We start from the raw sequence: 144,179 nt of genomic DNA, 5'->3' as shown, positions 1-144,179 counted from the left end.
AGGGGTCTCTTCTATGAACTCTGATCTTCAGTTCTTTCCATAGATTTTCAATGTGATTCCAGTCGGGTGATTCACTCGGCCATTCTAGCAGCTTCTTCATTTTCTTTATTCTCTGAAACCAACTGAGAGTTTCCTTGGCTGTGTGTTTGGGGTCCTTGTCTTGCTGAAATGTCCCCCCTCATTTCATCTTCAACCTCTGATCCTTAGGGACAAGCTGACAGAGATGGGAGTAGATTCACACCTGGTGCCATGGATCGTGGACTATCTTACAGACAGACCTCAGTATGTGCGTCTCGGGAACTGCAGGTCTGACATTGTGGTCAGCAGCGCCGCAGGGGACTGGACTTTTTCCGGTACATACATCAGACTTCCAATACAACTCGGAGTCCTGCCACATGCAAAAGGTCGCTGACGACACTGCTATCATGGGCTGCATCAGGAGTGGGCAGGAGGAGGAGTACAGGAACCTAATCAAGGACTTTGTTAAATGGTGTGACTCAAACCACCTACACCTGAAGTAAGGAGGTGGTTTGAGGAGCTGGTGGTGGATTTTAGGAGGCCCAGGCCCCTCACGGACCCTGTGATCATCAGAGGTGACTGTGTGCAGAGGGAACAGACCTATAAATATCTGGGAGTGCAGCTGGATGATAAATTGGACTGGACTGCCAATACTGATGCTCTGTGCAAGAGAGGACAGAGCTGACTATACTTCATTAGAAGACTGGCATCCTTCAACATCTACAATAAGATGCTGCAGATGTTCTATCAGACGGTTGTGGTGGGTGCCCTCTTCTACACGGTGGTGTGCTGGGGAGGCAGCATAAAGAAGAGGGACGCTTCACGCCTGGACAAACTGGTGAGAAAGGCAGGCTCTATTCTACGCAAGGAGCTGGACAGTCTGACATCAGTGGCACAGCGACGGGCGCTGAGCAGACTCCTGTCAGTCATGGAGAATCCACTGCATCCACTGAACAGGATCATCTCCAGACAGAGGAGCAGCTTCAGTGACAGACTGCTGTCACCATCCTGCTCCACTGACAGACTGAGGAGACCCCACACTATGCGACTCTAGCTCTATACTTGGTTGGTTAGGCTACAGATTTTCACACCATTCTGAGTAAACTCTAGAAATATGTTGTACATGAAAATCCCAGGAGATCAGAAGTTACAGAAATACTCATTCCAGCCCGTCTGGCACCAACAATCATGATACGATCCAAATCACTGAGGTCACATTTTACATGTGAACGTCAACTGAAGCGCCTGACCTGAATATCCATGAGTTGATGCACTGTGCTGCTGCAACAAGATTGGCTGATTAGATGACTGCATGGATAAGCAGGTGTGCAGTGTTCCTAATCATTTGCTTTACATGTGCCAGGGTTAGGTTTTTTTTTTGCACCCTAGACCAAGATTATTAATGTGTCAACCAACTTTTCAGTAGCTAACCCATGCGACTGTGCACCCCCCTATGATCTATGCCCTAGGTGAATGCCTAATTTGCCATAATGGTGGCACTGGACTTTACCCAAATTATTTTTAAGATAGGAGGTGTAGGATATTACATTTGAACTCACAGGAACATAAATGCGTCGTGAGATTTGGGAGAAGAAGTTGAAGATATCATAGAGTAACTTCAAAAGAAAAAAATTCTGTTAAAGCAGTTAAGGAGGGACAACGAATATAACAGACTGTCATTTTTCAGATACTCCAAAGCGGAGGTGGAAGGATTGCACTTTAGGACTTCGATGCCTACACAGACACTTTATATACTACTAATTACTTGGAGTCTTTTTGGATGTTAATTATAATCGAGTCAATGAGTCACCGTTAAGCATTCATTCCTTTTTTTAGACCAGTAGCACCCCCTTAAAAAAACAGTGTAGGCTCAGACTGCTGATGACATGCACCCACACGGGAAGACATTTTGGGAATTGAACCTGAGGCCTTGAAGTTGTGAGGCATAACACTAAACCACCAAGAAACGGTAAAAAAAAAAACAGTGTACCAGTCGAGCGACAAGCCTGTATGCCCGACGAGGACACGTGATGGGCGATTCCCAGCTCCGTCCTGCGCATTCAGTCCGGCTGACTCTGAGGAAACTGACGGGGCGCGCAAACAGTGACATCTGCTGGCTGATATCAGAACTGCCTGAAAATGTGAACATCTCGAAAATAATCGCATACAGTACAGTGGATTTAGGAAGTACTCAGACCCCTTCACTTTCTGCACACTTTCATTTTAACGGATCATTTCTTATACATCGATATTCACGCCCTTTCACTTTCTGCACACTTTCATTTTTAATTGATCGTTTCCTATGAATTGGGGCGGCATGGTGGCATAGTGGGTAGCGCTGCTGCCTCGCAGTTAGGAGACCCGGGTTTGCTTTCTGGGTCCTCCCTGTGTGGAGTTTGCATGTTGTCCCCGTGGGTTTCCTCCCAAAGACATGCAGGTTAGGTGCATTGGCTATCCTCAATTGTCCTTGGTGTTTGTTTGTGTGTGTGCCCTGCAGTGGGCTGGCACCCAGCCTTGTGCCCTGTGTTGGCTGGGATTGGCTCCAGCAGACCCCCGTGACCCTGTGTTAGGATATAGCGGATAATACATTGCGTCAAAAACGAGCAAAAGCATAAAGCTTTACCAGCTTTGTGAATCTAAAATGGGATACATACGGAATTCAGTTCTGTACACAGGGAAAGGGACAATGTTTAATATGAAATATGATCAGTATGGCGTTGCTACATTATCGGTGTGGACTTTGATTTATGATTTGCTGGATCAAAGTACCATGGACAACTTTTAAACTTGGCCAGAGTTGTTTGACATCTTGCTGCAAAGAAAGACTGACGCATATGGAGCAGTGCGTCCTAACCGTCTTGGCATGCCTGAAGATTTAAATTACAGCGAGGTGCGCTAGTAGCTTGGCAAAAGGGTAAAGATAAGGATGTTTGCCTTCTTAGCACTGTACATAATGCAGCCATGGTCACTGGACAGGCAAAGGCAACAAGCAAGTTACGAAAACCTCGTGCTGCGGTCGACTACAGTAGCACGATAGGCGGCGTATATCGTGCAGATCAACAATGGACTATCTGTTCTATTATGTAAGGGAGACAAAAGAAAAACTCCAAAAAGATATTTTGTCATCTGGTGGAACAGTGCGTTTGGAATGCATTCGTCTTATGCAAACAAAAAGCTGCAGAAACTGTATCTCATGAAAACTTTACATGCCAGCTTATAGGACAAGTCGTCATCGCACATCGTCACCGTGCACAACACCCGCTAAAGAGACGCACATCGCGGATCAATCCAGAGGGTCTTATTGGCAGACATGTTCTTGATTATGTACCTCCAACAGAAAGATGAACTATTGCAGTGTGCTGTTCAAAAACAGATAATTCTGGAAAGAGAATCACATAAAGAAACAGGCTGTTATTATCCTGAATGTGACGTTGGATTGTGTCTTTTACTGCAGGGGTCGCCAGCTCCAGTCCTGGAGGACCACCGTGGCTGCAGGTTTTCATTCTAACCCTTTTCTTATTGAGTGACCTGTTTTTGCAGCTAATTAATGTCTTTTGAAATTAATTGAGTTGCTCTGGAAGACTCAGACCCTTTAATTGTTTCTTTTTCCTTAATTTGCAGCCAAACAATAAAATGAGCCAAAACAACTGGTGTCCATCGTACAATATCTGAAAATAAAGAACGATGAAGGTCTCAGGAATGTCGATCTGCTCAGGTCCCTAAAACATTTGACCAGCGCTCTTAGAAAAGAGAACATCAACACTTTCAGAGACGTCTGCTATTGCACAATGAGAGCAGCAACAAGCCATGGAATTAAAGAACGAATTTAATTATCAACGAGACTCAGTGCCTCATTAAGCAGCTGGTTGACTCAGTTGGTCTTCTGTCGGCTCCCTCACTTCACATTTCATTTCTGTTTGGGTGCCATTTAAGGAAAGAAATCAAACAATTCAGGGGAACAAATCTTAAAAATGCAATTTAATTAAAAAGAATTCAGTTAGCAGCACAAACAGGGCACTCATTAAAAAAAGAGTTAGAAGGAAAACCTGCAGCCACGGTGGTCTTCCAGGACCGGACTTGGCGACCCCGTTACGGTGTTTTAGGACTCATTTTGAGATTATATACTGTTTTGCCATTATTAGGATTAATAAAGTATCTATCTATCTATCTATCTATCTATCTATCTATCTATCTATCTATCTATCTATCTATATCTATTATTACTGTTATTATGTATTAGTGTTATTATTGTTCAGTTCTAGTGATGAGCGAGCACCAAAGTGTTCTGGGGTTGGGGTGTTCGGTCCGAACACATCGCGATGTTCGTGTGCTCTACCGAGCACCCGAGTATAATGTAAGTCAATGGGAGACAACCAGGTACCCCCTGCACTGAAGAGGGGAGGGTGCCTGGTCCATTGGAAAAGGTCAGAAAGTGACAGAAACACCACCCAAATGGACCGGGAACAGCATGGGGACGATGTCTGGATGCATCTTGGACTCCCAAGTCGCTGCTGGGAACCAATTTGTCCGAGTTGTACACCACTTTTACAGACAAAAACACACCCAAAACCCCCCCAAAAAAATCAATTTTACAGGAAAAATGACGCTCTAAAACATTATATGCCAGTTCCTGCAGGTGAGCTGACGCTCTAAAACATTATATGACAGTGCCTGCATATATAGCACCCGATGACGGGTTCCGGCCAGCCAATCACTGTAATGCCAGCACCTGACATGGCTACTGGCATTACAGTGAGGGCAGTACTTACCTGCCCCTTGATTGGCTGTCTCCAACCCGCGAAACGTGCGGGGCGGAGACTCGAGCATGGCGCACGAGCACATGTGGTGCTCGTTCGAGTAGCGAAATGCTCCGAGCATAGCGATGGTCGAGCCGAACACATGTTCGGCCGAGCATGCTCACTCATCACTAATCAGTTAATATTATTATTACTTTTATTCATTGTTACTATTGTTATTTGTATCATTATTATACTTTTGAGATTTCATAAAAATGTAATTTTTCATGCCGAAAAAAATGTTTTTTGTAATAAAATGCAACGCTGAGGAGGTCACCTTTCTTTTTCATTCTAATGCTTGGTTTGAATTTCTTGTTCAAACCAGGTTGTCTTGACCATGTCTACATGTCTAAATGCATTGAGTTGCTGGATTGGCTGATAACCAGCTGTTGAACAGGTGTACCTAATAATGCGGCTGGTGAGTATATATGCAGTTATCCTATTTCTATAATCCTTGTGTTAATCAATACATTTTATTATTCTTTTTCTTACAACGATAGTTATAAGTCTAACACCTGGACACCTTTCCTGCAGAGAGACCTTAGGAAAATAAAGTGGGGGGCCTTACCAAATTATCTAATTAATTACTGGCATTGCCAAAGGGATACTGATAATTCATTGATAAATGAACATCAGTGAATTGACTCTGGATGGGCACAGAACTGTGATCCCTTGTTTATCTACATTCATTCTGGCAACCCTTAGTGAACCGAAAGACAGAGATCTTTAAAAATAAAACTTGATTTGACTTGAGATTCTGGTCCATGGTTAACATCATGCAATTCCTGCAGATCTGTCAGCTGCACATTCGTGCTGCCACTCTTCTGTTTCACCACATACCAATGGTGATTTAAGAACATTAGAACAATCTCGATGAGAAGAAGCCATGCAGCCTCTCCTCTGCACTTCTTCTAAAATAACATCAAGTCGAGTTTTAGAAGTCCACTTAAAGTCCTGGGGCCTCATGTATAAACGGTGCATACGTACAAAAATGTTGCGTACTCCCATTTCCACGCTCAAATTACAATGTTTAAAACCTAAACTTGGCATAAAGCCACGCACATTTCCACGGTACCCCATACCCTGGCGTACGCAAGTTCTGCGCTCGGTTTTGCAGACTGGCGGCACCCAGCATCAAAGAAGTGCTACTGTTCCTGTGTGGTTTCCCTTTCTTTTTTAGATCCACATCCCTGACGCGGCTTTATAAATACACTGAAATTAACAGCATACTGTTTATTAGTTTAATGCATCTGATTGTAATTAACTTGTAACAATATAATGGTCCACAGAATGGTCAAACTATTCTAAATACCAGAGCTGCTTTAGCGTTGTTACTCTCACTGCACCTTCTTTTTTCAGCTATTCCCATTAAGGGTTGCCACAGCAGATCATCTTTATCCATATTACTCTCACTGCACCACTGTATCTGAGTGGGGAATCACAGCTCTACAGCAGCTGATCGTAAAGAGAATTATCGGTATGCAGCATCAAGCACACGCTGCCTCAGCCATGCGCACAGTCTATTTGAACTGCTCTCATGTAACAAACGCTTCAGAGCCTTTCCTGTACGGACCTCACGGTTCACAAACAGCTTCATCCCAAGAACTCTAAACACATCAAGTGCTCCTTGTAGAACTGTCTGTACTTATAAGTACAATCACCTCACTGTAAACTTGAGATACAGTTATAATATTACACAACCTGAGCCACTTTACAAAGCACAAATTAACATATGATGACGATATTATTTTTAAGACGAAATGCAGCAAAATATGTTTATTATATTTTACAGATAAAACTTTAACTTCATTTAAATAATCTATATTGTTAATAATTAAACATGTGAGGACACGGTGCCGCAGTGCTAGCGAGGAGCTGGCGCCCCCGATTGTTCCTGCCTCGCATTGTATTCTTGCTGGGACTGACGTGACACTGGAAGGATAGGTGGATAGAATAATTAAACACGTACTACGAAGATATTTCAATATTCCTTAAAAGGTTTGAAGAATCAACATTCTAAGTTTACAGATGGCTTAACGTCTATTACAGAGCTGATTGTGTGGCGATTGGTTACTTGGAGAAAGAAAAGTAAGGACAGGAATTGGAGGTTAGTACGTTTGAAAGAGACAGTACTGCTGCAATAAAGTATTTCATCGAAGGCAGCGCACGGCGCAGCAAGCATCTTATGTGAGACATGAACAATCACTGCGCCACTGTGTTCTCATATCTAATAATGTGCTTTAACTCCTGTCATCATGAAACTTATATCAAGTATACATCTATAATATTTTAATTATTCAGAGAGCTATAATATCAAAAATGTAATGGATTCTGTGTCCTGTCGGAGGAAGAGAAAGCCAGTTTAAGAAGCATGTACTGATTCACACACATAGAGCACATAGAAGATCAAATACAAACCAAAGCATTTAACGTGCTACTTTAGTTACAATGGGATTTGATAAACTAGTAAATTAAACAATTTTAAGATAAAGTTTATGAAGTTCTACTTTAATGACAAAATAAACTACGTGATTAAAGTGGAAATTTCGAGATTAAAGTTGGCATTTTGAGCTTTTTTCTCACTGTGTCCCTATTTTTTTTCTCTATACCCTAATAAGCTTTCATATAACACTCAGATGGTGGGCTTCAACTCGCCTTTTCACGGCGACTTTGATATCTGACAACTTCTTTTTTATTTCGGGCACTATGCGACTTTGTGAACATGAACTTTCAAGTTTTTCCGCCACGCTATGTCATTTGATCAACTTCCTTTTGTTGTGTATACCACTGTTTAAACCAACAAATAGTACATTTTCATTTGTCTCCACTTGGTATTTGCTAAAATTCTTCTATTTTTTGCCGTGCTTTTGCTTTTGTCTTTTCACAGAAGGCTGAGCTTAAGGGCTATTTATATTGATTTGCATATTCAAAGAGGCGTAATTTGGGTGGGGCAGCAGGCGTGTGCACGTGCGTTACTTTTCACGCTGACTGGGATTTATGGAGTGGAAGAACGTGGAAGTTGCCGTTCATACAGATTTATGCATCTGGATTTTTTTGTGCGTACACACATTTCTGCTTTTTTCCGTATGCCATGTTAAAGTGTGAATTCTACGCAAGGAGTTATGCATGAGGCCCCTGGTGTCTACCACACTACTTGGTCACTTATTGGTTTTCTGTTCACACATGTTTGTGTGAAATTTCCACTTTACAAGTTTCCAGCTGTGTCCCTGTATTCTCAATTAACTCATTTTAAAATCACCGTCTCGATCCACTGGACTAATTCCCTTCATTATTTTAAACACTTCAGTCTGATCTCCTCTTAATCTTCTTTTTCTTAAACTGTAAAGGCTTATCTCTTTTAATCTTTCCTCATAACTCATTCCCTGTAGCCCCCCAATCAGCCTAGTTGGTCTTCTGTGGACCTCCTCTAGTGCTGTTATGTCCTTTTTGTAGCCTGAAGACCAAAACTGCACCCGAGACTCCAGATGAGACCTCACCAGTGTGTTATAAAGCTTGAGCAGAACTTCCTGTGACTTGTACTGCACACATCAAGGTGCTATATAATCTGACATTCTGTTAGCCTCCTTCATGGCTTCTGAACACTGTCTGGCAGTTGATAGTGTCGAGTCCACTACGACTCCTAAATCCTTCTCATAAGGTGGACTTTCGATTTCTGACTGCCCATTGTGTATTCAATAAACTCTGGCCAAGGCTCTTTGCTAAAAGAAGCCTCATTAACTAATATTGCATTGTTTAATTCGAGATCCCTTACTGGCAAAGCATTGGTGCTGTCAGAATTCATAATTGACACCAAACTTGATATACTGTGTTTAACAGAGACTTGGTAAAAACCGAATGAATTTACATCTCTCACAGAGGCGACACCACCTGGTTACATTTTCCTCACAGAGCCTCGTAGCTCAAGAGAAGGCGGAGGACTTGCAGTGATTGTCAGAGTCGAGTTAAATATCAAAAGAATCCCAATTGATTGCCCATTGTCTTAAGAGTGGCTGGCTCTTAAACTAATAACGGAATCAGGTCCTGTCTTACTCGTTGTTCTTTATCAAACTCCAAAATACAATGCATCCTTCATATCTGATCTGACTGAGCTATTAACCCACTTAAGTTCCTTTTCCCAGAGAGTCATTCTTCTTGGTGATTTCAACATTCATATTCGCATCCCCACATCGAAACTGAGAAATGAATTCCTATCCTTACTGGGCTGTTTTGACTTGACACTTGACTCTGGTGGTCATATATTGGATCTGATCTGCACTTCTGGACTATCTGTTGCCAACATTTACAGCACTGATTTGGGACTCTCTGACCATAAAGCAGTATTTTTCACTGTCTCACTACATCTACCCTCCTATTACCTGTAGAGAAGAGCCAAGCAAAATGACACCTTTTATTGTCTAACTAAAAAGATTACAATATGCAAGCTTTTGAGGCAACTCAGCCCCCTTCTTCTGGCAAGATGTAATACAGAAACTGAAGTTTCCTGTGTTTATATCCACACACTAGGACAAGAAACAACAATGGCAAATCTTTAAAGGAAAAATCTTAAATGTAAAAAATTAATAGGTTCACTCAGGCTAAGATTAATTTAACAAGAGAGAGAAGAACAATGTATGGTCAAGAGATTTTTGGATAAGATAACTGTGAGAGGGACTTTAAAGTCACAGTGCTTATGGGCAACTTCAAAACACAGCAAGAGAGAAAAGAATGGGAAGGTAAGCTCATGTTAAAATTGAATACATTACAGCATGGCTTGAATAGAGACAAGAGTTTTATAGCCAGGTATGAGGACTGTTTGCATCTCTCAGACTGACACAGATAACCTGTCAACAGAGCCACATTGTTTTGAAAAACTCATCACAAACTTCAAAGGACTTTGTTGGACAGTTATCCAAAAATCTCTTGACCATACATTGTTCTTCTCTCTCTTGTTAAATTAATCTTAGTCTGAGTGAACCTATTGATTTTTTACATTTAAGATTTTTCCTTTAAAGATTTGCCATTGTTGTTTCTTGTCCTAGTGTGTGGATATAAACACAGGAAACTTCAGTTTCTGTATTACATCTCGCCTGAAGAAGGGGCCTGAGTTGCCTCGAAAGCTTGCATATTGTAATCTTTTTAGTTAGCCAATAAAAGGTGTCATTTTGCTTGGCTCTTCTCTACATTCATAATGGCTAACACGGTACAACACCCTAGTACCTCCTATTACCTGTAAATGACAAATTTCATTCCAAAACCTTAAAAATAGATAGATAGATAGATAGATAGATAGATAGATAGATAGATAGATAGATAGATAGATAGATAGATAGATAGATAGATAGATACTTTATTAATCCCAAGGGGAAATTCACATAATAATATCTGTCCCTCTATCCTTTCTGGATCCATTTCTGATCTTTTACTGTCTGCACCTATTCCGTCAACACTGGATAGTCTTGTTGACCACTATAACTCAGCCCTTCATTCAGCATTAGATAAAACAGCTCCTTTAAAACATAAGGAGGTTTCCTTTAAGTGCTCAGCTCCTTGGTATAATTTAGAATTGCGATCTATGAAAGCAGCTGGCCGACGTTTTGAGAGAATGTCAAGTAAGTCTGGCCTCACCGTGCACATCCAGGCGTTCTCTGACCACCAAAAAGCTTATAGAGAAGCACTAACTGCTGCTAAGAACACCCACTATGGCAGAATAATAGAAAGTGGCCATGACAACACAAGGGTTTTGTTTTCTGTAGTTAATAAACTACTCTAACCCACATCTGGCCCAACTACCTCTTCTACTTACGTCTGTGAGGAATTCCTCCACTTTTTCTATCATAAAATTGCATCACAAATGAAGGTGACTCTGTAGAAAAGTGATATAATTTGTTTTTGAAATTCTTAATGAATAGAGTTTAAAAAAAAGTGCCGACACTTATTGAATATCCCTCGTATTTAAGGAGGAAGGGTTAAATCCTCTGAATATTATAAAGAAAGAACAGGATTAGATCACTAAGGACATACATTTGATAAATAAAAGTGAGACGTCCAGAGTCACGCCAAGATTCCTGGCCATGACTGAAGGTAAAAGGGTGGCATCTTCAAGAATGATGCTTAGAGACAAATCTTCGGGAGGAGAATCAGGGGGCAAACACAAGATAGCTGACTGTGAAAGGTTCAGTTACAGGTGATGAACATTCATTCATGATGAGATGGCAGGACTCGGCTGGAGATCTGGGCTGAAAGCTGTGAGAAATGAGAAGAAGATCTGTGCATCATCAGCCTAGAGGTGGTCAAAAACAGCCATGAGAAGTAATAATATTGTCTAAGGAGCGAATGTAGAGAGAAAAGAGAAAAACCCAACACTGATCCCTGAGGCTCAACTGCGGAGCGCCTCAGTGGAGGAGACCAGGAGTTGGACCAGGAAATGTAAAAGGATCAGTCGGACAGTTAAAAAGCAAAACCATGGATTGTGAGATTACTAGAATTATAAGCAATATTTTTAATCTACACATGATATCATTTTGCAATTTAATACAAATATATACTTTGTCACACAAGTGCTCATGGGAGGCAGCTAAAGGGCCTGAATGAAGGTAATTCCATGCCAGACCAGGGGGTGGTGGAGTGTGCTGATCTTTTCTCTCTTTCCACTTAGACCGCTTATGGGGAATCTCGACTGGCTCCGATGACGTCACTTCCGATTCCAGCCTCGATGGCATCACTTCTAGTTCTGGGCCCGGTGACATCACTTCCTCTACTCTCCCTTAAAACCGTTATCTGTGCCTCATCAGGACAGTTCTGTTCTTGACTCGAACCTGTACACAACTATACACTAATTTCAATAATTTTGCAGCCGGGAACAACTACATGGGTGGCTCTTTGTCTCATCTTTGACAGCTTTAATGAAGTTATAACAATGAACTGTTGAACATAAGGATAAGAACTGAACGTAACTAAAGGGTTAACCAAATGCTGTTCTATGCCTAGGCACCATAGTGACACTGCAACTTTCAAAGAACATTTCCAAAGTTTACTGACTGTATCCTTTATTACTCATTTTGGGCAAATAATATACAGACAATAAAAAAAAGATCAATTCAACTGTTGAACGATTAATATATCTTCAAGTAAGACACAGATAACACCAGGAATAAACACCATGTTTTCCTGGCTTTATTTAGAACAAAAACTAAAACAATAAAAAAAAAATCAATCAAGTAGACAAACATATTCAACCAGGAAAAGCTGGAAGGTCACACCACTGAGTGAGAAGATGAGCCTGTGTTGTTCTTGTCATCACATTCCAAATGCTTGGTCTGTCGGAGTTTCTGCAACAGAATATGTGGCCGTTCTTACATGGCTAGGGGTTTAGGCAGATCTAGGGCTGCCAACTGTCCTCATTTTCCCTGACATGTCCTCATATGTAACGCGTCATGGACTGTCCAGGAGGAGTCCATAAAATGTTGAAAATATCCAGAATTTTGGCTCCTACAATTTGAAATTCTCCATATGCTTATCATTGGTAGAAATCGAAAGCCATACACCAATCAGCATTTGTGAACGTAGCGCGCACACTTTTTTTTCCCAGAATCTTCACTTCCATTGTGGTAGTAAACAGCGCAGATATTGACGAGAATCGTCAACGTCTGTCCAACTTGGTTTTTTCGCTTCATCATTTGAATTCAGCTTTATCTTCTTGGTGAGTTCATTGTAAATGTTGTTCCTTTCCTTAATTATTTGTAATCCTAATTCACCATAACTAAGTGAATTTATTCAAAATCAAAATTACAATTTCACGTTTCCTATGTGAGATCTTATTTACAATTCTTCTTTCATTAGCTTGGTAAAACATGAAATTTCATACATCCAGGGACAGTCTGTTGTATTTAAGTGTGAATGGAAGGAGTGAAGTCTGACATATTCTAAATGTTTAATGGGTTATTAGTTTGCCAGTGACTGTGATTGTGGCCATCATATCATAATTATAGTGATAAACTGCTACTAAAGGTTTATATCATTTAAAAAACACCATAAGACCGTATAAAGGCGTATTACGACATCATAGGGAAAGGCGTCCTCAAAAGTTCTCATTTTTTAACCCAAATGTCCTCATTTCTAGAGAAAGAGAGTTGGCAGCCCTAGGCAGATGTTAAGTTTAATCTCAGCCAGTTTCACTACAGCCTAAGCAACGATGGAATTGGAGTGTGGACCAATATCTGACTGCAGTTCATTGAGTTTGATCTAAAAGACCAAGTTTGCCATGATATAACCATGATATAAACTAGTTTTAAGTGTAATTGCCAGACTATTTCTCTCTTTCAGGCCACACCTCTTCGGAGTAGCAGCGAGCGGAAGCACAGAGCAGCTGCGTCTCCCATGGTCACGTAGCCCTTCGCAAAACACCCGAGTAAGTTCAACTGAAGTAAAGCCGACAGCTGACCAGGTGAAATAACTGACAGTGAGAAATCGATCGCTCAGTCGTTGGTGGAAACATAAATCCGATGGTCTCCTAGTGATTCAGCTGAATGCAGAAAACGCCGAAGCACCAAAGTTACTACAAAAACCGAAGTTACTACAAAAACAGAGAAGATGATATCAGTGCTAAACGTAAGTTCTATCTGCCCATTGAGGGCACGTTTATATGTTGTGTGTCCTGCAGCATGTACAGTTCAGGTTTTCCGGCCAACAGTGTAGACAGCTTCACCTGCCAAAAGTGTTTAGTTAATTTAGAGTTGGTCGGGAAAATTGGAGGACCATGTTAGGAACCTAATAGCAATTAGGCAAACCGAAAATTGGATCGACTCGGTTTGTTTAGACAATTCGGTTACTTCTGATTCGGCTTCAGTCTCTCCAGGTCCCTCTGTAGTCAGTGAGCAGCCAAAGTCAGCAGCACCAATTCAGCCATAGGGCGAGTGGGTAACAGTAAGATGTGGGTCTAAGAAGCCAAAATTCTGTCCCTCAGCACCCAGGTCTTGATTTTGGACCCAGAACAGATTCTCAGCACTCCACAGCATGCCTATGGAAACTGAGAATAAGAAAGTGCTCATAATTGGTGATTCCATAGTGTGGAATGTTAGAATTCCAAACTATGTTAAACCAGCAGTTAATGTCAAATGCCTGGCGGGGGCCAAGATTTCTGACATAGAGGCCACATTGGAATGAATCGCCGACGATGAAGTATCTACCTTATTGCTGCATGTCGGCACTAATGATATTTATTTACAGCAATCTGAGGTATTAAAGAGGAACTTCATCTCTCTATGCACCAAAGCTAAAAGAAAATGTCAGAATTTAGTTGTATCTGGCCCCTTTACCAAGATTATGTAGAGGGGATGTAATTTATAGCAGATTGCATTCCCTACACTGCTGGCTACAAATCTGGTGTGCAAATAAAAGCATAGCGTTTGTGAACAATTGGGATGATTTTTCGGAAAAATTATTTTGTGGATTTTTCAAAAGAGATGGTCTTCATCCTAACTGGAGGGAATCTTATATATTATCCAAAAATATGGCAGCAAAACTGCCTGGTTGACTGATTAGAGCACCATCCAGGCCGCAGTCATGTGATCTTAAGTCACAGGCTGTTGTTAATCCCACCTGTTACTATCCTGAAGCTGTTACCCATAATCCCTGTTATGGGGCATCCAGTAAATTTAGTCTTGATGCAAACCTTAAATTACTTGATAAGCAAAAAATAAGGCGTATAATTAGACCAAGGTATAAAACCATACCCTCCACCAGGGGCATCTGTAATAGAAATTTACTTCAAATTAAAAAAAAATATATTTATCACCAGTTCAGGAAGAAGCATGCAGTTTTAAATGCTGCTTATTGAACATTAACTCTCTTGGCAGTAAAGCTGTTTTGGTAAATTATATTATATTAAGTACAAAATCTGATCTGTGTCTTCTCACTGAAACCTGGTATAGTAAATGTGACACTGCTCCCCTAGCTGAGGCGTCACCAGACGGATACTCATCTATACTAATAAAAGGCAAAGCCCTCACTGACTGACTGACTCATCACTAATTCTCCAACTTCCCGTGTAGGTAGAAGGGTGAAATTTGGCAGGCTTATTCCTTACAGCTTACTTACAAAAGTTAAGCAGGTTTCATTTCGAAATTCTACGCATAACGGTCATACCTGAATCCAGCTCAGTCACAGTGAGAGGCGGAGTTGCGTCCTTCATCGTCACGCCTCCCACATAATTGAGTGCCTACCCATATAAGGCCGTCCGTCGGCAGCAATCCAATCCACTAAATATTCGCGGGTGAAGGACTGTGCTTATGCAAACAAAGATGAGATAGTCAGGGATAGACTAGTGTTTGGCACAAACTCAGCGAAAGGGTGAGAGAAACTTTTAAGTGCCGGGTCTGAGCTAACATTAAATAAAGCCGTGGACATTGCAAGATCGCACGAGGTAGCACAAGCACAGCTGAGAACCTTCGATGCATGTACTCCGAGCGGCTCACGTGAACTGACTGTGAACGCAGTATGCAGAGAACAAGGAAGAGCTCCAAAGAGCGCTGAGCAAAAAACGCATTACACAATTGAGAAGGCAGCAAAAGAATATGAAGCGAGTGACGCATACAAGCATATTCATAAGTGCAGCTACTGCGGAAACAAAGCACAGTGTAAATCGTAAGTTTAAATTAAGTTCATAGACAGGCTGCCATTGGCGTTTGTCATGCTTATGACGAATACGATATTCACGAGATACAAGTTTAATGAGAAGACGCAGGGTATAAACAAGACTTTTGATCACTTTGTAACGAAGTTAAAATTGCTGGTGAAGGACTGTGCTTATGCAAACGAATGGGAAGACAAGGTGTAAAGCTTAACTTTAAATTAGGTTCATAGACACGCTGCCGCTGGCGTTTGTCATGCCTATGACGAATACGACATTCACAAGATACAAGTTTAATGAGAGGACGCAGGGTATAAATGAGACTTTTCATCACTTTGTAACGGAGTTAAAGTTGCGGGTGAAGGACTGTGCTTATGCAAACGAAGATGAGATGGTCAGGGATAGAATAGTGTTTGACACAAACTCAGCAAAAGTGTGAGAGAAACTTTTAAGTGCCGGGTCTGAGCTAACAATAAATAAAGCCATGGAGATCGCACGAGATAGCACAAGCACAGCTGTGAACCTTCGATGCATGTACTCTGAGCGGCTCATGTGAACTGACTTTACAGAACTGCGAAAGGTAAACCCGTGCATGCAGTGTGTGATGTCTCAGATAAAGAGGAAGACGAGCTGTTTATTGATGCAGTAAGAAAGGAACAACCCTCTGAATCTGAACAAGTCTTTGTAGACATATCAATAGGAAAGCAAGGTGTAAAGCTTAAGTTTAAATTAAGTTCATAGACATGCTGCCACTAAATATTCGCAGGCAAATCCACAACTTAATACCGGGAATGCCTGTTAAACATCTTAGATTCACGAGTACCGATTTGGGTAGTGAACACTTCGATAAATGAAACCTGTTACAGTATCTTTACAACAGTTGACAAACACGGAATGTAACTTGAACACAACACATCCTCCAAATACGAACCTGATTGAAACAAATAATGATAATCAAATCCTTGATGACAGCAACATTCATAACAGTCACAAAACAATTACATTGACAATCATGTTAGTTATTTTTAAAATGTTTCCTTTTCTTTTTCATAACTTCTTTAACACACTACTTCTCCGCTGTGAAGCGCGGGTATTTTGCTAGTTCCATCATAAGTCTAGAGATTCTGGTCGAGGGGAAGGCCTTGGAATAATTCATTGTAACAAAATGCAAATCATGTCTAAACATTTAGGCGAGTTTATATCCTTTGAGGCATTCATTTTAAATATTAAAACAGATTCCAACACAATTATAGTGCTAGTCTACAGACCACCAGGGCCATATTCATTGTTCATGACTGAATTTAGCAACCTTTTATCTGATTTGGCTATAAATTATGATCACGTAGTACTGATGGGGGATCTTAATGTACACATTGATGTGGAAACTGACACTTTTAGCAATGTTTTACTTATTTGTTAAATTCAGTAGGATTTTGTCAGATTGTCAAAGGTCCAACTCATAATCATAACCACACATTAGATTTAATTATAACTTACAAAGTTGAAATTCAAAATTTAAATATTATTCCATTAAATGAAGTAATTTCTGATCACTACTTAATTACATTTGATTTAGTCCTGCCCTTGCCATCGCACTCACAGATTAAAACAAAGAAAGTACAAAATCTAGATTATAATTCTACTTCAAAATTTATAGATACTTGAGTAAGTCAAGTGTAATTGTGGAAAACCATTTAGATCTGTTAACATCAAATGTAAACGTGGAAAACAATTTAGATCAGCTAACCTCAAATTATAATGTGACCTCGACAGATGATCTGGACACAGTGGCTCCCCTTAACGCGCACACGTACCGGTCCCGGGACATAACAGCGTTTTAAAAACGTTACAGTAATGTGTGCATGCCCATCTGCCATGCATCTCGACACCCTACCCATCAAATGAAACTTCAAAGTCTCGTCTTACCGATGATATAAACCATTTTGACACACAACAACCACAGCACTGACACTAAAGCCTTTTTTACAGAGAAGTACATACTTTTAAGAGTTGACTTTCCCTACCTTTGAAGACCCCCTGCAAGTCAAACATCAATATTTCCGAGCAGTATTGATCCCATTGTGTCCGTAAGGCTCCAGCGAATATAATCCAGTAAAACGATTAGGTCCAAAATACACGATATATCCTCAAAGGGACAGAAAACTCCAGAAAACGTTTCATAACTTGAGACTAGCTACGTAATTTTTTTTCATTTCTATTGATCATATCAGACGTAATTTGTTTCTGTCGGCGATAGCCATGCTACCGCATGTAACACGGAAGTGTTAGCTTCTGATCGACACCTAAGTTGGCCAATTACGACGGGTCTGGGGTTGACTGGCACCTCGTATAGCCAACGAGTGTCACAGACAGCTGAACGATGACGTACAACTCCAAACCCTGGTAGAATCTACCAGTTTGATTGGACACTGTGACTGACACTCAAAACTTACAGCCAATGAGCAGCCGAGCATTTTGATATGTAACTTGCCATACTAACTTGTAAACAAAACGATCGGAGCTGCGAAGGTGGCATTTGTGCCAGTCTGCAGAGTTGGTGCGTGGTTGTTTATTGTGATTTCGCCAAGTTTTTCGCATTTTAAATATGAATAAAGTAGATAAACGTAAATAACGCTCGATTAAATAATAGATGCATGTACGCGCGTGAAAGTATCAACGGCCCAGGGACATCTAATGGCAGAGAGAGACATGTGACACGCCCTTGTGCTTTCTTCTTGCTAGTGATTGCTGCCATCAAGTGGCACATGGAAAAATGCTGAGCTGTGTTGTAACAGTTTGTAAAAGAAATATATATAGTTTGTGTGCATTTTATAAAAAAAGTAAAAATAAAAATATAAATATATTTTTGGCCCATAAGACTTGTATTGACTATTTTACATAGAAATGTGTACTTTTTATTGTTTTTATTATTTTTATAACTAATAGAGTGACACTGTGTGTAGATATAGATTCCTTTAGGTGTAAGCTTTCAGTAGAGCCCTCATTGATATCTGTGGGTTGAAGCATTCAAAAGTTATTACACTTTTTCCATACGTTCCAAAATGTGATAATGGTCCCTCTAAAAGCCCTGGGCATGCCCACATAAAACTGGTGTAAAAAATGTCATTTTTACAGGTATTCTTTTCAAATTTGAAATGTGAGTAGTCAACAAGTTATTCTGTTGGTACATAGTGTGTTTCTGTCCCCACCTACCTACTGCAGCTTTATTTTCCTTTATTTTCATAAAAAAACTTAGGCAAGAACAAAAAAATTCGTTTTTTTTTGTGAGTTCTAATGTGCATAACTTTTGATCAGTCGCACCTACAGTGATTCTGACTACTAAGGGTGAAACTAGAGAATGTTACCTTTACAAAGAGACCAAACATGTGTTTATACTCCAGATAGTTCAATAACAGCAATGATTCTAATTTGGAGAGGTCGAATTACAAGCGATTTAGCAAAAATGACCCCGCTTGAAAAAAAAAAAGTGATCAAAGTACATACAGTGCATCCAGAAAGTATTCACAGCACATCACTTTTTCCATATTTTTTTATGTTACAGCCTTATTCCAAAATGGATTAAATTCATTTTTTTCCTCAGAATTCTACACACAACACCCCATAATGACAATGTGAAAAAAGTTTACTTGAGATTTTTGCAAATTTATTAAAAATAAAAAAATTGAGAAAGCACATGTACATAAGTATTCACAGCCTTTGCCATGAAGCTCAAAATTGAGCTCAGGTGCATCCCGTTTCCCCTGATCATCCTTGAGATGTTTCTGCAGCTTAATTGGAGTCCACCTGTGGTAAATTCAGTTGATTGGACATGATTTGGAAAGTCACACACCTGTCTATAGAAGGTCCCACAGTTGACAGTTCATGTCAGAGCACAAACCAAGCATGAAGTCAAAGGAATTGTCTGTAGACCTACAAGACAGGATTGTCTCGATGCACAAATCTGGGGAAGGTTACAGAAAAATTTCTGCTGCTTTGAAGGTCCCAATGAGCACAGTGGCCTCCATCATCCGTAAGTGGAAGAAGTTCGAAACCACCAGAACTCTTTCTAGAGCTGGGTAGCCATCTAAACTGAGCGATCGGGAAAGCAGCCTTAATCAGGGAGGTGACCAAGAACACGATGGTCACTCTGTCAGAGCTTCAGAGGTCCTCTGTGGAGAGAGGAGAACCTTCCAGAAGGACAACCATCTCTGCAGCAATCCAACAATCAGGCCTGTATGGTACAGTGGCCAGATGGAAGCCACTCCTTAGTAAAAGGCACATGGCAGCCCACCAGGAGTTTGCTAAAAGGCACCTGAAGGACTCTCAGACCATGAGAAACAAAATTCTCTGGTCTGATTAGACAAAGATTGAACTCTTTGGTGTGAATGCCAGGCATCATGTTTGGAGGAAACCAGGCGTCGCTCATCAACAGGCCAATACCATCCCTACAGTGAAGCATGGTGGTGGCAGCATCATGCTGTGGGGGGGTAGGAACTAGGAGACTAGTCAGGGTAAAGGGAAAGATGACTGCAGCAATGTACAGAGACATCCTGGACGAAAACCTGCTCCAGAGCGCTCTTGACCTCAGACTGGGGCGACGGTTCATCTTTCAGCAGGACAACGAGCCTAAGCACACAGACAAGATATCAAAGGAGTGGCTTCCGGAAAACTCTGTGAATGTCCTTGAGTGGCCCAGCCAGAGCTCAGACTTGAATCCGATTGAACATCTCTGGAGAGATCTCAAAATGGCTGTGCACCGACACTTCCCATCCAACCTGATGGAGCTTGGGAGGTGCTGCAAAGAGGAATGGGCAAAACTGGCCAAGGATAGGTGTGCCAAGCTTGTGGCATCATATTCAAAAAGACTTGAGGCTGTAATTGCTGCCAAAGGTGCATCGACAAAGTATTGAGCAAAGGCTATGAATGCTTATGTACATGTGATTTCTCAGCTTTTCATTTTTAATAAATCTGCAAAAACTTCAAGTAAACTTTTTTCACGTTGTCATTATGGGGTGTTGTGTGTAGAATTCTGAGGAAAGAAATTAATTTAATCCATTTTGGAATAAGGCTGTGACATAACAAAATGTGGAAAAAATGATGCGCTGTGAATACTTTCCGAATGCACTGTAGAAACTCTCCCTGGTTTAATGATAACACTCGCGCTCTTAAATTAGTGTAGAAAACTGGAGCGCAGATGAAGAACAACAAAGCTACATGTCTTTCAAATTGCATGGACAGAAAGTGTTAAAAAAATATAAAAAAGCTCTCTTTAAAGCTCGCTCAGAATACTATTCTACAATAAAAGACAGCAATAATTAAAATCCTCGGGTACTGTTTAGAACAATTGCCAAATTAGCAAATGGGAATTCAGATCTACAGTGCAAAATCCCAACAGATATTAGCAGTACAGACTTTATGAGCTTCTTCAATGAGAAAATTAAAAATATATGATCCCAGATCTCAGCATCACAGTACAAACCAAATACTAGCTTAGCAGACCCTGCCTCACATTGCATTCAGCACTTTAGTAATTTTAATCCTTTAACAGAGCAGGAAGTCTTAACTTAAATTTCTAAAATGAAGTCCACTACTTGTTCCCTAGATCCAGTGCCAACAAAACTAGTAAAAAGTGCAATGGATGTTCTTGCAGCGCCAGTTCTAAACATTATCAATAGTTCATTACTGCATGGCACAGTACCTGATGCACTAAAAGTGTCAGTCATTAAACTGTTACTTAAAAAGTCAGACCTGGACCCACACATACTGAATAATTATAGGCCTATTTCAAATGCATCGTTTCTCTCTAAAATACTAGGAAAAGTAGTCGCCAATCAGCTTCAGTCACACCTTACGCATTACAATTTATTTGAGAAATTCCAGTCTGGTTTCCGCACTGGTCATAGTACAGAAACGGCACTAACGCGAGTTATAAACGACATTCTGATATCCTCTGATGAAGGAAACTCCACTGTAATGATGTTGTTAGACTTAAGTGCAGCATTTGACACCATTGACCATTCTATTTTACTGCACAGGCTAGAAACTGATGTTGGGCTTACAGGCCCCGTGCTCGCTTGGTTCAGTTCTTATTTATCAAATCGATTCCAATATGTACAGAAATGTGCTGACAGTACTCCATCATTATATACAGAAGTTCAATATGGTGTCCCACAGGGCTCAGTACTCGGACCTTTACTGTTTTCACTTTACATGCTTCCACTGGGATCTCTCATTAGGAAACATAATGTTAATTTTCACTCGCATGCAGATGACACCCAGTTATACCTTTCATTTAGATCAAATGGAGTTTCTCCAATGTTGTCTTTAATTAGTTGTGTTAGTGAATTAAAAGAGTGGATGGATGAGAACTACTTGTCTTTAAACACAGATAAAGCAGAGATGTTAATTGTTGGAGGGAATGACGCTGATCACAACAATATTCTGTCATCATTTAACTCACCATTAATTTTACTGAATCAGCCCGCACTCTAGGAGTTATCTTTGACTCTAGCATGTCACATTACAAAGGACCCAGGAACCCCAATAGGGTTCCCCTTCTGTAGTACAATTCCCAGGCAGCCCTGCTGGTGTCCAGACTGGACTGTAGTGGGGTGGGGTGTTTGGAGCACTGCCAACTCTCATGCTGGGGGACGAACTGTTCAAAACATTCATTGTCATACACATACAAGTAGGAGGCAGCTAAAGGGCCTGAGCAATTGTAATACCACCACCGACTAGGGGGTGGCAGAGTGTGCTGATTGTCTTTCTCGGTTACTTGCAGACCATTCCCGGGAAATCCCACCAGGTTCCAACACCCTCGATGACATCACTTCCAGGTCTGGTCCCAGAGATGACGTCACTTCCTGAACGGGCCTTTACAGCCACCATCTTTCTTGTCTGTGATCAGTTCTGTTTTGGACGCACTCTTGTGAACGGGAGGTTGCCCCAAATCTTTATCATGTCTTTTGCCATTATTTATCACACCATTCATCCCTCATCCATCCATTATCTGAGTATCCCAACTGAAACAGTAACTGAGGACCATCCAAGCCGGATTATGCCTCCATTCTTGTGCTTCGTCCATTACCGCCTCCCAGCTGGGCAGGACATTATCCTCAACCTTAGTCGAGATGCCCATCCATCCAGTCCGGCACTTTCATAAGTTGCTGTAGTATATTTTGTAGCTTGACTTACTATCATGTGCAAAGCTCTATGCTTTATACCCCTAGAAAGCTATGCAAGTATGGTTAAAGGATAGGTCTGATATTTTTTAAGTCAAAGTTGTTTCTTTACAAACATACTATATATTCATTTGCTACACAAAAATGTGTTCTAAAATTAAGTGTTTTCTGAAAATGTAAATGAATTTCTTGCTCACACTGTGCACTTTACATAATGCTAGTTGTTAGGCGGGCTTGTGTCAGACTCGGGCATTTAAATTCTTCAGCGATCAAACTGTAAAATGTTGCCACCTAGTGGCTAAAGAGTCCAAATATCACAGCTCCAGTTCCTTGTGCCACTGGACCCCCCCTCTGAGTGACATTAAAATATGGAAATTAGTTCATTGATCCAGTAAATGTCTTCGGAATATGTGTACTATGTCATAAAATCCCATGGTTGTTATTTCAGTCCCACCGCTCCCTCTTTATAGTATACAGTATATAAAAGTCTACATACCCCTGTTGAAATGGCAGGTTTTTGTTAATGTAAAACAATGACACCTAGATAAATCATGTCAGATCTTTTTTCTAGCTTTATTTTAAAATTGCAACCTATGCAAAGATGGTGAAAACAAATAACAAACCGGTCAGGGCAAAATAAATAAATAAATAAATAAAAATCAAAAGTCCACTGTGGAATGGGACCCGGACACAGACAGGCGGACATTGTTTTTGCACCCAACACACTCATTTATTATATACACTATTTACAACAAACAGTCCTGTGCACAAACCCAGTGCCTCCAGCACCGATTCCCAAAAGTCCAGGCCTCACAGTCAAAAATGCCTCTTCTCCTGGCCGCCTCCAGTCCTCTCTCCAGCTCCATCCTTCTTCCACCCGACTTCCGCTGCTGAACGAAGGGAGGCAGCGGCCCCTTATATAGGAACCCGGTGTGCTTCCCAGCAATCTCCTGCGGACACACCCCTGTGTGGCGGAAGTGCCGGCTGTGCACCCAGAAGCCCTTCGGGTGTCCCTGCTCCTCTTCCCCCCAGCACTTCCTGGTGTGGAGGAAGTGCTGAGGTCCAGGGTTGTTCAGGCACCGGGCGCCTGGCGGCGCCCACGGGTCCCTACAGGGTTGGGCTTCCAAGCCCTCTACCCGTGGCCCCCAACACAACCAGTGTGGTCGCCCCCTCGCGGTCTGGAGGAGGTACAAGCCCTCCTCCGGTCCTCCTGGGCGTCCCGGCTGGGCTCCACCCCCAGCCGCATGCGACACCACAAAAACCCAATTGCATCACATCTATCAAATTGACGCTGGCAAGTAGTAGGACAGGCACCTTTATGGTTTAGCTGGCATGGAGGAGGGAAGGCAGAAGATGTATGGACTTGCTGCACATCTTTAAACATTTTTAGAGAAGCAATTATGGTTAGCACCACAAATAGGATAAGTGTCTGTCTCTGTGTCTGTCTGGCTGCCTCTTTAATTCCAAATAATGGAGAATCACAATTTTTTTTTATTGATATAATATTTTAATCCCCAAGGGGAAACAATCTTTTTGCATGACCTTTGGGGGTCAGAGCATTTGCAGTAATAAAATGCAGTGCATTTCTCATTCCAACAGATGGCGCATCACCAATATTAGCACTGCATTCATGAAGCCCATACCAAATGGCACGTAAAAGAGACATGTGCATTGCAATTGTTATTCCAACAGACAGGACATCACAAACATTTGTAGCAATGTGTTTTATTTCAATAAATGCTTGTGACACGCCATCTGTTGGAATAAATGCAGTGTATTTTATTCCTAAATGTATTACAAAATACATTCCAATAGATGGTTCACTGCATTAATTTCTTGGATTTCAAACCATATAAGATGGGTAGCATGAATGTATTATCATCACAAATGTTTGCAATGTACCATCTGTTGGAATGACAAATGCAATGAATATGTTTATGTTATATGCCATCTGGTGTGGGATTTGTAAAAGCATTGTTAATGTTTGTGATGTGCCATGTTTTGTGACAAACAGCAGTTTGTGAGGTTGAGGGACTGTGTCCCCAGGGATGGTGGTGTGTAATACTGGAGCACCTCAGGTAACTGTCCTGTCTTCCTTCCTGTTCACCTCTCTAAACAAAAGACTTCCAGCACAATACTAGCACTTGCCCTCTACAGATATTGTCAGATGACTCATCCATCATAGGCTGCTTTAATAATGGAGATGAATAAGAGTACAGGAAAGTTGTGGTGGAAAGTCTCGTGGTGTGGGGACAACAACCTGCTACTCAACATCAGCAAGACAAAAGAGCTGGTGGTGGACTTCATGCATGCCAAGAAGCCTTGGAGACCAGTCAGATATTCAGGGGTAGGACGTGGAAGTGGTTCAGAGCTACAAGTACCTGGGGATTCAAATAAACAACAAATTGGACTCGTCTGACAAAACAGTAGCTCTGTACAAGAAGGGTCAGAGCAGACCGGACTTCCTAAGGAGATGTGTGCAGCAAGCTGATGGAAATGTTCTACCAGTCCATAGTAGCCTGTGTGGTGTTCTATGCAGTGGTCTCCTGGGAAAGCAACCTGAGCTCTAAAGACAAGCAATGCCTGAGCAAACATATCAGGAAAGTCTGCTCCATCACTGTGTGAACCCTGTGTACATTGGAATCTGTTGTGGAAAAGAGGAGGGTGGAAAAATTTGACACCATCATAAAAAAATTCTCCTCCATCTCCTCCAGGAGGCGTTCTCTTGGACCACTTTTAGCCACAGGCTCACTCCACAATGGTGTGCTAAGAAGTACCTCTGGGGGTCCTTTCTGACCATTGCTATCAGGTAAGACATTGTTACCAAGTTCCACCCAATGTTCTCGTTAAGCTTATTTTTATTAATTTGATTGATTGATTGATTGATTGATTGATTGATTGATTGGCTCTATTATCTGTCCTGTAAGTCTGTATCCTTGTTTTTTATGTTTCTACAGCTGTCATCTTAATTTTCCCTTGGGATTAATACAGTTTATCTAACCTCATCTAATCTTTTAAATTGACAAATGCTATGCATTTAATTACAACAAATGTTTGCTGTTGCGCCATCTGTTAGAATGACAGAGACATAGCTAAATGGACACACAGATACACAGACACACAGACACATGTCCTTTAATTAAGGTGGATAAATATCTGGAATGACTTGTGTTTGATGGGATTGAAATCTCATCACCTAATTGTTGTGCCCAAAATACTTGAGACATTAAATACATCTTATGTACTTTTTGGTGCCTCATTTATTTTATGTAAATGAACATTGTAATAAATGTTACTGAATGAAGGAACAATGAACAGAATGACAACTGATTCCAGACTTTTGGCAGGCAATGTAAATACACCCCCGTCCACGCTCATTAGCGTGAATGTTTAAAACAATAGCAGTGTCTTTTATAAACTGCCAGATTATTGTTTGTAGAGAGTGCGGTTTGGCCTTGACCCATAGGAGCGGCTGATGACTAAAGTGATGAGGCAAATGTGATTATTAATATTACAACTGGAGCACGACATGACAGCCAAAACTCTGTATATGCACACAGAGCAGATAATTCATTTTTAATAAATATTTTCTTATAAATTAATCGGAGACAGAGGCTGCAGGCGGTCTGTCTGCTTTTCAGGAACTCCTTACGGAAGGGGAGAATTGCGAACATTCCGGTTGAATGTCAGGCGTGGGGATCTAATCCGGAGACACGCAGGGCCTCCTCACTGTCCTGTTACACTAATATGTGGGTGAAGCTGCAGGGGATGGCTAGTATATATATATATATATATATATATATATATATATATATATATATATATATATATATATACACACAACAACAACAACAACAACAATATTTATTTCTATAGCACATTTTCATGCAAATGATGTAGTTCAAAGTGCTTTACAGGATGAAGAAAGAGAAAAAAGGCAAAATATAAAAATAAAATTAGGCAATGTTAATTAACATACATAGAATAATTAACATAGAATAAAGAGGACAATAAAAAAAAAAAACTCCAGATGGCTGGAGAAAAAAAAGAAAATCTGCAGGGGTTCCAGGCCACGAGACCACCTAGCCCCCTCTAGGCATTCTACATAACCTAAACGATCTTAGTCTTCATGGTTTTCAGGCTTCACATGGAAGAACTTGATGATGGTGGTCATATGGTCTTCTATATACTGTATATCTGTGTGTGTGTGTATATACATATATAGTCACTCAAGCCCATCAGAGTATTTCCTGATAGGCTCAATTGAGGTATAATAACCCAACATTACTAACATTCTCTTCTCCTTCTCTCCCCATAGTGCCAAGAGACCAACCAGTGAAAGCACTTAGCTCTGCCCCTTCTGGTTCATCCGCTATATGTCCAATGAATGATCCCAAATTCTGCTGCTGTCAGATCAGTTTTGTTTATATTTTGCCTTAGTGCTGGAAACATCACGCCAAGAGGAGTTTCTTTTATTGGACATTTTTTGTTGATTAAATGGGATGACCCGGTTGGCATTTCTCTATTTCTCTATTCATTTTGTAAAGCACTTTAAGCTACATTTTTTTGTATGAATATGTGCTATATAAATAAATGTTGATTGATTGATTGATTGATCTCAACTTTTATCATTTTCTCTATTTCTGCATAAATATGACCTAAAACATCATCGGATTTTCACTAAAGTCCTAAAAGTAGATAAAGAGAAACCAGTTAAACAAATGAGACAAAAATTCTAAAGGGTTCACAAACTTTCAAGCACAACTCCACAAAGAGCCATAGCAAGGTTTGGGGCAGCCACCTGTATAATTGGTTTCCTGGCTGCAAATTGACGTTTTAAACGATTGCACTGCTGTGCACAAAACCGAGTCCAAAACAGAACTGAGGGATTAGGGAAAAGGTGGAGGCTTTTAAAGGGGAAGACAGGAAGTGAGAACAAAGGGGTCGGGCTCAGGAAAGTCTTCAGTCATAGGTTCAAGCCTGGATGTGACATCACAGGGGCCGGAGCTGGCAAGGTCTTCTTCCATAGGCTCAGTCCCGGAAGTGACGTCAAGAGGGCCAGGTGGAATCTCCCGTGAATGGTCTGCAGGAAAGGGAGAAAAAGAGTCAGTGCACTCTGCCACATCCCGGTATGATTCGGAACTGCCCTTACTCAAGCCCTTTGGCTGTCTCCCATGCGTACGTGTGTGACTATATATATATATATATATATATACATACTATATATATAGGTAAAATTCTGTTACAACGAATATCTTTACAATGAAATTTTCATTACAACGAAGTATTCTTATGGTCCTGACAGTTTCCCCATATGACACGAGTCTATAGAAATCTCATTACTACGAAGTACATTCAGCAGATACTCTCATTACAACAAACTGACCTTGAAATGCTTGAATGAATCAGCCAGAGAGCAATTAGTTCTGTGGTCACAGCTCAGTTGTGCACAACGATCCCCCAAACAGAAACACTGTAATTTTCTTTTCTTTCTTTCGAACTTTCCTCGTACTATTTTGTTTTTTTTTTTTTTTTTGCTGTTTTTGTTTTGGGTGGTTTTCAGTGATTCCTTTTACTTATCGTTTGTCAACATTTGAAAAACATCCATTGGAATTTAACTCATTGTCACCCTCCTATAGAAACGGCAGACACGAAAAAAACGACAACAGTTCATATTAGAAAAAAAAACTTTACATTTTTGCTGCTCTCGATTGCAGCAAAAAGAAAAAAGACGTTGCCAGTGAATTCGGAATTTTGACGTCAACACTGTCAACTTTCTTGAAAGACCGAGCAAAAAAAGAAGAAAAATCTTGGGTTGTAAATGTATGTGAACTGCTGCATTTGAAGATGTCAAAAAAGTTGTTTTTATGTGGTTCAGTGATGCTCGCTCAAGAAACATTCCTATTAACGTGGCATTCATTCAAGAAAATGTGAGGTTTCTAAACTATCTTGGGACCTCCTCCAACTGGACAACACACCAAAGAGCGTCCCGAAGTGCGATCTCCGTGTCTATGAAAGACTGTTTATCTGTTGCCAGGGCAACAGCAGGCTCACAACTCTGGGGTGGCTCTTCACCGAAGCAAACAGAAGATCTCGATGTGTGATGCAGGGCACAGCATTACTTGACCACTAACCAGGCCATGACCATGCCTGACTGCTGTGTCTGAGTATAGGAGAGTGACAGATCCCGCTACAATAAATAACTGTGCTGTTCCTGTTTAAGCTGAATAAAGATGTTTTTTTCTAAAGTACCGAAACTAAGCCTCGTGTTTTGGGGTGCAAGACAGGGACTTATAGCGCACCCACAATCTTTTAGGATTTGCTTCTGTGGTGCCTCACTGCAGCATTGTGAGCCTGCTATATTCAGGCCCCAGCAACGGACAAACAATCTTTCACAGATGCTGCAATCGGATTTCGGGACGCACTTCAGTGTGACGTTCCCGTTGGGTGGGGGAGGGGATACCAAAAGTGTTCAGAAACCTAACAATTTGAAGAAGAGGAAAAGAATGATTCGGCCTCTGATTGATAACTGTGCTGCCCACAACAGGCTTCTGTATTTAGATAATGTTTGCATTGAATTCCTCCCACCCAATTGCACAACAGTGCTTCAGCCAATCAGTTTGGGTATTATCAGCACCCTGAAAGTGCATTATCACAAGGAAATGCTGAGAAAGATTCTCATCATCATAACTTGCTGGCAGAAGAACATTAAAATTAATGCAAAAGAAGCCATTTAAATTGATTGCAAACACCTGGACACAAGTTAAAGAAAGCACTATAGTAACAAATACATAATCTCATTACAATGAAATTTTCATTACAACAAAATATTTTTAGGTCCCTGGCAGTTCGTTGTAATGGACTTTTACCTGTATATATATATATATATATATATATATATATATATATATATATATATATATATATATATATTGTGGAGGATTGCCGGCTTTCCAATGCCGGTCCGCACCCCCAGGCCGCCAGGAGGAGCTCTCCCGACAGCAGGATCGTGCCCCGAGGTCCAGCAGGGCCTTATGGACCTTGTAGTGTTTATACACAGCCCTGCTGGATACCTTGGGGGCCACCAGGAGTCGCTGTGGGGGGGCTTATGGGCTCTTTTGTACCCGGGAGTACGTCATGGTCATGTGATAGAAAGGAACGACGTGCTCCCGGGTTGAAGAAAAAGACTGTTTGCCCTGACCCGGAAGGAATAAGGAACTGTGGACTGTTGGGACAGGAACACCTCCAGGTCAGGGGCTATAAAAGGAGAGTGCCTCAGTCCAGACGCTGAGCTGTGCTGGGTGGGAGAGGAGCAAAGTGTCTAGGTGAGGAGGAATGATTAGTGTTTTGTTATTGGTGTTTAATAGTGATTTAATAGTTAATGAGTAGTGTGGAAGGTGCTTGGTGCACTGTTTTAAAAGAAAATAAAAAGGTTGTGGACTTTTAACTGCGGTCCTCCCTGCGTGGAGTTTGCATGTTCTCCCCGTGTCTGTGTGGGTTTCCTCCGGGCGCTCCGGTTTCCTCCCACAATCCAAAGACATGCGGGTTAGGTGGATTGGCGATTCTAAATTGTCCCTAGTGTGTGCTTGGTGTGTGGGTGTGTTTGTGTGTGTCCTGCAGTGGGTTGGCACCCTGCCCAGGATTGGTTCCTGCCTTGTGCCCTGTGTTGGCTGGGATTGGCTCCAGCAGACCCCCGCGACCCTGTCTTCGGATTCAGCGGGTTAGAAAATGGATGGATGGATGGACTTTTACCTGGTGTCTGGAGTTGTACCCAAGGGTTCAAGGGTGCACTACTGCCCCCTACTGCCACTATATATATATATATATATATATATATATATATATATATATATATATATATATATATATATATATATATATATATATATACTGCGGTGGGCTGGCGCCCTGCCCGGGGTTTGTTTTTTCCTGCCTTGTGACCCTGTAGTTAGAATATAGCGGGTTGGATAATGGATGGATGGATATATATATATATATATATATATAAATATACTGTATATATTTACTGTATACTAGGCAGATTTTCCCTGACCCCCTTCCCCCCACCCTGAGGCTTGCATTGTGCCAGCCACTTCACGTCTCTGCCGTGTTGTGAAGGGGGTGGATGGATGCACGCTTTGGAGATGCTGTGTGTTTTGCTTCTTGCGCTGAGCGTCGATCATTTCAAAGCCTGTACAGCAGCTGTCCTTTGGTGTCACTGCTTTGTCTCGTGGGGCATTAAAATGTCTCTAGCGGGATGTCAAAGTGTCTCTCGCGGGTAGGTGTCTCCCCGAGATGATCACGTCTTGCGTGATGATAAAGTGCCACCCTGAGATAATCACGTCTCAACCCAAAATCCATCCATCCATCCATTTTCCAACCCGCTGAATCCGAACACAGGGTCATGGGGGTCTGCTGGAGCCAATCCCAGCCAACACAGGGCACAAGGCAGGAAACAATCCTGGGCAGGGTGCCAACCCACCACAGGGCACACACACACACACACCAAGCACACAATAGGGACAATTTAGAATCGCCAATCCACCTAACCTGCATGTCTTTGGACTGTGGGAGGAAACCGGAGCGCCCGGAGGAAACCCACGCAGACACGGGAGAACATGCAAACCCCACGCAGGGAGGACCCGGGAAGCAAACCCGGGTCTCCTAACTGAGAGGCAGCAGTGCCACCACTGCGCCACCGTGCCACCCCCTCAAAACAAAATGTTTTATATAATACATATATATACATATATACAGTATATACGTATATATATATAAAATAGATTAGAATGCCTTTTATTGTCACTATACACATATACAATGAGATTAAAAGCAGCTCCTTCAGTGCAGACATATATGCAGAATACAACAAGTAAATAAACAAATAAACAAATGGTGCAAAAAGTTGCAAAGAAGTTTCAAAAAAGTTCTGCGACATTATATACATATGGAAAGAATAGTAACTATTGCACTATTGGGTTATTATTGCACATAATTTAAATGAGAGTAATGATATTGTACAGTATACAGATATTGCACAGTTAATATCAGTACCATTTAGATATTGGATGTTGCACAGTTAATGGTTAGAAGGAAGTCCAGAGGTTGGGGGGTTTAGACTGTGTAGTCAGTGCATGTGTGAGTTTAGAATGGTTATGGCTTATGGGAAAAAATATATATATATTGTGACACTAGGGGTCGCTGTTGTCCCGTGAAACCCACAGACAACACGACCGGACACCAGGTAAAAGTATCAGAAATTAATTTTAATATCTCCAATACTGCGCACAAAGCACCTCCACCTCCACAATACTCAATAATACCCAATAACAATAATCAATCAATACAATAATCCTCCTCTCCACCCAGCAGCTCCGTCATACTCCCTCCCAACTCCAGCTCAGTCTGCTGGGTTTCCCACAGTCCTTTTTATAGTGCTCGACCTGGAAGTGCTTCTGTCCTTCAGTCCATGTGATTCCTTAGCACTTCCGGGTCAGATGAAAACTCCTCTTTTTCTTCAGCCCGGAAGTACTTAATTTCTTCCGTCCTTGTGACTAGGGAGTACTTCCAGACAATAATAGAAACAATCGTGTCTTCCTGCAGCGTCCCCTGGCGGCCCCCACAGTATCCAGCAGGGCTATGAAGCCGAACTCCATTGTCCATGATGTCCTGCAGGATTTCGGGGCACCTCCATGTTTCAGGGAGTACTCCATCTAGCGGCCTGGGGGTGCTGGCTGGGATAAACTGCCAGCCATCCCTCACAATATATATATGTATAAAGGCCAGTATAGGAAGTGACGTTATACAGTTTATAGGCTGGACCGAAGGTGACGTCATCATAAGCGGGACTAGACGTGATGTCATCAGAGACTGGGGCCTGCGAGATTTCCCAAGAATGGTCTGCAATGGATTGAGAGGGACAGTTAATGCATCACACCTCGCCCTGTTAGGACATGGAATTGCCATTATTCAGGCCCGTCAGTTGACTCCTACTTGCACGTGTGTCACAATATATATGTGTATATATATATATATATATATATATATATATATATCACACATATATGTCTCATGTGAGGGATGCCATGCAGGGAATGGCATCCCAGCCAGGTAAGAATCTCAATATCGCTTCACCTGGGATGGTCATGGCATGGAAGGACAAGTGGAGAGAGTTTATACAGTTTATCCTCCAGCCCCACTGGGTTATGTTATGTAGTCTGTTGGCCCAGCCCTGTTGGATTTTTTGGGCGCTGCTAGGGGTTGCTGAGAGGACTAGCAAGCCCTAATTTTTTGGGCTCCAAATTCAACCGGAAGTGCTCCCAGGCCACAGCTTCAGGACACCAGAAGTGTACCCTGAGTTTACATAAAAGGAGCAGCACCACTTCAATTTGGGGGCCAGAGTAAAGAGGAGGAGGATGAAGCTTGCATGGATGAGCAGAGGAAAGAGAGAGATAAAGAGTAACAGAAAGTGGAAGAAATTGTAATTGTGATTGTGGTGTGGGAATATCTTCCTTATATGAGTTTCACACAATAAAAACCCTTCAATCATTGATTTTGGGAGTTTGGGGAGCTGCAGTGCCCCCTGGGGACCGCTATATATATATATATATATAGCAAAATTTATATACAGTATATATATATATATATATATATATATATATATATATATATATATATATATATATATATAGTATATATATATATATATACACTCACCTAAAGGATTATTAGGAACACCTGTTCAATTTCTCATTAATGCAATTATCTAATCAACCAATCACATGGCAGTTGCTTCAATGCATTTAGGGTGTGGTCCTGGTCAAGACAATCTCCTGAACTCCAAACTGAATGTCAGAATGGGAAAGAAAGGTGATTTAAGCAATTTTGAGCGTGGCATGGTTGTTGGTGCCAGACGGGCCAGTCTGAGTATTTCACAATCTGCTCAGTTACTGGGATTTTCACGCACAACCATTTCTAGGGTTTACAAAGAATGGTGTGAAAAGGGAAAAACATCCAGTATGCGGCAATCCTGTGGGCGAAAATACCTTGTTGATGCTAGAGGTCAGAGGAGAATGGGCCGACTGATTCAAGCTGATAGAAGAGCAACTTTGACTGAAATAACCACTCGTTACAACCGAGGTATGCAGCAAAGCATTTGTGAAGCCACAACACGCACAACCTTGAGGCGGATGGGCTACAACAGCAGAAGACCCTACCGGGTACCACTCATCTCCACTACAAATAGGAAAAAGAGGCTACAATTTGCACGAGCTCACCAAAATTGGACAGTTGAAGACTGGAAAAATGTTGCCTGGTCTGATGAGTCTCGATTTCTGTTGAGACATTCAAATGGTAGAGTCAGAATTTGGCGTAAACAGAATGAGAACATGGATCCATCATGCCTTGTTACCACTGTGCAGGCTGGTGGTGGTGGTGTAATGGTGTGGGGGATGTTTTCTTGGCACACTTTAGGCCCCTTAGTGCCAATTGGGCATCGTTTAAATGCCACGGGCTACCTGAGCATTGTTTCTGACCATGTCCATCCCTTCATGACCACCATGTACCCATCCTCTGATGGCTACTTCCAGCAGGATAATGCACCATGTCACAAAGCTCGAATCATTTCAAACTGGTTTCTTGAACATGACAATGAGTTCACTGTACTAAAATGGCCCCCACAGTCACCAGATCTCAACCCAATAGAGCACCTTTGGGATGTGGTGGAACGGGAGCTTCGTGCCCTGGATGTGCATCCCACAAATCTCCATCAACTGCAAGATGCTATCCTATCAATATGGGCCAATATTTCTAAAGAATGCTTTCAGCACCTTGTTGAATCAATGCCACGTAGAATTAAGGCAGTTCTGAAGGTGAAAGGAGGTCAAACACCGTATTAGTATGGTGTTCCTAATAATTTTTTAGGTGAGTGTATATATATATATATATATATATATATATATATATATATATATATATATATATATATATATATATATATATATATATATATATATATATATATATATATATATATATATATAAACATGAAGTGTCAATAGATGGTATTGACTTCTTGCACATTGATGTTTTGAAGCCACTCCTGTGTAGCTTTGGCTTTCTGCTTGGGCTCGTTGCCTTTCTGGAACACCAATCTTCTCTCAAGAGTGTAAGTTTCTTGCAGACTTTATCAGGATTTCATCCAGGATTTCTCCATATTTTGCTGTATTCATTTTCTCCTCACAAGCCTTTCAGGGTTGCCAAGAAGCTTCCCCACAGTTTGATGCTACCAACACCATGCTTCACAGTAGGGATGGTGTGTTTGTTATAATGTCCAGGATTCAAACGTGGTGTTTAGTCTGATGGCCAGAGAGCTTTGTTTTGCTCTCATCATACCACAGAACCTTCTTCCAGCTAATTTAGTCTTCTATGTGCCTTCTGTAGAAATGTCATGTACGTTTTTTCAATTTTTTTTTTTTTTTATATTTCTTTTTCTGCAATGAAGCTGAAAATAGTGAAACACCTGGGCAGAGAAAAATGGCAGAAAATGCCCAAATCCGCTTGAGTCAAGCTTGTCATGTCAAACCAGGCTGGAATTGCTGCCAAAGTATTGAGTATAGTGCATGAATATGTGTGGTAATGGGATAGTCTGGTTTAAAAAATGTGTAAAATCTTGTTTTCACTTTGTCATTCTGGGATATTGAATGTTGTTTGATCAGAAAAAACATGTACAGTAAAACCTCGATTATCCCTCACTCAATTAACCGTCAGTCCCCATTAGCCGTCAGGGAAAAAAAAAGACGCACGCCAGAGTCTACTTATTATTTACCTGTTAGTTTTACTTTGTTTTAATGTTAAAGTTCTGCAAGTTTTAAATTCCGTTATATTCTGTTTTGTTAATATATTGTGATTTGCAGGCATAGGACTAGGGGAGGGGCTTCTGTTTTGCGTTGGACGGACACGCCTCCTAGGAGATGAGTGACAGGAGATTTAGGAGAAAAGGGGAAGGTGCGGCGGAAAGAAGTTTGGAGGAGGGAGTCGGAATAGAGAAATACAGAATGGGAGTTGGCAGGAGATAAACTGATTGGGAGGGAAAGCTTTCTTTTATTGTTTTGGTGGTGTGCTCTGTAACCCAAATAACGGAGTATAAAACAGAGCGCCGTTTGTTACGGAACGAAGACTCCAAGTAAAATGTAAAAAACCTGCAGTACCTCTGATTTGCATTTGTCTATTACGCTAGTCATTACAATATTATATACATTAATTAACTTTGTTGATACTATATTATATTTTGTTAATATAGTTTTTTTTTTTTTTTACTTTCTCATATACGATAGGGAAACTATAGTAATCATTCAAAAATTCGATTTTGAGATTTTGATGAATCTCGACGTTTTAAACTTCCCCGAGTCCGGAAATACCATTTTTGGAATTATGTCAGTATCTGTGTGTGTGTTTGTGTGTGTAAACAGGATAGCTTGAGTGCGCCTTCACTTAGGTTAACCAAATCTTGCATACAAGTATTAGGTAAAAAACGTAGATTTCTATCACCGTTTGGGCTATTTCTGTTAACCGGAAGTGGTAGTTGTTTTTTTCATGCCGCTGCAGAGTTCGATTTATTCCACTTTACGTTTATAATAATTGTTCAATATGTTATTCATGTGATTTGATTTGTTGTTGATGGATCCTTAATGTACATAATATAAAAATATAATCATTGTCTTTCGGTTTACTCCTCAAATATCCATCCCCGATTTTTTTTTTTTTTTTTGTAAATAAATACGTCTATTCGCTAATCTACTGTATATCGTTTTTAAAGTAGCAGTTCTGTTATCCATCTTTTCTCTTATCCGTCACGGCCTCGGTCCCGACCCCTGACGGATAATCGAGGTCTTACTGTATTTAAATTAATTTAGCATAAGGCTGCAATATAACAAAATGTAAAGAAAGTAAAGTGGTCTAAGTACTTTCTGAAGGTCATAAACTGCTGCTGCGTTATGAACAAAAAACGTATTCCTTTCAATGATTCTTTTCCTAATGTTATTTATTTTATTTTTTTTTTTGTCATTTTTACTTCTCAAAAACATTTTTTTAACTAGTATCATTGAAATATGTCTTAAAAGATCTTAAAAAAAGCAAATCTGTTATCTACAGTCATCTTGATAATAACAATGCTAAACTGGTCTAAGTGTGTGTGTCTGTATCAGTGTGCTCTGAGCGCCCTGTCCCGGTTTTGTTCCTGCTTTTTGTCCTATTGCTTCATGAATCGGCTCCAGCTTCTGTGCAACCACGTTAGGAAGATGGAGGAAGGGAACATCTTGAGTTTTACTATTTCAGTATTTTGGCGACCTCTGCTGGCCATATCTCGGACTTAAGCGCGGGTTGCGCAGTTGGGGCGCGACGTTCTGTTTGGAAGGTGCGGGTGAGCTTTTCAGTTCAGCGTGAGTCTTCCAGCTATTCTGGAACAAGTTTCTGTTAGATATTAAGGAGGGCACAACTTTAGGTACACTGCTCAAAAAGGTGAAGAGCACATAATTCCCCAAGTCTAACACCAAGTCAGTTAAGCTTCGGGGATATCAGTCCGTCCAGTTAGGAAAAAGAAGAGATTAAGAATCAAGGTCCCGACGTGCTCTAGTGGGACCAGTGCTCACAGCCCATCACCGTGCAGCTCGTTTGGCATTCATCAGGGAATACCCCAATTGGCTGCTCCGCCATTGGTGCAACCCATTCTCTTTACAGATGAGAGCAGGTTTCCCCTAACACACGTGGCAGACGTGAAATGTCTGGAGATGCCATGGTGAACGTTATGCTGCCTGCAACATCATCCAGCATGACCGATTTGGCGGTGAGTCAGTGACAGTCAGGGGAGGCATATCATTGTAGTGTCACACAAACCTTCATGTGCTAGCTACAATATCATGACTGCTGTTAGGTATGGGGATGACATCCTCAGAGCTATTGTCAGACATTACGCTGGTGCAGTGGGCCGTGGGTTTAAACAGGTGCTGAACAATGCCCGTCCTCATGTGGCCAGTGTGTGTAGGCAGTTTCTGGATGATAAACATGTTGATGCCATTGACTGGCCTGCACATTCACCAGATCTGAAACCAACAGAGAACCTCTGGGATGTTGTGTATCTGTGGATCTGACCACACCAAGTAGTTTCACAGACTGTCCAGGAGCTCACTGATGCCCTGATCCAGGTCTGGGAGGAGATCCACCAGGACACCATCCACCGTCTTATCGGGAGTATGGAAAGTCATTGATGGGGGTGCATACAGGCACGTGGGGCCACACACACTATTGTGTCACATTACGGGTTGCTGTGATTAAATTCATAAAAGTTGGATCAGCCTGAGATTTCAGTTTTTGACTTTGATTTTAAGTGTGATGTTGAATCAGCCCTCAGTGGGTTGGCAATTTTGGTTTCCATTAACCGTTGTTGCATCATTTTGTGCTCAGAGAATTAACACAGCATTACTTAGTAAAGATTTTACACTTACATATTTTGTTAATCGAGATCCGATGTGTGATTTAAGTGTTCTCTTATTTTCTTGAGCAATGTAGATAGATATGAAAGGCACTATATAATAGATAGATAGATAGATAGATATGAAAGGCACTATATAATAGATAGATAGATAGATAGATATGTGAAAGGCACTATATAATAGATAGATAGATAGATATATAGATAGATAGATAGATAGATAGATAGATAACTGTTGGTATAACGAAGCCCAACATGTCACTTTTCTGCTGAATTTGTGTTTGTCTAAAAGTCCTCAGTGTTGGTGTGTCACAGAGAGGACGTCCAGCATTGTTTATAATGGCACTCAGTTTTTTTTTAATTCTCTCATCCTTTATTTTCTCCAGGGGGTCCACAGTGCCTCCCATAACTCAGCTTGCCCTTTACATTAGCTTGTTAATCTGGTGGTCCTCTCTTGAAGTGATGTTACCAGCCCTGCACACCACACTGGCCATCACAGAGTTATAGAAGATGTGAAGGATGTCACGTCCCACATTCAAGGACCACAGTCTCCAAATGAAGAAGATTCTGCTCTGCTCCTTCTTCTCCAGTTCCTGTGCATTCTGATGGCAGTTGAACCTGTCACTGATGCAGATCACCTCCACATGCACTCCCTGAATGGTGACCGGTCGTGGAGGCTCTTTGAAAGTCAATAATCAGTTCTGTGGTTTTATAGCTGAAAGGCAAAAGAAAAAATAAAAAGCCATTCCTTGGAATGTGAGACTTGAAGTGCTAAAGTGTAGGTAAAGAGATTTATTAAATAAATGTAATGTCTTAGGAGGGCTTGGATGACTAATGCTATTATTAAGTCTAATTCTGTCAATTGTCGTGTATTTTGGTGATCATTGAATAAAAATAGGGATCAGTCGTGGAGCCTGCAAATTTTGTATAAATTAATGGTAATTAGGTGTTCACATTATGAAAATTTACAGCACAAGGGGGCTTTCAGGAACAGATTAGATTAGTTAAGCGGGGGGAGCCCAGATATTAATTTGGAACAATGTCATGTTAAGTGCCTGAGGTAATTACATAGGGAGTCAGTGGTGGGAAGTGCACTCACTGAACAAATGATTAGAAACACCTGTACAGCTGCGTATCTATGCAAATATCTCACCAGCCAATCATGTGGCGGCAGCACAATGCATCACATCATGCAGACACAGGTCATATGTGATATGAAAGGCACTATATACAAAGTGATAGATAGATAGATAGATAGATAGATAGATAGATAGATAGATAGATAGATAGATAGATAGATAGATAGATAACACTTTATTTGTCCCCTGGGGAAAATTTGGATTTTTACAGAAGTTCTTTAGATAACTAAATATTAATACACACACATTATTGTCTGAACACACACCAGAATGACTAAAGAGAAAGAAGATTTATAAACAAAGAAAACTTGTGACTTAGCAGTTATAATTAGATATATTGCTGTTTCTATTAAGGAGCCCCCTGTGTTGCATTTGTTGACACACTTCTACTGAATAATTCATTGGCTACAAGTCCTCAGTGTTGGTGTGTCACAGAGAGGATGTGTGTCATTGTTCATAATGACACTGAGTTTTGTTTTAATCCCCTCCTCCTCTACTTGCTCCAGGGGGTCCACAGCACGTACCATGGCTGACTCTGCCATTTTAACTAGCTTGTTGATCTGGTGGTCCTCTCTTGAGGTGATGTTACCAGCCCAGCACACCACACTGGCCATCACAGACTTGTAGAAGATGTGAAGGATGTCTCTTCCCACATTAAAGGAACACAGTCTCCTAAGGAAGAAGATTCTGCTCTGCCCTTTCTTCAATAGGATGGATAAGAATTAAGTATTATATAGAATGGGATGCACCAGAGTCAAATCAAAGAGCCTGAATAGTTGTGTCAATGGGATATTTAACTTTTTATTTTATTTTTAATACATTGATACGTTTTGATTTCTCATTCCAGGGTATTGAGTGTAGCTTGATGAGGAAATTAATGAATTGAAATGATCTTAACATAGCCTACAACATAATTAAAAAATAAAATGTGAAGGGGTCAGAATGTACTTTATGACAGTGAGTTAGCCTTCACCTCTAGAGATAGCCTGCATGGGTGAGATGTGCTTCTCTATCTCAGTCGGTGTAAGTTGTAGTAATCAGAAGTCCAAGTACAAATCTCTGGGGGATTCAAACAAAATGCAGAAAGCTGAATATTCCCCCTTCCTATCTGTACTTTTTGTCTAATACCCATTAACATCATGAAGACCACTTTTGTATGTAACCTCTGGTGTCCCAGTATGTTAATCTATTCATTTTCTGTCCCTCTTTGTCCAATTCAGTGTCACCAAGGACTGGTGCCTATCCCAGCAGCATTTGGGCACAAGTCAAGAACTAACACTAGACTATTCACCAGTATACATATACTAATAGGAATATAAACAGGCATCCAGCAAACCATTTCATTTTTCTCATGATTCTCATTGTTCATAAGTTCATCCCAGGAGCCACTCAGACAATCACAACCACATGTTCCCGATTTAAAATCACAAACTGACCTAACAAGTCTTGAGATGTGGGAGGAAAACCAGAATACCTGGAGAAAAAACTATGCAGACTTGGCCAGGACAGGTCAGGGAGCATGCACTGGTACGGCACATTGCCGCATTCACCACACGATCAGTTCAAGATCCTGGTTGGCAACCCCCCAGGCAGACACGCGGTCCAGTCCCACTCTCTGGAAGTGGCCATCTATCTGCCACATCCAGGTGTTACATGCGTGTACCCTTGGCCTGGTCCAGCCGATCGGGTTCTCAACAATGAGGATCCTGTGAGCCAGATCACCCTCAGGTAATCGCGCCACATGGCCACAGTGCCGTAACTGACGTTCTCTCACAATGAAGGTAATGTACCTCATTCGAGATTCCATGAGCAACACATAGTCAAACCAGTGGTACCCAAGTATTCTCCAAAGAGACACAGAAATGAAGGAGTCCAGTCTTCATCTCAGGTCACTGGATAGCGTCCTTGTCTCACAATCATATAACAAAACAGGTAGCACCAGGACTCTAAAAACTTGGACCTCCATCCTTTTATGCCACACACGCCTTTCCAGAGACCTCATGATCCCCCCCATGCTCTCCCAATCCATCTACTGACTTCATAGGAAGAGTCACCAGAGTCATGAATGTCATTGCTGAGGTAAGTAAACCTCTTGATGTAGTCAACGTTCTCTCCACAGACAGATGCACGGCAGATGTGCCCAAGATGTCATTAAAGGCCTGCATCTTGGTTTTTATCAGGACCCTCACTCAGTCTCTCGAGAGCCCCAATCAGAACCTCCATTGACTCCACAAAGATCACAGCATCGTCAGCAAAGTCAAGATCTGTGAACCTTTCTTCACCAACAGATGCCCCACAGCCGCTGGACCCAACGACCTTGCCCAACACCCAGTCCATACAAGCATTGAACAGACTAGGAGCAAGAACACACCCCTGATGAACCCCAGAATCAACTTGGAGAAACGTAGAGGATCTGCCTCCACTCTGCACAGCACTCACAGTACCAGTGTACAGGCCAGCCATGATATCCAGCTAACTTGAGGGGATCCCACAAAGTCTCAGGATGTCCCATGCAGACTTGGGAGTCCTCAGGTACAGGAATTAAACCCTGGGGTCTGGATCTGTGAGAGAGAAGTGTCATTCTCTGTGGCAGTATGTTGCTCTAAATTGATAATTATTTTAATTATGGATAAAAGATGAGACCCCCACCCCACCAGATACAAACTGTGTCTGTCAGTTTGGCCTTCTGCAGCATTCATCAGCATCCCTCCTTGTTTCTTCCAGTCTAACTAATAGTCTCTCAAGAGGCATTATGTCAAATGCTATCCAAACCGCCAAGTAAATTATTGTACACTTCCTCAAATCCCTTTCATCCATCATCTCCTTCGTAAAATCCTTCAGGCTGCTCTGATAGATGTGGGCCTCCCTAACGCAAGGCTTATTCTTTTCCAGAGCAACTGACCTTTTAATAACTAATTCGCAGTTTTCTTCTCCACAGGGCAGCCTTCTATCAGAGGTATTCCCCTTTGGCATTCTATTAGTATTTAAGAAAGTGCAAAAAAAAATCAATTTAAGAAGATAAAAAGGGAAATAAAGATCCCTCAGGAAGTTCCATTAAGCTCACCAAAATTTCCAATCTATACAATGCATCAAAAGGAAATGTGACATTCACCTCCATTTCATCATTCCCAAAACAAATGACAAACTAATTGGCCTTAAAAAGCCTATGTGTAAGTTATGCTTTTAAGTGACACACTGGTTAGATGGGCATCCCGACCGGGAAGCGGGATGGTTATTTGCCCGGACAGGAGGCTTCAGGAGGTCAGTCAGGCATCCCAACCAAAGAAGGGAAAGGGGCCATACCCAAATGGGACTTCCCAAGGGGATACAGAGAAAGAGATTCCTTACCCGTACTACATGGTAATGCAGCTGGTCAAGATGCTCTCAGTAATTCAGCTATAAAAGTTGTAGAGGATCTTAGTTGACATACCAAACTTCCTCAGCCTCCTCAGAAAGTACAGCCTCTGCTGGGCCCTCTTGACCAGCTGTGTGGTGTTAAGTGTCCAAGTAAGGTCCTCACTGATGTAGGCGCCCAGATATTTAATGTTGCTCACCCTCTCCACTTAAAGCCCTCGGATGAACAGTTGCCGGTGAGGTCTCCTCTCCTTTCTCATGTCCACTATCATCATCTCCTTCATCTTGTCTGTGTTGAGGGTTAGGTTGTTGGCCTCACACCATGACGCCAGACTGTCCACCACTCTCCTGTAGGCCACCTCATCCCGACCAATGATGCATCCTATCTCTGCGGTGTCATCTGCAAACTTTAGGATGATGTTATCTTTGTGAGAGGCGACATAGTCGTGGGTGAACAGGGTGTAGAGGATGGAGCTGAGGACGCATCCCTGTGGGGTGCCTGTGTTTGTGAAGTCCTATTACCAATCCTGACAGACTGGGGCCTGCCAGTCAGAAAGTCTAGGAGCCAGTCACAGAGAATGGAGTGCAGGCCAAGTGCGGACAGTTTATGGAGGATAACCGTGTTAAAGGTGGAGCTGTAGTCAGCAAAGAGCATCCTGATGTAGGAGTCTTTGTTCTCCAGATGGAAGAGGGAATAATGTAGTGCGGCCGCAACGGCATCTGAGGTGGACTTCCAGAGTGTCCGGTATGCTGCTCTGAATGTGGGCCAGCACCATTCTCTCAAAACACTTCATGATGATTGGAGTGAGTGCTACCGGCCTGTAATCATTCAGGTAGGTGGGTGGGCTTTTTTTAGCAAGGGGGATGATGATTGTAGTCTTAAAGCAGGGCGGAACGATGCTCTGACTGAGGGAAAGGTTAAAGATGGAGCAGAGAACATCAGCCAGCTCGTTGGCACGTGCTTTGAGAGCCCGCCCAGGGATGTTGTCTGGTCCAGCTGCCTTACGGGTGTTAATCTTCCTTAGTGCTTTGTGTACCTGGCCTGAAGAGACTATTGGGAGAGGGGAGGGGGGCTGGGTGGTCCAGGTGTGTGTGTGCCTCCATTCTGTGCTGTTGCTGGATGTCTCAAAGCGGGTATAGAAAGTGTTGAGATAATCCAGCAGACTGTCTGTGGAGCTGATTGTGCTGGTGGTGGTCCTGTAGTCTGCGGTGTGCTGTAGGCCCTGCCACATATCATATGCCCAGAGTCAGCAGTAGAATAGAAGCCCTCCAGCTTCTCTCTGTACTGCCTCATCTGCTGTAATGGCTTTTCTTAGTCTGTACTTGGCAGCTTTGTACTCCATCTCAGTGCCTGATCTAAATGTAAGAGAGCGGCCATGTAGCATGTGGCATACCTGACTCTTTATCCAGGGCTTCTGGCTTCTGCTAGAGGCTGATTTAATTCAAACTAAAATCATCTTCCAAATAGACTTACATTAAAACTTATCAAAAAGCACTTTCCATTGTTTACCCACCATCTATGAGATTTGCTCTTGGCCTACTAAAAAAGTTATCCATAGTCTGTCTCTCTGTAGAAAACCTCTGAGTTCATTCACTGATTGGATATAGTCCATTATTTGCATATGTAAAGATACAGTAACAGGAATCAGTGCCAGTTGAAGCCCATTTGGAGCCCTCGGAGGGGTTGACGGACATCACTCCTCGCCGTCTGTAGTGGGTAGTCAGTATTATTGTTAGATTTTGACGACAACTTCCCCTTCACTTTCCAAAAGATGTCCATCTGATCACAGGGACCAACTATGTCATATAATGGGTTGACCGGCTCTGATAGGAATTATAGGTAAATGTTTATCAGTTTTAATAATACTTCTAGTTCATTGAATTTCTGTGTGATTACTTTAAGTTTGTCGATTTGTTTAAATCACTTATGAACTACTAGCAAAATACCCGCGCTTCGCAGCGGTGAAGTACTGCCTTAAAATCTATACTAATAAAAGGCAAAGCCCTCACTCACTCACTCACTCACTCACTCACTCACTCACTTCATCACAACTCCAACTCCCGTGTGGGTGGAAGGCTGAAATTTGGCAGGTTCATTCCTTACAGCTTCCTTACAAAAGTTGGGCAGGTTTTATATCGAAATTCTACGCGTAATGGTCATAACTGGAAGCAGTTTTTCTCCATTTACTGTAATGGAGATGAGCTTCAACGCCGTGGGGGCGGAGTTTCGTGTGACATCATCACGCCTCCCACGTAATCACGCAGTACATAGAAAACCAGGAAGACCTCAAAAAAGCGCTCAAGAAAACATGAGTTATATAATTGAGAAGGCAGCGAAACAATAAGAAGCGAGCGAGTGACATATACAACCATATTCATGAGTTCTGCTACTTCGGAAACAAAGCACGATGTAAACCTACACTTTAAATTAAGTTCATAGACAGGCTGCGCTGGCGTTTGTAATTTAGTGCCTGCCCATATAAGGCCGTCCGTCAGCGGCAATCCAATAGCAAACTGCCACGGGTAAATATTCACGGGTGAAGGACTGTGCTTATGGAGAGGAAGATGAGATGGTCAGGGTGGTGTTTGACACAAACTCAGCGAAACTGCGAGAGAAAGTTTTAAGTGCCAGGACTAAGGTAACATTAAATAAAGCTATGGACATAGCACGAGATGGCACCAGCACAGCTGGGAACCTTCGATGCAAGTACACCGAGTGGCTCACGTGAACTGGCGCAGTGCACAGATAAAAGCAACAGTTCCAAAGAGCTGAACAAAACCGAATTACACAATTGAAAAGGCAGCAAAAATATGAAGCGTCTGATAAGCATATTCATAAATCCAGCTACTGCGGAAACAAAGCACACGGTGGAAAAAGTCAATGTCCCGCTAAAGGAAGACAGTGTAAAAAAAACCCGTGCATGCAGTGTGTCAGGTCTCAGATAAAGAAGAAGACGAGCTGTTTATTGATGCAGTAAGAAACGAATCGATGAATGAAACCTGTCATCTTTACAACGATTGACAAACACGGAATGTAACTTGAACACAACACATCCTACAAATACGAACCTGATTGAAAGAAATAATGATAATCAAATCCTTGATGACAGCAACACTCAGTAACACTCACAAAACAAATACTGTATATTGACAGTCATGTTACGTTATTTTTAAAATGTTCCCTTTTCTTTTCTACCTTTTTAACACACTACTTCTCGCTGCGATACGCTGGTATAAATATATGTATATATATATACCCGATCTACATACTCGAATAATGGATACTTTATTCGCCATCAATGATTGTTTTGGTAAAGCCATACTCAGTGTATTCATTAGATGAACGGTAAAAAGTAAGAGCGAGGGGAGGATGACTCATTGAGGCATGCAGGCTGTAGTCTTGGCGTCAACTCTATCTGAATTGCGCGATCACATTTGAAAAAATATATCTTTTCAAGTTCTATTTAGTCCATATGTGTCAAACTCAAGGGCGCATGGCCACATCCGCCCGGCGTAATTATATCCGGCCCGGAGATCATTTTATATACTGTATTATTGTTATTAAAGCCCGGGTATATGAAGCACTGGTAACACAATAAACTACAGATCCCATAATGCAGCGCTTCAGCTGCCTTGCCGAACACTTACCGCTTACTACAGTTATTGCGCACTGAGTTTGCACGGCGCTTTGGTGACTTTGAAGAACAAAAAAAGTCCGTCTACATGCGGCTCGAACCTTGTGCATGTTTGGTAGCACATATCTGTGTGAGAAGCTCTTCTCAGTGATAAAGACTAACAAAACAGCACACAGGAGTCGCCTCACTGATGAGCACCTGCAATCCATCCTGAGAATCTCCACAACACAGAACCTCACACCAAACAGAAACGAACTTGTGGCCAAAAAGATGCCAGGCGTCCAGCTCTAAAATGACATATGAGCAAAGACAACTGAATGATTTGATTTGTTATTGCACGTAAGAGCGGGAGTCAACTGTTTTAACAAACAGCGTATTGTACTGATACGAAATAGCTGTGTGTGTATATATGTAGATGTGTATGTATGTATATGTGTGTATATATGTGTGTGTATATATGTAGATATATATGTATGTATATATGTGTATATGTATAGATATGTATATATACGTGTATATGTTTATGTGTGTGTGTAAATATATATATATATATATATATATATATATGACAACAACACTCATCACTCACAACAGTGACAAAACAATTACATTGACAATCAGGTTACGTTATTTTCAAAATGTTTCCTTTTCTTTTCATTGCTTCTTTAACACACTACTTCTCCGCTGCGAAGCGCGGGTATTTTGCTAGTTTTTATTAAAAAGAAAATCTTTTTAAACTGAGGGAAAATATACCAATAATTATTTGTTAAGGATCTCTTTATATACCACGTTGTCAGTTCGGCCCTCCTTACGTAATATGACCAAGATGTGCGCTGAGGTTACTCTTGAGCATGCAATGTACAGTTGGCCATGTGAACAGTAATCTTGTTTCAAATCTCACAGCTTGGATTGCTGCTGTCATAATCGGTTTGAGTTTCATGGTTTGTTTCAATTACGACGGTATTTGCAGGACTTTGTTGAAGTGACATTCGCCATCTGTCAAGCATTGTAAGCACACAACCGGTTTCATCAATAACTTCACATACAGCTTTTGAGAGTTTAAACATTCATAAACATCAAAGTGTCCACTACTGAAATCATCACCTGTGAATCTAAGATGTTTAAGAGGCATTGGCGGTTGTCGAAAGGTGTAAAATATTTGGCCATTTCGGTACACTTGAAAGCGACAACTGAACAATTCAGCGGCAGCCATCAACGCACATGCAGAACCGTAGGTGAAGGGCTTAAGCATTTCACTCTTCTAGTGCTCCTGTGTAGTATAATTATCTCCTGCACCATCATCAGTCCACACCTTGAACCTGTCCCAGTCATTCAATACATAAGACACAATGTTTCTCCAGATATCAAGAGTGAGCCTGATATGGCCGTGCAATATGTAACACAGAGAATGGAAAAGGCAGGTGCCATCTCCGGGCATGGAAACCACTCGATAAGTGACAGTTCTTTGATCAATGGTGATCACCTCAATAGACATGTTAATGCGGGTACGGTTGGAATGATAAAGGAAATGGGTATCTGAACAATGTAAAGTAAGTCTAAAATACCTACACAATAACTATAATCATAATAAATGAACAATAAAACAGAGGAGAACCCGTGGATTAAATAAAAAGGCTGTAGTTATCAGCAGGGAGACGTGAATCCCGTGGCAAAGCAAGGAAGGGAATGTATAGACCGGAGCGACGGATGGCCTTATATAGCCAGGGAGCCAACAACGTGGGAGGTGTTGGGATGGGGGACCCAACACCGCCTCACACGGTGACCGAGCTGCAGGATATGGACATATATATGTACGTAAGTAAGATTCAGTTAGCGTTGGGAACCCGCATACCAAATTTCTTGAAGATGGGCCCATAAGTAACAAAGACCGTTGAAAAGTTCAATATAGCGGCCGACAGTGGCGTCATACCACTGAAATAAGTACGTACATCGGTTTCGGTTAGCGCAGGGAAGCCGCCTACCAAATTTCGTGAAGATGGGGCCATAAATAAGAAAGTTCAACATAGAGGACGTTGTCGATCGTTATGACCGTTACGCATAGAATTTCGAAATGAAACCTGCTTAACTTTTGTAAGTAAGCTGTAAGGAATGAGCCTGCCAAATTTCAGCCTTCTACCTACACGGGAAGTTGGAGAATTAGTGACATTGGAAAGTTCAATATGGCGGCCGACAGTGGCGTCATATCACCGAAATAAGTATGTACATTGGTTTCCATTAGTGAAGGGAAGCCGCCTACCAAATTTCATGAAGATGGGGCCATAAATAAGAAAGTTCACCATGGCGGACGTTGTCGACCGTTATGACCGTTACGTGTAGAATTTCGAAATGAAACCTGCTTAACTTTTGTAAGTAAGCTGTAAAGATTAAGCCTGCCAAATTTCAGCCTTCTACCTACATGGGAAGTTGGAGAATTAGTGATGAGTGAGTGGTCAGTCAGTGAGGGCTTTGCCTTTTATTAGTATAGATACTAGAGGGCTTTGCCCCCTGTTTGCTTTGCTCGCCAAACCCCCTGGACTGCTCTACACGTCAATCACTTCACATCTCTGCTGCTTGCATATGTGGATTTCAAATCTTGTCTTGTCCCTGGATTTTTTTTATTATAATAGAAAGATATGTTAAGAAGCTGCCTTATTAAGAATATAACTATACTGTCACCATCATCATCAGGTACCTGTTTAGTTGTGAATTAAAATAAAGATTTACAATTAAACCTATAACTAAAGTAATAATTTTGTTATGTGATCTTCTTTCGAGAATCATTAAATAAAAATAAAGTCTGTCAATACTGCCCAGTTCCCACGGGTTTTCTGAAATGTCACCCCCCTCAGGAGCATATTTTTCTGAGACAATTTTGTAAATCAAAAATCTGAAATCAAACATCCTCCTTGACATTTGCAAGTTGTCAGGCCACGGGTTTGTATCTGCAGTACATCCTCTATATTTCGTTCTTCCCAATCCTGGCTCCTCTCTCGTGTCTCCAGATTTCTATCTACAGATCTGGTAGTGCCGAGTCCACTCAAAGCGAAGTGGTTGGCGGGGCACCATTTATAGTTTCGCCTGTAAAGATGCCTGCTGCTTGTACCCAGTGCTACCGGCATAGACTCTGGACCCCAATAAACCTGACTGGGATTACGCAGATCTGACAATGTTACGTTATTATGTCTTTTTAGTTTTGTTAGCTGCTTTGCTATAAAAGATGCTACATAAAGTGATGACTGCCTGATCAACGTCATTTGGGTATTACAATTAGTTCATAAAGAGGACACTTTTTAATGCCAACGTAAGTACTTAAAAATACAAATAGAAAAGTACAGTACACGTCTGAGAAATCACTCAGCCGATGTATGTATTTTATGCGTACCAAAAGTCAGGCGATGTCGTTACGTTCTGTAGAATTCCCAAAAATACTCTCCGCGGGTGTCTTACCTGCAATTTAACTTAAACAAATTCAATTTGCTAGAACTTTATTGACACTGCAGTCACCATATGTTAAGAACGGTGATCACATTGACTTAGTGGTACCTCTTCCAAGATGGCGCGTTGCTATAGTGACTGTGAATCATAGTCTCGCGATAGTTGTGAGAGTCTTGGTGCTAGCTGATTGCCCTGTAGTTCTAAAGAAGATGGCGGCTCGCGGCGCGTTTCAGACGGCGCAGACAGGCGGGAGCGGTCCAGTACCGGCGGCAGGGCCAGGACCTGGACCTGGAGCGGGAGCTGCACCGGGTACACCAACCGGTAGGATGGCACAGGTGCCAGGAGCCCCCAATCATCTATACCGCTCCCCCATGCCAGGACCAGGATACCCGGTAAGAAGTTGTAGCAGAAGGATGGAACAAAGGGAGGTGCTGGGGGGACGGAGGAGGAGAGGCCAGTGCGTTAGAGGTAACGGAGCATCGGGTTGGGTACAGCGGTAAGCGGAGTTATGAAGGCTGAGGGAAACTAAGACGTGCAAAAGCGGGAAGAAAAAATAAGGGGGGGAGGATTCGTAGATAAGTTCTCTGTTAAATGAAGAGATCAACAGTGCAGAGCCTAAGGGAATCGTTAGGGGCCCAGGCACAGCAGTTCAGGAAAGCGTTTAGCACGTAATAAATAAACGGGGGGAGCTGCACATTTCTTGATTCCCCCCTAGTTCTTTAACAAAGAAAAAAATAGCGTTTTGCTTGGAGAAAATCGAGCCCAAAACCAGCGTGATTATCACTTTTCATTGTAGGCTTGTATGCAGGAAAGTAAACTACAACGGACCTCCTTCACGGTGTGCTTCTTATTTGTGATCCCCATCGGGTTGCCCGGAACTTTCGAGTGAATTTCTCCCCCTCAGTAGCGAGAGACTACCGAGGACTGAAATGTCAGTTATAAGTTCTAAGCAGACAATATGTACAGAATTAATAATGCGTTTGCACAATGGGCGGAGTTGATTTTACATTTTTTTTATCTTCTGTAAAACTGTAAATATATCCCCTGGGGACTAACGTAGATCGATATAAAGGTACATGTATCTGTCTATCATTGTTTACTTTATGAAGAATGTGAAGGAAATCAGACCACACAGATTTCTTTAAAAATGACCCGGTCGGTAAGGTTGAGGCCCATGCTTCTTTCTTGTAAAGACCACTCGCTTGTTTTAGCTCTCTTAAAACTTACAACTTTTTACTTGTTCTTCCTGCTCAAATGTTGAGCACTCATTGTGCAACTTCAGCTCACTGATGTATACATTCAAGAGTTCTTTATTTGACACCTTCTGTACATCGTTATATATGTACAACATGTAATGCAATTTTAACCTGGTTTGCTACTCTCATTATGGACAAGATATTAAGAAAACAGATGTTGAGAAACCGTAATGGAAGTAAGACTAAATAAACTTAAATTTTAATTGTAATACAGCTAAATAGATTTTAAATATAAACTAGCATACCTTAGCAAATTGACATGTGCCCCTTATTATATTATGACACATGATTCATTAAAAAGTATTTGCAAGGCAGAGTTGTTATTTGAATAACATTTCCTTTTACAGTAAGTAAAACAATAAAAGTAAATGAAAATAAATATGAAGCAAGAGTTTGTTCAAGTGACACCATCATGGAGGCAGTACTCAAAAGATGTTTTAGGGCATGTCCGGATTGAGTATCCTTGTGTCCCGAGAATAGAAGCTCCTCTTGAGCCTCTCTATTTTGGAGATAAGATTGCAAAACCTTTTGCCTGATTTCAGAAGGTGATACAGTCCATTTACTGGGGTAGAGGGGTCCTTGATGATTTTGGTAAAATGACATTACAGGATGGGAAAAGCAGATGTCCTGGTGGGCTCTGTTGCACACACCACCCTTTACCGGGTTTTGTAGTGTTGGGCAGAGCAGTTGCCCAAGCAAGATGAGGTTTCTTTTTTTTTTTTTTTTTTGTAGAAAGTTTTTAGGTTCCCTGGGGAAGACCCGAAATTTCTCTACTTGCCTTATATGGTTGCAGGCATTGTTTTGCCTTTTTGATCTGAACCTGGATATGCTGAGTTCATGTTGGGTCCTCCAAATTATGAGTTCCAGGGTACATGACGCTGCTCACCCTTTCCTCTGTAGCCTCATTAATATGGACCGGTGTGAAAGAGTGCTGCTGCTTCTTGCAGAAATCCATAACCAGCTTCCCAATTTTTTAGATGTTTCATTTGAAGACTTATTGCTTGGCACCACAATGCCAGGTTCTCCACTGTCTTCAGATAGGCCGTCTAACCATGGGGAAAGTGAGAGATGAGTCATATCATCACATAGGTGTAAAGGGAACACAGAATGGAGCTCGGAACAGATCACTGAGGGTCTCCAGTATTGAGGATAATATTGTTGGGGACACTGCATCCCACTCACGCCACCTGGGGTCTGCCTGTGAGGAAATCTAACACCCTCTCCCAGAGGCATAGTTTCATTTCAGTCTTAAGTCCCTAAGTTTGGTGACGCAAAACATAGCATACCATTCCCTTATTTTGGACCAGTCTTTATTTAATGTAACCTTTTTAAAAGAGAGAGCTCCATCACAAGGCACTGTTGAAATAATTCAAGTGCATTTGAATTAATAAGGTATAACACAGGATCGTTTAAAATTAAATCGCAGGTAAAATGTTTAAATACACTACTCGCACTGCAGATGCCCAGACATTAAGTCTAAACAGTAAATAAACCAGGTGGGCTTAAGTCTAAACAGTAAATAAACCAGGTGGTCTTATTTTTGTTGCCTCGGTTACCTTCTGGTCTTCACTATATTCTGTGATTTTATTTAGTGTGTTCTCTGAGCAAATATAACTGAATTTTATAATGTAGAATGCCTTTCAACTCCTATTCCTTACCTTTGAGAGAGTATTTGTGTCCTATAAGACTGCTGATAGTTAAGGATAAGAGTTCAGGGTGGATTGATTTTGAATGTCTTGCTTTAAAATAAGAAGTATTTCTTCCACCCTTGTTTGCTGTGTGAATCAGAATCCGCAAGTCAAGTATTTATGGAGTTTGTATGTTCTCTCCATTTCTGCATGGCCTTTTCTCCTCCAAATCAATTTATATTCTTGCCTACATCTCAAAGATCCGTGTTAGGTTGAGAGGGCCAAGTTGGCTTGTATAATAAGCAAATGTGAGTCTGCTCTGCAAGTAGCCTTCTGCTGTCATTCCATTTTTCTTCATTCTTTGGCATCAGTGCTGCTAGGATTGCATTGACTACTGTGCCCTTTAACCAGATTGAGCAGGTTTACTTCTGGGTAGCTGAACCTTTCATTGTAAACCCACGTTACAAGTTTTAATATTCTGTATTATTAAGGGAGGCACAATTTCTATTTGTTTCTTTTTAAAAATGGGAGTTATTATAACAGGTTTTAATATTATTTATTGGTAAGGAAGGCACAAATTATATTTGTTTCTTTTTAAAAATGGGAGTTATGTGCTTGTGTATCATAGTACTTGTGCAACGTCAGACATGCAATATTAATCTGAAATGGCCTATTTACAATTGGTATTATGTCTTCATATAGTTCTAAATAGAGGCAAGTGGGGTATATACAATATAATATTTAACTTTTAGTGCAGTAATCTACTGGTATGCCTCAAGAAAGTTGTTTATTAGATTAATAGTTTAAAAAAAAAAGGATGAAATGTAATTTTGCAAGTTAAGCTTTAAAATTTATGGTTAGGTGTGTTTTTTAAACTTGTCCGTCTTTATTTTTAGTAGTTTCATTTATCAAAAGCGGCAGCAACATTTGCTTGGGATAGGGCAGTGGAGTCGGTACACAAAATCTCAGACTCCTCAAATTTGTAAACAGACTTAATATATTTACTATGTTGATTAGCCCTCTAACCTGTTAAAGTTCAGGTTTAAAGGCTGTTGCAATGTTGTTGTGGCCTACAAACACAGAGTAACATTAACTTACAACTAAACTTACAAAATTATAAACAAAGCTATATTTTTATCAGAAGTCTAAAAGGAGAAATTGTTTAATCAAATCAGTATACGTGAGATTGGAAATTTTAACATTATTTTACAATTTGCAATTAGTCAAAATGTACCGACTTTGACTCCCGTAACCCAATAATTACTTTTGACTCACTGCCCTAAATTTGCCAAGCACATAAGTACTGTCTGCTATTTACCAGTTACCCTTCATAATGGAACCTGGCATGATTCACTATGCATGTAGGTTTACAGAAATACCATTTTGAAGAGTTGAAAACAGAGAAGAGAATGTTCATAAAGTAAATTGGCAAACATTTTGGCAGGTGCCAAATGGTCCTAAAACTGCAGTAAGTTCTCAAAGACTATGGAGTTCGGTAATGGTAAGGTAAACATGTATACTTATTTATGGACCATGTTTTGGCAAGCCAAAATGCTGTATTAAAATATTTAGAATATTACATTTATAGTTATTTCAACAATTTTTTAAACAATAATTTGCTCATCTAATCACCTCTGGCAAGCTTTTCACTTTATGACCAGCAATTGTTGATTCCATTCTTGCTAAGTAGCTTCACAACTTTTGGATCACTTTAATACTCCCAGTTAACCAAACCCAATGAAGAGACATAAAAAGCTCCAGGATGTCTATAAATGAAATTCATTATAATTATTATTACCTTGTATGAGTAATTACACACATTGCTTTCAAGTACTGAAAGCCTGCCTTGGTTATTTTTGCAGGTAGTGTTTTGTAAACTATACACCTTTAAATATTTATACATTGTAACTTACATGTAGAGCACATGAAATGTTTTATGAATCATGGAGAGGTAGATCGATGAAAAACCAAGACTCCACTTGGATGTGTTTTTCACAAAGAATGCCATAGCTGTACACGCTTTTCAGATTTAAGAATAAAGAGATTGGGTAAGACTAGTGTAGTTTTTGACTCGTGGTACATTCAAGAAAGTTGAGCTTGAATACAGTACACAGAAATATGCTCTTTAACACATTCATTTAAAGGAATTGATCTGAATTTTAAGAAAAGGAGGAAACCGCATTTGACTTTTGGCAGATAGTGTGGCCAAAGCGTTGCCTTGTAAATCACGATTCTGCTCATTTGATCACCACTTTTGACTTGCTGAGTAACCCAGAGCAACTCCTATAACATATTATTTATTTATTCTTTTTAAATAGCTACTTCGTTATAGTTCTGCCAGTGATGCAGATGGGAGTTGCAGATTCCCTTTTGAATTTCGATGAAGAGCCCATGTGGTTTCAGAAAACTTAATAGCTAACATGTTAAAGACAAATGTCGGTGATATAAAGCTAGATCGTCATTGTCCAATATTGCATCCTCGTCCAAGATTCTTATGACTGGTTTACTTGCTTCTCAATCAACACGATATTGCTTTTCTTCCCTTTTGTGTGAATAGCTAGACAGTTTTTTGACTTTATTGATGCACAAATAGGCTGTGTAAGCTTTCTGAGGTTACTCTAGATTTTGACTGGGGATCATTCATTCAGCATTTCTTCACTTATTCCGTTGAGCCGCTAATTTACCGGTACATTCCTGATGCAGCTTTCTTGTGTGAAAGTGGCTGTGTAAAGGCAGCTTGTAAACCTGTTGTGAACTATTTAGAGGCTTTGCAGTTAATGACGACAACAATGATTTATTTTGTGTGTAGCCCAAAATCGCACAGGGAATGCCGCATTGGGCTTTAACAAGCCCTGTTTTTTGTCACAGCCCTATAGCCTCGACTCCCTAAGAAGACAAGAAAATTGCCATGGGATAATGGCAATTCAGAAATAGACCCTTTTCCAGGCAGGTTGTGCATGTACTGGGTATCAAAAACTGGGATAAATACAACGCCCAAAACAGGACACAAGTAATCCACTTAACAGAAATAGGTGGCCAGTCTATCATTGCCATCTCAGAAATACAATAGTGCAATAGTAATAATACAAACTACAAAGCAAAATATGAGAATAGATTATATTGCATACTAGCAAAATACCCGCGCTTCGCAGTGGAGAAGTAGTGTGTTAAAGAAGTTATGAAAAAGAAAAGAAAAAACATTTTAAAAATAACGTAACATGATTGTCAATGTAATTGTTTTGTGACTGTTATGAGTGTTGCTGTCATCAAGGATTTGATTATCATTATTTCTTTCAGTCAGGTTCATATTTGGATGACGTGTTGTGTTCAAGTTACATTCCGTGTTAGTCAACCGTTGTAAAGATAACAGGTTTCATTCATCGAAGTGTTCACTACCCAAATCGCTAAAGGCAAGGAGGCGTGTATTTTGAATGAAAAGGGAAAAGACAGCGAAGGAATGGAAAAATGAGAAGGAAAACTGTTTAAATAAAGAGCCTGGAAGGTGAATGGAAAGAAGCAGCCAGCGGTAAAGCAAGGAAGAGTCCGTAATAAGGACGGTTGGGTGCATGTAGAAGGTGTAACAATAAGATTGTTAAGCCTTATGATAATGTTCCCGCATGGAGGGTTTAGAGAGATGCACCGGGAGAAGTATAGAATAGGGAACACCGTGTGACTGTTCTGCTGTTCTCTTTCGACTGTTCTGTGGCTCTGCATATTTGTATGCACCTCTCTAAACTTGCATCACTGGTTCTGCACACAATTCAGTCACATATAAGGGAACTTTTAATCTCCCCGAAATTGCATGTGCCTGCTAACACTCTCAGATCTGTGATGTAGTCGTCTATTTTTTCTCCCCTTGCCTGATTTCTTGAAAGAAATCTGTACCTCTCTACAGTTTTGTTTATTCTCGAGTTGTAATGTGCATCAAATTTATGTATCATCAAGCTCATGGTTAACTCATCAGGTCTTACATCACCGGTCAGCGCCGCTCTTTCCAATAAGATAACGGAATAATCTGACTTTAGTGTTTTCCTCTGCCTCCGGCATTGCAAGTTCTGTGAATAATCTGAACTCGTCCTTCCATGTTCTCCATGACTTCACCAGGTCTCATCGAGGCTTAATGTCAGCAGCGGTCTCAGACCCTCCATTTTCCTTTCGTGGAGCGTCTCTGCGTCCTGAACCTTTAACAGCAAACTGGCATGACTTTTGGCGCAGTTCCGTCACCTATGCTTCCACCATGTTTCTCTCTCGAGATTATTAAAGGGCACAGACTCAACGCTTCCAGTTTATATATGTTTATTTCACAGTAGTTAAAGCCAGAACAAAGTCAGTTCACGTGAGCCGCTCGAAGTACATGCATCGAAGCTTCTCAGCTGTGCTTGTGCTATCTAGTGCGATCTATCTCTTGAATATCGTTATCATCTTAGGCATGACAAACGCTAACAGGAGCGTATCTATGAACCTAATGTAAAGTTAAGCTTTACACCCTGCTTTCCTATTCGTTTGCATAAGCACAGTCCTTCACCAGCAATTTTAACTCTGTTACAGCAATTTTAACTCTGCTACAAAGTGATCAAAAGTCTCGTTAATACCCTGCGTCTTCTCATTAAACTTGTATCTCGCAAATATCGTATTCGTCTTAGGCATGTCAAACGCCAGCGGCAGCCTATCTATGAACTTCATTTAAACTTTAAGTTTACACCATGCTTTGTTTCCGCAGTAGCTGCACTTATGAATATGCATGTATGCGTCACTCGCTTCATATTCTTTTGCTGCCTTCTCAATTGTGTAATGCGTTTTTTGAACAGGTTTCATTCATCGAAGTGATCACTACCCAAATCGGTACTCGTGAATCTAAGATGTTTAACAGGCATTCCCAGTATTAAGTTGTGGATTTGCCTGTGAATATTTAGTGGCAGCGTGCCTATGAACGTAATTTAAACTTAAGCTTTACACCTTGCATTCCTATTGATATGTGTACAAAAGGCTTGTTCAGCGTCGGAGGGTTGTTACATCACACATTGCATGCCCGGGTTTACCTTTCCCAGTCCTGCAAAGTCAGTTCACGTGAGCCGCTCGGAGTACATGCATAGAACGTTCTCAGCTGTGCTTGTGCTCTCTCGTGCGATCTTGCGATGTCCACGGCTTTATTTAACGTTAGCTAAGACCCGGCACTTAAAAGTTTCTCTCGTACTTTCGCTGAGTTTGTGCCTGACCATCTCATCTTCGTTTGCCTAAGCACAGTCCTTCACCCGCGAATTTTTCACGGCAGCTTGTCTGTTGGATAGCTGCTGACGGACGGCCTTATATGGGCAGGCACAACTCCGCCTCACACAGCGACCGAGCTGTAGGCTATAGCCGTATATATGGACGAAAGTAGGTTCCAGTTATGACCGTTACGTGTAGAATTTCAAAATGAAACCTGCCTAACTTTTGTAAGTAAGCTGTAAGGAATGAGCCTGCCAAATTTCAGCCTTCCACCTACACGGGATGTTGGAGAATTAGTGAGTGAGTGAGTCAGTCAGTCAGTCCTTCCTTCCTTTGCCTTTTATTAGTATAGATGAGGATTCAGATTTGTTCAGAGTCCTGGAGACCTCGGCCAACAAGCTGACTCCCCCCTACTAGCCGTTCCACAGTTGAGTTTAACATATGTAACATGTATGTGTAATTTTACAGTAAGCAGTCATCTACCCTCTTTATAGTTTAGAAATTCTGTATCTCCTTGTGTTCTAATTTGTATTTCTTTAGAAATATTGTAAAAGCAACACAAATGAGTTTGGAGAATTGAGGATTGGTGGCAACTAGGGCTGGGTATTTGTACTGATGGCCTTATTTGATTTTGAATCACAATTCTTGACTGAATTAGCATGCACTGATATTTTTGAAGTGGTGCCTTTTTTAGGTAATACTTAACCGTGCATAGAGAACATTAATATGATACAACAAATTTCAGTAACACTTTATTTGAAGGTTGTCTACATAGTAACTTCATAGCATATGCATAAGCATAGACTGACTTTTAAGAAGAAGTAATAATAATTTTAAGTGCAAAATTTACCCTTAAGTTTCCAACTGTGTACCCGTGTTCTTGATGAACTCATTTTAAAATAACAGCCTCGATCCATTGTACTAATTCCCTTTATCATTTTAAACACTTCAGTAAGGTCTCCTCTTAATCTTCTTTTGCTTAAACTGTAAAGGCTCAACTCTTTTAATCTTTCCTCATAATTCAACCCCTGTAGCCCTGGAATCAGCCTAGTCGCTCTTCTCTGGACCTTTTCTAGTGCTGCTATGTCCTTTTTGTATGCTGGAAACCAAAACTGCACACAGCACTCAAGATGAGGCCTCACCAGTGCATTATAAAGGCTGAGCAGAACCTCCTTGGACTTGTACTACACAGATCGTGCTTTATATCCTAACATTTTGTTAGCCTTCTTAATGGCTTCTGAACACTGTTGGGAAGTCGATAGCTTAGAGTCCACTATGACTCCTAAATCCTTCTCATAAGGTGTACTCTCAATTTTCTGACCGCCCATTGTGTATTCAGACCTCACATTTTTACTTCCTATGTGTAATACTTTACATTTACTAACATTAAATGTCATCTGCCCAATTCTGTATGTAAGTCCTTCTGCAATGATATAATGGATTTCAAATTATCTGCTAATCCACCTATCTTGGTATCATCTACAAACTTAACCAGCTTGTTACTTAAAGTGCATCCGGAAATTATTCACAGCGCATCACTTTTTCCACATTTTTTTTATGTTACCACCTTATTCCAAATTGGATTAAATTCATTTTTTTCATCAGAATTCTACACACAAACACCCCATAATGACAACGTGAAAAAAGTTTACTTGGTTTTTGCAAATTTATTAATAATAATAAAAAAAAATTGAGAAATCACATGTACATAAGTATTCACAGCCTTTGCTCAATACATTGTCGATGCACCTTTGGCAGCAATTACAGCCTCAAGTCTTTTTGAATATGATGCCACAAGCTTGGCACACCTATCCTTGGCCAGTTTCCCCCATTCCTCTTTGCAGCACCTCTCAAGCTCCATCAGGTTGGATGGGAAGCATCGGTGCACAGCCATTTTAAGATCTCTCCAGAGATGTTCAATCAGATTTAAGTCTGGGCTCTGGCTGGGCCACTCAAGGACATTCACAGAGTTGTCCTGAAGTCACTCCTTTGATATCTTGTCTGTGTGCTTAGGGTCGTTGTCCTGCTGAAAGATGAACCGTCACCCCAGTCTGAGGTCAAGAGCGCTCTGGAGCAGGTTTTCATCCAGGATGTCTCTGTACATTGATTCAGTCATCTTTCCCTTTATCCTGACTAGTCTCCCAGTTCCTGCCCCCCACAGCATGATGCTGCCACCACCATGCTTCACTGTAGGGATGGTATTGGCCTGGTGATGAGCGGTGCCTTGTTTCCTCCAAATGTGACGCCACACCAAAGAGTTCAATCTTTGTCTCATCAGACCAGAGAATTTTGTTTCTCATGGTCTGAGAGTCCTTCAGCTGCCTTTTGGCAAAATCCAGATGGGCTGCCATGTGCCTTTTACTAAGGAGTGCCTTCCGTATGGCCACTCTATCATACAGGCCTGATTGGTGGATTGCTGCAGAGATGGTTGTCCTTCTAGAAGGTTCTCTTCTCTCCACAGAGGACCTCTAGAGCTCTGACAGAGTGATCATCGGGTTCTTGGTCACCTCCCTGACTAAGGCCCTCCTCCCCCGATCGCTCAGTTTAGGTGGTCGGCCAGCTCTAGGAAGAGTCCTGGTGGTTTCGAACTTCTTCCACTTACAGATGATGGAGGCCACTGTGCTCATTGGGACCTTCAAAGCAGCAGAAATTTTTCTGAAACCTTCCCCAGATTTGTGCCTAGAGACAATCCTGTCTCGGAGGTCTACAGATAATTACTTTGACTTCATGCTTGGTTTGTGCTCTGACATGAACTGTCAACTGTGGTACCTTATATAGACAGGTGTGTGCCTTTCAAATCATGTCCAATCAACTGAATTTACCACAGGTGGACTCCAATTAAGCTGCAGAAACATCTCAAGGATGATCAGGGGAAACAGGATGCACCTGAGCTCAATTTGGAGCTTCATGGCAAAGGCTGTGAATACTTATGTACATGTGATTTCTCAGTTTTTTTATTTTTAATAAATTTGCAAAAATCTCAAACTTTTTTCACGTTGTCATTATGGGGTGTTGTGTGTAGAATTCTGAGAAAAAAAATTAATTTAATCCATTTTGGGATATGGCTGTGAATACTTTCCAGATGCACTGTATATTCCTATCTAATTAATTTTTATATATATATATATATATATATATATATAAAATATAAAAATAGCAGCGGCTCTAGCACTGCCCCCTGCTGGTCACCACTCTTAACATTGGCCAGTTCTGATGAGGTTCCTCACACCACCACCCTCTGCTTCCTGTGTCTGAGTCAATTCTGCACCCATCTAAAAACATCACCCTGAACTCCCACTTCTTTTAGTTTGATGCCCAACCTCTCTTGTGGCACCTTATCAAATGCTTTCTGAAAGTCCAGATAAATAATATCATCTACTCCTCTTTGATCAGATGCTTTTGTTGCCTCCTTATAGAATTGCAGCATGTTAGTAAAACACAACCACCCTCTTCTGAGCTCATACTTGACTGTTCAGAATAACTCCTGTCCTTGCCAGATGTTGCTCAATCTTCTCCTTAATAATTCCTTCCATTATTTTTCCTGTGATGCATGTTAAGCTTACTGGCCTATAGTTGCTTGGATCTGTTACATGTCACCCTTTTTATATAATGAGATGAAATTTGCCATTTTCTAGTCCTTCGGGATCTCTCCAGTGCGCAGGAGAGGTCAGGTTCATTTTGCAAGTTGTGTTCCTTTTGCCACTCTTGGTTATTAAAGAAAGCAATGAAAGGCTTGGAGTAATAAGTCAATTTAGTTTTGTTCTAAAATACATTTGCAATTATAGTACTTGTATTTAGCACATTGACCTGTTGCTTAGTCCTCTTCATCAGGTAACAACTCCAAAAGCATGTCAAGTATGTATGCAAAAGCTGGGTTTGGTAGTGAAGTCAAAATTTTAGTACTGATGTAACACTAATCCAGATGTTTGAAGGCTTACTTGGAGAGCGTAGGTGAGTTTCCTCTCTGGCACAACAGACACTGTCCTACACAGCATATGTTTTGCGTTCTGGATCCTTTCATTCTCGTAAGGCATTGTGGTTGGAATTATATCAGAGACCTCATACTTTTGCAGTACAGAGTGTCAACAATGTCTCTTTACAATTTCAAAATTTTATTAAAAAAACAAATGAACAGACAAATCTGTGGAAATGATACAAAATGAGGAGTAGATATTGAAATTATTTTTGCCTTATTTAATACACCTCTATATGGGCACCATTAGTTGCATGAAGCACATCAAGACGGTGCTCAATTTCTTGCCATGTTCTCTGTAGCATAGCATCATCAATGGTGGCAATGGCATCAGTGATTTTTTGCTTCAGGTCATTATGTCCTATATCTTTGTTCGATACACGATATAACATAACCCCACAGAAAGAAGTACAGGGGCGTGATATCTGGTGAACGAGGTGGCCAGGGAATTGGGCCAGCCCTTCCAGTCCAACAATCTGGAAATGTTTGATTCAGGAACCCACGAACATGCAGTCCCCATTGTGGTGGTGCACCATCTTGCTGGAAAATGACGGTTGGTTGAAGGTCATCCATTTGTGGGGTCACATATTCATTCAAGGTAAACATTTGCAGTAATTGAACTCTCGTTGAAGAAAAATAGACCAATGATTCGATTGCACATGATCCCACACCATACATTCACTTTTGGACTATCTCGGTGAAGTTCCCTAGTCACATGGGGGTTTTCTGAGCCCCAGATTCTCACATTATCTATGCCCAAATGCAATGTGTTTACAAACTTTAAATAATGACTGAGCACTTAAGGACAAATTTTATTAGCATATCTCATCAGATGCCTTTTTTGTAATTTTTTGAAATTGTAAAGAGACTTTGTGGACAACCTGTTTATTGCTTCATTCAGTATGCCACTTCAGAGCATTGGCTTTCTTTGTAGTTTGGTTACCTTTTAGTCGATACAGAGGACTTAGACTGATTTTAATTTTACATTTCAACATATCAAGTAATGGACCTGAAATGGATTGTAAATGAAAGTATGCCAGTGTTTTCAAATGAAATCACAATTTTTTTTTCCCCCTAATCTAATTTCTTTTTTGCTTGTTTCCAGCGTCCTGGAATTCCCCCGGGTAGCAGAATGACCCCACAAGGACCTGCCATGGGGCCGCCAGGGTATGGCACCAGCCCAGTGTCTCGTCCTGGCATGCCACAATCGGTAATGGATCAGTCCCGTAAGAGGCCAGCACCCCAACAGATTCAGCAAGTGCAGCAGGCAGCCCAGAATCGCAACCAGCAGTAAGTGACTACAGCTCATTTTATTTTCATATTTTTATTATTATAGTGCTTAATGTAGTTTCTGTGATCCTACTGTATTTGAGCCCAGGTTATTAAAGTGATGAGTTTAGTGAATCACTAATCACTACCAACCCCATTTTAGTTTGTTGATGTGCCTTTCTGCTTTGTCGTGTCCTTGGTAACTTTTTTTTCTCCTTATCTCTTGGTAGTGCTAAAAAGAAGAAAATGGCTGATAAAATTCTACCTCAAAGGGTGAGATATGATTTTTTCTATATATATATATATATATATATATATATATATATAACTAACTGCAAATGTCAATTGCAATCTTGGTTTTAGAGCTGCACAATGTTCTTTTATGCGTCACTCGTCATGTGTTTAATGCCTAGTGTTTCCTGTCTATGAATCCATTTGACAGATACTGTATTGTCATTTACATACAAATGACTGTCAACTGGTTTTCCAATCACCTTTTATTTGTTTGGGTTAAATGAGGGAGAGTTGGTGTACCTGGGAAATTTTCATCATGTGGTCCTGCTGAAATACTTGCTGTGGTTACTAAAAGACATCTAGGCCCCGTTATTCAGGAAAAGCCAAAGGGGGGAAAAAAGGACCATTAATGGAGTATCTTGTTCTTTTCTACTTAAAGAAAACTTTAAACCTCTGAACAACCAAGACTGTGAAAAAGCGATATGGGATATTTTCTTTGTGCATTTGAATGCCCCTTTTTTCCACCCTAACAGAATACACCAATGTGATTTTTTTTTTTTTTTTAAATAGCTTGTTGCTTTGTCGTTTTGACTTTTTTTTTTTGTAGTGATACTTTTTTGCTCCTTACCTGTGATTTCAAAAGATTACACCCAAGGAAATTTGCAATTTTTCAGCTATAAATTAGCACCACCTTGATTTTATTTTTAACGTCTTACATTATATCAGCCTTGGAACATGCAATGTAAAACAATGCCCTATGCTGGAGCTACCCAGCTTTCACTTTCAGGCTCCGCTTGCAGCTATGTTACTACTTTGCTGCAAGTACTGGCTTACCTCCAGAGATCTTTAAAGTTATACTAAAATGTATTGGTTTAAAATTGATTTTATTTACAATTTGAAAATGTTTAAAGTAATCAATTTTAAGGGCTGTCACAAGTACAAAGATAACAAGGACAGAGTTAAAAGATCAGAGTACTGGTGGTGTAAAACCAAAAGTAGCCCCAATTCTTTCTGCAAATAAATTTCTACCACAATACACAGTTAAACATCTTATTAAAGAAACGTCCTCTAACAGGACAATTCAGTAATCAGGCAGGAGAAAAGCTGTTCATTGTATTTTTAATTATTCCTCCGCAAAATGCCTCAGAGGGAGCATTTTTAAAAAGCAGTCTGTTACAACATGGTCAGAATGGTCTGAGAAACAAAGAATAGAGGTTAATTTTATAAGCTATTGGATTTACGTACAGTGTCAATCAGTACATACATTTTACTCTGGTTGGTTCATTAGTTTACACCCAAATTATTTATATAAGAAGTCTGTTATATTCTGGTGGTTCTTATACATTTGAGTTGTGCCACCACCCTTGACATTTCTGTGCATATAACAAACTGTCCATTCTTGTTTACAGGACATCTTCTTAGTTATCCTTCAGTTCATGTTGTATATTACATCAGCCTTTCTTCTGGTACATTCTTTATTTGACCATCTCAGTATATTTCCTAAACCAGTTCTTATATTTCAGTGTACATTTTGTTGTTCACTTCATCTTTATCTGGTTTCCTGGTGTGCCTGAACAGGTTTCTGACATTTATTAAGCCTTTATGCCATTTATTTAAGATGAGTGGTATGTTACCCTAAAATTATTCTTCCATGGTATTTAGTCAGTAAAGTTGCAGATAACTTAGAGGAGAGCAGAGAAGTACAAAATGTAAGAAGTACCAAGGTGCATTGTTTGAAAAGGCACCTGAGCATCTTAGGATTTAGATTGGTTCATATGGCAAGTAGGAAGTTTAAACCTATTCACAGCTTGAGAACTGAAAATCTGTCCGGTTTTAGCAGAAATGGCAAAAGCAGAGACTGCAGATGCAAAAGTAAAATAAATCTATATAAGGAACAAATAGAAGATCCAGAGGTTAAAGACATTGAGGACTGAGAACCAAGAACACTCATTCAGTTGTCTTTATGTACCAAAAATGTATTGCACACAATATTTTAACACCAGATTTATAAGTATAACAAAAGGCCAACTATCTTTTAAATCAATGTTTCTCCACCCTTTTGGTTCCACAACATGCTTTTTTCCAAGCAAGTGTCTTCACAAGCCACTCGTGAAGGTGTTTCCCCCATGGTAAATTGAGGGGGAAGAAGGTTGAGATGAATAATTAAATGTGATCCTTGGAGCAGCAACACACTACCATTAGAAGCAACAGCAACTTGTGACCCCCCAAGTGGTTGAGAAACGCTACTGTAAATGCTGTATTAGCTGGACAACAAGTTAAAATATGTATCATTTGATCGTGTCAGTCTCGTATGGAATTAGGTAGTATGGTAGGATATTACTTTGGAAAATCTAGGTGAATCACATGTGTTTAATACAGATCTTCCGATGGGACATAAAAAATAATTTCTGAGCACAAGTTTGCAGGTCTTTTTTACAGAAAGGATCATAATAGAGCTGTGTAAGCAACATGTTTTGTTAAAGCTTTATAAGTTGGAAACCAATTACTCTTGTATATTAAAGTATGATATATGTTAATAAGTGCTATTCATTACACAAAAATGTGGAGCGGACACTGAAGGTAGGTGCTGTCAATGTACAAGTCGCACATATAAGTTTAAGCTTAAGACCTATTCTTTTCTAGTCTGCATATTACTGGTAGATTAACAAACACTCCCCACTTTCTCACAGTACGTTTTGCTTATCAATGTACATACACTGCAACCAAGCAAAGCACTGTGAATGTGCTGGCATCTCCTCGTCTGCTCGGAAACTCTGTGTAGAAAGAGGGTATTACTAACAGCTGACCAGTGAACGTCGCTGCACTCTTTGATTTAGTGCAATTGTATTAAATGTTGATTATTACAAATCTCTTCTTGTTCCCGCACCTTTGTGATCCTCTTAAAGAAAACAGAAGCTTTGGAGTGAGAAATTTTGCTACTTTGTAGAGCATGTGGATAAGAAGAAGAATATGTGGAGTTAATGTGAACAGTTTGAATTTTTTATTAATATCTGAAATCAGTCATTGCATCTTTGAACGGTTTCAGAAAAGCGACGACAGTTATATCTTTTTGTTGATGTTACCACTTGTCATATTGCTGCAACACTGAATTCAGAACTAGAGCTTGTCTCAGCAGACCTGTTTGAGTGACCTTGTAAGCTTGCCTTGTTGTCCAGTATGTTTATTACACCTGACTAACCTTTTTTAATTCACATTATACAGAGGCTGTGAAAGTTTGGGTGCTTTCTCAATCACTGCTGCTGTAAAAGCACGTGAGAGAATTGTGTCAAGACTCTGCACACTACAGTTTAATGTGGTGTAACCACACAAAGCAGCGATCTTGTAGGCATCTCGCTAGTCAATTCTGAAAACTCTTCAAGCAGTAAATCGCAAATGTGCGAGCTTCAAACAGGGTTGCAAAAAGCACCCTTGACAGAAAACTGAAGCTCTCATTAATATAATAGATGGTAGCAGATATGAAAGAGCTTTTCTCAAAGTTTTTGATCCAAATATCAATTGTGACAGCACACTCCATTATTAACAGTCTCTAGCATGTCATATACAATATCCTTTCTCAGTTTTTGCCTTTTTTTACCACATGCTGTGATACAGTTGTCGGATGAGGCAGTATCTCTTTAAACCCTCTCCAGACACTGTGTCGTAAAGCCCTTTTATCCTTACTAACAAAATCTGTATGTTTATCCTGTGCATCAGTTTTAGCGTTAGCTGTTACTTTTGATAGATTTGGCAAAAATGACAGTTTTGTTTGACACTTCACTAGTGCACATATATATATATATATATATATATATATATATATATATATATATATATATATATATATATATATATATATATATATATATATATATATATATATATATATATATATATATATATATATATATATATATATATATATATATATATATATATATATATATATATATATATATACATATATATATATATATATATATATATATATATATATATATATATATATATATATATATATATATATATATATATATACATATATATATATATATATACATATATATATATATACATATATACATATATATACATATATATATATATGTGTGTGTGTATATATGTATGTACAGTCATATGAAAATGTTTAGGAACCCCTCTCAGCCTGCATAATTATTTACTCTACTTTCAACAAAAAAAAAAAATAACAGTGGTATGTCTCATTTCCTAGGAACATCTGAGTACTGAGGTGTTTTCCAATCAAAGATTTTTAGTGAAGCAGTATTTAGTTGTATGAAATTAAATCAAATGTGGGTCCCCCTGTAATTTTTCTGATTTGAATGCATGTAAGTGCTCAATACTGATTACTTGCAACACCAAAATGGTTGGATTAGCTGGTTAAGCCTTGAACTTCATAGGCAGGTGTGTCCAATCATGAGAAAAGGTATTTAAGGTGGTCAGTTGCAAGTTGTGCTTCCTTTTGACTCTCTTCTGAAGAGTGACAGCATGGGATCCTCAAAGCAACTCTCAAAAGATCTGAAAACAAAGATTGTTCAGTCTCATGGTTTAGGGGAAGGCTACAGAAAGCTACCTCAGAGGTTTAAACTGTCAGTTTTAACTGTAAGGAATGGAATCAGGAAATGGAAGGCCACAGGCACAGTTGCTGTTAAACCAGGTCTGGCAGGCCAAGAAAAATACAGGTGCAGCATATGCACAGGATTGTGAGAATGGTTACAGACAACCTACAGATCATCTCCAAAGACCCATAAGAACATCTTGCTGCATATGTTGTATCTGTACATCGTTCTACAATTCAGTGCAGTTTGCACAAAGAACATCTGTATGGCAGGGTGATAAGAGAGAAGCCCTTTCTGCACTCACGCCATAAACAGAGTCGCTTGTTGAATGCAGATGCTCATTTAGACAAGCCAGATTCATTTTGGAACAAAATGCTTTGGACTGATAAGACAATAATTGAGTTATTTGTTCATAACATTAAGTGCTTTGCATGGCGGAAGAAGAATGCCACATTCCATGAAAAACACCTGCTACCTACTATCTAAGTTGGTGAAGGTTCCATCATGCTGTGGGGCTGTGTGGCTAGTTCAGGGACTGGGGCCCTTGTTAAAGTCGAGGGTCAGATGAATTCAACCCAATATCAACAAATTCTTCAGGATAATGTTCAAACATCAATCACAAAGTTGAAGTTACGCAGGGGTTGGATATTCCAACAAGACAATGAGCCAAAACACAGTTCGAAATCTACAAAGGCATTCATGCCGAAGGAGAAGTACAATGTTCTGGAATGGCCATCACAGTCCTCTGACTTCAAAAAATTAATGGGGGAATTTGACGCAGGCTATCCATTCCTTGTAGCCATCAAATTTAACTGAACTGGAGAGATTTTGTATGGAAGAATGGTCAAAAATACCATCTATCCAGAATCCAGACACTCATCAAAGGCTATAGGAGGCATCTAGAGGCTGTTATATTTGCAAATGGAGGCTCAACTAAGTATTGATGTAATATCTTTGTTGGGGTGCCCAAATTTATGCACCTGTCTGTCTAATTTTGTTATGATGCATATTGCATATTTTCTGTTAATCCAATAAACTTAATGTCAGTGCTGAAGTACTACTGTTTCCCTAAGGCATGTCATATATTAAAAGGAAGTTGCTACTTTGAAAGCTAAGCCAATGATAAACAAAAATCCAGAGAATTAAGAGGGGGTTCCCAAACTTTTTCATATGACTGTATATGTATGTATATGTATCTGCGGTGGGCTGGCACCCTGCCCGGGGATTTGTTCCTGCCTTGCGCCCTGTGCTGGCTGGGATTGACTCCAGCAGACCCCCCGTGACTCTTTGTTAGGACATAACGGGTTGGAAAATGACTGACTGTATATCTATATATATGTATGTGTGTATGTGTACATATATATACATATAAAGTATACATATACATATGTATGTATGTGATAAAATGAATGAAAAATCATTCGATTTTAATTTCCCATACTGTAGTACCTGCCTGTTTACGCCTGCACATGGCCGTGAACTGCCCACTCCTGCCCTCAAAATTGAAACTCAGTCCCATGTCTCAAGCAATTGCATTGGGTCCCATGAGTTCTGCAGTGCAGATGTCTACCTCAGAGCATAAGCTGACCACTATTGAGAGAATGTCAATTTCATTTATATTCTCCTTCGTTTACATTTGAGAGAGGCTTGAATTTGTACTGAGGATTCACACAGAACGTTTTTTGTGTGTTTATTTGTAAGTTTGTTTCCCAACCATTTAAAACAGTTTGAAACTATACAAAGGAAAGAATACAGTATAGAGGTTGTTTTTGAGGATTTATATTAATACCTACTTTATTTATTTGGAACTGACCAAAGAATTTACTTTGTATTCTCTTGTAGAATTTGAAAGCTTTAATTGGTTTTAGATTTTAGGATTAAGATTTTATTTATTTGGTGTTGACCAACAAATTTAGTGTGTTCTGTAAAATTTGAACTTTTAACTGACTAATCAGAATTGAGACTTTTTTATTTTGTATTTTATTTGTTTGTAATTGACCAAAGAATTTAGTTGTGTACTGTATTTTGATTGTGTTCCCCTGTAACACTTGAAGCTTTTGACTGGTCAGAATTAAGATGTTAGTTCATTATATATACCCGTTTTATTTATTTGACATACAGTTGGTTAATGTACTACAGTACATTTGTCATGTTCAAGTTCTGACAGAAAATAAATATTTAAACCAAAATTAACTTTATCATATCTTCACATCTCACTTAGGAGTAAAAAGGAACCTTTAAGCTTGATATATCTCAAATTTTTAATCTGCTTACTGTTGTCTTCCATTTACAGATCAGAGAACTGGTCCCTGAATCCCAGGCTTACATGGACCTTTTAGCTTTTGAAAGAAAACTGGACCAAACAATCATGCGCAAGAGACTTGACATTCAAGAGGCCCTCAAACGGCCTATTAAGGTATAGTGCCACCATAACTTCCATCTGTATGTATGTTGCTTTCTGACCATTTGGTTATGAGTGGTGGTGTTTTTTCAGACCTGCTAAGTGAATGGACAAAAAAATGTCATCCAGCTATGAAGGAATTTTTAAAAATACAAAAATAAACAGAAATAAATGGACTTAGCATTTTTAAATATACTCCTCTGGGACAAACACACACCACTAATATTGTAGTAATGGAAGGTTTTACCATTGTTGGTAATCTTCTGGTATCAACAATAAAGCCGACCATTAGAGAGGTTTTTCTGTCCTGTATGCAGAAATTATTCTCATGCAAACTTCTGTGAATCAAAGAATATTTTCAAACTTGGTTAATACCTTTCAGGATCTGGAGTGCCTTAGCCTATCCGTGTAGCATCAGCCGGATGGTGGAAAAAAACTTTTGTGAATCAACAATGAAATATGTTTTAACCATTAAGAGAGTAAAAAAAGACTCAATCTGATCATAGTCTTCCTCTTCTTTCGGAAGCTCTCGGGTTGCCACAGTGGATCATCTTCTTCCATATCCTTCTGTCCTCATCTTGCTCTGTCACACCCATCGCCTGCATGTCCTCTCTCGCCACATGCATAAACCTCCTCTTAGGCCTTCCTCTTCTCCTCTTCCCTGGCAGATCTATCCTTAGCATCCTTCTCCCAATATACCCAGCATCTCTCCTCTGCACATGTCTAAACCAATGCAATCTCACCTCTCTCACTTTGTCTCCCAACCATCCCACCTGAGCTGCCTATAATGTCCCGATTTCTAATCCTGTCCATCCTCGTTACGCCAATACCTCCAGCTCTGTCTCCTGCTTTCTGGTCAGTGCTGCCGTCTCCAACCCATATAACACAGCTGGTCTCACTACCGTCCTGTAGATCTTCCCTTTCACTCTTACTGATACACGTCTGTCACAAATCAATCCTGACACTCTTCTCCACCCATCCCACCCTGCCTGCACTCTCTTTTTCACCTCTCTTCCCCAATCCCCATTACTCTGTACTGTTGATCCCTAGTATTTAAACACCTCCATCTTCACCAACTCTACTCCTTGCATCCTCACCATTCCACTGACCTCCCTCTCATTTACACACGTGTTCTGTCGTGGTGGTCCTACTGACCTTCATTCCTCTCCACCTCTGCAGGGTCTCTTCAACCTGCACCCTACTATCGCTACAGATCACAATGTTATCAGCAAACATCATAGTCCACGGGGACTCCTGTCTAATGTCGTCTGTGAACCTGTCCATCACCATTACAAATAAGAAAGGGCTACTCAAGCTGATCATAATATATATGCAAAGGTTTAAAACTTGTCTACTATTTTACTCTGGTACATGTTAACCTTGGTATTTTAGCCATGCTACTAAAACTGATTATGTAAGCATTGCACGCTTTCCAGTTGGAGATAATGTGACACATCTTTTAACATATCAGGGGACAATTAGTCTACATTTCAATCAAAATGTAGCGACAATCATGTGGGTGACACTTTGGTACAGTGTTTAATGTTACTGTCTCCATAGATCCTGTGCATGGTTGTTGACCTTGTAGAGTGTGCACAGTTTCCATGTGTTTGTATGAATCTCACCCAGCCATACCGTAACCCCAGCCCCCACAAAAGAAACTTACTCCAGTTTTCTTCAAACATCTTCTCTGTGCCATACATTGCCAGGATATATTCTGGCAGCCCCAAGGTCATTTACTGGGATAAACTGGTTTGAGAGAAACTAGTGTACTACATTGCATGACATGTTCTATGTGTATCTTTCAATAATCTCACAAAAGGCAAGAAAAACCCATTGTATAAGAATAATTTGGGGTGGTTATAGTGGTTCTCAAGTACAGTACTGGAGTATCCCAGTGAACTTCACCTTTTTTTTTCTCAGTTTTTTCTTTAGTTGTCTTTTTCTTCTTTCTACTGAAAGTTCTGCTAGCATTTACATTTAGAAGAAATTCTGAATTTTTGTTTTTAATGCATAATTATACCGGCCTATTCAAAATGAAAGTGCAGGTTTCAAAAATGTATTTCAAACAAACTGTATAAGTCAGAAACACATTCTGCACATCCCTGGATAGAGGAAAGTTCAAAGTTTGGTCCTGTGGTCCTTGAGGTTGGATACAATCAACATGAGCCCCATGTGTAGCGTGACAAACGTCAAAACGGTAGACCATTTCTTGCCACACACGAGTCAACTGATCCCTAGTTACTGAATTTTCATCTGACATGTGTGGACGACCAGTGCTTTTACGCTTGTATATGCCACCTTCTACTTATTTTTTAGGCCACTCGTAAATTTGCTTATGACAAGGCAGCTGTTTGTTGAAGCATTAGCGGAATTCAACTTGCACTTGAACACTGGACTCTCACTTTACAAATTGTTGCACGCAAAATGGTTTCTCTTGTGGTATTGTCGCCATTTTACTATAAATGAGAAACAGTGCTTGGTGGCATTCACTGGTTCTTTTAGTTGGGCTTTTAAACTTTGAACTATCTGGTTATGTCCGAAATGTGTTTCTGTCTTGTTCAGTTTGTTTTTGAAGTAAATTTTTGTAATCTGCTCTTTCATTTTAAATAGCCCGGTATTTTATCATTTTCTTTGTAATTCATCTCTTTAAGTCACAAGCTATTATATAAACTGTATAGTAGATTAAATATGGTTCTTGGTCAGTGTGTAACCTACTGTGGTGGGTGTTGTTCCCAGGTGGTGCTCCAGTCTTAGCCAAGCACTGGCATCTTAGTCTGGTCCTGTGTAATCAAGAATGCTGTTACTTAGGATATGCCTACCTTAAAGAAATACTCTACCCAATTTTTTTTTTTTTTAAATGTTACTTATGATGCACAAGCACAGCTGCTGTTTAAGCATCAGAGGCTGAGCAGGGCTAGATGCCTGAGTGGCAACGGTCCATCCAGCAGATAGATAAAGCACATTCTTTGTCAAGTCTTGAGGGAATTTGACAAAGAGGGTAGAAACATTCAGGGGAAAAAGTACAACACTCACTAGTGCATTGCTTAGTTTAAGTGATCTTGAAGAGTGAGTCAGTGGATAAGCTTAAAGGGACAGAGTTCGCTGACACAGTAATACCAGCAGTGTGCAGGTTGCAAGGAAACAGCACTTTACCCGCAAAATGTTGTGCCTTTTGCCTTCTGTACTCTCAGCTGACTTAAACTGTCGCTCTGGTTTGTGGCCTAGCGGTGAATTGGATTACTACATGCTGGAACTTTATCAGCATATAGTGTACCAAATACTAAAGTACATGATGAAATAGCCATTTTAATAAGGACCACTCACTGCCCTAGTGTGTATATGTCCTACAAAGTAGCTTTTCTGTTAGATGTTGATCAAAGGTTAGTTAAATGCTGGCATGTTTTTATTTATTTATTTATTTATTTTTTTTTTCTTGCAGGTTGTGTATCAGTGCATGATGCAGTTCATTAACTTAAAATATGCATGTCTAAATGATAGAGAAGGGATGCACAGTTACCACAAAATTTATAATCGATTATTATTACCGTTATAATTTCATTTAATTTTGATTATTAACACTACAATAAAATGCATTTTTGTTGCCAACTGCGTAGACTGTTTTCTCCCTTAATTTTGCAGGGAACCATTTACAAAACTGTTATTGTGAAATTGATAAATGCTGGAGTAGTGGAATAATTAAAAAAAATAAATACAGTATATATATATATATTTATAGCATATACAGCATATAGATAGATATATATATTTATAGCATATACAGATATATATTTATAGCATATAGATAGATATATAGATAGATATATATAGAGATATAGATATATATAGAGATATAGAGAGAGAGATATACAGTGTGTATAGAGATAGAGCTAGAGATAGATATAGGTCATCCGGAAAGTATTCACAGCACATCACTTTTTCCACATTTTGTTATGTTATAGCCTTATTCCAAAATGGATTAAATTCATTTTTTTCCTCAGAATTCTGCACACAACACCCCATAATGACAACTTGAGAAAAGTTTACTTGAGGTTTTTGCAAATTTTTTAAAAATAAAAAACTGAGAAATCACATTTACATAAGTATTCATTGCCTTTGCTCAATACTTTGTCGATGCACCTTTGGCAGCAATTACAGCATCAAGTCTTTTTGAATATGATGCTACAAGCTTGGCACACCTATCCTTGGCCAGTTTCGCCCATACCTCTTTGCAGCACCTCTCAGGCTCTATCAGGTTGGATGGGAAGCGTTGGTGCACAGCCATTTTAAGATCTCTCCAGAGATATTCAATCAGATTCAAGTCTGGGCTCTGGCTGGGCCACTCAAGGACATTCACAGAGTTGTCCTGAAGACACTCCTTTGATATCTTGGCTGTGTGCTTAGGGTCGTTGTCCTACTGAAAGATGAACTGTCGCCCCAGTCTGAGGTCAAGAGCACACTGGAGCAGGTTTTCATCCAGGATGTCTCTGTACATTGCTGCAGTCATCTTTCCCTTTATCCTGACTAGTCTCCCAGTTCCTGCCGCTGAAAAACATCCCCACAGCATGATGCTACCACCACCATGCTTTTCTGTAGGGATGGCATTGGCCTGGTGATGAGCGGTGCCTGGTTTTCTCCAAACGTGACGCTTGGCATTCACACCAAAGAGTTCAATCTTTGTCTCATCAGACCAGAGAATTTTGTTTCTCGTGGTCTGAGAGTCCTTCAGGTGCATTTTGGCAAACTCCAGGCGGGCTGCCATGTACCTTTTACTAAGGAGTGCCTTCCGTCTGGCCACTCTACCATACAGGCCTGATTGGTGGATTGCTGCAGAGATGGTTGTCGTTCTGGAAGGTTCTCCTCTCTCCACAGAGGACCTCTGGAGCTCTGACAGAGTGACCATCGGGTTCTTGGTCACCTCCCTGACTAAGGCCTTTCTCTCTCGATCGCTCAGTTTAGATGGCCAGCCAGCTCTAGGAAGAGTCCTGGTGGTTTCGAACTTCTTCCACATACGGATGATGGAGGCCACTGTGCTCATCGGGACCTTCAAAGCAGCAGAAATTTTTCTGTAACCTTCCCCAGATTTGTGCCTCGAGACAATTCTGTATCTGAGCTCTACAGACAATTCCTTTGACTTCATGCTTGGTTTGTGCTCTGACAAGAACTGACAACTGTGGGACCTTCTATAGACAGGTGTGTGCCTTTCCAAATCATGTCCAATCAACTGAATTTACCACAGCTGTACTTCAATTAAGCTGCAGAAACATCTCAAGGATGATCTGGGGAAACAGGATGCACCTGAGCTCAATTTTGAGCTTCATGGCAAAGGCTGTGAATACTTATGTACATGTGCTTTCTCAGTTTTTTTTTTTTAATAAATTTGCAAAAACCTCAAGTAAACTTTTTTCACATTGTCATTATGGGGTGTTGTGTGCAGAATTCTGAGGAAAAAATTAATTTAATCCAGTTTGGAATAAGGCTGTAACATAAAATGTGGAAAAGAGTGATGCCCTGTGAATACTTTCTAGATGCGCTGTATGTATGCATGTACTGTATATACATATGTAGGTATTTATATTAAATGTGTATAACTTTTTTATCGTTATTTTTGCAACACAATACATATTTTAAATTACTGATATTCAAATAAAAGTAAAATTTTAAGTATAACACAAACTTTTTTCCTTGCAAAATAAATGTATAAATATGGGGAAATGTTAAACATGAGAATGTTAAATTGGGGCGCCGTTTTAATAAGAAAACAAAAGTTATGTGTCTAAGTAAAATCAAAGCACAGAATAAAGCTTTAAATGACAGTATAAATATAATAAGAAGTTAATGTAAACACACACTTGATAGTACTTTTGTGTAGGTATGTAAGAGAGTCAGATGCAAAAATATTACTACATAGTAAGCTCAAAGTTTTCAGATGGAAATTCATTGTTATATGATACTACGATTGTCATTTTAGAATGGGCCACAGTGCTCATACAGCACCATCAAATCCCAAAAAAAAATAAATTCATATCTAAATATTTTTCAAGTTTACCAAATGCTTACATAGTATTTGCACATGATCAGACAATGATCTGTTACCTATATAAGATATTACTGTTGAAACTATACAGTGACAATTACATGCGCAGTGTTTGTTTTTAACATAAATGTCATAGGATGCTCAACCAATTGCTAAGCACGACCTATACCCAAAACTCTGGAGTCTGCTCCAATCATCGATAGCAGCTGTTCATGACATTTGCCACCTTGCCTGTACTCGTGAAGACCTGATGCTTCTCCTGCATGCTTCAGGCAACTAGTGTAACTCTCCCCTTGAGCAGTTTCGTGACTTCTTATCAGGAAAGCATCTGCTTTTCAGTGTAAATTCTGCATTAGTATAATGAACCATTAAACTTGGTCACATTTCATAGTTGTGTTAGATTGGTGCTACAGTTTTGACTTCGGTCCAGCTTTCGGACCTTAGTTAAAAAAAGCAGTTCCAAAGCAAGTAACTGATAAATCCAAAACGCAGGTTCTCCACAGTACATTCCTGTACCCTCTTACTACCCATGAAGCTCCAGCCATATTAAAACAATGTTAGGGAACAAGGGGTTTATTGCTGGTGAAGTCCTGATCACATTCAATCAATCAATCAACATTTATTTATATAGCACATATTTATACAAAAAAATGTAGCTCAAAGTGCTTTACAAAATGAATAGAAAAATAGAAGACACAATAAAAAATAAACATAAGTCAACATTAATTAACATAGAATAAGTAAGGTCCGATGGCCAGGGTGGACAGAAAAAACAAAAAAAACTACAAAAGCTGGAGAAAAAAAATAAAATCTGTAGGGATTTCAGACCACGAGACCGCCCAGTCCCCTCTGGGCAATCTGCCTAACATAAGTCAAACAGTCCTCTTTGTATTTAGGGTTTTCATGGAAGGACCTGATGATGGTCACGTAGACTTCTGGCTTTCAGTCCATCAATGTTGGTGTATCATGATGCTTTGAGTAGGTGGTGGTGGCGCAGGCTGCCACCACAAAGAAACTGGAAAAAGAAACAGAAGAGAGAGTTGGGGTCAGTACGGATTTTAGAGCCACTGTGAATAGTTATTATGAAGAATTGAACATACAGAGTATCGGGATTAAGTTAAAGTGAAGTTATAAAAAGGCCATGTTAAAGTAATGTGTTTTCAGCAGTGTTTTAAACTGCTCTACTGTATCAGCCTGGTGAATTCCTATTGGCAGGCTATTCCAGATTTTAGGTGCATAACAGCAGAAGGCCGCCTCAACACTTCTTTTAAGTTTAGCTTTTAGAATTATAAGGAGACACTCATTTGAAGATCTAAAGTTACGATTTGGAATATAACGTGTCAGGCATTCCGATATATAAGATGGGGCGAGATTATTTAAGGCTTTATAAACCATAAGCAGTATTTTAAAGTCAATCCTGAATGACACAGGCAACCAGTGTAGTGACATCAAAACTGGAGAAATGTGTTCGGATTTTCTTTTCCTAGTTAGGATTCTAGCAGCTGCATTCTGCACTTGTTGCAAGTGATTTATGTCTTGAATTGTCATTGAAGGAGTAAGATGGGGTTGGGGGTTTATACCCTGTCAAGTCCAGCATATTCTCTTCTGAAGTTCCAGTCACATTGACCTGTGTATTTTTTTGTATTGTGGACTCTACAAAATTGAAGTTTTTTTTCACAGCTACAATGGCCTGTGGAAGGGGATCGAGTGGAAAACTGACTTTTAAAGGACTGAAAATCTTGAAATACTAATCCTGTACTGTTTTAAAGTTTGGGATCTACCTTACCACCCTGTTCCGTAGGAGTTCTCAATCACACATCAGTTGTGATTAAAGTAACACTTGGTTCTGATCCATTTTGATTTTTTTTTTTATGACTTTTGGAATAAAGTAAAGACAACACACCTTGGGATAAGTAATTAAAGGAGGGGATGACATATTCTTACTCCGGATGTTAATCATTTTTTTATTTTTTATTTTTTTAAACCTTTGTTGCACACAGGGGCCCTGTACTATGGTAAATGAAACATGGTGACTTCTGTTATCTGAATTAGGCTTTGATACTTTGCTAAACACCAAGCATGTATTATAATGTAAACAGGTAATTAATGGTCATCTGTGTAGCGAATCAATTGTTGCTTGGCCTTGGTGGTGTTTGCTTATCTTTCATGAACTCTTCATAATGGATATGGTCAAATTTTAGATCAGGGGTGGGAAGTTTCAGTCTTGGAGGGCCGCAGTGGCAGCAGGTTTTTGTTTCAACCCAACTGCTTAATAAGAAGCACTTAGTGCTCAAGTATCACTTCTGCTTCACTTTAGTTGTCTCGCTCATTAAGATTTTGAACACTTATTGCTTATTTTAGTCTTAAACAGCTGTAGTCTTGGTTTTAATTGCTCCCTATTAACAATAAGATACAAATGACAAAATAAACCAGCATTTCTCCATTTAGCTTGTTTCCATTTCCACCAGTGTGTATTTATCATGCACTATTGGGTTTAATTAAATACTTGGAAGAAAAGTGAAGAGAAAAAAGTGAAGCACTGAGAATAACTCATCTGTTTTAGACTTCAAACCATTTGGATGATATCCTTAGAAAGGAAAAAAAAATCTTAGGATATGTGAATGACTTGAAATGGCAGAGTTAAAGCACTAAGAAGCCATGAAATTAAGTAATTGACAAGGATTGGTTTTTAACTATACAACTGGGTTGGAACAAAAACCTGCAACCACTGCGGCCCTCCAGGACTGAATCTGCCCACCCGTGTTTTAGATGATTATGTAAATGTTTGCATGTGGAGCTGCATCAGATTGCAAAGAAGGCTTTTTTATCAACATACTATTCAAAAACAAAATTCCGCATTACAAACAATTCTCATTTTGGTGCTAAATTATCTTTACAAAAAAAAAAGTGCACATAGGTTCAACATTAGGGTTAGGGTTAAACACTTCTCTGTTTTTCTGGAGCCTGCTGCAAACGGAAAATTAATTCACTTTTTAAAAAGATGTTAGGAGTCGGACTCCTAAAAAAGTGTTCACCACAGTCACCTGTAATAATATGATGTAAATTACCTGTATGAATATGATGCAAATTCCTCTGTTTTGCCAGTGCATTTGTGCTGAATTAATATGTCTGTGTTTGATTATAGTACCCCTTTGCTGTTTAGGGCCGCATGTAACTGGGAAACCTCAGTCTCACATAGAGTAGGAATGTTAAATTGAATGCAGTAATTGGTAGATTTTGCAATTAGCATATTACAGCAGTCGTAATAATTTGATTAATATATGAAAAAATGTGCAACCTTACTGATAGCAATTTCCATAGCTACTTTACTGTATAGTGTACAAGCCTTCTGTATTATTTATGCAATGGTGTACAAACCTGACCCCTTGATTAACACGTGCTATTTCACAAACTATTTGGGCAGTGGAAATTTCTAGAGAATTTCACTTGTAGCCTTCAAATGCATATCACATTCACGTTGCATGTCTGTATCGGAATTAGTACCATATGATAAAGTGGTGTAAATGAATTTCAAAAGCTCAGATGTCATGGTGTGTTTTTCTGTTCATACTTTTCTGAAAACAACAAATTTGTATCACATGTGAATGAAAAAATCAGAATTGAGCTGCAGCAAGAACTGTAGCCTTAATTTTGTGCCTTGTTGCAGTTTGATCTCTCAAATGCCAGAAGGCCTTTTATACACTTGATGTTTCCAGTGAATGAAGTATTAGATCTTTTTTGGTGAAAACTATGTCAAGGGTGTTTCAGGCAGAGGACCAAACAGTTTTAAGAGACAAATGTGTATTTATACATAAGATACAGAGACAGTTTAAAGAACACTTGGTTCAAGTCCATTTTCCTTTAGCCCTGAATTTATTCATGTGTAAATCAGCATTCAAAGTGCCAAATTAATTTTACATTTTTTATTGCATCTGCCGCTAGAAATTATTTTGAGAGTTTGTTTTATGTTTTAGTGTTAATTTTTGCTGGTTGGTGTCCAGTATTCTATACTGAGATATTGAAATACTTGATGTAGGAAGTCTGTTACTGGCTAATGACCATTTTGCACAGCTGAGATTTGAAGTGGTGGTAATTAAGGTGTAAAAGAGCATGTAATAGAATTGGTGATGCGTGCTGGTGTTTTTGAATCTAGACAAATACCTTTTCCATTTTAAAGGTGGCACATAATGTTCAAATCTCAATTATTTCACTTTGCTTTTTTTCTCCTCTCTGTTCTGCAGCAAAAGAGAAAGCTCAGAATTTTCATCTCAAACACTTTTAACCCAGCCAAGCCTGATGCAGAGGATGGAGAGGGAACTGTAGCCTCTTGGGAGCTGCGAGTTGAAGGGCGCCTCCTGGAGGATGTGAGTACTAGAGGGCAATTGCATGCTGCCTAGAACACTTGGAAGGAATTGTGCTCTGGCCATAGGGCTTTGTAGGGTGTGGGTGGTTTTACTCTGATTTAAGCTTACTTACTAGGATCAGTGTTTCCCAAACTCGGTCCTGGGGACCACCTGTGGCTTCAGGTTTTTGTTCTAACCAGATTCCTAATCAGTGATAACACCTGATAACACTGAGCTCATTTAATTAGCTGGTATTTTTTTCCTTCGACATTCAGAAAAGCATAGCAGTATGATTTTTACATTTATAAGACATTTAGAAATATTTCTGCGTTTGCTATAGATTTAAATGCTTAACTCTCTTTTGTTGATTTCATTATACTTTGCAGTTTCTCTGCGCAGCTTTTCCCCCTTTGTTGTATCTTTAATAATGACAAATTAAAACGAGATCAGACACGCTGGCAAACACTGAATAATCAAAGGCTGCAACTACTTTAGAGTCCGACCCACTAATTAGTAAATAATGGATTAATTAAACAATAAGAACACCTTGAAAAGTAGGATGAAAATCAAGTTAAAAATACTGTTAAAAAGAAAAACAAAATACATTATTCCTATATATCTGCTTGGTACATTTTAATATTTTTTTTTTTTTAGCAAACTTAGTTTTCTAATTTATATATTGTTCCCTAAACAAACAACTTGGGAAATATCAGTTCACTTAATTAGCCCAGGATTTCAATTCAAAAGAGAAGCTGGTTGGGATAAAAACCTGCAGCCACAAGGGGTCCCCAGGACCGAGTTTGGGAAAAACTTTACTAGATGGACACCCAGGTTACATTTAATAGGTTTTTGAGATGCTTTGTAAATGTGAAGTCCACAAGTGCGTAGTGAACAGTTTAGGTGAAAAAGCAGCTTTCAGTCTTTCTGGGCAGCGCATGCTGCTGGAGTGTCTCCTGAACTTAATAAAAAGAAACAAGTAGGCCTCTATCTATCTATCTGTCTCTCACATTGCTTGTGTCACGTAATCCTCCTATCAGTTACCTAAAGTCGTTTTCTTACAAATATTGTTATTGCTAAATTGATACTTCTGGAAAAGTCAGTAAATATCATAAACATGTACCACAATGCACATAGAGGTTTTTATATTGCAGGTCTACCCATCCATCCAGTTTCCAACCCACTGAATCCGAACACAGGGTCACGGGGGTCTGCCGGAGCCAATCCCAGCCAACACAGGACACAAGGCAGGAACCAATCCTGGGCAGGACACACACCAAGCACACACTAGGGCCAATTTAGAATCGCCAATCCACCTAACCTGCATGCCTTTGGACTGTGGGAGGAAACCCACGCAGACACGGGGAGAACATGCAAACTCCACGCAGGGAGGACCTGGGAAGCGAACCCGGGTCTCCTAACTGCGAGGCGGCAGCGCTACCTCTTCTCCTAATTCATTTTTTAAGAGTTCAGTCTTTATAAAAACATCGCTATGTGAATTACTTTTCCTGCTTATAAGATGCTCTGATTATTATGTAAGTATCAATTTGACAATAGTAAAAATATATATTTTTTGCATGTTGTGAACAAATTACTGGATAACTGACAAGAGGATTATCCTACACAAGTAACAGGTTCTACTTCCTCCTCCTGTATGCCGTTATTCAACATTGGACACCATTGGCTTGTATTATATCATAAACATTTTTACCTCTATTCTGCATGAACACATGACAAAATTTTCTCAGTCATCACTACAAAGCACATGGGGTAAACAACATATAGGTTTAGTATTCGTTTAGTGGTGCTGGTTATTTATTTATTTTTTTTAAGCAAAACTGACATTTTTTTGCTTTTCTCTAGTTAATGCAAATTATTTACCTAATTAGTTTTTTTTAGAGTGTGTCAGAAACGAGGCAACAGTTTACAGTGAGGGAAATAATTATTTGATCCCCTGCTGAATTTGTAAGTTTGCTCACTTAGAAAGAAATGAACGGTCTCTAATTTAGATGGTGGTTTCATTTCAGTGGAGAGAGACAGAATTTCAACCAAAAATCCAGAAAAAACACATTACATAAAAGTTATAAATTGATTTGCCTGTCCTTTGACAGCTGTTTGGTGTTGCCCATGGTGGTGGAGAGGTTGAAATGGAAAAAAACGAAAAAAAAAAGGTGTGCTTAATACACATCACGAGTTGAGATCAGGAGTATCTGTAATTGATTGATTTATGTGACACACAGCCAATCTATGGGAACCAGAATTCTTGCTGGCTAATAGAGGATCAGATACTTATTTCACTCAATGACATGCAATTAGCTACTGATATTGAAACAATTGTAATTTGTTTAGGAATCTTAGAAATACAGAGTATAAAATAAACCTGTTGTTGTTGGCTTGCAAATTCTAAAGTTGATGTGTTGATGTGAGGGGTGATCAAAATATTTTGAGTTTACCCTATTAAGAGAAACACCACTTAAACCACACACTTTATTTTTCAACATAGTCATTTTCATTATTTAAACACTTGTATTGTTTACAAAGCTTGTTTGCCACTTAGTGTTTTATCTTGCTTGTGCAGCTTTTATTGCTGACTTGAGGTTAGGAAAAAGGTGCTAATTCTGTTAGGTGAAATCTGGAGACTTGAGTGGTTGTGGCATCTGTTGAACTCCACAGTTTTGCAACTCATGCAGAGCAAGTACGGGCATTGTTGAGAAGCAGAGGGTTGACAGCTTTCCTAAACAACTCCTGCAAATGACCATTTGAGGCATGTAACCTGTTTGATCTAAGGGCGCCCTGGTCAGATTTTTTAGGACAATTGTCCGTCACCAATTTCATTTTGCTAGAATTGGGAGATTTGTGCATAACAGGAAGTGTAGAAGCTACATGTTGTATACATTAAAATGTTAACTTTACTATTTTTACATTTTAACTACAGAGCTTTTACTAACTCATTTTTTATAAATAAAATTATGTAGGCTTATTATAAAGGGATCCTTAAATAGTAAAATAACTAAAAATCCATCTTTGCTTTAACTAATAAAGCATGCACACATAATATTGTATCTAAAATATGTGTCGTATAAGAAAATTCTTGTCATAAATACAAGCCACAATTGTAATAAAATGTTCATAAGCCGTTCATCAAGAGGATACAAGATGAACCTGCTGTTCACGTTTAAACTTATACATAGACAAATGTGGCTTTTAAGCTGGCAATCCTGTTACTTACAAAGCAATGATGGAAACGCCGTCTTTATTATCTTTTTTTTTTTTTCTTCCTCTAATAATTTTAACTACTATACCAAACACAAGCTCACTCACCATCTGTTCTCCTGAAAGAAGCATCTGTTTTAACAAAAGACAAAGTGAAAAGTTCTGAATTTAGTAAAGTAACTTTTTTTTTTTTTTTTGCAAGTATTTTCTGCTAAAGACACGCCTGTGTGTTCTTCCACTCCAAGTTCAGCTAGACAGCATATACATCTGTCGCCCATTTTCAAGCACCGGCTGGCTCGTCGGATTGCTTTTTCTCACTCTATTATTCCACTTTCTTTATAGCAATATTCCAAATTCCAGTCTTCTCCCTCTTTAAGTCGGCCTGGCTGCTCCCTGTTTACAACAAGTTCTTCCTCAGCACAGGAATACCTTGAGTTAAAGAGCACTACAATAAAATTGTTGTAAGACTTGGAGAACCAAATACCAAAAAAAAAAACTTTTTTCAGATCATATAATTTACTGATTACAGATCAAACCATTTGGATTGAAAGTAGGCCAATTTAGTTTGGCTGCTGATCTATCAGAGCATCACTAATCTGGACTACCCTCTCACAATCAAAAAACTGAACATGGTCATGCTGGCATTTTCATGTCATTTAATGCTTTTTTGGTTTTGAAAAAGTGAAAAGTAACTTGTCCATAAACATACAGTATTCCAACAGACCATGAATGTGATATTGTTCAGTTTTGTGCACTTGTGTACATTTCAAATATTTGTGTTAGTAAAGGTTTTCTGTATCCTGGTTTAGTGATTCCTTACTTAATTTCTTCTACAACTAATTAAAGGTTCTAGAAATGCTAACCGAGTTTATCTTCATTTCAGACGGCTGTTTCTAAGTATGATGCAACAAAGCAGAAACGGAAGTTTTCTTCTTTCTTCAAGTCTCTTGTGATTGAGCTGGACAAGGATCTTTATGGGCCAGACAACCACCTGGTGGAGGCAAGTAGAGGAGGGCTGAGTGTTTTACATGAAGTGCTGTGTTTCAGATAATGAGCTTCACCAAACACAATCCTATTGCAATGGAAATTTGACTTTGTCTTTTTTGTTTTTCTTATTCTTGCACGCCCCTGCAGTGGCACAGAACAGCCACAACACAGGAGACTGATGGGTTCCAGGTCAAAAGACCAGGTGATGTTAGTGTAAGGTGCACAGTACTGCTAATGCTGGATTACCAGGTAAATCAACAGACATTTATCTTTAGTTTTCAAGAGCAGTTTTTAAATATGAGAATGAGGTTGAACACGATTTACAGCTCCAGAGAGACACTGAAGTGGTACTCTGTGTTCGTGCACACATGCAGTTGTGAATTGCAAAATGTGAACGAGTTACCGAAATCGGCATAATATAAGATATAGGGATTCCTCTAAAAGGCACTGTGGCCAATTCGTGTATCCTTAATGTTTTCCGAACTTTCTTTAAGAGGTGGTGCCAAAGCCCAGAGCCTTTCACAGCAGCAGAGGAAGCAAAGTATGAGTCAGTCTATGGCAGGCCACACTCAAATGTTTAAACTTTGTCTGACCTTGTCAATTTAGGGATTACTACTCTTTCATAAGTAAATTTATAAAAATAAAAGAATGTGAAATCTCTGCACATTCACAATACCTCAGAACTGATCTGGGGTCCAGGCACTGTAAGGCAGCAGTACTGCTCAATGGTGCCACCAATATATAAGGTGTGCAGTAGGGCTGTCAAATTGTAAAAAAATAAATAGGGTCTGAATGCTCCTATTAGAACTTTTAATCTACTTTTAAATATTGACTTAAGTGCTACTTCACACATGCTTATACTTCACTTGCCTTTGTATGCTTCATTATCATTATTTGCTTTTTTATCTTATGGTGCATCTCCAAAGCATGACGCACTTATGACTCATGCAGTGGCACAGCATTCACTTGAAAAACATATCCCTTCATTTTCTGTGCTTGGAAAGTGACATATTGAAATATGGAACCCATACAAAATTGCTCATGATTACTTAAACATGTTTAATGCACTCATTATTTTAGTCCCCTGCATCCTTTTCCAGTCCTCCACTCCACTATGTCCCTTTCTGGTCCTTGCGTACAAAAGATATGAAGTCTGTGCCCATCTATATTTTACAGTGTATAAGTCAAAGCATGGTACATCTATACATGTTTTACAAATGGATTAACTGATAATTTTTTTTATTTTGAAGTTTTATTAATTTTATTGTAATCATTCCATATAATTTTTTTTTTAAATATTATGATGTATTAATAGGCAAACGCTTACAGCAAGTTAAGAAATTTGGGTACTAAGGAAAAAAAAATACAAAGCATAATTTAAAATAATGTAGGTTATAGTTTAAAAAAAAATAAACAAATAAAATAAAAGTTTCCTGTGAAAGATATCAAATTGGATTGCTATGCATACTGTATAAAAGTTTGTAGAGCTGGGTTCCAGTCAAGTGCAATGGTGGGGTGTCTGTGGTCAGAAAATAACATAAAGGATTCTTTTTCCCCTTTCAAAGTTCAGCAAGAAATACCACATGTAACCTTAATACTTAACTTTTCTTTACATCCTTCTTTTAGCAAATATGTGTCAAGCCAGCAGCTTTCAAAAGACATGCATTGGTTTGAGGAAGCCAAGTATGGTTTCCTGACACTGAAAATGCCAGTTTTGAAGCCATTATAATAATGAAAGAAAAATGAGAAATATGGTCATTATTGTCCATTATGTTTAATGTGAAAGGAAACCAGCTTTTATGTGCCACAGTAAATGCTTATTAATTTTAACATATAACCATAAATCAGGGATCACATATTCAAGAGTGAAATAGAACCGAACCAAGAGCAGAAGGATACTCGCAGGATGCTGGAGACTTGCCGTGCTCACCTGCTTGTGAAAGAGTGTTTTTATAAATAATGATGCAAACTAACAGACATTATAAAAAGGCTGCTCTTGGAAATGATGTGCCAAACATATGCAAAAGAAGCAATACCATATGTGGAGTAACACAGTGCCAATATTAGTGTGAGATAAAACAAAGGGTCATTCTTTGATGATTGAATGTTGTTTTCATTTAGATTTGTATTATGTTCAATCTGACAGCTGGGCTGTACAGACTGTAGCTTCTACATATAAAACAGCCAAAGTTAACAATTTTGGCTTCAGTTCTAGTTTAAGTGAACCTTGTGTCTACCTTTTTGTTTTATAAGGCTCTTTTAAATATAATTTGACTCTTTCCCTCTTTTAGTTCTGGCTATTCAAAGCATTTAAATTCTTTTGTTCCCTAATCAGTAAGGGAAATACAGTAGATTGTTTTTGTTGTTCATTGGGATTATACTTAATTGCACAATTTTTTTAGGGAGGTATTATAATCACAGATTCTACATTGCCACAGGTTATTGCGCATATGAGAAATCTATCGAAAAGGTCAGGTTATTTATAGAACAAAAAATTGCCTTACTAATTTCTTGCAAGTGACTCTTGACCAAGAATATGAAATCCACCCCCACTCTCCTAAATATAAGGCTTTTTTTGTCTGCTGTCTGGTTTAACACTTGGTTTCTGATGCTTTTTATATTAACCAATAAGGAGTGCAATTCTATATAAAATATAATCACTCTTCTGCATATACTTGCAAAAAAGTGTCTGTACTATGTTGCTTTATAGTGCCAATGTAATGTGCTTTGAAGAAGAAGAGTAAGGTATTGGGGTTGAATAACTTGTCTTGAGATTTTTCCGCAATATATCAGTAGAGTATACTCTTGAATGTCATCTGTTCACATTCTCATCTTCTGTTGCACCTCTACATTCCCACAGCCTCCCCAGTTTAAGTTGGACCCACGCCTTGCTCGAATGCTTGGCATCCACACGCAAACGAGACCTGTCATCATTCAGGCTTTGTGGCAATATGTTAAGACTCATAAGCTGCAGGATCCCCACGAGCGGGAGTTCATCAACTGTGACAAATACCTCCATCAAGTAAGAGCAGCATAAAAGCTTGGCATTTACTTCTTTTTTTATATTTTTATCAATGGACTGAAATTTTACAGTTGCAGTTAAGGTCTTCAAGTTACACAGGTTGGTTGACTACTGTATTAACAAAATATGTTCCTTTATCTGATTATACTGTATCCGTAAGGTGCTCTTTTGCTGTTGTTCAGCGCAAGTGATACATTTATTCATTTTCTAGCCCACTTATCCAGTTTAGTGTGAATGTACCCAGTAAGCTGCAAACTCGCATATAAACACTCACTCAGTATGAAAGATGTTTTATAAAAAGAAGTATGTGAAAATAATGTTATTAAACATCTTGGCCTTGATAATTCTTTTTCAGATTTTTGAGACTCAGCGAATGAAGTTTTCTGAAATTCCACAACGACTCCATGCCCTGTTGATGCCACCAGAGCCCATCATCATAAACCATGTGATCAGGTGATTTGAGCTTTGTTAGTAATAATATCCCGATTATTGGAAAGTGAACTTATTTTAAAATGTTTTTTCCTCATTTCCACTCCCTTCATCTGTGTTCATTTCAGTTCAACCTCATGGCAATTTTCTCAAAAAAATGGTCTTGGAGCTCATTGGAAAATTTACATGCACTGTGGGTTCATAAAATATTTGCCATTTGAGCCCATCCAGCCTACAGTCAATAACTCAAAAGACAAATTGAAAAGTGCTTTCTGACAGGTTTGCAAATTTATGAAAAATATCAAAAACCAAAATTTCTCATTTATTTATGTTTTCAGACCCTTTGCCTCAGCAATCCACTTTTGGTTGGCTGCATACTGTTTGCTTTAATTATCCTTAACCCTTAATGGGGCACTAATTGAAATACTTGGAAATTCAAAATTTCAACCCTAGAGTGTTATTGGAAGTTATTACAAGACTTTCATACTATTTGTTAAATCTAAATTGACCCTACATGAGCATGCATATCCTCTGTAAAAACAGCAATGTTTATTTATATAGCACATTTTCATTGAAATGGCGTAGTTACAAGATGACTTGTGACTATTTTCATTTTTATGTTGCTTATCAAGGTCAATAAAGTTAAAATATGATTCCTCGCCAGCTAGGGTAAAAAAATTCCAAAAAGTGTATATATAAAAAAATGTAAGAAAAAACACATACATTTAAAGGAACATTTGTTTAGGATTTTTTTTTTTGGTTAGGAATGTTTTTTTTTATTCTTTTCTTTCAAATTTCCACACGTATCAAAGTCCAGTCACTTAGGCAACTGCTTCTTGGTACTTGAAGCAGTTGTGTTCTGCATTGAGGCACAGGTGGACCTTGCAGACCACATTTAACCTCAAGATATTCCACTTGCTGCTCCAGTACTTGTAGGTCTGGCAGTTGGTATAGAAAGGGACATGGAACAGGGCCAGGTCAACCTGCATAGAATAATCTTGGCTTCTTGTGGCTGCAGTGTTCCTGGACAGGCTTTGGGACATCATCAGAGGTGCTGGGCTGTCCAGAAATGCTGAGCTTCTTTGAGGGTGAGAGGTGACAGCCTTCTGGCCGCTGGCACGCCTGAACACCTCGATCTAGAGATTCTTTAGTGACTCTAAGCAACAGCCTTGCAGTCCCAGACTCCCACATGTAGTTGACCCTGGTATTCGTGAGGCTAACATCAGTTGCATATGCAAACATCCACATGTAGCATCTCTTGGATTTCATGCGGGTACAATAGTGATGAACCAGCATGTTGCTCTTGTCAGTGTCCCCTATGTTAGCATTGTAGCTTTTGATGACAGCAGAGTAGCTTTCCTGTTCCTTCCTCTTAGTGTCACTACAAAACCAGTAGACTGAGGACATGGTCTCTACCCCCCCATGTCTGTTGACAGCAGAGTTACGATTTTGTTGTCCTTCCACCTGAGGTCTAGAATTGCATCATCACTGGTGACATAGTCACAATTACCACAAGGGACAGCCTTCATCTCCATCTCTTTGATGGACTTGAGTGGAGGCTTGCCTATTCAGTTATCCCTGGCAGTCCCCATGTACCTGTAGTTCTTGTCCTTGAAGTACCGCATCATCTCTAGGCTGGTGAAGAAGTTCTCCTCAAAGATGGCTGTTGTGGTGGAGGAGGACATGGTGCTGACTACAGTGAAGACTGTCTGGCTTGTGGCATCTATTGCTTTTTTGTTCAGGCATCAGGGGGACACACAGGGCCTCCAGTGTAGTCTTTCCCATGCTGGCATAACACCATGTCATGAATGAAGCCATCCTCAGAAGCCCTGGCAAATAACTTGAAGCCCCATTTGACAAACTTGTTTTTGATGTACTTTCTCCAGTTGCCACCTGCCTTTGTAGGAAACCATGACCTCATCCATAGACTGCTTGTTGCTCACTCCTAAAGGTAGTAATCTGGAGGCTGAACAGTGGCCAGACCTTGAAGAATCAGTAGTTGGTTATACAAACCTGTGGCACTATCCAATGCATATTTGAGTACTATTGTCATACATTATAATGCATTATTTGTAAAACAAATACTATGTATGACTTACTAGACACATCGGGTGTATGTCTAAAAATAGACATGCTATCATTTCCTGCAGTCTTAGATAAACGGATCATATGATTAAATATAAATCAGTTTTCTTGCCAAAAATGTAACTAATTTCTAGATATCCTACGCAAATACCTATCTCAGCATTTAGCATAACTATTCATATAATGTGCGAGTTTCATCATCTTACCATTGTTGGTTTCAATGTTCTGACTGCATTTGTGGGTGTTGGTTAAGGGCACACAACTATACTTCATGAACTCCAGAAGAATTCTGAAGTTTGAAATGCTCTGGGCTGCTGATGTTCACTGCCTGGCTTGTCGATATCTATGTGGTTCTACAACCTCATGGATAGGCTTTGGGAGGCCATTGTGGATGTCCGTTAAAGTTATCCAGTACCATTATTTGCTCAATAAAGAACTTGACTGGAGTCCACCTGTGGCAAATTGAATTGACTGGACATTGTTTAGAAATGCACATATCTACCTGTGTTTATAAGGTCCACAATTTGCACTGAATGTGAGGGCAAACACCAGACCAAGAAGTCCTAGGAACTGAATTAAATTGTGATGAGGTACATAGTAGGGTATGGGGATCGAAGCATTTCTAAAGCTTTGAGTGTTCTCAGGAACGCATTGTGAAATAGATCATGTTTGAAACCACCAGTGCTCTTTCTAGAGTTGGTCATCACACCAAACTAAGTAACAGGGCAAAAAGAGCTTTGGTCAGGGAGATGACAGTGGTCATTCTAACAGAACTTCAGAAGTCCTCTGGTGATGTGAGAGAATGGAAGGATAAACATCTGGGTAGTACTCTTATCAATTAGGTGTTTATGTTGAAATAGCTAGACCGAAGCCATTCTTGGGTAGAATGCATATGATGATCTGGAGGACTCTGAGAACATAGGAAAAATGATTCTCAGGTCTGATGAGACAAGAATTGAGCTCTGGGCAGAACTCCAAGCAGCATTTCAGGTAAAGGCCAGGCACTGTTCACCTCCCGCCTAATACCAACCGTGCATTGAAAGATGAAATGGGGTACAGGAAGAGGGGGACTGGTCAGAACTGAGGAAAGGATGAATGCAGCCACCACAGACTGGGGCGACCATTCACCCTTCAGCATAACAATGACCGAAAAAATACGGCCAAGACAACACTGCAGTGGCTCTGTGACAAGTCTCTTAAGTGGCCAAGCCAAAGGCCAGACTTAAATACTCTTTGAACATGTGTGGAAAGGCCTGAAGGTGGCCGTTTTACAGACGATTGTCATTTAATCTGATGGTCCTGGAGGGGATCTGCTTGGATAAATGACTCAAATCCAGGTATGCAAAGCCTGTTTGAGACTTACCCAAGAAAACTCAAAACTTGAATTGCTGCCAAAGGGGCTTCTGCAAGGTACTGAATTGAGGGTCTGAATACATCTATGAATGAGAGATTTCACTTTTTGATTTTTAATAAATTTGATGTTTTTGTTATTGTGGGTTATTGATTGCAGGTTGATGGGCAAAAGTGGCAAATTCTTCCATGTAAAATTAAATGTACAATACAATAGCTGAAAGTCTAAAAACTTACTGAATCCACTGTATATTAAATAAAAAATTGAAAAATATAGCCCCTTCCAAAATTTTGAACCATATACAATTAGAAATTAATAAAATGTAAATACAGTAATTCTGCTTTAGTTTTCGTGAAGCTAGTCATAATTTATGGTCATTTTTAAAGAACACATTCACAAGCAGAATTCTGTAGGCCGACCCGTTTTTGACCTTGATCATTGTGAATTGCCTGCACAGATCCTCCCTGGGCATTACACAGTACACAATGTTTCATGGTAATGTTTGGTATTATGGTCAAATTATACGATTTGATTTTTGTGCCTGTCATGTTTCATTCCATTGGCTCCAAATCACTGACGTCTCATCCAGTAGGCTAGGAAGAATAACTAAATTAGAGCAGCGATAGCACCGTGAGTCGCAGCTGCATACTGAGAAGAAAGTGAATATTTAAACAGTCATTCATAATTATTACCACCATAATCGTTTAATGGTTTTGATGTTATTTATACACCTGTTTTTGGGAAAGGTGCTTTCGAAGCTGGATTTTGTTTAGATAAAATCTGAGTATAACATTAAAAAAAGGCAGAAAGAGGCATTCAAATGACTGTTCATTCTGGTTTGCATCACTGCAGCCTTTTCATGCACTTCAAAAGTAATACATCAGTGAAAAGGGGAGGATGAGGGGTGTGTGTGTGTGATTGTTACTTTTTTGTCTGTTAATAATGAATGTTCTGTCATCCTAGCAGTCCCAATGAGGATTACAAAACCGACCAAATAAAGTGACTGTGGCATTGCTGCCTCCATATAATTAACTTGGTTATCATTGTATTGTGATCTTTCCCGTTTGGGGGATGCAGGTGGAAGGTTAGATTTATGCACTTCTGTAGCTCTCAACTCTCCCAAAGGTTTCCAGGGGGAATCGTTGGAACAGTTTAAAAGGGGGTGGCTTACGTTGTTCAAATTTTATTTTAAATTTAAAAAGTTGGCTTTTGTCACTTTTGTGAAGATTGAGCATCCAATCAGCCATATCACAGAGCACCTGGAGCTAGTTCCACGAAAATGACAGTAACTGTGTCAACCTGAGCTTTAACAAAACAGCAATTCACAGAACCCCAGTTTCAAAAAGGTCATGTTTATCCTTATTCCAGTAAGAGAAACCAGAATATTTGAAACTGCCTTGACACACACACATTTCTCTACAAGTAACCCAATTAATTGGCCATGTAAACCCTTAAATGGGTTGCACTTAAGGGTTATGTAGTTGGCGCATGTCTGGTGCACTTGGTTAGCCTGTGCGTGTATTAGCTTCACACACACTTCCAGCAGCCACTGGTACAAAATGGTGGAAGTGTCCACAAATAGAAGTTTCCTTAAACACATTATTCATTCTCCTGGTTGAAACAATCTGTCTGAAATCTCTAAATTTATGTTGATAACCACTTTGCCACTCGTTTACATGGTTTAATCTGGCAGCAGCCAAGCAGAAAAGTGTGTGCTGCATGCAATCCAGTAACAGAAACATGTAAAGTGTCAGTTTAGTTTCAGTCCAGCTATTGCTATAGATGTGTTCAAGCAGTGTGATGTGGTGGCACAGTGGCTAGTGTTCATACTACATATCTTTTGGCAGTTCAGGTTGTGGATGGATACAGCACACGAGGGACTAAACATATTCATAAAGCACAAGAAAATGGCCATGTTTGGCTGTGTTTCTGGTCAGTTTCAACAAGGCGCATATGTGAGCTAATGCTGGTAAGCAAATGCTGGTCAGTGAAGCAGCAGTCTTTTATAAAAAAGAAAAAGTAAAGCAAAAGTTACACACTTTTTGCAACACATTATATTTTACTGTAAGTGACTATTGGTGGCTCTGAGGCCAAGGATCTTTGATGGTATCTGGAAGGTTGCTGATTCAAGTTTCATTACTGCCAGAATAGATCTTTCTCCGTTGAGCCCTTGAGCAAGACCCTTAACCTGAAAATTGCTCCAGGAACGCTCTACAATGGATGACCCTGCACTCTGACCCCTAAAAGGTCACACAAAAAGACGGACATTATCCCCACAAAGATTAATATAGTGTATCAAAACAACCTATTTAGTTTTTTGTTTTGTTTTGTTTTTTTAATTTTTTTTTTTAAATAAGTAGTCAGTAATGTGACCAAGATACTTTTAAAACTTAACGTTTTTACGCTGCTTGGTAGATGCAGACCCCATGCTTGCTTTAAGATTCATGGTGTTGGTTGATGATGATTAATCTTTTTAAGCATATATTTTGTTATTGGAGCATTTTTCCAAAGGAGAACTCCATAAGTGGACTTCTGCATGGGCTATTAAAAATAAAATAAAATCCAGATTCTGCCTTAACGAGGTCACTCATCTTTTCCTAGTTTTGTGTGTGCATAGGAATGTACTTCAAGACTTTGTTTGGTGACCGCGGCTCCAGATCAAAATCCAACAGAGCACCTTTGGAATGAAATGGAATGGGAGATTAATTGCGTTAATTAATTAAGTGTGTGGCTGAAACATCTGCAGAAAAGATACTATCGACCAAACAAACCAAAATCTGTAAAGCGGATTTTTAGCAATTTTTGAATTCAGGCAATTCTTTGAGCATGAGACACTTGTACCCAGTGTTGGATAGGTGGGCCAAATAAAGCAATTTTGGGGTGTATATAACAATGTAAGTTAGTTTCGAGCCTAGTGCTATAAGTGCCAATGAGCTGTTTTTTTTTTTTTTAAAAAACATTCAATAAGAATTTAACAGGAACTGGTAAACAGCTTAGTAAAGTGAACAGTAAGCATGGTACCTATGGAAGAAAGAAACCGGGGATACAATTAACATTAGGATAACAACTAATGTAAAATGCAAACATGAATAGGGGAATTGAGTTTATTTACTGTAATTTAGAAATTGCATCAGTTGTATGGAATGTGATTAGGGGAAACACACAAATTAAACTGAGACAGAAATATAACTTTAGGGCAACAAAAAATTTCCAAATGCCCACACACAGCCAATGTACACATATAATATTAAATTAGTGCTGTCAGCTCTTAAAGTTAATATAGGCTATTCTAGCAACTCAGTTTGTAAGGAAATCCAGGAGTCTTAACACTGATAGGGAGAGCATCAAGTTAGAAATTAAAGGACAGTCCTTGTTAGAAAGTTATCGATAAGAGGAGCATCAAGGCTACTTGAGTGAAAATTATCTAAAAGGACTTTAGAATATTTAGGAGGCTGACATCACATATTGGGTATCTAAAATATTAAATTACATCTTTGTAAATGTGAAGCAGGATGTAGCTCTTTTGTGTCTCTTACACTGTGTCTATGCTTGTGATTTGTATTTGTAGTGTCGACCCCAATGATCAGAAGAAAACTGCCTGTTATGACATTGATGTGGAAGTGGATGACACACTTAAAACACAGATGAACTCCTTTTTGCTGTCCACCGCAAGTCAACAGGAGATTGCTGCTCTGGACAACAAGGTTTGTTATGTAGATTTCTCCATTTCTTCAATGTAATAGGGAAACCAGCATTGATTTATTTATGTATGAGGTAGGCAGTGATGTATTTGAAAAAGCATTAGATTTTTAACCTCAAGGTTGTTGGTTCAGCCTCCTAAATAAGAGTGTGAACCTCAGCAATTCAAGTAATCTGCATGCTTTTATTCTAATTGTAAAACATTGTACTTTGCTCCTCAATTACTTAAAAAGAACTGTGTAAAATAAAGCTGTTTTGCTAAAGGATATTTCTAGCGCTTAAGTATCTATATATGGAGGACAGCTATGGACCTGTTAATGAGTTTGTTCAGTTGTGTGATCGTCCTTTTTTTTTACAGCTGAATATCTCCAACACAGAATGTGGCTGTAAGTCTTAGATGGTCACCTCCTTGCACTATATCAACATTAATTAAAGGGGAGATAGTGGACATGGTGGATCACTGTAAAAATCCAGGGATAATCCTTGGTGACAGGCCAAACTTTAATCTTAACACAGAGTGAATTTGTAAGAAGGGGCAGGCATGACTTTTCTTTCTTAGGAAACTCAATAGTTTAAAAGTGAATTAAACCATAATGACGCTTTTTTTTTTATTTTAAAGTCTTGTATTGATTCTGTTACATTTGCTTTTATTTATTTGTTTGGAAACCTCAACAACAAAAATATAAGCTGTCTTAACAACACTGTAAAAACTTAACAGTAAAATTATTGGTTAGTAGACCCCTGTCACTGAGGTGCATTACAAACCGGTTAGAATTAAAGGCCAACTCAGTTCTGTCAGTAATTAGCCATCCTCTGTCTTGTAAGTTTCAGCTGAAGATTTAGGTTTCAGAGCAACAGATTTAAGAACTCGTATTCCCAAAGCTGTAAGCATTTTGAATTGTGCTATTTGTAGGGATGCTGCTAATTGTAGCATTCTGAAATATTTTGTGTACCTATTACGTGTAATTATTCTTCTGTCTACTAATCTTGAGGGTGTGTACAGTATTTTTGATAATACTGGTTTTCAGTTGTTGTGTTTTGGCTTATTTTCTTACATCTTTGTAACAATGTCCTGTTTATGTAATTTCCTTGTGGAAACAAATTTCCCCTTGGGGTAATATAGTCAACCTAACCTATACGCAAAAACTAAAATTAAAGTGTATTAAAAATTACAGAACAGTTCATTATTATGAAAGAGGAACAAGTAATTGAAAACTATGTAAATCAAAAATGAGTGCAGACTATAAACTGGAGTGAACAGGAGCGTCATCAGAGTAAATTTACTCTTCTCCTGCTTAGTGTTTCCACCCAATTACTTCATGTTTATGATGACCATACCAGATACAAAGTGATTACCACCTTTGCCCTGTTTTTTAAAAGTCTCCCTGCATCAGAACTCATCATGAAGACTAAATAAATCAACGTATTTGTTCATTTTCTCCAGTATATAGTCATACTGCTGTTTTATTACACAAGGCTGTAGAGTGAGTCAGAGGATAGGACTGCAAATTGCTGAAACAATCATTTTTTTTTAAGGCAAGGGTAGCCTTATTACAAACATGCAACTTTTAACACTAGTTAAAGAATAATTCTGGCTTTTTGTGAAGTTAAGATTTCATAATCAAGGGTGCTGTCATTTGCCCTAGAAAACTGTTTTAAATGAAGCTGTATTGAGCAAGTTAAAATTATGCAGAGGCCTAAAATAGCAGATCAATATGAAGCAGTCAAACAAATATTAAGCAAAAGCCCTATATATGTATGTGTGTGTATGTAAAATTTAAAGCAGCAAAGATCATGATTTCATAAAATGTCTTCTTTGGAAGCACACCTATGGCAACAAATATCTGTTATATAGAGTACTATTGGTACTTTCAGTTCTGAACGAAAGGTTGTTGTAAATTAAGAGCAGAGCAGCTAGTACAGCTTTCATGTAAACAGTGGAAGTGATTTCTGGTAGAACAGGGGTATCAAGCTCAATTTTGTTGATGGCCCACAGTTTATATATCCAGTGCTGACTGGATTTTATTAACAAAATAAGACAAGACACACAGGTAACCTCTCTACTCACCACAGTCATTATACTCTGCCTCAAGTCTCCTCATGAAGCTGCTTTCCCTCTTTATCATTTTTTCCATCCATCCATTGTAGAATTTACAACAGGTTAGGAAAGCTACCAACAGCCACAGATCCAAAATCCAAACTGGGTGAAACAGTTAGGTCAGCGCGTAAAATCAGGTGAGAGCAGCAGGCAAGGAGATGTGAGAATTTTGTAGCCGTAGTATAGAAGATCAGTTTGCACGTGCATTAATGTACATCATAGGTGGATAGCACTTAACCTCATTAAAAAAATATATATACATGGTGGTTATGGCTCACATAGACCACATTCAGAGTTGGACAGAAATGGATAGCGATCACGTTTAACACAAGTGAAAATGCAAATAGCTTTAGCATATTGTGGTGCACAGATAAACCATTAGCAGCCACTTCTTCTTTTTTTGGCTGCTCCTGTTAGTGGTTGCCACAGCGGATCATCTTAAAAAATTGTTGTCCGCATATTGATTTGGCAAAATTTTACACTGGGTGCCCTTCCTGACGTAACCCTCCTCATTTATCCGGGCTTGGGACCAGCATGAAAAAAACACACTGGTTTGTGCCTCCCCTGTGGATGGGGTGAGAGTATAAATGTATTCTGGCTAAATCACAAACTGGTATAATGTATATACTAAATATATTTTTACGTGATTTTTTTTTTTTTTGTGAAATCTAATGGTCCTCAGGGGCGGCATGTAACATATTTTGAATATTGAAGAAATGGGCCACTTTAGATTTAAGGGCTGGATCTGGCCTGCGGTCCTTTAATTTCAGATTATCACCAAATCCCCTATCGCGGTGGTGTCAAACTAAAGATATGTCTGGAGTTGTTCTGCACAAAATAGCTGTGTTGCAAATGGCTGGTAATTGTACATACCCAGGGTTTTTAAGCAAAATTGAGTGCTTATACTTTCTATTGAACTTTCCACAATAATCCAAATACTTTGAAGCTATGGTTAGTGGACGTCAGTACTCCGGTTAAGTTATGTGAGTGGGACAGTGCATTTCTGTATTAGCAGCTTAAAATCGGTGAAATCTCTCATCTCTCAGGTTACACTTCAATAGGTAGGTGACTAATTTACAGCTAAGGAAGTTCAATGATCAAAGTGACTCTAATGAAAGTAGTCTGTTTTTATTATTCTGTATTTGCTTGCTGGTTCTAGTTTTACTTTTTGGGAAAAGATCTTCAGAGCTACATTCCTGTTTGCTGGAAGCTAGCTGGTCTCTGACAATAACACAGAGTGTGATTGTGTCAAGTCAAATCTCGGCCTCACCAGCAGCTCTTGCATAAGCATTTATTTTAGTTGGCCAAGTGCAAGAGCTGTGTGAAAGAATAATTTTAGGGTAATATAGCATTCATCTTAAACATGTTTCTGACATTAACCGTTTATACTGTTTAATTATATCGAGAAACCAAGTAAAGGCCAAGTGAACAACAAAAGACAAGGATGAACCAGACAAGACTGGAACAGTTGTCACATTCACAGAAATTTCAATAGTGATTGCTAAACCTGAAGGTTTAAGAAGAGTATGAATGTAGTAAAATAGATATATTTACTAAGTTATCGGCATGTGTAAGCCAGCAAAGCAATCAGAGTAAATTTCAGGGGATGTATATACATTAATCGGCACTATTACGTAAATTCAGACCTCTGCCCTTATTTCTGTGATTATTTTATAATAGACTGCTGTAATGAATACTCCTTCTTTAAGCATTTGCTAAAGAGATAAAAGTTTTCTCTTGCATGGTTTCTGACTCAGGTAATGGACAAGTTTTTCTCTTTAGTTAATCATTTAATTTCTTCTGCAGTTGCTCTCAAAATATTTTTAATGTTAGTTTTCAGGAAGGTATCTACTAGTAATCATGCTTTGGAGATAAAGGTAATGTATCAGGTAAAGAAGGAGAGAAGTGAGAGAAAAACCTAGGCATCTTGTGGTAATAAAATCTTGTAAAAGTGGAACATATTGTTAGAAGAACATTTAAGGTATGCTCTTAGTTAATGTGCCAGATCTGAAGGTCTAGATCAATGTGTGGAAACCTTCATTTTGAAATGGACCGGTTTAATTTGGATCGCAAGTCATCTGTCCTCTGGCACTATGGAGCAATGGTACACGTTTCTATCCAGGTCATACTTGCACTGCGCTCACCTGCGATGGGAGTTCTCAGACTCCCCAATTATGTTTCACCTTCCCACTTAATTGCATTCACCTGAATTTCTGGTTGGATTTTTGGGAGGAATGTGAGATGGCAGTTTTGTTGCACAAAAAGCAATTAATTGGACTGTTTAATTTTTATACTGATAATAAGGAGCAAATTAAATGCTTTAAAAGTGTATTGCATCGCTCCATATATCATTTGATCTTTTTGTGATTTTATTTTAAAGTATTGACTAAGGTGAAGGTGGCGCAGTGGTAGCACTGTTGCCTTGCATTAAGGAGACCTGGGATCACTTCCCGGGTCCTCCCGGCGTGGAGTTTGCATGTTCTCCCTGTGTCTGCGTGGGTTTCCTCCCACAGTCCAAAGACATGCAGGTTAGGTGCACTGGCGATCCTAAATTGTCCCTAGTGTGTGCTTGGTGTGTGTGACCTGCAGTGGGCTGGCTCCCTGCCCGATGATTTGTTCCTTCCTTGCGCCCTGTTTAGGCTGGGATTGGCTCCAGCAGACCCCCGTGACCCTGTGTTAGGATATGCTGTAGCTGGTTGGGAAATGACTGACTGACTAAGGTGAAACTCAGCAATGCATCGCATCTCAAGAGTTTAGATAGAGTTGTTTTCTTCAAATTGACCAAATTTGGCAAAAGACATTCACATAAAATTTCTGACTGGAAAACACTTCTTCCCCACCTAAAATGGAAGACTGTGACTGTGGTCTGTACATGTGGTGATAGTATACCTATAAACCTATAATAGTGACCCTTTGGAGCACACAAGGAACTTTTCCTTGTATAAAATTATTAAATATGGCCTCACTTAGCAGAGTTATTGCTTGAGACAACTAATGAAAGTGTCCTAAACTTAATTTATCAATAACCTTGCTTTTAAGTCACTTTGGAAAAAATCAATTTTCAAGCTCTTATCTACTTCACAGTTCCTGGGGCTGGACCCTGATAGACAAGGGTGCAAAGTATGAAATAACTCCAGATAAGCTGCCATCTGCTAACATTTTTTTTTTTATAATAGCCTTTAATAATCTGCTTCATTTTCTGAGTGCTTTACTCCTGTATTCAGTACATACAGTATTTCTCACTTTGACAGAAGAAGTTACTCAGTCACTAAAAGAATAACTATTGAAATTTGAATTTGTGGTTTCGTTTGCTTTCTGACTCGTTAATCCCATCACCACACAGCCTTGCTGTAAGATCAGAGTCGCCCAGTGGCTATGGTGTTCCGGTACCCAACAGTAACCCCAGAGAAGTCACTTTGCCAGTCAGTCTAATTTTACTTAAACAAGACTTTGCAAGCCTATCTGTAGCACTTTGGAGTAGAATTCACCTTGAAAAGTGCTCCAGAGTTTGCGTATTGATTAATATTGCCATTTCAAGTGTTAATTCTTTGATTCCCTCTGTAAATAAAAGATGAGGCCTCAGATACTTATAAAACGGCACTACTTGCGATCACGAAAATGCATAAATCGGCTTTTAATTTTCCTTATTTGAACTGTATTCTCAAGTATGATCTTCCCCGACTCTGAACCATGGCGGCCCACAGTGGCTTCAGGTTTTCGTGCTATTTTCTTAATTAGTGACCATTTTGTGCTGCTCATTAACTTTTACCATTAGTTTAATTGACTTATTTAAGACTCAAGCCCTTCAATTATTTCTCGTTTCCCTACTTTGAAGCCAAAACAGCAAAGAGATGTAAAATAAGCCAACACATGACATCATAAAACAGCTAAATATAAAGAAAGGGTGATGGCCTCTGTAATATTGATCTACTTGGGTCCAGAAAACATCTTGACGGTGTTCTTAGAAAAATGGAAATCTGCAGTTTTGGAAATATCTGCTGTGGCAGAATGAGAGCAGCAATCTGTGGAATTAAAAAAAACAAAACAAAAAAAAAAAACAGGTTTAATTAACAACATAAATTAGCTTCTAATTAAAGTTGTTTGAAGTTCAGTTGGTTGAAGTTTGAGCTCCTAACTTAGCTGGTCATCTGTTGGCTCACTTCACATCTCATTTCTGTTTGGGTGCTGTTTAAAAAAAAAAGAAAACGAAAGAAATCAGAAGACTAAATTTTAAAAATGTCATTTGAAATGAAGGGAAAATAAGATAATTAGAAGTAAAAACTGGTCACTAATTAGGAAAGGGGTTAGAATGAAAATCTACAACCACAATACCACTGCAGAACCAATGTTTGAGAACCCTGCTCTTGTATTCCCAGTTTTGTTTTGCATTGTGATAGCTAAACAAATTGTGATGCAAAGCAATGAAAACAGGGAGGCTGGAATTGAAACTAGAGTCAAACAAGTGAATAAATTTAGGAGGCACAGATTGTTCTGTTTTTTGTATGTGTTTGCTTTAGTTCTCTGCTACTTGAACTGTAAAATAAGCATAACACTCTTGTCACTTTTTTGTTACTGCCATTTACTTTGTAAGGAGAACAAAAGTTTGTATTTAGTGAGGGTGATGGACTGGATCTGCTCCTGTAAGAATGATACATGTGTGCTTTCGTCCAAAGTACTTGCTCTTCTGTATTTGTTTTTACAGTTTGGTTAGGTTTGGGTTGCAGCCCTTATTGTAATTTGCTGTTTGAAAAATTGATGAAAAAACATTTAAAAATATATGGGTAATACAGTGAATAGAGAAGGTGCCTCATTAATCTGATTTGAATCCCACATGCAGCTGTTGCCTGTTTGGAGGTTACAAATTAAATTTATTCACTTAGCAGATGCTTTTATCCAAAGTGACTTTCAAAAGAGGTCAGCATTGTTGTTTCAAACAGTCCCCAGTCTGATGTTTACTCAAGAGTTACAAGATAAGGTTACATAATTGATTATCGTGAGTAAAGAGCTTTAAACCAAACAAAACAATTCAAGACTGGTTAAAAGTGTACTCCACCCAAAAATATTTTTGTTACTTGGGTCTACGTGTTTTGTAGTGAAGACCAAGTTAAATTTTTAATCTTATGTTTTCATGGATAATAGAATAACACTCAAGTCATTTTCAAACCCGCTTAGTCCTGAATCGGGTTGCGGGGGACTGCTGGAGCCTATACCAGCTATCCTAGGGCACAAGTCAGAAATAAACCCAGGACACACACACCCACCAACCACACACTAGGCCCAATTTAAGATTTCAGTTCATCTAACCTGCATATTTTTGGACTATGGGTGGAAAGCCATGCAGACAATTGAAGAACATGCAAACCCCACACAGGGAGATCCAAGCCGTGAACCCTGGTAGTCTTACTATGAAGCAGCAGCACTACCACTGTGCCACAGTCTGCCCTAACAAAATAACAGTTTGATATGATACAAGCCAATGGTGACCATGGCCGGGGTAGGCTTCAGCTATCCTGGATAAAACAAGTTAGGAAAATGGATGGTTGGATGGATGAAAAGTCTTCTGTGTTTCCATATCATTTTAGAGATTCCAGCCTACACCAGCAGATGGCAGTATTTTTTTTTCTTTATCTTCCATACATACACCTGCTTAAAATTCCATTGAGAGGCATTTGGCTTACACTGCTAAACAAACTTGGAAAATATTCATGGACAAAGCTTTTGAATTGAAGGCATGACCAGGTAATGAAGGGGATGGGTTTACAATTCAAAAAGCTAGATTTCTGGCTAAACTCTCTTCAGGTTTGTACACTGCCATGATTTCTGAATATTGTTTGCATACGGCTGGATAACTGATGTGGAGTATGACACAAGTAACATTTTTTTATGAATGTTATTTGCTGCTCACAGTATTGGCCCCCTTCTGGCACCACTTTGAATCCCATTGTATCATTAAATTTAACCATTTTCTTCCCTAAAGAGATTATCACTACAAACAACAAAGAGTAGGTAGGTAGGTAGATTAGATAAAACTTCATTTAATGGGCTTCCACCCCCATTTTGACAGTCACAGTGAGGCATTATGCAGACATATTGCTGTTGGTATGAAGGAGCCCCTGTAATGCTTCTTGACAACACTAATTTGTTGGCTGAAAGCCCACGGTGTTGGTGTGTCAGAGAGAGGATGTGCAGCATTGCTCATAAAGGCACTCAGTTTTAATGCTGCCCTTTGTTACTACATCCAGTGGGTTGAGATTGTGACCCATAGCCGAGCCTCCCCTTCTAATTAGTTTGTTGGTTTGGTGAGCCTCTCTTGAAGTAATGTTATCAGCTCAGCACACTACTGTGTACAAAATCGTACTGGCCATTACAGAGTTGTAGAAGATATGAAGGAATTTACTACCCACACAAAGGCATGCAGTCCCCTTAATATAAAGGGCAGTGCATTCTTTTTTTTCCTTAAGATCTGCTATGCTACTAAGACCAGTCCAACCTGTCATTGATGAGGACTCCTAAGTACTTGTGGGAATGTACCACCTCTACATCCACTCCCTGAGTAGTAACCTAACATAGAGCTCTGCTTTTTGTTGCGGTGAAACAAATAATAATAAGCAGTTCCAAAGTGTGGTTTGACCAGCAGATAGTCCATTATCCAAGACGTCGCCTTGCATATCTCTAAGCCGAACTTTTAATGGGGGTGGCTGGATGATATTGAAGGTAGTGGAGAAATCGAAAAATGGAGTCCTCACAGTGCTTTTAACTTTGTCCTGGTGAGAATAAGTCTTGTGGATCAGGTAGGTAATCCTCCACTCCAGTCTTTGTCCAATAAACAAGCTGTAGTTTGTCTAAGTGGTCTACCACTAGAGGAATCCTATTCCAAGACCAGCCTTTCAACCGTCTTCATGGTAATAGGAAACATAAGTGCCGCTGGTCTGTAGTCATTGGGTGCCATCTCTGGAATAGGAATAAAGCAGGATGTTTTCTATAGCAGTGGCACTTCCTGAGCCTTATGGACAGACTGAATAGGTGACATGGGATACCATAAAGTTGGTCAACACAGGCCTTAAGAACTTGTAGACTGACTCCATATGATACCATAACTTCCTCCCTTGTCTCCTTACTTGGTTTCCCATTATGGACAGCCCATACTGGTTTTCAGAGGTGGATTCGTCATTGGCCATTTCAGTTGACCTGGTAAGAGTTGTTAATGTAGTTGGGATGGTGTGTTGTGAAGATTGGGGACTGGTGACTGGCAGGTGATGGAAGGGAAATTAAAAAAAAAAAAAGGTTCAGGGTATCATTCCCTTCTAGCACCTGAGTCATGGATTGCCAGAGTTCACTATATATGCCCAGTCCTGTCCAGACATCTTTCATTTTATTCTGAGTGAATTTATTTTCTATTTTAGCTTTCTAAGATTCCTTTCCTTCACTCAGCTTTTTCTTTGCTATGTGTCTTTCACCAGATTTGGATATTCTGTTTTTCTCATTCAGAAAAGCTCCTTAGCTCTTTAGTAATTTAGTAAGTTTATTGTTTGGAAAGTAACATACTCTCTTTTCTGTCTTAATGCTGTGGTACACTCAGTCAATATCTGCTGTGATGCAGTGACCAAGTCCCTCAATATCATCCCCATGTGATTTGCACATCATTTCCCAGTCTTTCTTTTGAAGAAGTCATTTCAACCTCCCGGCTCCACTTCACTACCCAGGTGGTAGCATGTTGCTAACTTATAACCGGTTTGTAGCTGAGCGTAATCAGGGTGTGGTCAGGTTTACACTTACAAGCATCTTTAACATTTGAATAGGGCAGGTACACTTATTTTCTTGAGTGGAACGTGACTTAAACTGATTGAAGTTTTTTTTTGTTTGTTCCTCCCAAAGTCACATGGTTGAAGAAACCACATATTATAACTGCTGGGTCAGAATGATTCATCAGTAAAGTGTTGGTGACAGGGTGAATCATTTCTGTTGCTGAGCCTGCATCTGCAGAGGGAGGAATTTAACATTATCAAGGCTAATGTATCTTATCTTCCAACATGGATAAATTCTGACAGTCAAAATTTCATTGTCTGAACTACAAAGTATAGTTTTAACGTTAATAGGCTCCTTTTTATACCATTCGTCATTCACATAGATGACCTTGTTCCCTGTTATCCTTTTTCCACACCGCACTGGCTCTGTGATTGCTCGAGTAAAATGAAATCAGTCCAGCATTAACACAGTGTCAGCTGTATCAGGTTTAAGCTAGCTCCCTGTAAACCACAAAATGCGACTATACCTGTCTGTGCCATGGCCTGACAATCCATCAGTCTCATTTGAGTGCGATTGAGCAGTGCCCATCATGATGGATGGCAGACCAGTTCTGAATCCTTTTCACCTTTCATTTATTCTTGAGCTAGCTCTTTGCCTTGACAACAGACAACACTGAGCTGCTTGGGTGCTCACAGTTGCACCGCAAATAGCAGATTATAGGAGTATTTAGTACACCCTACTTTTATTTAATCACCATCTCTTATGTATCCAGTTGTTGCAGACATAAGGGAGCCTTCAGAAGTAGCTAATAAAAGAAAACACCATTTTTTGCTAGAGCATTCCTTTAAGGACCATTTCTGTTATTTATCTGTTTTGTATATGTTTGTTTATTTTTGTACTTAAACTATTTTTTTTTTTTTTAAACTTATGCTTTTTTATCCATACGTTCTATATGAGGATGTTTAGGGTGGTCCAGATTAAATTATGCAATTTTCATTACACTATAGCCTATTAAGTTTATTACATAGAAAATCACCCGAAAAACCCGGACCATCGAGAAGTGTGTGAACTGACGACATAAAGAATCGTCCCCACATAAATTAAAGTCATCCAGACGATCTGCATAATTAGATCTGGACCATCCTATACTTTTGTAATGTATTGCAGTTCAGTTCTGCAATAATGCGATTCATTAGTGTTTTTTTTTTTTTTTATTTGACTGAAGTTAGACTTGGAATTCTATTTCTTGTAAACAAAATGTGTCCATCTGCTAGATCTTTTAAGACACTTCTTGACTCATTATAGTTATATGCTGACTGCATAGTTGTTATACATAACTATTGAGTATGCAGTAGTCTCCTCAGCAGTGGCATTACTGCATTAAGGGTCAGTGGGGCACAGACTGTCCAGATGTTGTGTAAAATAAGTCAAGTTCCTTCAGTATTTCAACTTGCTTATAATAACTCTCAACTTTGACAATTTCATCATTTTTTTCCGTTTTTTGATCATATTCTGTCTATCTCATATTCTTATCTAGAGAAATTCTGATTTTTGTAGTATGTGAAGTTGTGTTTATGTCAGGTTCTTGAAGTCCGTCTCCAGCTGAGAGGGGTAGCACTACTTGTTCTGGAGTGTTCTAGGTTTACCCCTCGGTGTGTGTGTTTGGGGGGCCAATTTTCTTTTTTTAATCAACCATTTGTATATATGTTTTTAAGCTTTTCATTCCGCATGCAAAGGTAAAGACATGCGTAAAGTCTAGTACCATTTTGATCTTCACTTGCCACTGATGAAGGGTCATCTTGCAGCACTAAATTTGATAAAAAAACAAGGCTAAAAAAAACCTTGCTTGTGCTGCTCTTTCTACTTGGAAATGTCCTGGTACTGAAAGAGGACTATACAGGACTGGTGTACAGAATTTTTTTTTTTTTAATAATAAATTGTCAGCCTGAGTTTTGTGTCCAGGTTTGTGGTATGCATGTTGTTGTGATATATCCTTTTTCACTACAAAGCCATTTGTTTCTAAACTTGAGGTGTTGCTGTTTCAATTTAGGTCGAAATTTAACATCTTATTAATGAAAGAAACATCCTCTAATAGGACAATTCAATAATCAGGCAGGAGAAAAGCTGTTCATTGTATCTTTTAATTACTCGTCAGCAAAATGCCTTGGAGGGAGCATTCTTCAAAAGCAGTCCGTTACAGCATGGTCAGAGAAACAAAGAATAGAGGTTAAATTTATAAACTGTTAAATTTACATATAGTATCAATCAATGCATACATTTTACACTGGTTGGTGCATTGGTTTACACCCAAATGATTTGTATAAAATTAAAGTCTATTATATTATATTCTGGTGGTTCTTATACCTTTTAGTTGCACCACCACCTTTTAAATTTCTGTGCATATAACAGTTGTCCATTCTTGTTGCTTATAGGACATCTGCTGATTTCTTAGTCATCCTTCAGTACATTTTGTATATTACAACAGCCTTTCTTCTGGTACATTCTTTATTTACCATCTCAGTATTTTTCCTAAACCAAATCTTATATTTCAGCGTACATTTTGTTGTTCACTTGATCTTTATCTCGTTTCTGACATTTATTAACCCTTTATGCTATTTCTTAAAGATGAGCGCTGTGTTACCCTAAATTTATTCTTCTAAATTTATTCTTCCACATAGGCTGCGTGTTTTCCTGAGCAGTGGATGGTTGAGAGGTTCTCTGTATATTTAACATGTGAATCTGTTTTACTGTAGTTTGTCAGATGAGGATGATGTCAGAGATTATCACAATGATCTGATACCATTCAAGACCAACCAGGTGTTAGAATTTTTTTTTTTCTGACATGATTGATAGAGGAATTTGCCCATCTTACTAGGCATTAGCAAAAAGGGACAGATATTATTATTCAGGTAAGTTAATGTTAACATTAGTGAGGTGTGTAAATCCTAAAGGAAACTTGTGGAATGTTTTCCTGTACAATTTTCAAGCCAAAAACGCCACTTCTCAGTAAGAACCCTAAACTGAACAAGTGATGTTTGAACTTGCATATAAGTACTATACTATCATGAATGAGTGGATCTCACCAAATTAGTTATGGATTGACCTACTCACACATCCTAAGCTTAGCATACACACACATACTCGCGCACACACAAAGACCCAATCCAATTAAGTACTGATTATAAGAGATGCCTGCACAGCCTGACAATCCTTAGTGCTCCAAACATGGACTCGTTAGCTTCAGCATGAACATAACATGGATGTCCCTGGACATAACCATCCTGGGTGATTTTACCTTTATATCTGAGAATATCCTTGACACATGGAGGCAGATGCACCATTACAGTGTCTCAAGATATAACCTAGATGCTAAAGGCTGACACACCTTGGCCTCCCAGATACATGAATGCTGCTGCTACTTATTGGTTAAAGTTACTTAACCACCAACGATGTGTTACTCCCATTGTTCTACCTTCTGTTATGTGGGTGTCCTGCTTCTGCCTGCTAACCTTGTGAGGAAGGAGAGTCTCAGTCTTTCTACTCCAGGTGTCCTGAATGTACTTTATTACTTTAGACACTCAATGTATAGAATATATTCAGACAGTATAGAAATTTAAAAGCAAAGCGTTATTTTTTTAAAATGGAATAATAGCAAATTAACTAAATCAAATATTTAATAGAAATTAGGGAACTATAAAGTATGGATGTAAAGTCTTGCTAAAGACTTGCTTCACAGCCAAAAGTCTCACTGAATAATACTTTCAGTAAAGATCTGGAAACTGAAGATTAGTATCAAAGTAGCAGACATCTTGGGTGGTTTTTAGATTCAGCAGTTGGGCTGATTCATGGACTGTATCTTTGATGTCCAGGTGGATGGAGACTCTCTGATGGAATGGAGGACCCCCCCCCCTCTCTATCACTCGCATTTGGGCCATTGTTTATGCCTAATTCTGTACCTTGTGATTTCACACAGATATTTAATTAAATACTCTGATGATCAACAGGTCTGCCTTAAAGTATTGATCATAAGATCAAGGGTGCTTATCTGTGGTGTTTTCAGTCTCCTTTCCTCCCATCTAATGTTTAAGTTATAAACTTTCTGTTCTGAGATTACAGTGGAAGTTATATATTTACAAAACAAAACAAAAAAGACAAAATGCATAGAATTGAAACATAAACAGAAGACATTTTTTTCTAGTGCCACTCACAGGACCTCGTGGTGCTCCTGTATATGAAAACATGTGTGAGCTCAGAGTTCAAGTACAGTTCATCATGTTTTCTTGCAGCTTGCTTTTAATATATATTGCCTGCCATCTAAAATTGACGATCGTTCACTCAGTAACATATACACAATCCAACCTTAACTGTCTGTGTTTCCTGATGAGATGAAGCCTTGTGTTTTAAAGAACAGAATGTTTCCTTTTTAAAATACTAGCCCCCTGCTCGCTTCGCTCGCCAATCCCCGTGTTTGGTTTTCTGGATACACACTTTTAAGATGTTTTTTTTCTTTGAATTGTTGCTATTTTATTAGTTTCACTTTTATTGCAGAACTTCTGTAAAAGCAATATTTGTAATCTTGAGAGTCCCAATATGCTGAGTCTTTTTAATGAGGTCAGTGAGACATGCATTTAATGACTGTATCATAATTCAGGATAGGTTTCTCAGTTTGGAATTTCAGCACAGACAAAATGATCTACATCATCAGCAGTTAATAATTTTTTTTTTTTACAAAGTAACCAATAAAATGCATGTGCGGTAAACTCCGTTTTTGAAATTCTCAAGATTCTTTATTTGTCACATGCATAGTTATAAAGGACAACACGCAGTGAAATGCATCCTGATCCGCTTATCAAAAACTGTGCAAAGTTAGAAGAATATCAGTTATATTAACAAAAACTCATAGATTGAAAGATAACAGTATAGTAGAATATAATAAATAAGTAAAATTATGTGAATAAAGTAGAATTAAGTGTTAAGGTGCAATAGTGTAGTGATTATTGTGCAAAACCAAAGTCAGACTGGTGCATAGTTAAATGAGGCAGTTTGTTTGTTTACGCTACTGGGATCTTTACTTTCTTTTTTTTTTCTATTTTCTAGTTTTCCTACTTTCATATCCTCATTTTCTCCACATGTGTATAGCGCCTTTTTTTTTTTTTGAGCCTTTCTAATTTCACTGGTTTCATAGTCTCTAACCTGCTCTGCTTGTGTTTAGCGCCAACGTTTGTAAACGTCCTTATGAAGTTCTACTTTGTCTTTTACTTATTGTCTTTTAATTCTGAGCCGGATTGGATGTGCTTTTTTTTCAATTCCACTTGTTCCTAGCTGACAATTACTTTCCTTATTTTCTGAATTTGCACCTCGATTATTCTTTTTTGCTCATTTTTCTCTCCAACACTTTTGAGTCTCTTTTCTCCACGTTGCTTTTTCTTCACTTAGATGTCGACATTTCATTTATAACGTAATGTCCTTATGCGCTTTATATGCGCTGAGAGTCCTGGGTCTGTGTGTGCTCAAATCCTTTAGACGAATGAATGTTTTGCTGCCTCTTGGCTTATTTGATATTGATTGTAAAGAGGGGCGTGTCTTGCAAGAATCTCATGTTCCACGTCATCGCGAGACGGTCCTGGGTCAATCTCTTGGCACAAAGTCTGTTTAAGGTCCCCGGCGAGATGCTCTGTGGCCATCTCGCGGTTTCTTTTAAATATCTTCCGTGATCTTAACATGAAGATCACGTCTCGACACCCTTGTGTTTCTCTCCATTTTTTTATAATAGAGAGATACAATCAGAATATGTACAAATATGCATTTTAAATTCTTTTGGCTGGTATACCCTTCACCAAATGTGGTACATTTCATTTAAAAAATAAAATGTTGTTTTTCGTAACAGGTTATTTATTGAGGGCGTGATGCAAGTGAAACTGCCACCACATGTGACAAGTAATTTCATCTGAGTGTTTTTTTTTTTTTCTTGTAATCGTCCTTGCCGGACAGGAAGAAGAGTCTTTAAGTGGAGAGAAGACCTAGTTTGTACTTTTCAGGAGCATGTTATATTCCTAGGACAGTGCTTGCAAATTACTTGTTTTTTTGTGTTTTTTTTTTTTTTAAACTCTTTCTATTAAGCGGCACTATGAACACTTAATTGCTTAACTTCAATATGGACAGTGCTGTTTGAATAAGAAACTCTGTAGTATTGCTGATGTTAGCGGGAATGGAGAAGCAATGCATTTTATTGTACACATTTCAGTAAAACTACATTGACCCCCACCCATAGGCGACACAAAAAACCCTATGTGTACGGGTGACATAAGTACCACGATGGAAAATGTGATCAAAATGTGAAGATCTCTGCTATAATAGTTTTTCATTCAATAAAAAAAATAATAGGACACAATAAGTAGTTGCATTATTTGTTATTTCAAAAAATGTTTTTTGTTTCTAAACCCTTGTGTCATTCTATAATTTTTGTTGCTTTTACCAGATTCATGAGACCATTGAAACAATTAACCAACTGAAGACCCAAAGGGAGTTCATGCTGAGCTTTGCCAGGGATCCACAAGGGTTCATCAATGATTGGCTGCAGTCACAGTGCCGGGATCTGAAGGTTTGTATTTCAGGGGAGAGTGATGCCAAGTGGTTCAGGCATAGAGCAAAGTGTGCTTATTTGAGTGCTTTTTCTTTATTTTTTTTCCACTAATTTGAGTGGGTTTGAACACAATGTTTAGAGTAGGTATGATAAAAGAACTGGTAGTTTAGGTACAAGCCGATACCAATTTTCCAAAAAACATAACAGTTCTAACTTTTTTCATTATCCGTAGTACTGAGTGACAGTCAGTATTGGACTCATGCATGGTTGGCAAGTAGACTAATTACTCGGGAATAGTAATACATAAAAAGTATTATGTGACAAAAATGTGAATAAGAACTTCATATAAAAATGTCTCACGGTGATGGTAATACAGCACCGCATCACCACATGCGAAAAAGAAAAACAGAAGTCATGCCTAGAAATACTTTTTCTTCAAAACAGGAGAATTTAAGCATGTGATTAAGGGAATAGTGCTTATTACTTTTTAAAAAGCGAAATCAGAAACACGGGGTTTCGTTATTACATCTTTTATTCCGTTATGGGCTTAGTTAAATCTTTTAGGGCTAATTGTTTTTACTTCCTTTTGTTTCAGGGCTGAATATTTTTCCAAAATAACTCAAGTTTTCTAAAAAGTACACAAAGCAAAGATTTCACGCATAATTAAACATAAATTCTTATTTATGACAAATGTTACTCTTTGTTGCAGGAGCCCCTACAGTAGGCGCATTCACATACTTATTACATACGTGTTTGTCCCATCACTCATAAGCTGAAAAGCACTTTCTGATAAAAAAAAAAAACAAACACTGCTTGAAGTAGTCAACGTGGCTGCTAATCCGTTGTGTCCACCAGCATGCTGCGTCATTTGGTGAAGTCCAGTTGCTAGCTTGTCTCCCACAGATCCATGTCTGTATAGTCCTCCCAAACCTAATGTTTTCGTAGGCGCGTCAGCTGCACTCGCGTGTCCATCACTACGATCAGCTGGCGACCGGTCAGCTGATGCAAGTACCTGACTTTCGCTTTTAATCTCCAGATCACTTGTATCAAAATCGGAGTTTGATAAGTCAGAGTCCAATTCAGCAATAATACATAAATAGAGTATTGCACTTTGTGCATTTGCTTTACTCTCTTATCCCATTTGTCGATGCCATTATAGACGTTGCTTACTCTATGCTATTCATGCACACGCAGGGTTTCAATGTCAAGTCAACGAGTCTACAGTCCTCCGAGCAAAGAGGGTCGCCCTCTGATATCCATTCTCAACCCCTTGTGTTGACAAAAGTCGACATCCGCCCTAAAAGATTTAATAAATAGCATCACTGATGCTTTGTAATCACAATGATGTGACTGATTTGATGCAAGTTTTAATCATTCAACTTGTAGTGTCATGATGTTGTAAGAGGAGACAAGGTGATGGCCTGATGAATTTCTTTTTAATGCCATGTCCTATAATGGAATTAAATGAGCATCCATCCATTTTCTAACCATTTTTTACAGTTTGTGGTCGCGAAAAATATGTTGCATGCACCATGTACTGTTAAGAATACAGGATTGTGTGCACTGGCACACTGAACTTTTAGCAAGTAAAAACTGAGGTCAGTTTTTAAATGAAGTGGCTAATTGGCTTGTTCACATTGGCAATGAAATGAGCTTCTCCGATTTTTAATGCCAATATATTTATTTTGTGCTTCAAAGCAATGACAGTAGGACAGAGAAAACAACATGCCTCATTGCTAAATACAGATATGCAAACGCTTAATTTGATGTCATTCTATTTGCTTGTGAAGCCAAACTAATGTTTATATATTTAATCCCCAAAATGTGAAAAACATAGTAAAAACACGTCCTGTGTTTCAAAGTATATTGGTGAGTATAATGTAGTCTATCAGTTAAACTGCAGATCCAGTTAATGTTTTACGTCTGGACTAGTACCCCGACCTAGCAACAACAAGGTCATATAGGATGCTTTAAAAAAGGGTTTTTCACAGGAGTTCTGAAATAATGGATTCATGTAAAGCTGACAGGTTTGATTTCACATAGGACATTAAAGTTTGGAAAAATGTAAAAAAATAAATGAATAATAATAAAAAAAGGATAGAGAATTAAGTTTAAGGATTTTGTGACTTATAAAATTGAATCTGTTTGACTCGTCCCTTACCCTTTAGTTTGATTTTTAACAGGCTAATGATGCAAATATAAATCCTATAATAGCAAATGTTTTATACAAAAAAAAACAGCTGTACAGAGTTGGTTTGAATTAAAATATCCTGAATTGTTTTGGATTCACCAATTTAACAGTACAGATAAAATGTTGTTTATGTGTTGTAAGCAGTAAGTTACTGGAGAGAAAATGTCAGAATAAATTGTATAATGTGCATATAAGATAAATCGGGTAGTCCATGTTGATATCATCCTTTATAAATCCCCTCAAGATTATAAAATTTCCTTCATGTGTTGTTATAGCAGGTAAATCCCTATGTCCATCACACAATAAAATTCAGGCCCTGCATTGTATTTTGATATTTATAAATGCCAATACCAGTTTACTCAAATGATAGTTGAGTAACGTCCTGATGGGTATACCAGTGTTTTAAAGCTGCTGCTACTGCTAAGCAATCTCTGACATTTCCTGAGTTTTGATGCTCATGTTAGGTGTCTCAGTCACTGTTGTTTTTTTCAGTTAATGAACTTATCCATGTTGTTACCAGGGCTGAGATGGAAATGCTTATCCATGCTTTTATCTTATCATATCTGGATTACTACAGCTCTCTTTCTACCTGCCTGAGTAAAGCTTATCTCATCTTGAGGCTGTTCAAGATGCAGCTGCCAGGCTTTAATTTCGTTCACACAAATAGACCTGCATCTCCCCAGTTTTCTTCTCTCTACATTGGATCTCAGTAGAATTTAGGATCTAGTTCAGAATTCTGGTACTCTCTTAGAGAGGTCTGCATGGTCAAGTGCCCCAATATATCATATACCACCTCAGGTCATGTTCTGAGCTCAGTTAGATGATCTTTCATTTTCTCATACCAAACTAAAGACACATAGGGATTATTTTATCCATTACAATTCACTGCTCCAAAGCTAGGGAACAGTCTTAAACTGATGTTGATCAGCAGAGTCTATTGAATTGTTGAAATGTCAATTTAAGGTGCATCTGTTCAAACAGGTGTTTGGGTAACTTTGCCGTCTTGGTAACTTTTCTATTGTCCCTTGTATTGTATTGTTTAATATGTCATTTTATTTTGTGTTTTATTGTTTAGAGCTTTTTGACTTTTGTCTGTGATAGGCACTTCATAAATTATTTTTTTTTTAATTTTACTTACTGTGGCAGAGTTTTTGGCAGGCAATGTGGTGGTGTGCTTAAGGTTTTAGACATCAGTCCCTGAGGTTGTGGGTTCAAATCCTGCTGCTGACACTGTGTGACCATCAGCAGGTCACTTCACCTGTCTGTGCACCAATTAGAAAAACAAAAGAAATGTGAAGAATTCCGTCTCCAGTGTTGTAAGTCACCTTGGGCGAAGGTGTAAGCCAAATACGTAAATGAATTAATATTTTTACATTCTGTCACAGAGAAAAGCACGGTATTGTTCACTCTAATAATGGAGGTATTTTTAATTTAAATCGGTTGAAAAGGATGTCTGGTTTTGACATGGTATCGAAAGATATCTAGTATCGTGAAATTTCACTGGTACTGAATACTAAAATTTTGGTATCATGACATCCCTAGTTCAAAGTGTTGTGAAATACTCGAACATGTCTCTCTTTTGTCAGTGTGTTGAAATAACCAATTTATATAATCCGGTCATACAGTCCCCTCTGTGTTCAGTTGTATGTCTTTAAGTACATTTCACAACAGTAGGCTGCATTTGTAGTGAAGCTGGTCTCTCATTGAGGGTTAAACATCTCTGTTGTCAGGCATAGTGAAGGCAAATTAAGGTACAACAGAAACAATTACGTTAGGATTGATGAATGAGCAGAATTTGTTCAACTGATAGGATAGGAATATAAGTAACAAACTGATAAAGTTTGCAGGTGACACCCATTAGATAATTTGGGATCCATTAAATCATTGCAGAGAGACATGGAGAGCATACAGGCTTGGGTAGATTTGTTGAAGATGAAATTTAATGTCAGTAAATGTAAAGTATTACACCTAGGAAGTAAAAATGTGAGATCTAAATACACAATGGGAGGTCTGAATATCGAGTCCACCTTATGAGAAGGATTTAGGAGTCATAGTGGACTCAACTGGCAGGCAGTGTTCAGAAGCCATTAAGAAGGCTAACAGAATGTCGGCTTATATAGCACCTTGTTGTGCGGAGTACAAGTCACAAGAAGTTCTGCTCAAGCTTTATAACACACTGGTGAGGCCAGTATTTTAAAATGACCTCCTCAAGAATATGGGGACACAGTTGGAAACTTGTTAAGTGTAAATTTCACACAAATATTAGAAGGCTGTTCTTTATACAGAGAACTAAAGACACTTGGAATAAGTGACCAAGTAGTGCGGTAGACAGTAAGCCTTTAGGGACTTTCAAAACTCGACTTGATGTTTTTTAGAAGAAGTGGATAGGACTGGTGAACTTTGTTGGGCTGAATGGCTTGTTCTTGTCCAGATTGTTCTCATGTGCTAATAATTGTTTTTAATGCAGCTACAGTGACTACATTTGCTAGCATTCTACCGTGTAGCTTTTTATTTCCCCCTTTTAAGAAACTATATTGTCCAAGTTCATTGTTTTGGATTTCATGGTAATGAGTGATTTGTTATCCTGCTTGTGAGTTGTCATTTCATTTAATTAGACTTGCAATGTGATACGTCGTTTCCTTATAATATGTTTTGCTTGTTATTTTTAAAGATGAACTTTTTGTGCAAGTGAAAGGGTTTCAATTAAGCCTTCCATTTATACGTATGTGTAGCTGCTTTTACCCAAATTACCAAAGTTCGGCAACTTTAGTTTGCTTCATGGGATTCTGGCAATAGCTCGACGCTTTGAAATGATTCCGCAGGCAAAATATCTTCGTTTTTAAAAGCTTTAGTTAAATTTCCAAGTAAAGCAGTTCACACAAAAATAGGGAAAAAAATTGATCAGTTTAAAGCTTATATATCTTGTTTCATTTCTTTAAGTTTTCCTTATACAGCTGAACCATTTCTAAATGGTTAGAAAACTGTATGCCTATCCCATTTATAAACTGCAAATGGGTCTTTCTGTCCATGCTAGCAATGGGACTATTGCAAAACACACAACGGCTTAATTAACACACTAATCTATACTAATAAAAGGCAAAGCACTGACTGACACAGACTCACTCACTCACTTCCCGTGTAGGTAGAAGGCTGAAATTTGGCAGGTTCATTCCTTACACCTTACTTACAAAAGTTAAGCAGGTTTCATTTCGAAATTCTATGCGTAACGGTCATAACTGAATCCTACTTACGTACTTATATACGTCCATAGCCTGCAGCTCGGTCGCCGTGTGAGGCAGAGTTGCGTCCCCCATCCCCACGCCTCCCACGTAATTGAGTGCCTGCCCATATAAGGCCATCCGTCACCAGCAATCCAATAGACACACTGCCGCTGGCGATGCCTAAGACAAATACAATTTTCGCGAGATACAAGTTTAGTGAGAAGACGCAAGGTATAAATGAGACTTTTCATCACTTTGTAACGGGGTTAAAATTGCTGGTGAAGGACTGTGCTTATACAAACGAAGATGAGATGGTCAGGGATAGAATAGTGTTTGACACAAACTCAGCAAAAGTGTGAGAGAAACTTTTAAGTGCCGGGTCTGAGCTAACATTAAATAAAGCCGTGGACATCGCACGAGATAGCACAAGCACAGCTGAGAACCTGCAATGCGTGTACTCCGAGCGGCTCACGTGAACTGACTGTGAACGCAGTACGCACACAAAAAGCAAGAGCTCCAAAGAGCGCTGAGCAAAAAACGTATTACACAATTGAGAAGGCAGCAAAAGAATATGAAGCGAGTGACGCATACAAGCATATTCATAAGTGCAGCTACTGCAGAAACAAAGCACACAGTGGAAAAAGTCAATGTCCAGCTAAAGGAAGACAGTGTAAAAAATGTGGTAAATTGAAGCACTTCGCTAAAGTGTGCAGGACTGGGAAAGGTAAACCTGTGCATGCAGTGTGTGATGTCTCAGATAAAGAGGAAGACTGTTTATTGATGCAGTAAGAATGGAACAACGCTCTGAATCTGAACAAGTCTTTGTAGATATATCAATAGGAAAGCAAGGTGTAAAGCTTACGTTTAAATTAAGTTCATAGACACGCTGCCGGTAAATATTCACAGGCAAATCCACAATTTAATACCGGGAATGCCTGTTAAACATCTTAGATTTATGCATACTGATTTGGGTAGTGAACACTTCGATGAATGAAACCTGTTATCTTTACAACAGTTGACAAACACGGAATGTAACTTGAACACAACACATCCTACAAATACGAACCTGATTGAAAGAAATAATGATAATCAAATCCTTGATGACAGCAACACTCATAACAATCACAAAACAATTACATTGACAATCATGTTACGTTATTTTTAAAATGTTTCCTTTTCTTTTTCATAACTTCTTTAACACACTACTTCTCCGCTGCAAAGTGTGGGTGTTTTGCTAGTATCACAGATAGAGCTAAGAAAGTTCTAGCTCATATTAACTTATAGGGGGTGAAAGGCTATACCACAAACTTTAGCTATGAAAGAAGATTATATTCTGTTCAGATTAAACAAACACTAGTATGGCTTTAACTTAAAGCATTAGCTTTCTAAGATTGGCTCTTACAGTTTGATTCACATAGTAGTTCATCTTTTAGAGTTCTGTTTTCATCTTTAAAGAAGCATTAGGCATCATTGGTGCAGCTATGGTATTTTTCTAATCATTCAAGAAGTATGACTTCATTATTTCTGATGCTTTGTACCATCTTATCAATTCCACAGACCATGACTGACATTGTGGGTAACCCGGAGGAGGAGCGCCGAGCTGAATTTTATTTCCAGCCTTGGGCTCAAGAAGCAGTCTGTAGATATTTCTACTCTAAGGTAACGTCACAGCACCAGGCTTCCTTATTGCCAGTGCTCAGGTTTTGTTTGCTCTTCAGTAGAATTCCACTCATTATAGTCCTAATGTAATGGTCTGTAACTCCTGTTCTGTCCTGCCTATGCATCTCCATTATGTCCCAATTTAGCCTTCACCGCCTCCTCTTTCTTTTCCTGTTTAGGTTCAGCAGCGAAGACAAGAGCTGGAACAGGCGCTGGGCATTAGAAACACATAAGCATATAGCACACATGTCCTGGCCCCTAATTGATGGGTGGAGAGTGGTCTCAAGAGAGTGGGGCTCGGCCAGTCATTCATGGGAACGGACCATTTCAGGGATACGCAAATTTGCACAGGCTTCGGTCAGTGGTGGTTCACACAGGTTTGGCTAGGTCCAAGGGGAAGTACGTTCACTTTCATTGGCACTCTTGCACACAGATGTTGGTGCAGAAGTGGCTCCATCTAGGATCAGTAGCCTGCTGTATGACAGGGAGAAGTACCAAGAACAGCAGCCTTACCTCTACCTTAGTTTTATTTGTATTTTAGTAGCTGCTGCTTGTTGACCTATCACTAGACTGTATGTCTTCACATTTGCAGAACAATTTTTGCGTCCCCTTACTTCTTATCCCCAAACCCCCCTCCCCATCCTGTAGACACTAAGTGAGAATCTTGCTGGGCAAGCAGTTTGAGTGAAACTTGTTAAACTGACATGGGATCCCCATTAATTGGGGATTACTTCTCATAGATTCTTATTTAAAGTTATCTTTAACATGTCCATTTTCTTTCTCCTTTAATTAACTAAAGTTCTCTATAGCCTTGCCCCCCTCTTCCTTTGTTTTTTTTAAAGCAGCTATTCCCAGAGCCTTATGCTTCACAGGACACACAGATAAGCCAGGGAGTCAAAATGTCATCACAGTAGTAGTTTTCCTCTGTGGAATACATTTAGCAGATATTTGTCCTGTTGCCCAAAAAAAGCTCTGGCAACCCTTTTGATCTCCATAACAGCCTTCATCACACAGCTCACCGCTCCCACGTTTGTGTTATGTGGCTGCTGAGAAATGGCACCACCTTCCGACACCAAATGAAAGCTAACAATGCAATAAGATCAGCCTTCAAGTTTCTGCTTTTTACACCAATTATTGCAAACAGCCCTAAACTATTAGGATCATCTCTAAAAAGTATGAATGTGAGGTCAACCTCTGAAGTCTCCTAACTACCTTCTCTCAACCAGTTGCTGTTTAGTTCAGGCCAGTTAGGTAGTTTGTGTGGCAGCGAAGGCCACTGCATAGGGTAGGACTCAAAAAAGTCGGGCAATTTGTAACCCCTGCTGTCTACATATTTATAAAGTTATGAGTTATTTGTAGGTGTAGATCCCCCCCTTCTAAACTTAAGGACCAAATTATTTTTCATCTGATTTGTATTTGCTGTATGTGTTACCCATGTTTTAATAAAGGCGACCATTAAAGTCTTTGTTTGGTTCTTAATTGCTTTTCTATGTAAGGAGGGTTCTCCCTTTTTCTGAAAAGATTTTTGGGGATGCAGATGCTTAGAGTATTTGCAGTGGGGCTGACCTGTTTGATTGTAGGTGGTTATTTGTAATTTTCCTAGGTTCTGCAACATGGCCAGGACATATTTGACTGAAACCATGTCTCTCTGTTATAAAAGAAAATCTTGAGGCGAGACTATTGCCAAGAGGTGTTTTTCAAGTCCTGCCCTCCTCTCAACCATTTCAGGTTAGCTGTCCTCACCCACGGTCCTCTCGCCTCTCAATCGTGTGAATGCTTTTGTCAGACAGAGTTCCTGCACTCTTGGCCCTTATAACTTTTTACGTTTTCCTCACTTTTAAGTTCCCAATAAAAGATCTATTTTGTCCAAATAAAATTCGAAAGTCTCAAAAAACTGATAATAAAGATCGCATTAGTGCTAACAAATCGGCAAACAAAATTATTACTCGGTGAAATAACGGAGCAGCGAAAAGAGATTGAATATGTGGACACAGGTGATATGACAGAAGTAAGCAGATATTGTTTGATTTTAAAGTTGAAGTCGGAGACTTGTAGATCCGTCTAATTTGTGTTGCCATCAGGGAAAAGTAGTGTTTCTTCCCAATGTAGTGGCGCATCCGCAAGAATTAAAACATTTGAGGGTTATGTCAGGAAGGGCATCCGGTGTAAAATCTTGTCAAATCCATATGCGGACAGATGATCCGCTGTGGCAACCCCTAACGGGAGCAGCCGAAAAAAGAAGTTGGTGAAAGTGAAATCCACAAACACTACAGGCAAAATATCCGAATCTACAATATTCTGATCGCGTTCGCATCATTCAATGCTGAAAACGTAGATTTACATGATTCTGGTCCATACGCTATGAGAATCTGTGGTCCCGCAACAATTAAAGCTACGACAATTTGGTCAGGTAGCATACATTTACATGATCGAATTTCAATTACCATGAAAGTAACAATCTGTTTAAATTGTACATCTGCTTCCCCATATGCAAGCGGCAGAGCTGTAAAGTGGCTAGATTCTAACACCCGCCCGGGTGTTTGTTGAGTGAAGCGAAAAAAGAAAACGAAATCTAAACGGACCAGATTAGCATGTGCTGTACAGTTTCTGCTGAGTGTTCGTTAGTTGTGCTAACAGCAGTCGTCATCTTTATACTTTGGCTAAACTTCATACATATCATTCATTCCTGGCTAAACTTCATACATATTATCATTCATTCCTTTAAGTGAATTAGGATATCTTTTATTTCCGTAAGTGTTGATAATGTCAGAATAATAGGTGAGAGACAGACTCATTTCAGGCTTCAGTACTTCACAATTTCAGTGGGTCAAAAGTTCCCTTACACTTTTAGTATTTTAAATGCTTAACTTTTGAATCAGATTCTTAGTCGCCTTCCACATAGCAGGAATTTTTGCCTACTCCTTCTGGCTGAACTAATGTACAATATTGTGTAAAAGTTTTAGACAGGTGTAAAAAAACATGCTGTAAACTAAGAGAGGAGAGGGTTAGGAGCAGGCACTGATACAGGGCATTGCCGCACCCACCTCACGACAAACCAACTCAGGATCTCGGTTTAGGACCCAAGTGCAACGTGTGACACCTCGGCACCACACTAGTTCAGATGGAGTGGAACAGAGTGAGGTTTTTTTTTTATGGTGACTGGAGTGCCAATTCTGCCACCAACCCCTAAGTTTTTCCCTGCAGGTTGGAGGGCCTACATGCAGGGATGGATGCAGATTAACGTCATACCTGGGACGGAGCAATTGCAGGTTAAGGGACTTAATTCTTACACAAATAGTAGTGTTAAATAGTGAATGAACTGAAGGGAACTCTAAATCAAATCAATATTCGGTGTGATGCACCTTTGCCTTCAACACGGCATCAATTCTTCTAGTTACACTTGCACAGCTTTTGAAGTCACTCGGCAGGTAGGTTATTCCCCTAACCCCAGATCTTCTGTGGACGTAGGCTGCCTCAGCTCCTTCGGTCTCTTCATGTAATCCCAGACACACACTGATGTTGAGATCAGAGCTCTGTGTGGCCCATACCGTCACTTCCAGGACTCTTTGCTCTTCTTCATGCTGATGATAGTTCTTAATGACATTGGCTGTATTTTTGGTGTCGTCATCCTGCTACAGAATAAATTTGGGGCTCGTCAGATAATAATAATGGATTAAGTATCTGCTTGTATTTCTCAGCATTGAGGACACCATTAATTCTGACAAAATCCCCAACTCCATTTTTTTTGTTTGTTCTTTATTTCTCCTTCTACAATTTCTCGTATTAGGAATGTGTTTTCACATATCTCTTGGGGTCAGCCATTGTACAGCGCCCCTGGAGCAATTGAAGGTTAAGTGCCTTGCTCAAGGGCCCAGCAGAGTAGGATCTCTTTTGGCAGTGACGGGAATTCAAACCAGCAACCTTCGGGATGCCGGCGCAGATCCTTAGCCTCAGAGTCACCACTGCTCCAGAAATGCAGCCTCAAACTTGCAAGTAACCTCCACCATACATCACTGTCGCCTGCAGACACTCATTATTGTACTTCTCTCCAGCCCTTTGGCAAACAAGCTGCCTTCAGCTACAGCCAAATATTTCAAGTTTTGACTCATCAGGCCAGAGCACCCACTGTCAATTTTCCGCATCCCACTACTTGTGTTTTCATGCATAGTTGAGTCACTTGGCCTTGTTTTCACATCAGAGGAATGGCTTTTTGGCCACAATTCTTCCATGAAGACTTCTCTGGACAGTAGATGGGTGTACTAGGGTCCCACAGCTTTCTGCCAGTTCTGAGCTGATGGTTCAGCCGGACATCTTCCGATTTCGAAGGGAAGTAAGCATGATGTGTCTTTTTATATGCCACACTAAGTTTCCTTAGCCGACCACTGCGTCTGCGGTCCTCAGCGTTGCCCGTTTCTTCTTTCCTTCTTCAAAAGAGTTTGAGCGGCACATCTTGAAACCCCAGTCTGCTTTGAAATCTTTGCCTGGGAGAGACTTTGCTGATGTGGTATAGCGACCTTGTGTCTTGTTGCTCTGCTCCTCTTCTACAACCTCACCTTGGTGTTCGTTGCCCAGTTTTAAGCCTCTTAAAGCAGCTGTTTCTGTTTCAGTCTACATATGAAAATGATGATCAGTAGCACCTGGTTGGTATATTTGGTTAATCATACGCCTGACTAGAATCCTACAAAATCCCTGACTTTGTGCAAGTGTACCTATAATACTTGATGCTGGTTTGAAGGCACTGGGGAGTCGTACCAAATATTGATTGGAGTTAAGATTGTTCTTCTGTTAGCTCACTTTGCATTTTGTAAACTGATAAAAATAAACAATTAGAATTTATACTTGTGAACGCAGCATTTCTTTCACACCTGCCCAAAACGTTTGTACAGCAAGGCAGTTGGGTTTGTGGGCCTCCCTACTCAGACATTCATTTTCAATTCAGCTCATACATTTTCTGAGATTTCACTCACGGCCACCCCAGTACTTTCACCTTGTTGTCTTTAAGCCGTTTCCTCACTTAGCAGGTATGCTTAGCTTCATTCTCCTGCTGGATGACAAATTTGCAAATTTTCTGTCTGATGTTTTGAGATGTTGCTTCCGAGAATGTTCAGAGAGTCCTCCTTTCCTCATAATGCCATTTAACTTTTACCAGCGAAGCATGCCCACCCCGTCACCTTAATTGTGATTCTCAGCTAGGACAGTGTTCTTTGGCTTAAAATCTTCAGTCTTCTTCCGCCATACATGGCTGTGGTCATCATGGCCAAAGAGTTCCATTTTTTTGTTTAATTTGACCACAGAATGCCAGTTTCTTAGTATTGGTGATCATCTGCAAATTTCAGTCTGATTTTTTTTTTTTATTGTCTCTCATGGAGTAGAAGTTCTTCCTTGTGCACCAACCGTTCAGGCTATGGTGATGAAGTGCTGTCTTAATGGTACATGTAGACACTTTGGTACCTGATACCTCCAACTCCTTTGTTGTTATCTCGGATTTAAGTTGAATATTTCACTGCAAAGTTCAGTCATCCTGGGAAGTTCACATTTGTGCCTGAATGGTGCAGTGTCTCTGCGGTCCATAGATATTTGGAGTTATGTATAACTGTTTTTATAGGATCTTGGGGTACCTCCGGTTGTTTGGAAATTTACTCCTGAGGAGGAAGTGGACTTGGTGAGGTCCATGGAGTTTCTTGAGATGTTTTCTCCGAGTTGCTTGGATTTTTTCCAAAGCCACAGTTGCACTGCCAGTGAGCTCAATTAAGACAATTGGCCAATCACAAGCTTGTCAAAGCCATGACATCGATATCTGTAATCTAAAAGGCTGTTTAAACAGACCTGTTACTTGGTATTGGTAGACTTTTGACCCAGTTTTCTTCTTCATCTTCTTTCGGGTGCTCCCATTAGGGGTCACTCCAGCGGATCATCTTCTTCCGTATCTTTCTGTCCTCACCATCTTGCTGTGTCACCCCCATCACCTGCTTGTCCTCTCTCATCACATACATAAACCTTCTCTTGGGCCTTCCTGTTTTTCTCTTGTCTGGCAGCTCTGTCCTTAGCACCCTTCTCTCATTATACTCGGCATCTCCCCTCTGCACATGATTTGTTTAAATAAAGGTTGAACTAAATCTGTATATTAGCTGTTATTTTCACATTACCATGTTAGAAATTGACAAGCGAGATCAGGCCATTCAGTCCAAGCTTGTTTGTTTAGTTGATAGCTAAGCTTTTCCAGTACTTCTTAAACTTGTTAGGAAGGCAGGCTCTATTGTAGGCACGGAGCTGGACAGTTTGACATCGGTGGCAGAGCTATGGGCGCTGAGCAGACTGCTGTCAATCATGGAGAATCCACTGCATCCACTGAACAGGATCATCTCCAGACAGAGGAGCAGCTTCAGCGACAGACTGAGGAGACCCCACACTATGTGACTCTTCAATTCCACCCGGGTGGGTAAACATTAACATTATACAAAGTTATTGTCTGTTATACCTTCATTGTTATCACTCCTTAATTTAATGTTCCTTATCAGTATGCTGCTGCTGGATTATGTGAATTTTCCCTTGGGATTAATAAAGTATCTATCTCTCTCTCTCTATCTCTCTAATTTAAAATCGGAGTGAATGGTAACTTGACACGTGTGGAGTTGTGAAGCATTGAGGTGAGAAGCCTTCAGCTCAGCGAGACTCAAACCTTTAGCCTGAACTGTACGACTTAGTAGCAGGTATCCCATCCTCTTTTCCAGGACTATAGAGTCGGAACTCAAAACCTTTGACTCCTACTCCTCGAATTCTGGGATGTCCAACTCCTTTATTTGTAGTGATACTAATATAAACTGCTCAAAAACAATTAAAAGAACACTTTGAAAATGCATCTGATCTCAATGGGATCAAAACAAATCCTGCTGGCTGTCTCTACTGCTCTGGACTAATATGGTGAAATGTTAGGAACTAAAGGATGGAAATGAAAATGATGAACCGACAGAGGGCTGAACTCAGACACCCCGAAAATCAAAGGGAGACAATGATGGGGCAGACCGGTGAGTCCATCTGGCAGAAATTTCATTACAGCAACTCCAAAGTGTACTCAGTAGTTTGTATGCCCTCTCTGTCTCTCTTCAATAGATCAGACATTACTTTTCATATCTACTGAATCTCCATCTTTTATCAAAAGATTTTATAAATTCATTCTTAACAGTTGGCTACAAAGATAAGTTAAAACCCATTTTAAATTTAATGCCCAATAAAAATGAGCACTGGAGAATCAAAAATCTTAAGTGTGAGCACACAGGGAAAACATACACCTGGCACAAGTTAAGAATTGGGAGACGTTTTCTGTTTTGGTAAAGTGGCACTTTGCCTAATAATAAATAATACTAATACATTTTATTTCTATAGCGCCTTTCCCAAGCTCAAGGCACTTCACAGAGTTTAAGAAAGAACGGCAGGGTATACAGTATATAGCATAGTACAAACCAGATCAATTAAATAAAGAAGAGTAAGATAGTAAATTCAGTTAAAAGCCTAACAGACACCATAATTGATGGTCTAGCGCACACACAGGTTACATGAGCATCTTGACATGGAGGTAAACTGAGAGAAGGATAATAAAGTCAAGTAGAGCTAAAAGCCTTCCTGAACAGATAAGTTGTTTTTTAAAAGACCTGATTAATTTTGGTAGGTCACTCCAGAGTCTGGGCACTCGCTTTACAGCTGAAGGCCCTGCTGTCACCCACGGAGTGTAGGTTAGTGTGGGGCACAACAAGATTACCAGAATCAGAGGACCTTAGTGGGCAGACAGGCACATAGTGATGGTGAAGGTCACTGATGTAGTTTAACGTGAGGTTATTTAAGGCTTTGTAGGTTATTAGTAGGATTTTATATTCGATTCTGTAAGACACGGGGAGCCAGTGAAGACGGAGCAGGATGGGTGTGATGTGCTCGCTGCTGCTAAAAAAAATAAATGGGTTTAAATAGAATATGTAGCTAACGCCAAATTAATTTTGTCTGCTCCGTTTAACCTTAAGTTAATTAGCTCACATAAAGCGTACCAGCATTTTTATTTGAAGAGTGAAAGTTGTAGAATGGCAAGAAGACCAAAAAAATGTAAAGCTTCAAATCATATTCATTTTGAATAAGGTCACCTCAGATAATTGGGTGATGGCAGTACAGACCATCCATCCATCCATTATCCAACCCGCTATATCCTAACTACAGGGTCATGGGGGCTGCCGGAGCCAATCCAGGCCAACACAGGGTGCAAGGCAGGAGACAAATCCCGGGGTGCCAGCCCACCGCAGGGCACACACACTAGGTATAATTTAGGATTGCCAATGCACCTAACCTGCATGTCTTTGGACTGTGGGAGAAAACCCACGCAGACACGGGGAGAACATGCAAACTCCACGCAGGGAGGACCTGGGATGCAAACCCGAGTCTCCTTACACACTGCATCACCGTGCCGCCCGTAAAGCAAAAATAAAGTTGGTTTAAATTAACGTTTGGTCACATACCTCTTTGCAATCAACATGTACAGAGGCTGCGACCCATCGATAAACAGACCCTTTGACTTCATTTGGCCGGCTCTGCCAAGCCTTTATGGCAGCCTCTTTCACTAGATAGATAGATAGATAGATAGATAGATAGATACTTTATTAATCGCAAGGGGAAATTCACATACTCCAGCAGCAGCATAATGATAAAGAACAATATTAAATTAAAGAGTGATAACAATGAAGTTATAACAGACAATAACTTTGTATAATGTTAACGTTTACCCCGGGTGGAATTGAAGAGTCGCATAGTGTGGGGTCTCCTCAGTTTGTCAGTGGAGCAGGACGGTGACAGCAGTCTGTCTGTCGCTGAAGCTGCTCCTCTGTCTGGAGATGATCCTGTTCAGTGGATGCAGTGGATTCTCAATGACTGACAGGAGTCTGCTCAGCACCCGTCTCTCTGCCACAGATGTCAAACTGTCCAGCTCCTTGCGTAGAATAGAGTCTGCCTTCCTCACCAGTTTGTCCAGGCGTGAGGCATCCCTCTTCTTTATGCTGCCTCCCCAGCACACCACCATGTAGATGAGGGCGCTCGCCACAACCGTCTGATAGAACATCTGTAGCATCTTATTGCAGATGTTGAAGGACGCCAGCCTTCTAATGAAGTATAGTCGGCTCTGTCCTCTCTTGCACAGAACATCAGTATTGGCAGTCCAGTCCAATTTATCATCCAGCTGCACTCCCAGGTATTTATCGGTCTGTACCCTCTGCACACAGTCACCTCTGATGATCATGGGGTCCATGAGGGTCCTGGGCCTTCTAAAATCCACCACCAGCTCCTCAAACCACCTCCTTACTTCAGGTGTAGGTGGTTTGAGTCACACCATTTAACAGAGTCTTTGATTAGGATCCTATACTCCTCCTCCTGCCCACTCCTGATGCAGCCCACCATACCAGTGTCGTCAGCGAACTTTTGTACGTGGCAGGACTCCGAGTCATATTGGAAGTCCGATGAATATAGGCTGGTGCTTCATTTGGGTCTTTTCTGACTTCGGTTTCCTATTCAGTTGGTAAAACGCTTTCTCAGTTGGGTTCATATCAGGAGGCTAACTTGGCCAGTCCATAACTTTCCGCTTGTTCTTACTGCGGAGTCCGTTGGTTAGGCAGGCAGTACGTCTGTGGCCTTTGTCTTGCTGTGTTCTGAGCCTTTGCCCAGAGCAACTGGAAACATTAGTTTGGATTTGAGAAGACATTGTTTTTGCTACCATCGTCATCATTTGCATCATCAATAGAGAGCACCGAGTCTGTTCTGGAAGCCGCAAAGCCGTGACGCTTTCTCCTCCGCACCTCACAGGTGTGCTGAGGATCGTTTGCGGCCTTTCTCTTTCTCCACACTTTTCCCTTCTCGTCACTCTGGTAAAGGTTAATATTTCCCTCATCTGTCCTGAAAACTGTGTTCCTCGACCCTTTCAGCTCATCTTTGTACTTCTTTGCAAATTCCAGTCAGGACTTTCCGATCTTGATGCTGATGACAGGTTAGCACGTTGTAGTGTATGCAGCTTCTGTATTCCTTTTCCTCTCCTGTGACTCTTGCACCCTTTTAAACTGTCTCTCATTTTCTTCTTTGGATGTCACTATAAGATTTCTCCTCACTGCTTCCGTCATCCGCTGCCATGGTGTTTTCTGGGACGGCCTGCTTGTTGCAAACTTTGTTGCACCCTCCAGGGGTTTGTCTTTAGTTTTTTTAAATATCCCATAGTGTGTTGGGTTTGGAATGCCGAGTTGTTTGCCGGTGGTTCTGACTGACATTCTCATTCTCAAGATGGCTTGCTTTTCTCTCACAGTCATTCATGTTTTGTACCTTTTTGAGCCCAAATGTAAACTCCAGTGACTTCAACCAACCCAAAAAGCAAGCAAAAGAAGATGAGGAGGTGACCTGATTGAAGTGTTTAAAAATCAGGGAATTCGTCCAGTGGATCGAGACGGTGACTTAACTGTAAGATGAGTTTGTCAAGAACACGGGGACACAGCTGGAAACTTGTGAAGGGGAAATGTCACACAAACATTAGGAAGGTTTTCTTTACACAAAGAATGATAGACACTTAGAATAAGTGACCAAGTAGTGTGGTGGACAGGAGGACTTTAGGGGAAGAATTAAAAGGACAGGACTGACGAGCTTTGGTGGGCTGTGCTCGTCCAGATTGTTCTCATGTTCTGACCTGACAAACTCTGAGCTCAGAGCATATGGGACAGCTGAGCAATTAGAATCACCCGTCAGTCATTTGTCCCCTAATGCTTCTTGGGGACTAAACACAACAAATGTCATTTTCTTCCAATATTGTTTATTATAAGTCAACCACTGCACAGATATAAAAGCTTAAATTCTGAAATTTGGTCTCATTTGTATTTTCACCAAGCATACGTATGAATATAACAAAAATAACTCCTATTAGCTCATTGCTTCTCATTATACGGGCTGGAGATGGTGGCACTGACCAGAAAGCAGGAGACAGAGCTGGAGGTGGCAGAGTTAAAGATGTTAAGGTTTGCATTGAGTGTGTGATGAGGATGGACAGGATTAGAAATGAGGACATTAGAGGGTCAGCTCAGGTTGGATGACAAAGTCAGAGAGGCGAGATTGCATTGGTTTGGACATGTGCAGAAGAGAGATGATGAGTATAATGAGACAAGGGTGCTAAGGATAGAGCTGACAGGGAAGAGGAGATGAGGAAGGCCTAAGAGGAGGTTTATGGATGTGGTGAGAGAGGACATGCAGGTGATGGGTGTGACAGAACAAGATGGAGAGGACAGGAAGATATGGAAAAAGATGATCTGCTGTGGCGACCCCTAACAGGAGCAGCTGAAAGAAGAATTAGAAGCCCATTGTTTGTCGCTGTATGTTGTTAGCACATGCAAGTAAGAATTCCTTCCCATTCGGTACATTTGACAATAAGGACCCTTTAAACCTATAACGTCAGTCGAAGTTAGCTGTGTAATGGCAGACTTGTTATTGGGCTGAATGGCCTGTTCTCAAAATTGCTTCGGTGTTTCTGACATTCTTTGCAGTTTCCTGAAGAAACATATTTGACTTTCATGACTGGGGTCTGTTTTTTGCTTCTACTCTGTTCAATGCTTGCATGGACTGGGAGTTTGTTGGGCAGGGTCGTGGGGTCCAGCAGCTGCTGAGTGAATAGAGATTCACTGATCTCGACTTTGCATGACGATGCTGCGATCTTGTGGAATCAATGGGCTCTCGAGAGACTGAGTGAGGAGTCTGAGTGTCCTGATAAAAACCAAGAGCCAGGCCTTTAATGACCTCTTGGGCACAACAGCAGTGAGTCTGTCTGCAGAGAGAGTGTCGACCTCGTCGAGAGGTTTATTTACCTCACGTCTCTGGTGACTCTTCCTATGAAGTCAATAGACAGATTGGGAGAGCATGAGGGGGTCATGAGGTCTATGGAAAGGGGTGTGTGGTGCTCCTGATATCTCTGTAAAATGATGAAGGTCTAAGTCTTTAGAGTCCTGGTGCTCCCTGGTTGTGAGACATGGGCACTATCCAGTGACCTGAGATGAAGACTGGACTTGTGTCTCTTCAGAGAATCCTTGGGTCCCGCTGGTTTGACTTTGTGTTGCTCATGGAGTCCTGAATGAGGCACATGACCAGCATTGCATTACAGTCATGTGGCGCGACTACCCGAGGGTGACCCAGCTCGTAGTATCCAAGCAGCTGGACCAGGCCAAGGGGATGCCCATGTAACAGCTGGCTGCGGCAGATAGAGGGTCATTTCTGAAAGGTGGGACTGCACTGTGTGTTTGCCTGGGGGGTTGCCAACCAGGATCCCGAGCAGTTTCATCATGTGGAGGATGCAACAACACGCTGTACCAGTGCCTGCTCCCCGACCTGACCTGACCTGTTATTGTCAGACTGATGGTGATGTGGAAGAGGCCCAGAGATGCTAAAAAGACAAAGGTGATGCTACTTGTTGGAGGATGAAAGGCCCATTTACTCCAAAGTCATCATTGGATGTAGGTTTCGCACAGACTCCATGCTAAAATTCAATTCACTCTGCAGTGTGAACATCACAGAATCAGAATCTGAGTTTAACTTGGTAGTGACTTTTGGACTCCTTCACCAACATGCAAGTAAAACACTTTATAAAAAATGCGATCTGAAGGGTTCGAAACATGCAGAGTCAGTTGGTCCCAACTAAAACTGATATTGGGCCAAGCAGTTTGAGTAACTGAGAGAGTTGGGCCACCGACACCCAACAGAGTGTCAGGTTTGAAAGGCACTATATGAGACAGATGGATACAGTAGATGTGAAGTGTAGAATATAATAGATAAATGTGAAAGGTGTTGCACTACACAGGGTGGCTTTACAGTTGTGAGTATACAAGGTCAGCAATTTGAGCACTTCTGAGGCTCTATGGCAGGCACGGAGCTGGACAGTTTGACATCCGTGGCAGAGCGACGGGCGCTGAGCAGACTCCTGTCAGTCATGGAGAATCCACTGCATAGTCTGAACAGGATCATCTCCAGACAGAGGAGCAGCTTCAGCGACAGACTGCTGTCACCGTCCTGCTCCACTGACAGTCTGAGGAGACCCCACACTATGCGACTCTTCACTTCCACCTGGGGGGGTAAACGTTAACATTATACAAAGTTATTGTCTGTTATAACTTCATTGTTATCACTCTTTAATTTAATATTGTGTTTATCAGTATGCTGCTGCTGGAGTATGGGAATTTACACTTAGATAGATACTTTATTAATCCTATCTATCTATCTATCTATCTATCTATCTATCTATCTATCTATCTATCTATCTATCCCACAAACTAACAAACAATTTAGAAATGTTCAGCGACATGTGGGGGACACAACAGGTACTGTGCGCTATGGATGGGGGTGAACTGGTGCTCAACTGGGAATGAAAAGTAATGGTAGGCATCAACAATATGTTTTAATTAATGTGTGGATAGGAGGAGTGTAAAGGGGGTGTAGTGGTGGTTGTCTGATATATACCTTTTTGTTTTATCTTGAATATTGGGATTGTTTGTCTTATGACTGTGTATATTGTTAATGTTCATAATCTAATCTATCTATTATGGTCATTTTAAAATAGTGCCTTTCAAAAATCTATATCTATCGATCTATTATATAGTGCCTTTCATATCTATCTATCTATCTATTTATTTATTATATAGTGCCATGTCTCTATCTATCTATCTATTATATAGTGCCATATCTATCTAATCTATCTATTATATAGTGCCTTTCATATCTATCTATCTCTATCTATCTATCTGTCTATTATATAGTGCCTTTCATATCTATCTATCTTTATCTATCTATCTATCTATCTGTGTATTATATAGTGCCTTTCATATCTATCTATTTTCCCCAAGTTCACCGTGCTGTTGAGACATTCTTTTGAATTAATAAAGTTGTTGTAATAATCATAACCTTCAGGTCTTGTTCCATACATACAACTGTAAACCTAATTTTGCCCACCCCATATAATACATATTTAACTGTACAATACATATGAAAGGTTTTTATTAAGGTTAGAAATTTAACAAACAGGGAGGAGACCATTCAGTCCATGGAGGATGTTTTTGTAGCTAACAGCTAAGCTGTCCCAGCATCTCTTCCAGGTTCTTCTTGAAGATTATGAAGGTTTCTGCTTCAGCTCCATGTCTTGGTAGTTTGTTCCCGTTTACCACAGCTCTTTGCCTAATAAAAGTGTCTCCTGACTTCAGTCTTAAATGCACTTCCCCTTCATTTCCACTAGGTGTCCTCAGATCTGATTCACCATTAAGCTGCATGAATGTTACTGGACCTCCCTTATCGATGCCTTTGAGGATTTTGAAGACCTGGACGAGTCCTCCACAAAGGCTCCTCTGCTCGAGACTGAACAGATTTAATTCTCCGAGTCTGTCAGGTATACTACTACAGTAGTACATATAGATAGCAAGTGTCAAAAGAGGTGTGAATTTGATTGATGACTTTAAGCCCCGCCCCAAATATGATGGATGACATCAAGCCCTGCCCCCAAATATGATTTATGAAATTTGAAAATATGATTTATGAAATTTGAACATATGAAATATGAAAATATTATTTATGTAAATATGAAACTATAAAAGTATGAAAATGTATTTATAAGCTATAAACTTAGGACACGTGGGTTTTATAAACATTAGGTTCAAAATTAATACTGTGAAATTAAATATACACTTATCTTGCAGTCATAGCTATGCTTATGTGTAACTTTCTGAAAATATTCACACCCCCGCGCTTATAAACTCACGACCTCATTTTATAAACATTAGATTCAAAATTAAATATTAATTAATTAAATACAAACATGTCTTGCCGTCATAGTTATGTGTAAACTTTCTGAAAATATTCACAGACCCGCTCTAAGATATAAACTCACAGCCACATTTTATAAGCACTAGATTCAAAACTAATATTATAAAATTAAATATACACTTATCCCGCGTGCAAAGCCACGCATATGTACGACTACATAAAAATGCTATAAAATATTCACACAACCGCTCTAAGTTATAAACTAATAGTAAGAAAATAAATATACCATCATAACTAAAATAACCCCAGCCACCTCAAACCAAACTAAACTAAAAACGGTTTTCACTCCATCTCTAAGTTAGAAGTTGACAACCACATCTTTATCTTTCCTGCACAGTCATAACTGAAATATTCACTCCCATCAAACCAGACTAAGTTACTAAAACGATTTTCACACAGCCCTAAAGTTAAAGTTCACGATTTTATTTAGCCATAACTAAAATGATATTCACTCCCAGCCCCCTCAAACTAAGATATAACTAAAAACAATTTTCACTCCCCCCTCTAAGTTATAAGTTCACCACAAGCGTCTTTATTTGATAAGCACTAGATTCAAAACTAATATTAAATATACAGTACACTTATCCTGCATGCAAAGCCACCTATATGTGTGACTTTCTAAAAAAAATATTCACTCCTAAAGTTCTAAGTTATAAACTCACCATACACGGCCTCATTTTATAAACATTAAGAAATTAAATACAGTATATACACGTCTTGCCGTTATACTGTAGCTATGTGTAACCTTCTGAAAATCTTCACAGACCCGCTGTAAGATATAAACTCACGACACACGACCTCATTTTATAAACACTTTTCATGATTTTTAGTCATGTATAGTTCTGCGTAGCTGTAACTGTCTTAAAAACTCTATAAAGTGAAATATTCAATTACCCGCAAGTGTGCCTCCTTTTATAAATCCGGGGAAATAAATTTTCTTTCACCGCCATGAGAACACATTTGGCCGTGAATTTTAAATGGAAACAAACTTTCTTTCACAGAACATGGATACCTCTGGTGTTAAACTTCAGTTGATCAATAGCAAGAACCACGAAGCCCCCTGCAAGACGAACACATTTGACCGCCAATTTTAAACACTTGGGAAACAAACTTTAGTGTTAAAATATTTATTGTAACAATTCATGCTTTTTATTTAATGAAATCAGAAAATCATACGATTATTAAACCAACCCCACACCATTCAAAGGGGTTTGAAAATATAAGTTGCCTTTAAAATTCATAAGACCCTGCTCTTTGTTATTCGTTAATCGGCTAAATGTCAAAGCCTTTTTACATACCTATGTTCTAAGAACAATATTATTAGACAAACTACTTCCTACTAACGATTCTCTCTTATATACCAAAATGCACAATGAACTTTAAAAGCTCACGAGAAAAGTTATTAAAACCTCCGCGTTGAGCACAGCGGTTTCTTGCTGTCTATGGCACTTGATAAAAAGTTATTTATATGGCGAGTACAAACACAGCTCTTTCCGATACTGTATTTCAGCCGCTTTAATCTTGTAAATATCAAAATTGATCTCGTTTCATATGGTTTGCATGTATACCCCTTTCCATCCACATCCATCCATCCATCCATCCATCCTCTTTACATCCATCCATCCATCCATCCATCCTCTTCCGCTTATCTGAGGTCGGGTCGCGGGGGCAGCAGCTTGAGCAGAGAGGCCCAGACTTCCCTCTCCCCGGCCACTTCTTCCAGCTCTTCCGGGAGAATCCCAAGGCGTTCCCAGGCCAGCCGGGAGACATAGTCCCTCCAGCGTGTCCTGGGTCTTCCCCGGGGCCTCCTCCCGGTTGGGCGTGCCAGAACACCTCACCAGGAGGCGTCCAGGAGGCATCCTGATCAGATGCCCGAGCCACCTCATCTGACTCCTCTCGATGCAGAGGAGCAGCGGCTCTACTCTGACTGAGCTCCTCACCCTATCTTTAAGGGAAAGCCCAGACACCCTGCGGAGGAAACTCATTTCAGCCGCTTGTATTCGCGATCTCGTTCTTTCGGTCACTACCCATAGCTCATGACCATAGGTGAGGGTAGGAAGGTAGATCGACTGGTAAATTGAGAGCTTTGCCTTACGGCTCAGCTCCTTTTTCACCACGACAGACCGATGCAGAGCCCGCATCACTGCAGATGCCGCACCGATCCGCCTGTCGATCTCACGCTCCATTCTTCCCTCACTCGTGAACAAGACCCGAGATACTTGAACTCCTCCACTTGGGGCAGGATCTCCCCCAACCCTGAGAGGGCACTCCACCCTTTTCCGGCTGAGGACCATGCTCTCGGATTTGGAGGTGCTGATTCTCATCCCAGCCGCTTCACACTCAGCTGCGAACAGATCCAGAGAGAGCTGAAGATCACGGCCTGATGAAGCAAACAGGACAACATCATCTGCAAAAAGCAGTGACCCAATCCTGAGTCCACCAAACCGGACCCCTTCAACACCCTGGCTGGGCCTAGAAATTCTGTCCATAAAAGTTATGAACAGAATCGGTGACAAAGGGCAGCCCTGGCGGAGTCCAACTCTCACTGGAAACGGGCTCGACTTACTGCTGGCAATGCGGACCAAGCTCTGACACCGGTTGTACAGAGACCGAACAGCTCTTATCAGGGGGTCCGGTACCCCATACTCCCGGAGCACCCCCCACAGGATTCCCCGAGGGACACGGTCGAATGCCTTTTCCAAGTCCACAAAACACATGTAGACCAGTCGGGCAAACTCCCATGCACCCTCCAGGACTCTGCTAAGGGTGAAGAGCTGGTCCACTGTTCTGCGACCAGGACGAAAACCACACTGTTCCTCCTGAATCCGAGGTTCGACTATCCGACGGACCCTCCTCTCCAGAACCCCCGAATAGAATTTTCCAGGGAGGCTGAGGAGTGAGATCCCAGTATAGTTGGTTACCCCTTTACATCAATTTTAAAATACACGTGGCTACCTAAGAAACGATCTCTCGGTAAAACATAACGTTCACATGATTTAAGCCCTTTCCAATTGATATCATTCATATTCAACTTGACCCTATAATGCTGAAGTCACCAAAAATCACTAGAGGCATAAAGCGAAATGTCAAAACAAAAAATGTACAGAACGTGTGCACCCCAACTGTAAAGCCACGCCCTTTTCTACATTACCGTGACGTGTCTCTCTGGTGGTGTGGTCAGGCTTTAGGGAAATGCCCGCCTCATTGTTAGTAAATAACAATTTAACCCTAAATGCATTGTCATTTAGATTCAAGCTATTATCACTCCAGCCTTTTGCTGGATTGTATGTTATGGTCACATTTTGGTGCCTAAGCTTTAACACTTCATTTACATTTAACCTTTCTTTAACATAACATTTTCTGTCTCTAAGAAGATATGTCCTAAATGTTATGTTTAAAGTACACTATATTTTTGGTGGTAATTGTCATCTTAACTTTTCCTGCATTATCCTGATAATATCCCTAATTAGCACAATTCTGGCAAACCACCGAATAGATCTGAGAGAATGCCATATTCAGGTCAACAAGGTATTACAAAGTATTACAAATTATGGCCACTACAGATGTAGTAAAACTTTCAAATGCTACAGGATCCTGGTTGTAATTTTTGCCATGCATTAAGGGAAGCCCACATTAAAAAAAGTGTGGAATGTTAAAGGGATTAAACGAAAATTTGCAAAATGGCCCCGATTAAAATATGCATAAAATAACAATTTACCAATACAGCGGCCATTCTGCATTGATAACATTTAGCCAAAAAACAAATGATGGATTTATAAAATGTATCAGAGTCTCTCTTAAATCTTGTTGACTGTAAATATGTCAGTTTGTGCACTTTTACCATTAGGGAAAGAAGGTAGCAGTACTGCCCCTATTTGTATAATGTTTACATGTTCTCTCTCTAGCCACAGGGGCTTTCTGCTGGTTTTTCACAAAAACATGTAAATCTGGTTAATTACGAGCTCTAAATTGGCCCTGTTTCCTGCAATGCCAGGAGCCCTAAATATAGTAGGTGGCATGCCTGACCTTATGCCTGACGCTGGCCTTGGATTAATCATGTTCACAAATGAACGTATGTACTTAAAAGGTTGGGTCCTCCACATGTTGGTTATGTTTATGCAATGCAAGTCTGATTTAGAATAGTTTTCCCCAAAACTGCAGGAACAGGTTCTGATACCACATCCTGAAAATGTATGGATGGTTGTGGCTTATTCAAATGATCCTGATAAAGAAAACCCAAGCCACTGTTTATTAATACTGTTTTCATATTACACCCAGATTCAGTCTGAGCAAGCCTAAAATTTCCTTTCCCGGATTAATCAATCCGAGCTAAATGCGTACAACCTTGGTGTAAAGAAAATTTGATGCTAATCAGATGTTTTTGCCTTCTGCATTATGTAGCATACCAAAAGTATTTGGGGAATCAGAAGTTCTAGTGTATCATGTAAAGTCAGGGAAAAATATAGAAGGCCCTGTCCTAAAGCTTTGTCACTGTGGGCCTCCACTAAACTATCTGCATTTACTGGAAATTTTGCTCTTCAAGCAGTCTGAGTTTTGTCAGGAGGAAGTTGGTGAGACACCCAGGATAAACAAATGAAAGCCATTGTACTTACCGTTTGACTATCGGCATACAGCTTAAGGTGATAGCCACTGACCCCTTCAAAACAGTGAACCCACTTTTTCGTTCGGAGCACTGTCCACCCACGTCTACCATTTTGAATGTCAGCTCTTTAAAGGTAAACATGTTTTCTACGACCCCAGTTGTCATGTCTCAGGACCGGAGAATGTCTTCAATGGTTGGGGATATAGTCAACCGCAGAAATGCGATCAAGGTCATTAAGATAGTAAGCCGTGTTATCCTCCAAGTGGCATTCATTGGAGCAACAGAAGCACTCTTGGAAACCTGGGTCAACCCCAGAGCCTCTTCATGAACCCCTTTGCTCTCAGCAGGACCAGTCAGTGCAAACAGCATCATAGGCTCTGTCAGGGTTGTGAATCTCAAATTTGAGGGTTGCCAGGGCTCTTATGATTCTTGTCAGGGAGTCAAGGGCTTGTACTCCATGCAGGCCTCCAAGTTAAAGCCACCATTGTGGATTATCTTCATATGCTTCACTATAGTGCTTTTTCCTGAATTGCTGGTGCCAAGGAGAAGAAGCTTGATCTCACGGCATTGCCGCTGACTCTCAGAGCGCAGGTGTCGGTCGATTCTGCGAGAACGCCGAGCGGCCTCCTTTTCCTCCGAGCTTTGACAACATCCCATGTTCATCCTGAGAGAGAGTTAGAGAAAGAGAGAAAGTATGCGTGAAGGAGGATGATGAAGCAGGGATACGTTTAGCTCTGCTGTAAGTGAGTAGACAGCCTTGATGACAGGTGCTGCTTCCCAGTCATATACAATGCATTGCTGCTGATGTCCTGCTCCTGACATACACACAACGGCCTTCCAACTTGCTTCTAGCACAAAGTTGCCAGACTGCAGAGCGGTCAGTTAGTGCTTCTTCTTTCAGCCAATATCATAGCATTTTCACATCCACCAAGCAAACTGGAGCACATTCCTGTTAATGGAACGATTTGCCTCTCCTCTGCTGTTCCACTGGGAACAGACAATCCCTTCTCCCTCCACCTCTGCATGGTTACTTCATGTCCTCTGTTCCAAATGTAAGGTGCACACGCTTATCCAGCCGGTTTCTGCTCACCTGCACGAGAGGGAAGTGGCCGTTAGCACGTAGTAGTACAAGTAGTACAGTTACGAATGTGATTTGCAAGGGTGAGAAAAATATTGTCTTTGACAAAATTGCCGTCAGAATTGCATTGAGCAGGAGTAGCTGTACTACTTGACAGTAACATCATTTTACCAAACATTCAGCCGAGTATCTTTTCCACCGCTGGTCTACATAGTACCCCGTTCTAAATGGTACAACTGTAGGATTGTAAACTGCAAATAGAGGTGCCATATCTCTTGAGGTGTAGTGCCAGAGCGTTAATCTGATACACAGACTGGGGTGGGTATGTTACTGTACTCATTGACTGTTTGTGAAATTAGCTTCATTAGGTTCTGAAAAGAAATGCACTCAATATATGTATAAAAGAAAAACATCGCTGAACTTCCGTTATTCAAGTGTCGTATTTCTAGGCCTAGCTGCCGTGTGGTGTGGCTTTTAATTATTTATTTATGTCACTCACAAATCTATCTAAAAGGCGCCAGCAATGTTTTTTAAGATTTACAGATTATTTTCCTGCTCTGTTGTTATGCATGCGAGTTGCCTCCATCAAGTGTCTCTCACCTCTCCACACCAACCAGATTGCCGTGCTAACGGCCACTTCCCTCTCATGCAGGCGAGCAGAAACCGGCTGGATAAGTGTGTGCACCTTACATTTGGAACAGAGGACATGAAGTAACCATGCAGAGGTGGAGGGAGAAGGGATTGTCTGTTCCCAGTGGAACAGCAGAGGAGAGGCAAATCGTTCCATTAACAGGAATGTGCTCCAGTTTGCTTGGTGGATGTGAAAATGCTATGATATTGGCCGAAAGAAGAAGCACTAACTGACCGCTCTGCAGTCTGGCAACCTTGTGCTAGGAGCAAGTTGGAAGGCCGTTGTGTGTATGTCAGGAGCAGGACATCAGCAGCAATGCATTGTATATGACTGGGAAGCAGCACCTGTCATCAAGGCTGTCTACTCACTTACAGCAGAGCTAAACGTGTCCCTGCTTCATCATCCTCCTTCACGCATACTTTCTCTAACTCTCTCTCAGGATGAACATGGGATGTTGTCAAAGCTCGGAGGAAAAGGAGGCCGCTCGGCGTTCTCGCAGAATCGACCGACACCTGCGCTCTGAGAGTCAGCGGCAATGCCGTGAGATCAAGCTTCTTCTCCTTGGCACCAGCAATTCAGGAAAAAGCACTATAGTGAAGCATATGAAGATAATCCACAATGGTGGCTTTAACTTGGTGGCCTGCATGGAGTACAAACCCTTGACTCCCTGACATGAATCATAAGACCCCTGGCAACCCTCAAATTTGAGATTCACAACCCTGACAGAGCCTATGATGCTGGTCCTGCTGAGAGCAAAGGGGTTCATGAAGAGGCTCTGGGGTTGACCCAGGTTTCCAAGAGTGCTTCTGTTGCTCCAATGAATGCCACTTGGAGGATAACACGGCTTACTATCTTAATGACCTTGATCGCATTTCTGCGGTTGACTATATCCCCAACCATTGAAGACATTCTCCAGTCCTGAGACATGACAACTGGGATCGTAGAAAACATGTTTACCTTTAAAGAGCTGACATTCAAAATGGTAGACGTGGGTGGACAGTGCTCCGAACGAAAAAGTGGGTTCACTGTTTTGAAGGGGTCAGTGGCTATCACCTTAAGCTGTATGCCGATAATCAAACGGTAAGTACAATGGCTTTCATTTGTTTATCCTGGGTGTCTCACCAACTTCCTCCTGACAAAACTCAGACTGCTTGAAGAGCAAAATTTCCAGTAAATGCAGATAGTTTAGTGGAGGCCCACAGTGACAAAGCTTTAGGACAGGGCTTTCTGTATTTTTCCCTGACTTTACATGATACACTAGAACTTCTGATTCCCCAAATACTTTTGGTATGCTACATAATGCAGAAGGCAAAAACATCTGATTAGCATCAAATTTTCTTTACACCAAGGTTGTACGCATTTAGCTCGGATTGATTAATCCGGGAAAGGAAATTTTAGGCTTGCTCAGACTGAATCTGGGTGTAATATGAAAACAGTATTAATAAACAGTGGCTTGGGTTTTCTTTATCAGGATCATTTGAATAAGTCACAACCATCCATACATTTTCAGGATGTGGTATCAGAACCTGTTCCTGCAGTTTTGGGGAAAACTATTCTAAATCAGACTTACATTGCATAAACATAACCAACATGTGGAGGACCCAACCTTTTAAGTACATACGTTCATTTGTGAACATGATTAATCCAAGGCCAGCGTCAGGCATAAGGTCGGCATGCCACCTACTATATTTAGGGCTCCTGGCATTGCAGGAAACAGGGCCAATTTAGAGCTTGTAATTAACCAGAGTTACATGTTTTTGTGAAAAACCAGCAGAAAGCCCCTGTGGCTAGAGAGAGAACATGTAAACATTATACAAATAGGGGACAGTACTGCTACCTTCTTTCCCTAATGGTAAAAGTGCACAAACTGACATATTTACAGTCAACAAGATTTAAGAGAGACTCTGATACATTTTATAAATCCATCATTTGTTTTTTGGCTAAATGTTATCAATGCAGAATGGCCGCTGTATTGGTAAATTGTTATTTTATGCATATTTTAATCTGGGCCATTTTGCAAATTTTCGTTTAATCCCTTTAACATTCCACACTTTTTTAATGTGGGCTTCCCTTAATGCATGGCAAAAATTACAACCAGGATCCTGTAGCATTTGAAAGTGTTACTACATCTGTAGTGGCCATAATTTGTAATACTTTGTAATACCTTGTTGACCTGAATATGGCATTCTCTCAGATCTATTCGGTGGTTTGCCAGAATTGTGCTAATTAGGGATATTATCAGGATAATGCAGGAAAAGTTAAGATGACAATTACCACCAAAAATATAGTGTACTTTAAACATAACATTTAGGACATATCTTCTTAGAGACAGAAAATGTTATGTTAAAAAAGGTTAAATGTAAATGAAGTGTTAAAGCTTAGGCACCAAAATGTGACCATAACATACAATCCAGCAAAAGGCTGGAGTGATAATAGCTTGAATCTAAATGACAATGCATTTAGGGTTAAATTGTTATTTACTAACAATGAGGCGGGCATTTCCCTAAAGCCTGACCACACCACCAGAGAGACACGTCACGGTAATGTAGAAAAGGGCGTGGCTTTACAGTTGGGGTGCACACGTTCTGTACATTTTTTGTTTTAACATTTCGCTTTATGCCTCTAGTGATTTTTTGTGACTTCAGCATTATAGGGTCAAGTTGAATATGAATGATATCAATTGGAAAGGGCTTAAATCATGTAAACGTTATGTTTTACCGAGAGATCGTTTCTTAGGTAGCCACGTGTATTTTAAAGTTGATGTAAAGGGGTAACCAACTATAGAGGGATCACACTCCTCAGCCTCCCTGGAAAAGTCTATTCGGGGGTTCTGGAGAGGAGGGTCCGTCGGATAGTCGAACCTCGGATTCAGGAGGAACAGTGTGGTTTCCGTCCTGGTCGCGGAACAGTGGACCAGCTCTTCACCCTTAGCAGAATCCTGGTGGGTGCATGGGAGTTTGCCCGACCGGTCTACATGTGTTTTGTGGACTTGGAAAAGGCATTCGACCGTGTCCCTCGGGAATCCTGTGGGGGTGCTCGGGAGTATGGGGTACCGGCCCCTGATAAGAGCTGTTCGGTCTCTGTACAACCGGTGTCAGAGCTTGGTCCGCATTGCCAGCAGTAAGTCGAGCCCGTTTCCAGTGAGAGTTGGACTCCGCCAGGGCTGCCCTTTGTCACCGATTCTGTTCATAACTTTTATGGACAGAATTTCTAGGCGCAGCCAGGTGTTGAAGGGGTCCAGTTTGGTGGACTCAGAATTGGGTCACTGCTTTTGCAGATGATGTTGTCCTGTTTGCTTCCTCAGGCCGTGATCTTCAGCTCTCTCTGGATCTGTTTGCAGCTGAGTGTGTAGCGGCTGGGATGAGAATCAGCACCTCCAAATCCGAGGATGGTCCTCAGCCAGAAAAGGGTGGAGTGCCCTCTCAGGGTTGGGGGAGAGATCCTGCCCCAAGTGGAGGAGTTCAAGTATCTCGGGGTCTTGTTCACGAGTGAGGGAAGAATGGAGCGTGAGATCGACAGGCGGATCGGTGCGGCATCCACAGTGATGCGGGCTCTGCATCGGTCTGTCGTGGTGAAAAAGGAGCTGAGCCGTAAGGCAAAGCTCTCAATTTACAGTCGATCTACCTTCCTACCCTCACCTATGGTCATGAGCTATGGGTAGTGACCGAAAGAACGAGATCGCGAATACAAGCGGCTGAAATGAGTTTCCTCCGCAGGGTGTCTGGGCTTTCCCTTAAAGATAGGGTGAGGAGCTCAGAGTAGAGCCGCTGCTCCTCCGCATCGAGAGGAGTCAGATGAGGTGGCTCGGGCATCTGATCAGGATGCCTCCTAGACGCCTCCCTGGTGAGGTGTTCCAGGCATGTCCAACCGGGGAAGGCCCAGGACACGCTGGAGGGACTATGTATCCCGGCTGGCCTGGGAACGCCTTGGGATTCTCCCGGAAGAGCTGGAAGAAGTGGCCGGGGAGAGGGAAGTCTGGGCCTCTCTGCTTAAGCTGCTGCCCCTGCGACCCGAACTCAGATAAGCGGAAGAGGATGGATGGATGTAAAGAGGATGGATGGATGGATGGATGGATGTAAAGGGGTATACATGCAAACCATATGAAACGAGATCAATTTTGATATTTACAAGATTA

The 144,179-nt window shown here is 39.9% G+C and overlaps 1 protein-coding gene, 1 long non-coding RNA gene and 2 pseudogenes across 2 annotated transcripts; 3 read left to right on the top strand and 1 right to left on the bottom strand.

Moving 5' to 3' along the window:
* Positions 1 to 5,092: 5,092 nt before the first annotated feature.
* LOC120524919 lies at positions 5,093 to 22,262 on the top strand. The gene is made up of 3 exons (XR_005632865.1): positions 5,093 to 5,232; positions 13,137 to 13,421; positions 22,223 to 22,262. It is a non-coding gene; the product is annotated as an uncharacterized LOC120524919 (long non-coding RNA).
* Positions 22,263 to 49,851: 27,589 nt separating this feature from the next.
* smarcd1 (SWI/SNF related, matrix associated, actin dependent regulator of chromatin, subfamily d, member 1) lies at positions 49,852 to 120,339 on the top strand. Its single transcript, XM_039746782.1, has 13 exons — positions 49,852 to 50,064; positions 62,843 to 63,027; positions 63,237 to 63,279; positions 70,108 to 70,230; positions 80,494 to 80,616; positions 84,689 to 84,805; positions 84,940 to 85,041; positions 87,653 to 87,814; positions 88,170 to 88,267; positions 95,248 to 95,383; positions 111,701 to 111,823; positions 118,775 to 118,876; positions 119,056 to 120,339. The coding sequence occupies exons 1-13, from the start codon at positions 49,882 to 49,884 to the stop codon at positions 119,107 to 119,109; spliced, it is 1,551 nt and encodes a 516-aa protein (XP_039602716.1). The 5' UTR covers positions 49,852 to 49,881; the 3' UTR covers positions 119,110 to 120,339.
* Positions 120,340 to 123,247: 2,908 nt separating this feature from the next.
* On the bottom strand, positions 123,248 to 138,998 carry LOC120526434 (annotated as a pseudogene).
* Positions 138,999 to 140,129: 1,131 nt separating this feature from the next.
* Positions 140,130 to 141,225, top strand: LOC120526749 (annotated as a pseudogene).
* The last annotated feature ends 2,954 nt before the right edge of the window (positions 141,226 to 144,179 follow it).

This window comes from Polypterus senegalus, chromosome 3, assembly GCF_016835505.1.
Source record: "Polypterus senegalus isolate Bchr_013 chromosome 3, ASM1683550v1, whole genome shotgun sequence".
In the NCBI taxonomy this organism is placed as follows: Eukaryota; Metazoa; Chordata; class Cladistia; order Polypteriformes; family Polypteridae; genus Polypterus; species Polypterus senegalus.
Note: the sequence above shows the minus strand (reverse complement) of the source record. Positions and strands in the feature narration are given on the sequence as shown.

Excerpts from the sequence above, each read along its gene's own strand:
- smarcd1 (XM_039746782.1), top strand. The coding sequence starts at position 49,882 with ATGGCGGCTCGCGGCGCGTTTCAGACGGCGCAGACAGGCGGGAGCGGT. Across the intron at positions 85,042-87,652 it reads TGCTAATGCTGGATTACCAG|CCTCCCCAGTTTAAGTTGGA; the intron begins GTAAATCAACAG and ends ACATTCCCACAG. Across the intron at positions 88,268-95,247 it reads ATCATAAACCATGTGATCAG|TGTCGACCCCAATGATCAGA; the intron begins GTGATTTGAGCT and ends TTGTATTTGTAG.